The sequence below is a fragment of the Sander vitreus genome, chromosome 3, assembly GCF_031162955.1.
Source record: "Sander vitreus isolate 19-12246 chromosome 3, sanVit1, whole genome shotgun sequence".
Lineage (NCBI taxonomy): Eukaryota > Metazoa > Chordata > Actinopteri > Perciformes > Percidae > Sander > Sander vitreus.
In genome coordinates this window covers 17,002,050-17,146,228 of record NC_135857.1, presented here as the reverse complement: position 1 = coordinate 17,146,228, position 144,179 = coordinate 17,002,050, and the positions used below count along the sequence as shown (strand labels likewise).

The 144,179-nt window shown below is 39.7% G+C and overlaps 5 protein-coding genes across 6 annotated transcripts; 4 read left to right on the top strand and 1 right to left on the bottom strand.

The window, feature by feature from the left end:
- The first annotated feature begins 59,655 nt into the window (after positions 1 to 59,655).
- vps53 (VPS53 subunit of GARP complex) lies at positions 59,656 to 87,848 on the top strand. 2 transcript variants are annotated; one of them, XM_078246297.1, is made up of 22 exons: positions 59,656 to 59,797; positions 60,300 to 60,380; positions 62,719 to 62,768; positions 62,864 to 62,930; positions 68,397 to 68,483; positions 68,747 to 68,862; positions 69,406 to 69,525; positions 72,543 to 72,621; positions 72,734 to 72,877; positions 72,995 to 73,137; positions 73,647 to 73,788; positions 74,837 to 74,932; positions 75,935 to 76,029; positions 77,108 to 77,350; positions 79,101 to 79,248; positions 79,584 to 79,666; positions 79,769 to 79,847; positions 80,795 to 80,943; positions 81,054 to 81,123; positions 81,314 to 81,451; positions 85,815 to 85,919; positions 86,497 to 87,848. In XM_078246297.1, the coding sequence occupies exons 1-22, from the start codon at positions 59,711 to 59,713 to the stop codon at positions 86,662 to 86,664; spliced, it is 2,490 nt and encodes an 829-aa protein (XP_078102423.1). In that variant the 5' UTR covers positions 59,656 to 59,710; the 3' UTR covers positions 86,665 to 87,848. The 2 variants fall into 2 exon arrangements, with proteins under 2 accessions (XP_078102423.1, XP_078102422.1); XM_078246296.1 differs by having other exon boundaries at positions 74,834 to 74,932.
- Positions 87,849 to 88,679: 831 nt separating this feature from the next.
- On the top strand, positions 88,680 to 92,042 carry rflnb (refilin B). The gene is made up of 3 exons (XM_078246295.1): positions 88,680 to 89,274; positions 89,803 to 89,897; positions 90,624 to 92,042. The coding sequence occupies exons 1-3, from the start codon at positions 89,077 to 89,079 to the stop codon at positions 90,940 to 90,942; spliced, it is 612 nt and encodes a 203-aa protein (XP_078102421.1). The 5' UTR covers positions 88,680 to 89,076; the 3' UTR covers positions 90,943 to 92,042.
- Positions 92,043 to 93,685: 1,643 nt separating this feature from the next.
- On the top strand, positions 93,686 to 96,189 carry dus4l (dihydrouridine synthase 4-like (S. cerevisiae)). Its single transcript, XM_078246293.1, has 6 exons — positions 93,686 to 94,040; positions 94,284 to 94,405; positions 94,607 to 94,724; positions 95,031 to 95,153; positions 95,490 to 95,716; positions 95,843 to 96,189. The coding sequence occupies exons 1-6, from the start codon at positions 93,916 to 93,918 to the stop codon at positions 96,106 to 96,108; spliced, it is 981 nt and encodes a 326-aa protein (XP_078102419.1). The 5' UTR covers positions 93,686 to 93,915; the 3' UTR covers positions 96,109 to 96,189.
- An 839-nt stretch (positions 96,190 to 97,028) lies between these two features.
- Positions 97,029 to 102,163, top strand: bcap29 (B cell receptor associated protein 29). Its single transcript, XM_078246294.1, has 8 exons — positions 97,029 to 97,156; positions 97,710 to 97,827; positions 98,042 to 98,142; positions 99,170 to 99,317; positions 99,407 to 99,542; positions 100,422 to 100,524; positions 100,684 to 100,784; positions 101,169 to 102,163. Exons 2-8 carry the CDS (start codon positions 97,736 to 97,738, stop codon positions 101,202 to 101,204), a joined length of 717 nt encoding a protein of 238 aa, XP_078102420.1. The 5' UTR covers positions 97,029 to 97,156; positions 97,710 to 97,735; the 3' UTR covers positions 101,205 to 102,163.
- On the bottom strand, positions 101,700 to 143,162 carry slco1c1 (solute carrier organic anion transporter family, member 1C1). Its single transcript, XM_078246292.1, has 15 exons — positions 142,765 to 143,162; positions 131,325 to 131,497; positions 121,740 to 121,881; positions 118,644 to 118,776; positions 117,945 to 118,066; positions 117,726 to 117,872; positions 116,485 to 116,583; positions 114,991 to 115,239; positions 113,769 to 113,933; positions 112,818 to 113,013; positions 112,295 to 112,460; positions 111,525 to 111,697; positions 109,130 to 109,194; positions 105,187 to 105,304; positions 101,700 to 104,422 (listed from the first exon to the last, which is right to left on the bottom strand). Exons 2-15 carry the CDS (start codon positions 131,418 to 131,420, stop codon positions 104,185 to 104,187), a joined length of 2,109 nt encoding a protein of 702 aa, XP_078102418.1. The 5' UTR covers positions 131,421 to 131,497; positions 142,765 to 143,162; the 3' UTR covers positions 101,700 to 104,184.
- Positions 143,163 to 144,179: the final 1,017 nt, after the last annotated feature.

Here is a 144,179-nt window from a genome sequence, read left to right as displayed (position 1 = left end):
ATGAAAAGAGCAAAATTTCAAAGTGGCTTGTTTGGTGCATATTTATCCATGTAGCTCTCAGTCTCGGCCCCCTAGCAGATGGGTCTGACCGCATATGCTGGTGGCTCAAACGGGAAATTGCATTGTTTAAAAAATGAGTGGAATAATTACGACCAAATATTTTATAAATATCTTAAATAACACAAAACAACTAAATGGTGGCAGGTAATACATCTGATTTCATATACTGCTTTAGTAAAAAAAATATTACCTGGCTGACGATGGGAGCAGCAGGACGCAAAAAACGAAAGTTACTGTTGCACTAGTCTGGACATCTTGCCGTGCCAACCTTGCAATAAAGGTTTCCTAAATGCCATGTATATAAATGTGATGTCAGCTTACTAATTGATTGCGGGTTTTGTGTAGATTTGGACTTCTATACGTTTATTCCACTTTGTTTAAACGGCGAAGTGGAGAGGCCTCGTTCACCTGTTTGGAGCTGGCTGGTGAATGTGACGTCTTGCTGGATACACCGTGACTCTGTTTGTGGATCTACTGATCGCTGTGGATTACTTTTTTTCCGTGTTATTGGATTACGGCAAAATACGGATCTTTTTTCTTAACGTGTCTTAACGTTTTATGGTGAGTTTGGAGAGGCATCTCAACAGACTGTAGGTCGAACACTGATTGTTCACCGTTACATTTTAGTTGAATTTAAGCGTCTGTCTATTGCGTTCCAAGACAGCCGTGCCGCGATTTGATTTCATAAGGGCGAATTGTTAAATTGTTACAATGTAATTTAAAATCTGCTTTAAAAATAAACATATGTGTTTTGGAATATAATGTTCAGCTTCGACACCTTTACCTATGTGGTAAAATATACAATGACGTCAAGTCCATAGCAACCAGTGTTAAATTGTTATTTTCAGTGTCCACAGTCTGTCCACAGTGTCCTTTGCTGAATGGTCTCAATATTTTATTGTTTTATTTCATGTGAATACTTTACTAGAGGAGTAACTTAGTATTTGAAGTAATGTAGTAATGCATGAAGTGTGCATTTAGTTTGTGTTTCCACAACAATGTTAGTGAGTAAATCTACTGAAATGGCCACCACACCATAACAGAGGAGTGTGATGTGTAAGATGAGAATGAAGAGGTTAACTCCTGTACATCATGGCTGTAAAAATCAAATGGCATCCGTACTTCTTCGCTAAGTGCAAACTTGCACCCAAGGGGAGGGTCATGCCTCTTTTACAAATTATTTTGGAGGGTCATAGGAAAATTATTACTGAGGAGGGGAGGGTTTGGTCTTTTTAGGTTAGAGGCCACAAAACTCTTCCGGTGGCCCCTTAATTAAATAACGAATAGTCCTTTATTGTCTTATATCATAGAAATATCTAAATATTTGTGTGTACTATAATGCCGTTGTTTTGTTTCACTCATATTTCATTCATATTTCCTTGTGTGACTAACGTTAGTTTGACTCATCCTTCACAAGCAATCTAGCTAATTTAGCACACTGCAGCCGACATATGTCATCTGTACAGGCCTCACAGCACTGTAGCTAAATTAGGTCTCGCAATGCGAGACTGAACAGCAGTAGGCCGGTCACACTATAGCCACATGTAGCTAAATAGTTTTTAAAGCACCCATATTATGCTCATTTTCAGGTTCATAATTGTATTTTAAGGTTGTACCAGAATAGGTTTACATGGTTTAATTTTCAAAAAACACCATATTTTTGTTGTACTGTACCGCTCTCTCTCACTACTGCAGATCCTCTTTTCAGCTGGTCTCTGTTTTAGCTACAGAGTGAGACCTCCTTTCTTCTCCTTCTTCTGTACTATCTTTGATTGCACTCGCACAAGCGCAGTAGCTCAGATGTAGATCATGTCAGCTAGCTAGCTCCATAGACAGTAAAAGAAAGGCTGTTTCTACAACTTCAGTCAGTTACAAGGCAGGATTAGCTGGGAGACTTCTAAATGAGGGCACACATGTTTCTTCAAAGTTTGTATGTGTGTGGAAGCACCAGAGACACAAAATAACACCCCAAATCCTAGAAAAAATGTTTTTTTCATAATATGGGCACTTTAATACTTTGGTTACATTACCGTGTTTTATTAACCTGAATTCTGTTGATATAGCTATTAGCTTGCGAAGGAGCTATCCGTTGCTAACGTTAATTTATCTCAAAAAGCAGAAACGTTAGCTAACTACTGCCAAGATATGGTTTCACTGGAGACCAGAGAGGTGTTGTAAGACTCGTCAAGTGTTGTCATGTGTTTGCACTTGTTGTCTTAAAATGAAACCATATCTTGGCAGTAACGTTAGCTACTGCTTTTTGACATAAATTAGCTAACGTTAGCGTTAGCAACGGATAGCTACTTTGCAATAAAATATAGCCTTGGAAAACAGAATTATGGTTAATAAGTAAGGGTTAATGCCCGACGAGGTGTCCATTGTTAGGTATTAATGGACGACGCCGAAGTCCATTAATAACTAACAATGGACACCTCGAAGGGCATTAACCCACTTATACCATGGTCACTTGCCAAATAACATTTTTAAACCATTAGTTTATATTTTAATTTGTTTTACAATCGAAATCTAAAGTTTATCCAAACAATAACTCTGTTTCCCTGGTTACGCCTGACGGTTTGACTAATACCTGGAACAATCATTCCCATCCATCAGGTTCTTATGCAATGCAAACGTTGTTCACTCCCCCAGGAAATAGAAAGGACCTTAGATACGACTCGTCTCCCTTAGCAACCGGAGATATTTATAGTCCGCTCAGCTGATAGAACCCTTCAGTTTAGCTACAAGCCAGAAAGCTAACGCTATGCTAGCAAGATCCAAAGTCAATAACATTGTGTACAGTTGGCAATCAGTAAAAATAAATTGACAGTATGTTTAACAACAAGACAAGCTAGCTATCCAGCCATGTAATTGTCCCCAAAACAATATAACGACCTTTACGAACAATTTGACCCGCGATGTGTAACGTTACTGTTAACAGATCCCGTTGCTCTGGACGGAGACCATTAGAAGCACTTTACCGGTGAGCACCGAGCGTTACTGCGCAGCCTCCAACTGAGAGAGACAACGTATGTAATGTGACGTGAACAACCTGTCTGAAAGTTGTAAGCCTTCTGGTAGCTGTGCCAAGAGAAATCTCAATCATTCCCAATCTTGCAGCGACAGCGAGCGTAGGTATATGTAAGGAGATAACATGGACACAGGCTAATTATTGCTAACTAAAATGCTAGTTAACATTAGTAATTAAACTTAAATAGCTAATGTAAGTCAAAACTGTCTGCGAGCTTCTCCTGTACTATACGGTAATTCCTCTACTATGCGACAGTAAGTCCCGTGGTTATGACACAATCGTTAGCCTATTTTTACAAAAACGTCTGCTATGGAGCCATAACGTGAGGTACAAGGTAATGGAGGCTTTTATACATTGTCGTGTTTCTTTAGAAATAAACAAATGGACAAATAAAGTCTTTAAACGCTTTAGATGTAAAGTTATTCGCTGTCAGAGTGACGTCAAAATGAATGGCAGTCAATGGAATGCTAACAGGAGTGCTTATTAGCATCAAAATGGCGCCATAGGAGGTTTGGGTTGTGAGGAGACGCTTACCCCCTTGGAAGTAGCGAGCGACCTGAACAGTGAACAGGATGTGAGATAACGTTATTCTCTGTGAAACAAAGTCATTCCAGAGTGGAAGTATAACTTACTTCTTGCAGCTTGTGTGTTAGCGCCATCCTGTGGTGTTCAGAGGACGAGTTGGCAATAACAGATCCACATTTCCTTTTTGATTTAATGTAGCGCATTCATTTAGAACAGTAAACATACAGTTTCACCGGAACTCCTTTAGTAGGTGTCCTACATCACTTTTTTATGGACACATGGTATAAGTAAAGGATAATCACCTCAAGGCAGGGCAATAAACAGTTTGATATGCCCGGCTTGTGGACGGCTTGTCTCGGGCGGTAACCTTCCACAAGCCGGGCATATCAAACTGTTAATTGCCCTGCCTTGAGGTGATTATCCCGCTTATTCTACTTCTTGCTTGCCAACATAATAAAACAATTCAAATACTTATGCTATTTCTTATTCAGATTGCATGCTTATTAAATGTATACCCTGTTTGAGTTAATCTCCGTCAAAAAGTAGTCCCCTTTAGAACTACGGTGAATAACGTTAGCTCAGCTGTAGCTAATTAGTTTCTATAGCAACCACACAAGGTTCTTCGGCGCTGCAGGTGTCCGGGTCAGTTGTCACTGTCAGTCTATCCTTCTGGTGGCTCTTCCACTCGGTGAAAACCTCGATAGCAAAGGCAGTTGCCTTTTTTCGTGTTTGATTCAAGGGCCCCCATCTTCAATTGTACGCAGCTCCTCATCTGTCAGATCTCGGAAACGGGTACCCTGGGCCTTGTCTTTTTCTTTTGTCATTCCATCGTCCTCGTCCATTTTTAAAACACTGTAATGTTTAGAACTACGGCAAATAACGTTAGCTCAACTGTAGCTAACGTTAATTAGTTTCTATAGCAACCACACAAGGCTGCATCTGATCACTAACGTTAGTTTAATAACGTAGTTGCTACATTGTATCTCGCTTGCGAAACTATGTATCGACTGACCCTCCAATAGATTTCCGACACATTTTAGAAACTTTTTTAAACAAGGTTTATTTTTACAATGGACATCATGATTGAAATTTCTGTGACAGAAAAAAAATACAAGCGGCATATTGATCTACTATTTGATGACGCTGTGCTCCGTCAGCGGGCAACCTGCCAGGTTAATGCCCTCCTCCCAGCCAATCAGAATCAAGCATTCTTAAACGAAGTAGAATAAAACACAATAACTATGTAACCAGCAGTGTTGGGAAGGATACTTTCAAAACGTATTCCGTTGTAGAGTACAGAATACATGCCCAAAAATGTAATTTGTAACGTATTCTGTTACGTTACTCAATCTGAGTAACGTATTCTGAATACTTGGATTACTTCCACATTGAATTGCATTTTATAAGTAGGAATGCGGCCATCACATACAGCTTACTAAACAGGCCTATTCTGGTGTGTTCTTCTGTTCCAACTAGCTGAATGTGTACCTAAACAAGCAGATAGATTTTTGTATTTCTAGTCCCGAACTGCATACTACAAAAATCTAATCGCAGTCTAAGCTACCATGAGCTAATTTTAGGTAACGTTAGCTAACATGTCAAACGGGGCTAGTCTTTCAATGGCTCAGGGGCTAGTAAATCAGGATGTAGTAGAATGTAAAGTCACATGTCAACTATAAAATAGCAAGGTGACCAGTAAAACTACAGCAGACGACTACCCTTGGCTAAAAATACTTTAAGATGCTTCTTCAGGTTGGAGGTGGAGTAATTTGGATGCTGAAAGGAAGTTGGTTACTGGCAAGCAGAAGTTGCACTGCAGTGCACAGCTATATTTCGTTCTCCCTTCTCTTTCTTTAATGTGAAATGCTGTTTGAATTTCCAAGATAGAAACGCATTCCTGCCCTGGCTCTGTTGTGCCGGTTCCGGCTCCATCTTTACCTCTATCAGTGATCACACAAATAGCTAATTTTGTCGTTTTCATATTGGGGCTTCCAACTATTTAAATTGTAACTGTAACGGAATACAGTTACTCATAATTTGTATTCTGAATACGTAACGCCAGTACATGTATTCCGTTACTCCCCAACACTGGTAACCAGTATTACAAACTTCTTACAAGTGGCTGTATTGTGACATTTTAGGTGTGTTCGGATTACATGTTGGATGCATAGACTTATCCATGCTGGGCTAACGTTAGATTGCTTGTGAAGGATGATGTTAGTCACACACAGAGATATGTTATTGTAATTCAAACAACACAACGGTATTGTGATTAACACAACTGTTAAGGCATGTCTGTAATATACCAGTAGCTCAATAATATAAAATACTGTAGATCAGTGCTATCCAACCTTTCTAGTCTGAGGTTCCCCAATTAACTCACATACTCCGCCCTATCAATTCCCAATGTGTTCACACTATTTATCATAGTAAAGTGAATATTCTTACATTTTCATGCAATTGAACTGTAAACATTAAGTTGGTTTGATCAGAAATTCTACTAGCTAGGCCTACTACTTGAAGTGTGGTCCATGTTTCAACAGTCATCCATTACTTTTAGCTAATCATTTGAACTGTTAAGTCAGCCTACTTTTAGCTATTTATTTCTACCATTGATTACTTCACTATATATTTAAACATCTGTGTTGAGCTGTTATAGCTAATATATTGTTTTAAATAAATCATAATTTCAATTATTATTTTGATTAGTTAAGCTGCTGCACAATCTTTCCAAGTACCCACTGGCCACAGCAGAGATACCCCTTGCTCGGGAGTCACTGCAGGTGTTGTGTCAAAGACTGTTTCCCTGTAGATATGTTTCCTGCACATACATGTATTGTGCACGGAATAGGTTTTTGTTTACTCAAACTAAATTATTTTGTGCGAGTGTTAATTTCTGTTCAATATGCAATATAATGTGCGTGCAAAATATAGTTCTCTGTGCTCAAAACATACAATTACTCGCTCAGGAATGAGACATATATATATAACGCCATAAGCTGTAGCTGTATTGTCTGGATGTAACCATGTGTCAGTGAGAGCAAGTTAATGCAGAGAAAGAAAATGGACTGAACTGCTGACAAACCTGACTGAATAGTTAACCCTTGTGTTTTTGTTTTATATCAGAAAAAATGTGACGTAGAAATAAGCGCTGAAAATGTGTAGAAGAAACATTTTACAATTTAAAACGTTGGGAAAAGCATAAACAAACTGTGAAAAAAAAGGCATCAAAAACGTTGAAAAAGAAAAAAAAAATTTTCAAGGTTGACAGGAAGATAACACAAGAGCTGAGAGATGGTGTTGGTAGAGCAGAGTGCATCGCCCAGAGACTTAGATTGAGGAGATAACACAGAATGAAACACATTATAAAGACAATTACAGCGACACAAAGTGGATAGGAAAGGGGATAAAACCATGCAGGAAAAGTGCCTTGGTTTTCCATAGCAGTCTGCTGCTGATAGGCCTCTTAAAAAGTGAATTGTTAATGTGCTAAGCTAATTAGCTAAATGTGTGTTTCTGAATGGCTACATGGAAAGGGGTATCAGTAACCTGACAAAAGAAACAGGTCTGTTGAGTAGAACTGACCACCCAGACTGCTGCTTTTTGACCAGTTGGAACCATAGAAATAAAATTGATAGAAATGCCATTCCCATTTCAATCAACATAGCAGAATGTTTTTTTTAACGTTTTTGTTTCTTTTCAACTTTTTTTCAACGTTTTTGTAGCGGTGTTCGAAGTTTTTGGCGCTTTTTTCCCCCACTACCACCAGTGTACACTAACAACAACTTATTACCACTACTTTTGGAATTTCTGGTCACTAAACCTTATATAGCCTGTGAAATTATATCTAACTTTTGAGTTAAAAAAAACTGGAAAGTATGAATTATTTTGACTAATATTTAAGATCAGAGGATGTTTATTTGATGGATAATCACAGACTGTCAAAGTTTAGTCAGAATAATGCTATGACATTGAATAAAACACCCAAAAGTCAGTGATAGTAGTGAACTGATCCTTTATTTGACTTGTGAAGAGCGTTTCATGGAATCATCCGTTTGGTTGAAAGAAATCAAAATTTCTGCTACAGAAACTTTAAAAACGCATGCACCATGTTTTCCATATTTTGCAATGGATTGGACACACTAAAAGCATGATTTAGTAAAACAAATAAAACGGAGATATGTTTTTGCAAATGAACCCTTCAGAAACTCACAAGTAAAAACTGTATGTTCAAGCCTACAAGATACAATATACCTGAATTATGGAAAAGTACAACTCATTCAACATTGTGTTATACTCTGAATTTCTTACAAGGGACTTGCTTGGATCAGGTGGAACCATTTAAGTGACAAATGGTTTGTTGCCTAATCTTGTGGGTTGTTAAAAACCAATGAAAGACATTTTCATGGTGAGTCTTTGTAGCTTGTAGATGCATACAGTATATGTGCTATGTTGTGGGTGTGATTCTGGCGTAGAATTAAATAATAATAAAAGTAGTTTTCCTCAAATTAATTGTTTTCTAAAACAGCAACACATATATATGAAATAATTTCAACCTACTTTTTTGGATGATGGAATAAAGGACTTTTTTCAGTCCATGATGTTTGGGAAGGTTTTTATCCGGTATGTGGATACTATCCTTTTTTTCCGCCTAATCATAAACAATAGTTTAGTAACGATATGTGTGAATGCCGAAGGTGCCAAAATGCAGCTGGACGTGATGGCTGATTTGTTAAACACACAAATAAAATAAGTTTAATATATGTACCTAGTGGTGAACAGATTTCTTAAATGTATGGATACAGGCATGTCTTTTACTCCTACCTTATTTCTCCATGCCAGTCGACTTGCTTTTGGGGTTTTTAGGATTTAATAATAAAGAGATGAATAATGAATTAACTATGAATCTTTAGATGCTCAACCTCGAAACAGGACTTTATGACACCTTTGATTGTTTACTTCAAGCCAGTGCACATGGAATGTGTCTTAGTCATTCAAGCTGCATCTAGAAAGACATTTATAGCCTTTTAAATATACGAGTGTAGTTAAGATTGAATCTCATAAATATAAATATCTGTCCTTCAGGCTGTCATCTTTATTTGTCAAACCACAAAGATGGCCCTCTTTCTGTGATGTGATTCCCCAAACAGAAGAGGGCTGGTGTTTCTTTTCTTCTAGACATTTGAAGCACAAACTTAAACACCAGTATCAACCAATTGGAAACTTGAATCCTGCACACTCACATCCCAACGAGTCCTTTTTTTTCTAACTGTAATTGCTAACATATGAATTGACTGTTCACTAAATCTCTCCCACAAGCATTGATTGTCCAATACCGTAATAGCTGAGCAACCATAACTAGGCACAGCAGGCCTGTTGAGCTTTGGATTTCTCCAAAGCTCAACTGCAAGATGAAGCAATGTGCATGGAGTTTTAGTAAAACCAAAAATACAAGAGCAAAACTGTAAGGACTGGATTAAACTGTGTGTTTATCTGCTCTAAAGTGCAAACATTAGCATGTCTAGCCTACTTCTACAGTAGTAACATTGAGGACTTACACACGTATAGTATTTCCTCACTGTGTGGGAGCCTCTCCTGGATGCTACTATATCAGAGTGTAGACGTACGTTAACAAAGTTTACACTCCAGCAACCTGAGCCAAACTTGTCTCAGTCTTAAAGCACAATATCATAAACTGTATGTACCCTAGGTTTCCCATCCTAAAGGGACAGAGCTTGAACAATTACACTGAAATGCATTGAAATCACACAGAGAAAAATAAGACTTTTGGCGTTTTGGCCTACAATTGTCAGAGGACCTTGTTGAAACAGCAAATTTCTCTGCTTCTAAACAAATATTAGAGATATTAAATAAGACATATAAAGTACATGTTTCTTCTGTCGCAGGCAACAGCGCCGACATCGTAGGGCTTTAAACAGACTTGTGAGTTAAAGTTATCCTAATAATCTTACAAACCACAGCTGATCAAATCTGCTAGCGACAGCTGTCATTTCAGCCAACAAAATCATTGGTAGCTACCAAAAATATAAAGTCAGCTTTTGTCTACCATTGAATCAAGGACTCTTCTAGTAGCAACAGTAACAAAGGGGGTGGGGCTTACTGAAAGGGCAATTAAAGAGTTGACCAAATCAATTAGTTACAACACTGTCAGTGTCTATAACATTGTACTCAAGTTGTTTCAGTTATGAAATAGTAAAGCCTTTACTGATTTTATAGCTGCAGAAAAGTGTACAATACATAAAACACACAAATTGAGATAATTTGTGTCACAATGAGTAGGCTGATTGGCAAGTGCAAAGAGGAAATAATTTAGCCTGGATACTTTTAAAAGCATAATCCAGAGTGTTTTTTCATTTTTCTTTTTCTGTATATAGGACATATTTTAATGCCTCTGACATCCTTATGATGTTTTATTCCTTATGCTCTTGACTGGCTCAGTATTTAGCGTGAATATCCCACTTTATAATCCCAGAGCAGACACTGAATACAAAAAGAGTTTTGTTCCAAAATTAAAGATTGACCATTGACAATGTCAGTTAGAGAAAAACAAATGTAGTGAAAGGAGTCTTCCACAGAACCTTTGTTGATCAATGTTCCATTTAAGTTTTAAGGCAAAAATGTTTGTTAACAATAACATTTTTCTATGGAATGTCTTGATTCAGTGTAGATGAGGGCATGTCCTGAAGTACTGAAAAATAAAACAGAAGCATGTAATTTGTGATAAGAAGCAAACTGCACTGCACCAGAGTGATTCAAGTGGTAAAATCCTTACTCTCGGGCATGGCACATCAGTACTTTGGTAACCAAGTAAAACTTAAAGTGGTGCAACAATCAGGCTTATACAGGCTTTATGACTGCTCCACAATAGAGAATACAACCAAGCAAACATCGATGGATGACATCAAACATAGCAGTGATACCCAGGTTTGTACATTTGCAGATGTGGTACACCATGAGAGAAACCAATGAGGGCACCTACAATGCCTGTTTTCTTCAGCAACAATAAAACTACAATATAGCTTAGTCAGGAGAAAAGAATGAATGTAGCTTCTCCTTCTGCAAAAAAACAATTTGCTTCATTCATACGTGACAGACCACACATTTCTCACAATGTTTAACTCATGAGAGCTAAGTAAATAAAAAAGCATGATGTAAAGGCAACAAACTCTGGAACATGAGAGAATAAGGAAATTGATGAGGATTATCCCGTAAAGGGGAAATAAGAATTTTTTAATCTAAGCCCATACAAAAATAAAATCACCAGCATGTTTTATTTTTGAGACAGTTTCATTTTCATGTTGGTCAGTTTCTATAATTTCTAGTGTTGTCAGTTAAACGCGTTATTAACGGCGTTAATGCAAACCCATTTTAACAGCGTCAATTTTCTTATTGCGAGATTAATGTTCTTTTTGGCATAGCAAACTTTGTAGTTTTTTTCACATGCTGTTGCAATGCTGTTGCAATGCTAGTAACATTAGAGAAACTACAAAACCACACCGGATCTAGCTAGACCGGAAAAAAAAAACAACAGGCACGCTGCATACACTTGTTTGGGCTTGCGAGCCGGCCAAAGAGTAGTAGGCTAACGTTACGTTTTGAGTGGATGGCGAGCGAGAGACGCCGAAATGGATGCCAATAAGATTCTGAATGGAAAGTTTACTTTTAAAAAGTTGCCAAATGGTTCCATTGACAAGACCAAAGTGATCTGTGTGTTTTGTCGTTGTGAACTGAGCTATCATCGCAGCACGTCCAGTCTGAAATACCACTTGATGGCCAAGCACACAGCTGATGTGAATTCTCCGCCCCCTCGTCAAAGCCAGGCGACAAAAGCACAAAGCAAGCCGATCCACTTTTCAATGTTGATAAGAGCATTAAAATAAGAAAAAATAATTGGACAAAAAGAAATCTAGGGACATTAAGAATAGATAAAAATGTACGATTAATTGCGATTAATTATGAGTTAACTATGCGATTAAATATTTCAATCGTTTGACAGCACTAATAATTTCAGAACATCTTGCATAGTTTTTAATTTTTAATTTTCTTTGACACAATACTGGAAAATTTAGCATCATAAAAGATACATTCACAATTTGTGTCATATCATTTCAGTGCCTAAGTGCTGACCCGGTGCACATCAAAAAAGTCCTAGAATATGCATAATATTGTGCATCCACCTTGCTATCTCGCTTGCCTTTTCTCATGCTTTGATGCACCAAGATCAGAACAGATGCTGAGCATTAGCAATATCCTCTTGTCACAGCAAATGGCCAGCATCAGGCACAGAGGCATCATATTTTCAATCTATTTAAAAACAAAACTCAAGTATTGACTTACTCAATTTGATACTTGTCCAGCCATGCATGATCCTTGGATTTATGTTTTGTTACAGGCAAAAGCAGAAGCCACTGAAAGGAGATATTGGCCATTTGTTACAAAACAAATAGGCATTAAGTTGTTGGTAAAGCACTTATTTTAAAACCTTTTTTTATTTTCTCTTTTTAAATACTATTACATCTGCCCAGGGAAGTGTATCTTTAGTTATTGTTACAAATACCAGCCTTTTTCCCACCAACTGTGATCTCATTGGTTTATACCTTTGAACAATACGTTATACCCTTAAATCCTGTTTCAACAAGAATACTTCAAAAGCAAAATTCTCTCAAGATACCATTTCACATGTGACTTATAATAAGGCTGTGTCAGCTCGCTCATATGGGCAGCAGAGGTGGGACAGTGAGTGGAAGTGAAGACCTTATTTTTCAGTCCAGATGTTGTGAAAAGATAAGATATCTTAATATCAGATGAAAGGAAGGATGCTGTCAAGATAACAAAATTTAGGCTTAGTCACTATAGGCAGACTAAAGTACAAATTATAAGGAAACATCCACATGGGACATGAGACCTGAGACAGGAAAATTAGAAATTATTCACAGAGCTCTCTCTCTCTCTCTCTCTCTCTCTCTCTCTCAATTTTGTATTTTTATTTGATTTTTGTCATGGGTTTAGTTGCATGTATGGCCCAGTGGGACATCCATGTGATGCAGACAATATTAATAGACTCTCCTCATTTTAAAATTTGCATATCCTAACTCTTTTTTCATCATAATTTTGATTTTGGTAACAGATGCAAAGATAGTCATTATTGTCTATTGGGGAGATTTGTTTTTACGGCCTAGGCATGTCTCAAACACACAACATATTGATACATGGTAACATATGCACATTCAGAGGGGAGAAAACTCCTGCCATAGGGGCCCCTCCTCCATTTTAAAGTCCATACCATGATTGTATCATTTCAGAGATTCATTTACATTGACACTTTTGTCCAAGCGACATACATTTGCATTAATTTACTGGCCAATTGAACAAGGCTTTAATGCCATATTTTAGTGCAACGCAGTTATTTCATCATTATTCCTCTATCAGAAGAGGAAAGTCTTTTATTTGCATGTACAGTAAAGATCAGGCAAAGTTACTACCCACACTTAACTTAGATGGAGAATTCTAAGGATTTAATCATAAATGGTAGCTTAAAGTCACTCTGCTTTTACTATTTATTCACCCATTCTCTTATAGAGCCTTTAATCTAGTTACAGTCAAATCTTGACATACAGTTGCCGTATGTGCAAGAGTTGTAATGACATGCTCAGTGTTCCATTTCAAATGATGGCAGGGCTGAACTCACCAATGCTTTTGGGGTTTACACCTCCTTTTAATGTCCCTTGCTTTTTCTCGTTTAACCCCTATTCCCTGTACTGACTCTTTTGACTTTGTCTTTTCCTCTACCTAATCACTCGCTTCCGTTCCGTTCGTTTCGTTTTCTAACTCTTCCACCCCACTTTCTCTTTTGCTCCTTGTGTTTGCTCTTGCTCAATTATATGCCACACTTTCATTTTAAGTTGGATCATTTTCTCTGCCAGAGGGGATAAGAGAGAGAAGAGGAGGAAGAGGAGGAAGAGTGGAATGCACATAAAAGAGAAGGCCAGGTAGAACATAGAGATTCACACCTAAATTACAGAGAGGGGAAGAGGGAAAGATTTGATGCCGTAAGTGAGCATTATTAGAGAAGAAGGCATGACTCGAGTGAGAAACCTTGCTGTCTTCCCTTATTAATGTTAAAGATGAACCTGACCACCATGGAATTGTCCAGCATATTATTATTTTTTTTATGTACAGTCATGTGAACAAATTAGGACACCCATGCTAAAGTTGACTAAAAAGAGGAATAAAAAAATTATCTTTAGGAAATTGATCTTAATGCCTTAATAACAAAATGAGGAAAAATCCAATCTTTAAGGACACCAATTTTCATTGTGAATGAATAATGTATCGTAAATAAATAAATGTTCTTCCTTAAAATACAGGGGGCATAAGTAAGTACAATTAGAGGCAGGCAGATTTTTATTTTTAAAGGCCAGTTATTTCATGGATCCAGGATACTATGCATCCTGATAAAGTTCCCTTGGCCTTTGGAATTAAAATAGCCCCCCATCATCACATACCCTTCACCATACCTAGAGATTGGCATGGTTTTATTTCAGTTAGCCTAGTAGCTGGTTTGATTTGCATTGAGAGATGATTTTATGGAAAGTACCATAAAAGTATACTCAAATCCAACAGAGCTTATCATTTAAAGGAACATTTTTTCAACACAATCATTTCTCATTTCCTCTATAATACCCATATGTATCACTACTAACTAAAATACTTACAGTAAAACTAATTTCTCCTTTCTTCTAAAATACCATGTAGGTACCCAGTACTTACTAAAATACTTATAGTGTAACTCATTTATCCCTTCCTGTAAAATACCCCATAGGTACCCAGTATTTACTAAAATACTTAACAGTATAAGTCATTTCTCCTTTTCTCTAAAATTGTTACTCCCTTGTTCCGCTGTACTTACATTTAAGTACCAGTAGGAACCGATAAGTATTTTATATGTACTGATTTATAAGACGATATTACACTTTAAGTTAAGAGGAATTACACAGTAAATGACAGGAAACTACACTATAAGTCTAGCTTTTCTTAATAAAAATGGCTGCTCATTGGCTGGAAGCAAGGTTGATGAAAGCAATGAAAGTCAACCAAAACAATAAAACCAACTGCGGATCAGGTAATAATTCTGTATGGGTTTGTCACTACGAGCGACCCCATTCACATTATACACAGTCATTTCATCCACTGTTAACACATCTTTAAGCATGTTTAGCCTAGCTTAGCACAAATACTAGAGGCAGAGGGAAACTGGCAGTCTGCCCTAAGTTGAAAAATGCACCTTTAAAATCCTCTAAAGGGGAATACTATTGTATCTCAATTGTTTAACCCCTACATAAAAGGAAATGTAAAAAAACAATAATGTGTGGTTTTAGGGAGATTGATATGCTGTAACTGCTTTTTGGTCAACAACAACTGGGTGCAGTGACTAGTTGGTTAGCAGGTTTCCTACCTTCTTATCTGTACAAAGACCAAAACCTGTACCTACTACAAAATCTGGCAACCTGTGATACAGTTGGAGATGCTCCAAAGTAAGAAACAGCTCCAAACCAAATAGTTATTTTTGCATTTATGTTCATTGGAGCCTTGAAAGGGCATTTGCTTCTTGGTTTCTTGTTATGGAAGATTGTAGTTGTTGAGAAATACTGAATGAACAGTCACATCATAGGAATAACATATGTGAATTCTGGTCTAGCGTCAAATAAGAATTGCCTGAACTAGAGCCAGTAACAGATGTCAATGCTCTCTCTTGCTTTTTCTTTCAGTGTGTGTGCGTGTCTGTGTGTAAGCACTCAAAAGCTGCATGCTGCTCCTCCCTGGCTACTGGTGGCACTCAGCCTGGCATGCATGGGTAAGCACTGGATTGCTTGGCTCTATGTCTGTGTCTGTAAGCATGTGTGTGTGTGTGCATGAGAGAGTGTGCCCAGGGCCGAGTGGGGCTTCATGCCTCAGACCAGCCCACTTTAGCTCATAACCAATTATACTGGAGATATATAATTGTAGCTTTACTAAGTCCGCCATAGTGCACTATTCTCTACAACGTTGTTTACTATTTGACTATAAATGACAAAAAAGCATAACAGGTCACTAGAATTATGTGGGTATAAATAGTGGTGATATTGGAAATAATATCTCATATCAGGTTCTTTACACACTGTGGTACCTGTGCCTTCCACATCAGGGATCCTTCTGGGCACATTACTGGGTCTTGGCACTGCCTCTGACCTTAAATCCAATTTTTTTTAAGTCCCCCCCGCCCTACAAAAAAGTGTTCTAATTATTAATTAGCTTTAACATTGAGCAATCCTACCTGCCCACTCTGGCGCTATGGGCTTATCGATGGCTCTTGGTACTGCCTCTTCTTCACTGCCAGCAGTAAACAGGTCTACTGACTGCTACTGCTCCTTTGAGACTACAATAGACAACAGTGTCTCACATTTCGGTGGCATCGCAACTTACTATTTTGCATTCATCAAAGCAATGTTTCATATAGTATATACGTCACAAACAAGTTTCTGAGTTTGGAACATTTGGCCTTCGTCCTCTTTCATAGATTTTTTTTAATCCTGGCCTTTTCAGCTCCCCTTTTTCTCTTTCTATTCTCCATCTTGTCTTTTTAATCTACATATATTTCTCTTTTTTTCTCACTTGCATCTTCTACCTGGGCTTTTGAGAGTGTAGCCTGTGGTGTAACCTAAGTTGTGCGTGACCTCCTACATCATCGCACGTCAGTGGTCAGGGGTCACGCATGTAACATTGTCATGTTTAAATTAGCCTACTGCTAAGTGTTGTTGTGTGAAGTTGATCATAAACGTATTCCCAGTAGTCATCAGAGTTTTTTAATGAACCTAACGTGACAACCTACATGATATATTTCTAAAATAATTGTGTTTACCAACCTTGTCACCTGCCCTTGCGGCCCAACAACCAGCCCACCAAGAATCTTCCCATTTCTCCCAGTTTGTTATGGGTTTGGTGTGTTTTATCTTATTTTGGTAGTCTGTTTCTGTTCTGTATTTTGCTTAGTTTCCTGTTTTATTTTGATAGTTATGGTTTCCTGTCTTGTCTTGGTTTTACCAAAGCCCGTCTACAGAAAGCCGTTCCACTCCCTATTCAGCCCCATTGTACCGAATTTGGTTGCAGTTCCACCAGAGTTCCACTGGGGGTGATCGCGGTCCAGTGCTAAATGAATGGGACTCTATGGAGCTAGACGGCTAAATTTGTCTCTTTCGCCTGATTGTCGTTGAGAAATCTCAGATTTGATTGTAGTTTTTGCAAGTTCAACATGGATTATAGGTCAAAAGTACTTGTGTCCTTTTGATTTCTTACAGGTTGAGTCGTTGTTGCCCATAACACGCTAGCATTCTGCTAATGAATGCTGATTGGTCAGTGAAGGACTGATTACGATCGGAGATCCCGCTTGACGGCATCCAAAGCAGAACCAGAATGTCAGAGTGAATATTTCGGCGTGGTCTTTAAAACATTTGCAAACCTCTTTCTAGCACGTGTATTAACAGGGAGAGTCTAACCTGTCAGCTGTGTTGTCGATGCTTCGAGAGAACAAAGGAAGCGACTCAGAGCTTGCTGTAAAGCAGTATCTCTGGCCGTATATGTGTATGATGTCATTGACATTTTAAAAGGCTTTTTAGAACAAAAAAGGCACTTTAAAAAAATCGAACACCAGGCAGTGTGTATTTTCTTAGCCTCCCCTTTCGAATGCAACATTCAAATTACTAGACAAAAAATTATATCCTGAGAAAAGTGGATTTTGAGGGGTATAGCTCCATAGAGTCCCATTCATTCTGCACTGGCCTGTGAGCGCCCCCTATATGGAACTCTGGTGGAACTGCAACCAGTTCAGAAGCCGGAAGTAATGAGAGAGTGGACTTATTCCCTTATTAGAAATTCTTTGGTTTTACTTTGTCTTGTGTTTTCCCGCCTTTTTTGATTGTTCTGCCCAGCCCTAATGTGTTTCACCTGTTTCCCAGCCCTTGTGTCACCTGTCTTGTGTTTTCTCGTTACCCTGTGTATTTAGTCTTTGTCTTCCCCCTGTCCGGTGTCAGATCATTGTGTGTGTTTTTGTGTTTCCTCGTGCCTGTCGTGTCGCTCAGTGTCAGTTCGTGTCTGTTTTTTTGCTCCCTGGATTTTCTTTGTTCTCAAGTTTCTGGTTTGCTTTCTGCTCTTGTTTTTTGGATTCCCTGTTTTTGTTTTCTTCACTCTGATTAGTTTTTGCCTGCCGCTTTCAGGACTCCCTTTGTTTATTTGTACTTTGTTTTATGGACTAATAAATGTTCCACCTCAAACTTTCTCCTGCCTGCCTGCTCTCTGCCTTTGGGTCCTCGACTTCCCTGAACCTAACACAGTTAGCCACTCTGTTCCTGAGTGTGTCTGGTGACAGAGAGAAAAGTAAAGTAGAACAATCATAAGATGCTGAGTGAATATTCCTTCAATCTCTATTCCTCTTCTTCTCTGCCTGTGTATCTTTTATTGTGCCTGTTTGCTCACTTGTCTGTGTATCTGCCTTTTCATTTCAAAGTTTGCTTGCCTCTGTTTGTTTGTTTGTGTGTCTGTCCACCCAGAGGCATGCGTATTTGCACACCTCCGAGCCTGTCTGCCAAATCTATCTGCCTGTCTGACTGCTCGCACTTTCTGCATTCCTGTCTCTCTTCTCTCAATGTGTACAATTTCCCATCTGTTTTCTTGAGCATTGGCTTATTTGCCAATCAGAATACAATATGACGGCCTGCTTGTCTAAACTGCCTACTTGTCTTTGACCTTTAAATCTGACCATACATTTGCATGTTTAGTTGGGGCTTTTTCTACTGTTGCAGTCATTCTAAGTCCCCCAGCTATGTGTCTAAAATGTAAAATTGTACATTTGTAAATGTCTTTCTGTCACTTTTCATGTTTCTCTTTCTCTTTCTTTCTCTTTCAGTCTCCACCCTTTATGGTCTATTGCCTTTTTTTTGTCCTCCCAGGTCCGGTGCATCGACCAAGTGAGATGGATGATGAGGTTGGCGTCAGTGGATCTGAGGTTGCGGGCAGGAGTTTGTCAGTGCAGGAGTACAGTGAGGTAGGAGGGGCGAGGTTTTTGAGGGTGGAAGTCATCGGCATGGCCGTGGAAATGGATGCCATGTTGGTGTATGATGTGACCAGAGGAAGCATGAAGGGGAGGGGACTAAGTACCAAACCTTGGGGGACACCTTGAGAGACTAGGGCTGTGTTAGAGCTGGATTTATTGATACTAATTAACTGGTGGTGGTCAGAGAGGTATGATTTGAACCAGGCGATACTGCCAGTGATACTGAGGGAGGACTCAAAGGCGGATGGAGTGATTGATTGAAGGCAGCACTGAGGTCAATTAGGATGAGGTTGTTGAGGGAGTGGGCATCAGAGGAGATGAAGAGGTCATTGGTGACTTTGATTAGGGTGGATTATGTGCTGTGGTGGGATCTGAAACCTGTTGAAATGGTCCGTAGAGTTGATTTGAGTCCAAGTGGATTTTTTTTAGTTGGAAGCGATGGTGCGTCCCAAAAAGTTTAGACAGAAAGGGGAGACTGGAGATGGGACTGTAGTTGCTGGGGATGTCAGGTTACCTTGCACGGAAGCTGAATTATTGCGATATCAAGAGAAAAGCCATCTTGTCAGGCTAATGCATTTGTGTCTGACCTACTAGCTTACCACACCAATCAGCGTCCGGTGAAGAGCTACTGGAAGCTACGGGCATGGTGGTGTGTGACGGCTGCGACTGTTTGTTCAAAAGAACAACGGCTGACGTTTAAGGGGAGATCAGGGAGAATTGAGAGAATGACCTGTCGGTTAGAAGGGGAGTGAGAGATTGAGAGTTGGGAAGGGTGGGGGTGGAAATGGCCAGTTGGTTGTAGATGGTCTCAATGTTTGCTTGGTAGAATGACAGGAAGGAGTTACATTTATCAACTGTGAAGGAGTGGGGGAGATTGTCCATAGGATTGAGAAGCTTGTTAATTGTGGAGAAAAGAGCCTAGGGGTTAGCGGAACCAGAATGGATGAGGCCAGAGTAGTAGGCAGTGTTGAACATATCTTTGTATTGCTGCATGTTGTCTTTAAATGCCAGGGTGTATTCTGTGAGGCTGGTTTTCTTGGAGAGCCACTCAAGTTGCTGTTCCAGGATTTCATCAGCCGGAGATCAGCGCTATACCAGGGAGCAGTGTGGGTGAAAGAGAGGGGCAAGCTGATTGAGGCAGGAAGATAGTATGTTATTGTAGAGGTTGACCAAGTGTGTAGGGGAGTGGGTGAGGGTGGATATTTTTTCCCTGAGGCAGGTTGACAGGAAAGACGAACAGATGGACTTGACATTGCGGTGACGTTGTGCATATGTTTGGGTTCTGGGATGAAGATGTCAATGTCCATGATGATAGCTAGGTGGTCGGAAGATCAGAGGTCAGAGCCGGAGGTCAGAGTCAGTCAACGATGTGCCCACGGTTATGGTTGGGGAAGTTGATGTATTGAGTAAGGTTGAAGTATTTAAGCAGGTCCAGAAATTCTGCGGCTGTTTTGCAGTCTGTCGAGTTATTGTGGATGTTGAAGTCAACCAGAAGCAGAATTTAAGGTGATATGGAGCAGAACTGGGTCAGAAATTCTGGTCAGAGAGAAAAGTTGATCCTATTTATCCTGTCAATTTCCTTGTCAGTGTCTGCACAGCTTAATTTTTGTGTCTTCCCTCTGTCCATTTATCAGTAACCACTTTCTTCTCTTCTTTAGCTTTTCTTCTCCGCTTAGCTGTTATTTGAAATATCATGCTTCCTTCTGAGTCAGAATAACTTTCTCAGCACAGCGGCGGATGGGTGAGGAAAGGACAAAGGTGGAGAAGAGCAGCTGCTAATCAGCTAGCATTGGAGGGAGGAATGATAGGAAGAGAAGTGGAGAAGAGCAGCTTCTTAACTTAAGGAAGTTTTACCTCAATCTTACAGGGAGGAAAGGATTGGGGAGAGACAGGGAGGCCCAGGGAGGAAAGAGAGACACAGAAAGGGGAGACTAAGTGGATTAGAATAAAGGACAGAAGAGAAGGGTGGAAAAGAGAAACATCAAAGCTGAAATGCTAGGACGCTGGGAAAATGGTGTCTGGCATCAGAGAGAGAGAGAGAGGAAAAGAGATGCAGAATGAGGCTGAAAAAGTACTCAGGGTACTATTACTTATCAAAAAGCTAATAACAGGCTTAAGTTAGCTGTCTGACAGCCCTACCCAGAGATCCGAACCTAACAGTCCTTGTGGTCTATCATAAAACTCAAGCCTGCATTAATTTGGGCCCTTAACAACAAGACTGTGCTTGAGTTTCATCATTAATTTGATTTTATGAAACCATACTTGCACAAAGCTCAGTACCTCGGGTTTATGTGTGTGTCATGAATCACATTTTACAATCTTTATTTTCAGCATGCTGGAACATTTCACATTGTGTTTCAAGTGCCCTCTATTAGTCATTGCCAAAGACTGGAGTTAAGAGAGGGTTTGATGAAACAATCACCTATCACAATATAATAGACCACAAGAGTGTGTATTGGCCACTGTGGACCCAAATTCTCTCAAAGGCAGTAATAGTTTGGCACTGGCACCAAAAAGTTTATTTAAAGCAAGCAACTTGGCCCACATTTGGAAGATGACATTCCCTGGCTTCTAATGAACACACACACACACACACACACACACACACACACACACACACACACACACAAATGCAGATGCTGTCAATCTTTTAAGCAAAAAGGAAGAAGTAGTTGCACCAGGGACCTTAGGGAAGTATAAAAGCTGTGACAGCAGTTCACAACTCTATGTATTGCTCTTCAACAGAGTGGCATCTTAAGTAGGTAACACTTTAATTGAAGGTATCTATATGAGTGACATGACACATGAACCCTAACTCTAACCATAACTTGTCATGACAAAAACAGAATGACACTAAAAGAAGCATTATGTCGTAAACGTTTATGACTTGTTTATAAACGTTTATGACATGTTCATGACAGTGTCATGTCACTCTTATGTAGATACCTTCAAGTAAAGTGTAACCAAAAAAATACACGTAGTATGATGACCTGAAGCAAATCCTGTCCAATGAAACTATTTTTTTTTCCTGATAGACACTATACTGTACCTGTAGAACCTGAAACAATTTCTCCACCCTCAAGCTGGTAGACTTCATGTAGTGAGTGTGCCAAAGTGGAGGATATAGTGAGTTTTCTTTATGTCGCCCTGCAGCTTCAACTGCATTTTTAGCATTAGGTCACCTGTGTGCCTTGAATTTTATGTTTAGTCTATGATCTCCAATCCAGACTTTTGTCAAGTCTGTATGTTGCCAAATACCAGATGCACTCTTTTTCATTTAATCTGTCATATGGACTGTGACTCATGTATAAGCGGATAAACCACCTTAAATGAAAAAAATAGAATGATAAACCTTGTATATATATCCCACATGTTTGACCTCAACACTAAATTATACCAATTTATATCTGAAACTTGACTACATGGAAATTAATAATATTGAATGTGCAACATGTTGACAAGTTAACATTGAGGCTATAACGTTGATTTAATAATAATAATGAATAACTGTGCCCCTCAGTTATGAATACACTGCCGTCTTTGTGCCCAAAAACTCACAAAGTCAGTACACCCCTGTTCACAGAAGCCCTAATCTGTATGTTTAAGTGCAGTTATGTTTTGGGATTAGGAGCGGATCTTGCTCACTCATCCTCTCTCAATCACATTTCTCTCCAGGACATGGCTGCCCACTTGAAGTGCATGACCCTCATGTACAGTAATACTGTCCGTTTCCTCTATCTGTTCTCTACATAACCCTCCTGTAGGAGCCAGGGCAGTCTCCCTATTACATTCTGAACAGAAGGTCTATTGGGAATGTGGGTTGCCTGCCAAAGTAAGAAGCATGGAGAATAGCCTGTGGCGCCATTGGCTGTGCAATTTATAGGCACCTATGACCTTGGTAGGGGGGGGCGGGATGAATTTTCAAATCCCATTTCTGCTCATCAGAAAGTGTTCTTAACATAAAGAGAGCAATTCCATTAAACTCTCTTTGCTATTCCCCTGTGAGTGATCCGGGCTGGTTTGAGACCCGCAGATACTAAAGAATGCTTGAAGTCTCATCTTGAGTTATGGTGCAGCGTTTCTGCAAAACTAAACTTTACGCATCAGCTGGTTCTTGCATTTGCTCAGATAATCCAAGAATTAATGGTTCATTATCATAAGTGTCTTCTCATAACCAGAAATACGTTTTTTTTTAGTCAAGTGAAACCAACTAGAATGGTTGAGTGGCAATCATGGGTGTTTTGGCTTACTGTGTTTGAGACACTTGTACACATTTGTGACAAAAAAATGTTTATATCTCTTTGCATCTTGGGCCAAAATAAACAGTCCCCAATCAGCTTTAATGGCCTTTCTGTGCCCAAGTGACCCATTTTGTTAATTCAGCTCATTTCGAACTTCTGGAAGCACAGGCTGCCATTTGGTTTGATTCTTCCATTGCGTGGTCCCATCTGTGAAAATCACTCTGTCCTTGCCCAACTTCTGTTACTACAGCCTCAGGACTCTCACCTATGAGTTTGTGTGCAGCAGGTCTCTTATTTCTCATTCAGTAGTCAAATATTTTGCTGGTCACAGGCTTGTTGTTCTGCCTGCATCTCATCTTTGGAAAATGATGTGAGCATATTCTGTGTTTCTGTGTGTTCCGGGAGTGCATTAAATGAGAATAAAGTCAGGAGTGGAGATTGTTTGTTGCTCTAAAATGACCTGCTCTGTTGCTATGACTATGTTGACTGACACATAATAGATCTTTTAAAATATACTGGCATTCTTGGTAAGCTTTTTGCTTTTGCTTTGCCTCACTGATACTAAACTAACCCATAACCTATCTTGTTTTTGTACTGTCGGTTCAGGTCTGAGTAGACAGGATTTGGGGATCAGGTTTATCAAATTTGGTGACAAAGGAGCTTGCGATGTTTGTCAGTCTTTGGGATAAATTTTGTCAGGTTGTCATCTTCTTTGTAACGTCTCTTTAATTTGTTATCTAAGGCTCAGGCAGGGTAAAATCTGTTTTTATTTCAAGTACGACACCCTTATCAAAGCCTTGATAGCCTCTGACTCTAACTTTTCTCTCATCTTTTGCATCAGGTTGGTGTATGATAGCTCGTCACACTGTCCTACTTTAACTATTCGAGCACATATGTCAAACTTCTTCAGAATAGTCATCTCAAGCACCTTGGCTGGTAAAAGATTCTGGGTGGGATTTACTGTGGCAATACCAGATCCATTCAGTTTGTTGCCAAGAGCTTTTATCTCCTCCTTTAAAGCTTTGTGTGACTGCTGCAGCTCTGCAGAATACTTTCATCTCTTTTACTGTAGGTGTAGACATTCCTGGTTTGCTCCTTAATGGCTCCCCACTGACTTGACTTCCATGAAGGACAGCTCATCTCAAACTATTTGAATTGCTGCCTCTACTTAGGCATTTTTGTTGATTCTCATCCAACTTCTTTTCAGCCAGTTTAATGACTGTACTACTTTATCTGAGCATCAGATACTTAGAGACCTTCATTATCTGACCCCAATGCAGCTGTAGAGTGTGGTTGTGACCCAGAAGATCCATCACGAAAATGCAGTTCTGAGTAAAATTCAATGCCATAGTTCTTGCCAAGTTCATCAAGGTCTTCTGCCTAGTATGAATTACCAAAAATATTAAGAAATGACTTTATGCTTCACCTTACAACAAAAACATGCTAGCCAGAAACAACAATTCAAGTCAGATCTTCTTCTTCTGCTATATCGCGTCCAAACCTGCTTATCTTACTCACTGGCACCACCTCTTAAATCAGGTCCAAGGATAAATCCTATTGATTAAATTGAACCCTTCTCTCTACTGCCACCAACAGGCCACAGTTTGAAACAATTGTTCTACCAGTTTGTGTAGGTTTTGAGCAGATTAAGTGATGGATGTGTTTAGAAGCTTATGCAGAGATTTAATCTGCAGCGGCGTTGGTACGGCACTAAATTCATAAATTACCTACGTGATAACCCTGCCAGTATTCTTCCGAAAGAATTTGTGGTTTAGGCCATGGCTTTTCCCATGAGAAGTCATTGCAAGGAGTTCATTTAGACCACTTACATAGGATCTGTAGTTTTTTTTTGTTTACACGCAACACAATCAATGTAGTTTAACTTTAGAAGTGTAGAAACTGCATCGATCAAATGCCAGTGTTTATATTGGTCTAACTTGGTTTTGCACAACCACCGCGGTATTATTTGACAAACTCCAATTTACACTTGTCGAGTCATCAACACTAAATTATTATTAGGAAACCAAGATAAATTAGCTTTTTGTGGGTTTGATTAAGAGACCATCAGATACATATCAACCTGAGCTTTGAAGAGAAAGATGGAAGAGAAGGGTAACTGGGAGGGATAAGGGAGAGAAAGGCAGATAATCATGTGTTTGACATTTCAGTGTCTGGTGAAAGAGAAAGGATGGGAGAAAAGAAGACGAATAGACAAGGGATTAGGGGTCTGAAAAAGGAAGACAGCTTCTCTTAAGATGCTTTCCCTCTTAAATGCAAGTGGGAGGAAGTGAGAGGAGGGCCTTCGGTCAGAAAGAAAGACAGAGACAATAACAAAGATGTGAGAGGGGAAAAGAAAGGAAAAGTGAGAGAACCCTCCTACACTCACCAGTCAGTTATTTCTAAAAACGACCCTCCAGGCTCTCAGAATGGAGTGATGCGTACGGCTACCTTGGATTTACTTGTTTTCTGACACACACACACACACACACACACACACACACACACACACAAAGTACGGTACACAGAAAACAAAAAAATCCTTCCTATGGCCATAAAGGGTTGTGTGAAAGCCAAAATATAACACAATGAGGCTGAACGAAGAGACAAGAGAATCCAGATCATCATGTTCCCAAAAACCAAAGGGCCTTTTTTAGATTCTGTGAACTAGATGGAGAATTACAAAGTGAGAGTTTGATATTTGTTCTTTTTGCTGCCATACAATAACTCCCTAGCTGTCTCTTTCTCTCACTTTAAACTCAGCAAGATTACCTCACAGACGTAACATGGCAGTTCAAAGAGTTTGGGTTTTTCAAAGGGGTTGCTTGGGAAAAGTCAAAAACATGTCTAATTAAATAAACAGAACATGTGCAGGTGTGTCTATTGTAGGAGTTGAAATAATATGTATTATTAACTATTACGGACGCATCGGCAGAACATCGTTATCGGCCAATGTTCGCTTCGTTTACTGACATCGTCCTATCGGCATATAAGATGGCATCCACCATTGGCAGTGGCCGATGTTTATGTGTTTTTTTGCAGTCGGACTTGGAAAAAAAAGTCCGCTAGCATTAGGAGACCCGGGTTTGTGTCCCATGTGAAACCAGTCTGTGATGTAGTTATGTTAAGATATTTCAGTTCAGTAATACCTAAATACCTGGCAAATTAAATGAAAAGAAGACTCAACAGGGAACACAATCTCCTGGAGAAATAGATGCATTTTTTCAGAAACTTCTATGCAAACCTGTATTCAGTAGAATGCTGCTTTTTTTTAAACTGTTTTCAACAGTGTTTTACAAACACTGTTGGACCATCCAAGCACCACTTTTTCACAAACTCACAAACTACTGAAATAAAACAAAACTCCTGAAAAATCCTTTTGTAAAGCCAAAAAGAAAGTCACCACCCTCTAAACTCTACATACAGAGCATTACTAAATCCCCATGCATGCCACTTTCGACACAATGGCGATATCAGCTGTATATTTTTTTCTTCCAATTAGTTTGATGGACAGATTTGAGCAACTCCCCAAATTGAATGGTTTCCTCCATTAGCCCTTGAAGTGTTTCCTCTGCAGCCTCAGTGCCAAAGTGCAGAGGTAGAGTGGGATGTGTTTAAAAAAAACTAAACTACACCTGAATATTTTGATATGAGCCTCATCTTTTGTTAAGCTTGGCCAACATGCTGTCAATTACAAGTGTGAACACACTTGGGGGAAACTTTAAGTGGGCCAGACAGTTCACACTCTAAATTGAGACAGTCACTTTTTGTCTTTCCGCTTCCTGTGTCTCCCTCAAAGAATTCACAAACTATTTGGGACATCTTCCTTGCACCTGCTTCAAAACTGTCAAATTGACGACAAAGACCTGACACATATTCTCTCTGTGAATGGACAAAGCCTATAGGGTTACACAGGTCAATTTCAATTGGTCGCAGTGCAGCACTCACTCAAATCTTGAGAGAGGATTTTCACAGGTTACCCAGAAATTCAGGCTTTTACACGTTTTCATGTTTAGAGTCAATGCTTGATTATGTGTAGTCACGTTTTCTTTATATCAAAATGAATGTTGGATATTAGCATAGTTTTGTATGTGCTGACCATCTTCTTTCAGGGTTGTCATTAAGCCAGGCAAATTTTCATGTGCGCATGCATCATATCCATATACAATAGATGGCTATTGATACACAAATCCCTTAATTAAAAGTATCATATATTGTTTTTATATGAAAAACGTTTTTAAGGAATAAAAATGTTATGAACATAAAACACGAACAAAGATTTTTTGCTAGCCTCTTGAACTGGATTGCATTATATTGTATAGCTGTTACAACTTTTGTTTCCAGACCCTCTGTATCAGTGGCTCTAAGTCTCAGCAACTAAGGTCATCACAGAAAGATTAAGGCAGGGAGAGGGAATCGGATGGATTCATGTCACTACAGTAATAAGTCTCTCTCACTGCGATGTGTGCCAATGTGTGCTAGCAGGCCTATCAGTGTGTGTGTGCACGCACTCTACAGTAATAAGCTTGTTGGTGTCTCCAGGTCATTTATCTACCTCCATTCAGAGTGACCTTCAGCTGGAAAGCCTGCACTCAGATAGTTTCCACAGTGCTGCACAGACTCTCTCTCTCTGTCTCTCACACACACACACACACACACACACACACACACACACACACACCCTGACAAACAAAACAAAAACTAGTAGTAGACATGCACATAGACAAAAACACACAGACACACACCTTAAGGCGCTAATAATCGCAACCATTATAAATTTATTTAATGACATTTATTTATTTTTGTATTAATTAGATTTCTGAATACACATAAATGTATTCAATGGAACTATATAGATGATCAATGTTCAGTTGATGAATGGAATTTGTCATCCTAGAGTTATTTTAGTCTTTTGTTCTCTCTTTGCTTTCCATTTTGTAATTGAGATAACAATGAAATTATATATTAGTCCCACAACTTAGCAGTGATAAATGGCCAGTTTTCAGGATGAAACATGATTAGAGTTATAGTTATAACTTCATAACAAATTTATATTATGAGGTGCAGAGCTTCACTATTAGCCCTATACTTTATTTATTAGCCCTATACTATCTATAAGACAACAAATCTTTCACAAGCTGAAATCCAGTGGAGTCATGGGTGGAATATCGAAAGGGCCTACCAGGCCCAGGGGCCCAAAGGCTCAGAGCCTCTTTGTGAAGTCGCGGTCATTAACTTTGTATTTCTTGTTGCATAGTCGAAGGGCTTAGTCATTCATTTCAATAACAGAGCCCCAAAAGTCCTACTGAAAAGCAGACGAAATAGCTTAAACATTCACTTTGAAGATGTCACAAGAAAGAAACCATCATGATACATTTTAATTGTGTTTATCCCCTCTGCCAGTGGTTCTCAAAGTGTGGTCCGGGGACCCCCAGGGGTCCTTGAAGGATTTCCAGGGGGTCAACAATACAAAAACAAAAAGGGGAATCATTTATTTTCAGTACAATTTCATCCATAAGTAACACAATGACAGATTGTATGACTATTTTGCTCATGGGTTTCATTCACTTTCTGTAATAAAACATCTAAAGCATTATCAGATGGGGGTCAGTGGTCTAATTTGTGTCAGTTTCGGTGGTGTTAAAAAGCCTGATGGCTGTGGGGACAAAGGATCTCCTGAACCTCTCTGTCCTACAGTGCAGCGAAAGCAGTCACTCACTGTAACTGCTCTTCTGTCCAGCCAGGACGTTGTAGAGGGGGTGGTTGTCATTACCCATTATGGCGTACAGTTTGTTACATGCACCCCCCTCCACCACAGTTCTTAATGAGTCCAGTCTTCTGCCCAGCACTGAGCTGGCCTTTTTGACCAGCTTGTCGAGTCGTCTGCTGTTATTGTCATTTTGCCTCCCCAACAAACTGCACCATAAAACAGGACACTTGCCACCACAGTCTGATAAAACATGTACAGCAAGTCACTACAAACATCAAAAGATCTGAGCCTCCTGAGGAAGAAGAGACGGCTCTGCCCCTTTTTATACAGAGCATCTGTATTAGCGGACCAGTCAAGCTTGCTGTCCAGGAGCACACGCAAGTACTTATAGGTCTGCACAACCTCAATGGCCTCCCCCTTTATGCAGACTGGCTGGCAGGTTGGCTTTGACTTCCTAAAATCCACCACCATCTCCATAGTCTTGGTGGTGGATGGCATTTCCTATTGCTCCAGTCACAGAAGTCCTCCACAAGGACTCTGTACTCCTCCCGTCTTCTTCGCACACGTCACAACAGCGGTACCATCCGAGTACTTCTGAATGTGGCAGGACTCAGAGTACTTAAAGTCAGATGTATACAAAGTGAACAGAAACGGAGCCAGAACCATCCCCTGTGGAGCCCCCGTACTGCATTCTAGCAACCCAGAAACACACCTCCCCAGCTTGACAAACTGCAGCCTTGATGTTAGTCCATTATCCAGGTGGTCAAGGAGGGGGCCACCCCTATACTTACAAGCTTGTCTCTCAGTATGAGGGGCTGGATGGTGTTAAATGCACTTGAAAAACCAAAGAACATGATCCTTACATAGGTACCAGGCACTTCCAGATAGGCATAGGCCTGGTGCAACATGAAGAGGACCGCATCCTCCACTCCTATATGTTCCTGGTAGGCAAACTGAAGGGGGTCTAGTTCCTGTGCAACCTGTGGTTTTATGTGGCGGAGAAGCAGCTGCTCCAGAGTCTTCATGATGTGGGATGTTAACGCCACTGGCTTGTAGTCATTCATCTCCACCGGGCATCCTATTTTAGGCACTGGTACGAGACAGGATGTTTTCCACAGCACCGGGACTTTCTCTGTCTGTAGACTCAGGTTGAAGAGCTTCTGGATAGGCTCTACTAATTGAGCTGCACAGTCCTTCAGTAATTTTGGACACCTTTGTTAAAGACAGAGAGGGCTGGACGGATGTTGTAGGATGCACACCTGCCGATGACAGGTGACAGCTGCATGGAGGAGAAGAACAAGATGGCAGAGTCGAAAACACAGGTGTAGTGGGGGCTGCAGGTACATGTTTGGGGATGCAGCCACATAGAGGATACACCAGAGAAGATGAAAAAGCAGCAGCAGAAGGCAAGGCAAGGCAAGGCAGCTTTATTTGTATAGCACATTTCAGCAACAGGGCAATTCAAAGTGCTTTACATAAAAACGATTAAAATACAAGAATAAAAGTTACAGTGCAGTATAAGAAATTAAACATTAAAGAGCAGTTAAAATCAGTAACAAATATAAAAGAAGATTAAATACAAGATTTTATGGCGCTAGTATGGGACAATGTATAAGCCGTTGCTCTATACACGTAATCCACCCGCAATCCTTGCCGTTCCCAGAACGGGCCGGTCCCACCGGTCTTACTTTTTAATTTCTTTTTATATGCTTATATAGATTTTCATACAGTTTCAACAATGAAACTTCAGTATAAGAAATGAATAATTATTTAAAGAAAGGCAACATCAAAACGAAAGGTCTTCAGCCTTGATTTAAAAGAAATGAGAGTTGCAGCAGACCTGCAGTTTTCTGGAAGTTTGTTCCAGATATGTGGAGCATAAAAACTGAACGCTGCTTCCCCCTGTTTAGTTCTGACTCTGGGGACAGCAAGCAGACCTGTCCCAGACGACCTGAGAGGTCTGGGTGGTCCATAGTGTAGTATCAGATCAGAAATATATTTTGGACCTAAACCGTTTAGTGATTTATGAACCAGCAAAAGTATTTTGAAATCAATTATTTGAGGCACTGGCAGCCAGTGTAAAGACTTCAGAACTGGAGTCATGTGATCCACTTTCTTGGTCTTAGTGAGGACTCGAGCCACAGCGTTCTGAATCAGCTGCAGCTGTCTGACTGATTTTTTAGGGAGACCTGTAAAGACACCGTTACAGTAGTCAAGTCTACTGAAGATAAAAGCATGGACAAGTTTTTCCAAATCCTGCTGAGACATAAGTCCTTTAACTCTTGATATATTCTTAAGGTGGTAATAGTTATTATTGTCTTAACGTGACTGTTGAAATTCAGGTCTGAGTCCATAATTACACCAAGATTTCTGGCTTTGTCTGTTGTTTTTAACATAGTCGTTTGGAGCTGAGCGCTGACTTTTAATCGTTCCTCTTTTGCTCCAAAAACAACCACCTCAGTTTTTTTAATTTAAGAAAGTTCTGGCACATCCAGTCGTTAATTTGTTCAATGCACTTAGTCAGTTTTTGTATTGGACTATAGTCCCCTGGTAATGGGGTTATGTAAATTTGTGTGTCGTCCACATAACTATGGTAACTTATTTTGTTGTTTTCCATAATCTGAGCCAGTGGAAGCATGTAGATATTAAACAGAAGAGGCCCCAAAACGGAGCCTTGGGGAACTCCGCACATCATATTGTATGCTCAGATGTATAATTACCTATAGACACAAAGTAGTCCCTATTCTTTAAATAGGATACAAACCAGTTTAGTACTGAGCCAGAAAGGTCAACCCAGTTTTCCAATCGGTCTAGTAATATATCATGGTCGACCGTGTCAAATGCAGCACTGAGATCGAGTAATACTAAGACTAAGTCGTTTTGCCACTATCTGTGTTTAAATGGATGTCATTAAAGACTTTAACAAGAGCCACCTCAGTGCTGTGGTGTGGTCGAAAACCCGACTGGAAGGCATCAAAAATGTTGTTTAGTGACAAGAAAAGGGTGAGTTGCTGGAAAACCACTTTTTCAATGATTTTACTTAAAAATGGAAGGTTTGATATTGGCCTATAGTTGCTTATTGGTGACGTGTCTAGATTGTTCTTTTTTAAGAGTGGTTTGATGACTGCAGTTTTCAGGGCCTGTGGGAAGATAACTGAGAGAAGAGACGTGTTTACAATCTCTAGAAGATCTGAAGCCAAACAATTCAAAACATTTTTGAAAACGCCCGTTGGTAGAATATCAAGGCAACAGGAGGAGGTTTTCAGATGTTGTATGTCCTCCAGGTTTTTATGGTTGATCGTATGAAATTGTGTCATAATGGAATTTGTTTTGCATGAATACTGTGACTACACATATTCTGTACATGTACTTGATATGGAGGCACTGATTATTTGTCTAATTTTCTGAATTTTGTCTTTGAAGAAGGAGGCAAATTCATTACAGGCCTTGGTAGATAAAAGTTCAGATGCTACTGGTACTGGAGGATTAGTTAACCTTTTAACAGTAGCAAACAAAGCACGTGAATTATTATTGTTACTGCCAATAATGTCAGAGAAGAAGGACCGCCTTGCAGTCCTCAGTTCCAAATTATAAATGTGAAGTCTCTCTTTATAGTTATAATGGACCTGGAGATTAGTTTTTCGCCACCTGCGTTCAGCTTTTCGACACTCTTTTTTCTGTTCTCACCAGTATAACATTTCTCCATGGAGATCTTTTCTACGATGGCCCTGAAGTTCAAATCACAACAGCAAATAGAAAAACGCAACAGCAAATCATAAAACACAACGGCAAATAGGAAAACACAACAGCAAATAGGAAAACATGACAGCAAATACGAAAACACAACAGCAAAATAGGAAAACACGACAGCAAATATGAAAACACTTCAACAAATCATAAAACACAACGGCAAATAGGAAAACACAACGGCAAATAGGAAAACACGACAGCAAATAGGAAAACACGACAGCAAATATGAAAACACTTCAACAAATCATAAAACACAACGGCAAATAGGAAAACACGACGGCAAATAGGAAAACATGACAGCAAATATGAAAACACTTCAACAAATCATAAAACACAACAGCAAATAGGAAAACACAACGGCAAATAGGAAAACACGACAGCAAATATGAAAACACTTCAACAAATCATAAAACACAACGGCAAATAGGAAAACACAACGGCAAATAGGAAAACACAACAGCAAATATGAAAACACGACAGCAAATAGGAAAACACAACAGCAAATAGGAAAACACGACAGCAAATATGAAAACATGACAGCAAATAGGAAAACACAACAGCAAATAGGAAAACACGACAGAAAATATGAAAACACGACAGCAAATAGGAAAACACGACAGCAAATATGAAAACACGACAACATTAACTTCTACTGGAAAAGGTAGGGCCTATCTAGCAGAGGACGGACCCTCCTGATTGGACAGACGGACTGTCTCTCTTTTAACAGGAAGGAGAGGTGAAAAACACGGAAAAGCGCCTACTTTTAACAGAGAGACAGTCCGTCTGTCCAATCAGGAGGCTCCATCCTCTGCTAGATAGGCCCTACCTTTTCCAGTAGAAGTTAATGCCGTTTTGTTTTCCTATTTGCTGTCATGTTTTTCTATTTGCTGTCGTGTTTTCCTATTTGCTGTCATGTTTTCGTATTTGCTGTCGTGTTTTCCTATTTGCCGTTGTGTTTTATGATTTATTGAAGTGTTTTCCTATTTGCTGTCATGTTTTCATATTTGCTGTCGTGTTTTCATGTTTGCTGTCGTGTTTTCATATTTGCTGTCGTGTTTTCCTATTTGCTGTCGTGTTTTCATGTTTGCTGTCGTGTTTTCCTATTTGCTGTCGCGTTTTCCTATTTGCCGTAGTGTTTTATGATTTGTTGAAGTGTTTTCCTATTTGCTGTCGTGTTTTCATAATTGCTGTCGTGTTTTCATATTTGCTGTTCTGTTTTCCTATTTGCCGTTGTGTTTTATGATTTGCTGTTGTGTTTTTCTATTTGCTGTTGTGATTTGCACTTCAGGGCCACCGTACTTTTCTTACCAGAGACAGCTTTGACCTTAGTGGGAGCAATGGCATCAATAACATTTGTAATTTTACAGTTGAAATTATCTACAAGCTCAGTGACTGAGACCCCAGAGAGGGCGGGTGTGGAGGACAATGAATGTTTCATTGGTGTTTTCAGTGATATACCGTTTTCTGATTACCTTTGTTTGAACACTTTTGGGCACTGAGATAGTGCTGTTAAAGAAAATACAGGAATGATCAGAGAGATCAATGTCAGTCACCACAACCTTGGAAATGTTTAGACCCTTGGAGATAATCAAGTCCAGAGTGTGTCCCTTATTGTGCGTGGGCTCCGTCACATGCTGAGTCAGTCACAGTTCTTTGGTCCCCCTTTCATGTTGTCAACATGAATGTTGAAATCACCAGCAATAATTACACAGTCAAAAGGTAATACAGATTATAGACAGCAGTTCAGTAAATTCATTGAAGAAGGTTGCACAGTATTTAGGTGGCCTGTAGATATTTAGAAATATAGCTTGAGGGGAGGACCTTAGCTGAAGAGCCACATATTCAAAAGAAGCAAAATTTCCATAAGATATTTGCGTACATTGGAAAGAGTCATTAAACAAAATGGCGACTCCACCTGCGTTTAGGGAGCTGACTGTGTTCAGCAGATCTGTAAAGTCACGTTTCTGCTCTTCAGACTGTTGCTTTACAACATCATGTGACCCTATATGCAGTATAATGTTCTTCACAGTTGGGTGTGCTGCCACAATATCTGGGATTCTTTGGGCCAAGTCAGACACCATGTCTTTGGGAAAACAGAGTATTTTGGTGTTTTTACTGGTTTTTACATCTTTTACAGCAGAGTCACCCACAATCAGAGTTTGAGGCCCAGTCGTTAGCTTTCCCTGTAGCTTTTCACTTTTTGAATTGCTCATAGTCCTTACCCTGCTGTGTGACAATGACACACAATCCAGGTCATCAGATGGATGTCCAGGGTCCTGCAGCAGAGGAGCAAATCTGTTATCCAGTTGCACACTCGGTTGTTTGGAAGGCATTTTGTTGCTAATTCTCCTTTTTGCAGCTGTCCACGGCTGTGTCCTACTGAGTACAGGGGTTGAAAAGGCGCTCTGTCTGAATGATAATGCAGACCAGCCGTTCATATCACAAATCTCAGGACGCTGTGCCCTGCCCGTTAGTCGTCCTCCCATTTCCCAGGAAAATGATTTACTCTTAGGCTTTGCACCAAAAGAGTTCCAGGAAGGACTATCGCTTGTTGATTTATTACCCGTTCCACAGCCCTCCTGTTTCTTTGTAGTCTTGTTGGTGCTAATTAGCCGTGTGTTAGCATGCTTTTGTCCATTGTTGGGTCCATGGTAATGTGGTGTCATTCCCACATGGTCCGTTCACTTCCACGTTTACTTCTAATCGGTAAATTTTGGTTTCCAGAACTGTAATCTTCTGAAGGAGTTTGTAGTAGTCATCGGCAGAGAAGGGAGGCATTTTACTAGCTAAGTAGCACGTTTCCAGTCACTGTATGACAGGCTTGAGCTATTGGTAGGCCACACTCACGCAGAAAACTGTTGAAAAATGGCAATAGCCTACTAGGTCTACATAAAATGTATAGTCCAGTGATTTATAAGTATCCAAGAGCCGCTGCTCATAGTTTCTCTCAGAGGAAAAGCAAGATTATTAGCAGAAATATGCAAGCAGAGGCAGGAGCAGGCAGCAAAGTGTCTGCACTGTCAGTCCATCGTCGAAGTATGTCGAAGGGGTGTCTGAAGTGGTGGAGGTGACAGTGGGTGAGACCATCCCAGCTGGGTCAGGACAGACCCCGGCCCCCCTGTCGAACCTGTTGTAAAACTGGTTGAAGTCATTGGCTTTGTCCACATTCTCCTCAGAAGCCTGGCCGTTCTTCTTTTTAAAGCCAGTGATGTTTCTCATCCCCTTCCACACCTCTTTAATGTTGTTATGATGCAGTTTCTTTGTTTCTATAGTCCACATTTGCCTGCTTCAGTGTCCTCTTCAGCTCATGCTGTACCCCTCTGAGCCTGTCTCTGTCTCCATCCCTGAACGCCTGCTTTTTCTGATTCAGGAGCTGTTTGATGTTACTGGTAATCCAAGGTTTATTATTAGCAAAGCAGCGTACAGTCTTTACAGGTATCACAGTGTCCCTACAGAAATTGATGTAGTCTGTGATGGTGTCCACCCTCACATCAATGTCCATGCTGTTTTCCTGGGACTCCAACAGCACATCCCAGTCTGTGCATCCGAAACAGTCCCTCAGAGCATCGCTGGCCTCTGGTGACCATTTCCTAAAAGAACGGGTAGTAACTGGCAGCTTCTGTACACAAGGTTTGTGTGTGGGCTGGAGAAAGACTAAACTATGATCTGATCTGCCAAGCGGTGGTGGAGGTACATCACTATAGGCCTCCTTGACATTTGCATAGAACACATCTAGTGTATTATTCTCTTGTGTGGGACAGTCCACATACTGCACAAAACCAGTCAGACGCGAGGTGAGAGTAACATGATTAAAATCCCCTGTGATTGCAATAAAAGCCTCGGGATGCTGGGTCTGGAGTCGAGCAACGGCCTCGTGGATGACGTCACCCACAGCCGCAGCACCCGCCCTTGGTGGAATGTAAACAATGGCAACTACGTGTGAGAACTCCCTCTGCACATAGTATGGTCTAAGACCGATAGCCAACAGTTCAATGTCCTGACAGCAGATCCTCTCATACACTGTAAAATGTCGGGAGTTACACCATCTGCTGTTCACAAACAGAACCAGTCCCCCACCTTTATTCTTGCCACTTGCCTTCGCGTCTCTGTCAGCTCGCACAGCAGAGAAGCCAGGTAAGTCCACACATGAGTCCGGCATGTTGTTTTTCAGCCAGGTCTCGGTAAAACACATCAGACTGCACTCACGATACAGTCACTGGTTCCTCATGAGTGCCTCCAACTTGTCGCACTTATTAGTAAGCGAGTTTATGTTACCCGTGAGGACCGAAGGCAGAAAGGGCTTGTACCTCCACATCCTAGCTCTTAGCTTAGCCCCGGCTCTACATCCTTGGTACGGCTTACAGAGCTCAGCCGGTATGGGATGTCTGGCCCCATAGCTGGTCTTCTGTAGTACCAGAAGTTCCTCTCTTGTGTACACTACTCTTCCCAATGTAGTATTCATCATGTGCCGATCATACAACACAGGGAAACTCACACAAAAAAACAAGACATACTACAGAGCTACTCGGACCTGCTGCCACTCAGACGGCGCAACAATCAAGGGCCCATTATGCAATATGGGCCCTTCAAGTCTGTGGGGAGAAATCCAAAAAGCAAGTGCAAAACAATAGCATTAGAAGCTCTGTCTAAGAGGTCTTTTGGGTGTTTGTTTATTTTAATGTGCTGTTGGCTTTAATTGAGTGTACCTGCACTGTAAATCCTGTGTTGTTGAGATACAGGTGAATTTATTTCTAGACACAGCTATCTAGTGGATAAATGTTTGTTGAGTTTTTTTGTATTTGCATAAACTGCATTTTCACAGCACAGTCCAAAGCTGGGGAACAACCTGGAAACACTATGCACCAAATGAGACATGCAAGTAACACATTAGATAGGTGGATTTATTTAGGTACACAGAATATGTATCCTGGATATAGATTGTTTGCCAGAGTGTTGGATGTTGTCATATCTATACACAAATGAGTGTTGAAATAAGAATAAACAGAAGAACTTAATTTTGTATACTTATTACTGAGGAATTGTTTAATTTAGTTATGGCTGCCTTTACTGATCAACCGATTTGAATTGGTGTTGTTTTTACTGTAAACACAGCTTATTTAGTTCAAACTAAAAATGGTTTGTTTTTAGTAAATGAGTGAAGAGGTTGAAAAGTGTGGAAAATGTATCACAGTAATAGGCTTATGCAAAAATGTATTCATAAACTGATAGCAGTGACTTGCCAACCATTTGAAGTTATATGTAAGCCAATAAGCCAGTGTTGTTTAGATAAGCAAGGCTTTAAATTCAAAACACATATTTTATGAATTATTAATTATGATGATGAAACCTCTGCTGTAAACTTTTGAACTAAAGCATGGAATAAATCACACCACATGTATTTGTATTCAGTACCTGTTAATCATAAATTAGATTTTTGGGTACAATTTGGGAAGAAACAGCTATAACACAGTTTTAAAGGTCATCTATTGACTCCAGAAACATCACTCACATATACAGTATATATTGTGCTTCAATGGGAATTATTATGGATCTGGACACTGTCACATCATTTCGTTGTGATCTCTTCAACACTTTGTTTAGGAGACGGATTGCTGTTGGTTGCCAGTTTAAATGTAGTGATTTGACTGCTGGTTTATTTCCTCACTTATTAACTTATGCCATTCACCTCATTTATGTCATCTTTCCTCCATCTTCTGATGCTCTTTATCAGCATCTCGTGATTTTTATTTATCTCTCTTTCTTTCTTTTTCACTAACAGGATAATGTATGGATATGTTGATCTCTCTCTCTCTTTCTCTCTCTCTTTCTCTCTTTCTCTCTCTCTCTGTCTCACTCACTCTCTCTCTCTCTCTCTGTCTCACTCACTCACTCACTCTCTCTCTCTCTCTCTCGCTCTCTCTCTCTCTCTCTCTCACACTCTCTCTCTCTCTCTCTCTCTCTCTCTCTCTCTCTCTCTCGCTCTCTCTCTCTCTCTGCTTTTAGCTTGCTTTCATGGCTTTGTTGTCTGCTGTCTGAAATTGTTTCTTTAGAAACCAACTGTGCCACAAGGGAAAGGACCAACTGACAGCCAGGGAGGGAGACAGGGAGCGATGAAGGGGATGACTGACAGCCGGGGAAGATGGAGAAACCATCACTGACAGAAAGGAGGATGTGGAGAAAGGAGATGGAGTGAGAAGGAGAACAGTGAAAAGTAGTGATAGAAAGAGAAGATGGGAAGAGGAAGAAAGACAGGAGATAAAGGAAGAGGTGAGAGATTTCTGAAACTAAGGATCATCATCGTTTTTGTTAGCTTAGGCACTATGTAGATTTGAAGAGCTCATTTTAAGCTAACGAAAACATGATTCTTAGTTTCAGGTGATTATACACTAATGAGTTATCTGTTTGAAGACTCATTGGCAGTAGTATCAAATGCAAACATAAGATTGTTTGGTTTGACCTTACATGAAGAATACAATCTTTAAAAACATGTTACTCATTCTTACATTCACTAGACAAAACAAACAGCTTTTTCATAAAGGATTCTGCAAAAAAAAAAAAAAAAAACGCTGTAAATAATACTTGTTTGATTGGTGTAATTACATATTGACAATTTTTCTCCAAATTACTACATTTGATTGATGTATATATATATACATATTAGGGCTGTCAAACGATAAATTTTTTTTAATTGCGATTAATCGCTGAAGTTCTATAGTTAATCGCGATTAAGCGCATATTTTATCACATGATTAAAATTCTATTATTTTGCATTTCAGAACTGTTTTTAAGTACATATTAACAATCAAAAGCAATTTTTACCAGTGTATCTTGATTGGGAATCAAATGAATGCAAAGAAAGTTACTTTATGAACTTGATTTTAAGATTTGTAATTATTTATTTACTGTAAACAAAAGAAAAACGTGTGAATCTGTCATTATTGCACAATTCCTCCAAGTACCTAACTAAAAAACAAAAAATCCCTATCCTTACTAGAGTCAATATAGTGTTTAGTAACTCCTGAATAATGTTGATTACTCACTGACGTCCAGTGATCACCAGTTAATGAGCAGCTCATTTCTGCACAAGTCCGTGTTAACACAGCCCATCTCCACTCTTACCCGGCGACAGAGAAACAGGCTGGATAGTCTGGTACACTGTTGTTTCCACAACAACAAAAACACAGCAGTCTCTGAACTCGCGTTGGGAGTTTTGTTGGAGTTGGATGTAGTCCAGTTTTTGTCTAATGAGCGGACACTTGCAAGCAGGATTGATGGAACAGGTGGCCGGCTAGCGTTAGCTTTCCACCTAGCTAGGTTATACTCCAGCCCCCGTTCGTGTTTCACCGCTGAGGATGTCCACCCATGATCGCCCGCTACTGGCGACTACCTGTACGGGCCGGGCCACAGCAACCTCTTATTTCCGAACATTCATCTCTCCCCCGCCCCCCGAGCGCCGGTGGTCTAGCATCACGTTAACTGTACTACTATGCTTAGCTCGTAGGTGGTAGCTCATGCTTGACGTGCTTCGGTGATATTTTAATTCGGCTTTACACAATGTGCATATGGCTTTCGACTTGTGTACGAGCCGTCCGGGAGTTTTGGAAAATAAAAAGCGCCATTCAGGATTTCATTGCTGCTGTCTTTCTACATCATGCCCGCAGCAGCAGGATGTGTTACGAGGACGTGGCAGCTTGATGATAAGTAACGGTGCTGCAAAGGGTCAAAATAGTAGCCTGTTAGGCCCGACGCAAAGCCGAGTGAAGTGTAAAATAAATTAATAAATGCTGGCATGCGATTAATGCGATTAAAAAAAAGTAATCGCATTGTGTCGGCCCTTAATCGCATCGCGATTAAAGCGTTAACGCTGACAGCCCTAATATATATATATATATATATATATATATATATATATATATATATATATATATATATATCCAAGGATGTACAAAAGGTGAAAAATGCAGTTGTTCATAGTCACTATGTAAAAATTGTACACCGTTCCTATGATATCTTTAAATCATTCTCTCTCTTGTTGTTTGAAGAACAGAATAGACAATATAGAAGAAAAGTCAGAGCAGAGCATGCCACAACGAAATACCAAAAGACACAAAATGAAACACGGAAAAGCTCAAAACGAACCAAAAGAGAGTGCAGAACAGACAGAGGAACGGCTGCACCAGACCAGAATAAAACAGGCAAGGACAGAACAGAGGAGAGAAGGGCAATGCGTTTTATCTGGTGAAGAGCTGGAGGGTAAGTCACACCAGGGAACTCTTGTCAATAACAGCTCTAAGTGTGTGTGTGTGTGTGTGTGTGTGTGTGTGTGTGTGTGTGTGTGTGTGTGTGTGTGTGTGTGTGTGTGTGTGTGTGTGAGTGCGTGCATGTTTAAAATCTTTACTGTACAAGTGGCCTTTGTACCGTATTAAATCATATTTGGTATAGAAAAAATACACTTATGTATTTGTACTTTTAGATCGTTTCAGCAGAAAGAAAGAGAGAGAGAGAGAGAGAGAGAGAGAGAGAGAGAGAGAGAGAGAGAGAGAGAGAGAGAGAGAGACTATGAACTCTAAATATGCTGCACTTACTGAGGTAACTTGGTGCATCTCTGGCCTAGAAAGTGCCAGAGAACTACTTTCTCAGCACACTCAGCACAGGAAATATGAGGCTAGCGCTACAAACACACACACACACACACACACACACACACACACACACACGGCCTGGTCGTGCCAGCGTTAGTCTTTTTTGTCATCTTTATGGATTAGATAAACAACATTGTTGTTCAAATTAAACATCAGTGCCATACAGCCAATAACACTGAACTGTCTGTGTCTGCACTGACATTTTAAAGGAGTAGGGTATATGATTTAGGGGCTTATATTGGCAGAAATGGAATATAATATTCATAATTATGTTTGAATTATGTATAATAACCTGAAACTAACAATTGTTTTGTTTTTGTTAGCTCTTTGTTTGTTAAAGGGGCGCTATGCAGTTTAGACCATTTCTTTGCTGTTTTCTCGCTTTTTGCTCACAGGTTTCTCTATAGAGCCCCCCCTACAGCTTTGGAATAGATATGTGGCAGCTCCTATGTTTACTTGTGTCTGACTCCTCACTCGGTCAGTCTGCCGTTTCCTCTTTCTCTGTTCCTCCAACAATGCTTTCCTAGCTTTCTGCTTCTTTTTTGCTGGCTCAGCCATTAGTTGGTTCCTGAATGGGCGTATGTGTGCAGTGCCGTGAAGCAATTTGTTGCATCGCAAGACCTGATATCACGCGAAACTGATATCGCTGATGACGCTGAGGCCGGCGACTCACTGGCCCAAAGATGCAAGGGTGGTTTTTCAGCTCACAGATGCTAGGGGGGAGCGAGACGACCACCATTCAACTCGAAAAAAGTCATACAACCATTCCAATGACTCCAAAGCTATTCAGTTAAGGTAAATTAAGCTAAAATAAACTGCATAGTTCCCCTTTTAACTTTAATTAGGGAGTGGGTCCTCTTCCACAGAGCCCACCGCCATGTTTCTACAAACATCCACAAACCAGAAAGTGGCTCTAGAGAGGGCCCTCACATTTGTATGTTACCTGAAGGCCACCATAGGTTCTACTACACGCTTGGAAAGGGAGGGGTGAGGGAAGAGGTATTCAGTTGCAATCTGCAGCCTTCTAAATGCCACTCATTTAAATGTATAACACCAGTTTGTACCAGTAGGGGAATCATGGCCTTTTGAAATTAATTTAATATTTCTGGTGTTACAAGATAGCTTTCCTAAATCTTTACAATGCAGGTGTGTACTCAGATTTGTAGCGTGTTTAGTTGTAGAGCTATACTTATTCAATGAACTGAAACTTTTGCAAGGTGAGTCCCCCGTTAGTTTTCATTAAATGTCATAAAACAAGGCATTTCATGGCCTCCACTTTATGTGATTTTCTTTCTTAACTGTTGTCTGCTCTGGGAAACACCAGCAGTCATTGTGTGGCATTGTTAAACACAGCAGCTGTGAGCAAAGTAATTTGTTAATAATCTGTGACATTTCAGGAGTTTTTAAGAAAAGGTACAATTAGCGACACTCAAATAGGCTTACTTCATAATAAAACATATTTCACTTGGGAGAGATCAATTTAAGACTAACAATATTTACACTTAATTTATGATGGTGATTAAACTCTTTGAAAACATCTTACTGAAATCCATGCCCATGAAAATTGTAGGGAAAGAAAACTAGATTGTGCCCTACACTCGAGATACTAGTGGTGCTGAAGAGACTGCAGAAAGTGATGGAAACTCCTTCTTGGGTGACTCTCACGGGGTAATACAAAGACCTTATCGCTGACAAGGTGGGTTGTGCAGCCCTCGGCCTGAAAGACAGAATGACAGATTCAGCAATGGCATTTAAAGTTCAACATCTACAGGCCGATTGATTTGTTGAATGTAAGAAGAAAGATGATTAATCAGATATGAAGACACCTGGAATTTGTGAATGTGAAGCTTTGTGTTTTGATGGTATGGGGAAGCAGGTGACAGTGTAAATGAAGTTTGATGACAAGGAAATGGGAGTCTTAGATAATTATATACTAGAGACACAGCTACATAAATCATAGAAATGTGAGATGATTATTTTTATTGACAAAAACAACTTCATTTCAAATCACGGAGAGGTTCAAAGCTTTTCAAGACTTGAATCAAACATACTGTTTAGAAAGCACTGGTACTGGTTACTACCATCCACATATATATCCACTTTCACTTTTAATGCAGGAAGGTTTCAATGCATCATAGCTCAAATAGAGTAGATAACCCTAACCCTAACCCAATGGCTGCAGGGCTACTCTTTCTGATAACTACACCTGGGCTTCTTAGCATTTTACTCAAACCAATGTGGAGATCCTGACTTGGTCCAGTCTGAGTGGTTTGGAAAAATAAAAATATGGTATGGGAATGAGCACAGCATTCACTATTTGCTTCCAAAGGCATATTAGACACAACCTACATGGCTGAATCTAACAAACCTGATTAATATGATTGTTTAATAATTTGCAAGTCATGTATGAGATTATCACCTTTCATAATGCCATACCTGAGCGCTAGATGCCCAAAGTGAGTTTGATTTCCTGTTGTTCCTGAGATTAGCCATCTGCCTGCACAGCTGTTCATCATTTACTCATTGGTCACTCTGTGGGTGCAACCGATCACAAAACTCACAGTTCGGAACGGGTCACGGTTTTGAGTCACGGATCGGATACATTTTCGGATCAGCACAAAAAGGCGGGGGAATTCAAATTATTTATAAAAAATGTAATAACAACAACTTTTAATAATAATAACTTTTTTCACCAGTAAATTGCTGGTAAATGACAAAAACAGATGAGAAAAGGGTATTTTACAATAACTTTAAACAAGGTTTACCAGTTTCAAGTAAACGCAACATTTAGTCATGTCTGTGTTGTTTTTCCGACAACAGCAGTGACCATAGTGCTAGTTTGTGTCTTTTAGCTCATAGCTTTAGTGCAGACTGTTGTACGTCCCGGTGTTGGAATCCTCTACAGTGAAACACAGACACACTTTTACACCGTTTAGCTGTCAGCATTTTAACCATGTTTAATCCAGCTACTGGCTAACAGTAATGTTAGGTTAACATCAACATTACCTGCTGCCAAGTGTACAGTTAGTGTTAACTAACGTGACATGCAGCGATGCTTCTTTTGCCTCTAATGTCTGTTCCGGAGCATCAGAGAGCAGCACAAGCATTTAAGTAGCACCGAAATGAGGCACCAAAATTTGTTGTTTGCTATTCCGGTACCGGTCTTTTAGGCACCGGTGAAAGAGAGAGATTTATCAGCCTACATTAAGTAACAGCGACAGTAAAAATCTTAAACTTTGCAATTGATCCGCGGTTGCACCACTACTCTGTATACGTAAATAGAAGCCGTTTTACAGTGGCTGCACTTCATTTTGCTGTGCCAGTGTGCTGCATGTTTCAAGGGTGGGGAAACCCTTTTACATAGACTGTAGGCGCCAGATGAAGTGGCAAGTATGACGTCAAATCTATCAGCTGCTGATCAAACAGTGGCAGGAAGTGGCGATGCCTCCTGCTGAGGAGTAAAGGTGTGCAAGAAACACTGCCTAATGTGCGGTCATCCTCTCTCTGTGATGTCCTTGCTGTTCCCAGCCGCAGGAACTGAATTGAGTTTCTAAATCAAGAACTGAAAGTGTTCACTTAAGGCTTGAGTTTGTCAAATAAGCAACACACAGTGCAGCATATTCAGCCCTGATAGATCTTCTCCCAAAAAGAAAGACAGCATCAGTAATTTCAGCATGTGCCCTCAAAGACTGATCTGTTTATGTTCAAGTGACAAAGTTCCGAAAACACTTCTAAGTGTCATTCCAGAGGACTTGTGGTTCTGGGCCATTGGACAGTTCAATATTTAAGGCCTGGTTCTTCTAGAGAAAAAAAGCTAGTACAGTTCCTATGTTTTTAAAATGGTTCCTGGGTTCGTGAAAATGTCTCTTCAGTAAAACAAAAGAGCTTTGAAAACATAAGACATCTGGTGATCCCCAATCTTTTTGAAGACAAGCATGAACCCTTCACTGCTTGAAGAAATGTCACAAGTATAGTGTATTCTGGATATGACAGCAATATGACAGCAATTTTCTTTTTAATAGATGAATAAATTACATTGAACTTGATTTGCATCTTCTCTGCGGTTCTTGATGAAGTGTTTTCCCTTTCTCAGTAAATAATATATCACTGATGAATTAATCAGGTGGACACAAGAAGATGATGTCTTGTAAAGAGATGGGGGTGCCCATGAAGCTAAAGGGTAACTCAGAGCAGCATCTTGATGCTTTTTATTACGAGTTGTCACATTTGCTCCAGGGATTTGTACATCCCAAATACTGTGCCTTCTTCTTCTGTCTGTACAGTATGGTACATCCAGCGTGTGCTATAGGTGGCGTGTGACGTGGCGCAACAAACTATGGGAGAAGGGGTACCTAGTCCAACACAAATTCGAAGAAATGGTGGAGGGAAAGGCGTGAAGGGTGTAAAGGAAAGGGGAGAGGGTACAGATAGAACGATTGTGGCTGGGTTGAGAGAAAAACAGAGGAAGATGATGAGATTGGAAGAGAGAAGACAGACGGCCAGAGGGGAGGGATGGAGAGGCATCATAAGAGGAGATGGAAAAACGGAATAAAAACTTAAGTTGAGTTTAGAAGATCAAGGGGACCTTAAAGTAAAGACAGAAGGGAGAGGAAATGAAGGCAACCTCATTGTAGCAGAATGACTGAATGAACTCTGAGGTCTAATAACCTGACTTAACGAGACACCCTGAGTTTTGGTTTCCATGTTAGTGTGTATCTACATAAGTATTGTTATGTAATGTATATGGATGGATGTGATACATGAGCATGAGTTTTGATACAGGCCATTATGTTATGGGTATCCAATTGTTCAGCGTTTAATCATTTTGTATTGTTGCTTCTCAGTTCAGGATTTTTGTTTTGTTTTGTTGCCTGGTCGACAGAACAAGGAATGAAGCACTTATGGCACAGACTGCAGTGTGAGTTGGGAAAGCTGAGCAAAAGCCTGGCTTTTATGGAGTGTTTATATTCTACCACCCTGCAAACAGGAACCACAACTAACACTAGAGGGATTATACACCCCTTTAAAACTCTGCCTTCATGTCTCTCAGTCCGACTCTCCTTCTGTCGTTCCTTTTCAGTCTTTCTTTTTCTATGGCTTGGTATCCTTCCTTCCACATTCTCTTTCTGCTTTTTCGCGATTTCTCTCTGTCTCCCTCTGATTTTATAAAAGTGGCAGAATAAAGGATTTACACTCAAAAAGAAATCAGGGAGCCAGGAAAATAGAAATATCCTTTCTTAATCAGCACATGCACACGCATGTGCGGTTTCAGAAGCACCCACACAGAAACGCATTCTCCATATGTCATTATCACAGGGTTCCAGGCAGCAGATAATCCTGTAACAGTTGACAATTTAGCAGCCTGTTGTTCGCAAAAGAAACACATTCATCAGAAGCCCTGATTAACAATGGGCATTAACACATTTTATGAAGGCAAGATTAACACCAACTAGCAGAGGATACATGCCCTCGAGAGCTGCAGCAACACAGGGCACTACACTACAAAACAATAGCGTCTTTCTTTGTTTGCTTTACAGTATTTAGCAGGTATTTTTACGTTGTGCAATAGAGACAAAGACTTGTTGAAAAAGGGAAAAGAGGTCAGAAAGAGGAAGAGGCAAAGAAAGTGCTGTTGATGACATGGCACACAAATCAGGAGTTGGATTTTAAGAGATTAAATCATGTCAGCATGCTAGGTGTACGGTGAGGACTACAGGTGGGTCACAAGGAATTCACACGAGGAAATTCATATAGGAACATGACAGAACTGTACAATAGGTCACTGTTTATAAAGTTTAGGCTCTAAAATCATAAAGAGTAGTCTAGTCATGAGGATTAAAAAGGCACATTACTGTTGCATAGAATGTTCTTATGCTTAGGACCATAGTATGGTCTGTTGCATGGTATTGTACAGTATCTGTTGTTTGTACATGCTGTCTGTGTTTGTTTGTTTTTACTATGGCAGTAGCATGGGTTGAATTTTGAAAAAATCCACAATGTGGGACAATAAAGTTAATCTTAAATCTTGATATTAAATGCAGAATAGAGTACAGAGATGCCTAGGTGGATTAGAACATAATAGAAAAGAATCAAGAACACATTTGTGAGGCACCCTGGTGAAGTTCCCAGTCTTCATCCAGGGACCTTTGTTGCATGTCAATCCAATTTCTTCTCTCCGCTTATTCCTGTCTATGTCTATCTATCGACTTCACCATACGTAGAGATTGGCATGGTTTTATTTCAGTTAGCCTAATAGCTGGTTTGATTTGAATTGAGAGATGATTTTATGGAAAGTACCCCATGCCAATCTCTAGGTATGGTGAAGGGTGTGTGATGATGTGGGGCTATTTTAATTCCAAAGGCCAAGGGAACTTTATCAGGATGCATAGTATCCTGGATCCATGAATAACTGGCCTTTAAAAATATAAATCTGCCTGCCTCTATGGGAATTTAATATAGGGGTGTACTTACTTATGCCCCCTGTATTTTAAGGAAGAACATTTATTTATTTATGCTACATTATTCATTCACAAAAAAAATTGGTGTCCTTAAAGATTGAATTTTTCCTCATTTTTTTAATTAAGGCATTAAGATCACTTTCCAAAAGATGATTTTTATTCCTCTTTTTAGTCAACTTTAGCATGGGTGTCCTAATTTTTTCACATGACTGTATGTTGCGTTTGCAGTCTCTAATTTTGCAGGTACACTGTGTGTAACACACACAGTAGTGGGTATGCACACTAATTATTTATATCTTCACACATGCAACCAAATAAGCACCCAGAAAAGATTAAACAGTGAGTATAGCAGCCGACCTTTGCCGTTTACCAGGATTGCTAACATTATGCTGACAAAAACGGGCAAAAAACAACTGCAATGCTGAACATGATTTAACTTTTTGTTTTCCTTTCTCCTGTTTATGTCAGCCTGCATGCATCTACCCATACCCATAAATAATTTAAACATTCATTACCCGTTACAAGCACTTTTTGCCGATTGCCCATCAGGTAACTGTGAGTACCAGACCTGAAGCAGGACTCTGGAAAGACTCAGCAGTCTGGCTTATGTCTGGTCTGTCTTATTGCAAATTGATAGTCATTGGCTAAAATGTTCACTTCTTCTCTATTTAACATACTGGAAGACAGTCAGGAACTGATTATATAATAATCTGTTGACTAAGTAAATCAGGAGCTCAGTATGTGCAAATAGAAAGGCTAACTGAATGTAAGGCACACCTCAAATTTGCTTTGTGCAGGTACTTAATTTTAGTCTGAGTTGATGAGTTTATATACAATTAATTGCACCACATAATGGCTTTCAGAAAAGTATGTTTGGACCGAGTAAAGCAGCCGAATACAGTGACATTCTTTAGTACGTGATTAGGGTACAGAATAAGTAGCAATGGATTGACCAGGACAAGGTACAGTGTCGGGCACTGTTCAATAGTTTAATGGTAGTGATATTTGAAACACTTATAAGTGGTTTAAACTTGCCAGAATTCCCATTCAGCTCATTTGTCATTAATTCCAGCAGTGGATTTTCCAGAAATCCGGTCTAATGAAGTGTGTGTTTGCCTGTGCGTCTGTGTGCCTGTGTCAATGCAACAGCTTGAGGGCACATTTATCTGGCAATAGAAATGGATGAGTCCAGCGAACTAATTACACAGCTGTAATGTACTCATCAATATTTAGGGGTAATCACAGTGTTTGCAGTGATTAAACCCGAGAAGAGAAGAGAATAGAAGAGAAGAGAAGAGGAGAAAAGAGAATAGAAGAAAAGAAAAGAAAGAAAAGAAAAGAAATGAAAAGAGAAGCGAAGTGAAGTGAAGTGAAGAAAAGAATAGAAAAGAAATGAAAAGAGAAGAGAGAGAGAAGAAGCATTACCCTCATCATCTATAGTATTTTAACAAAGCTTATGTACAATGTTGGCATAAACAGTATAAAAATATGGTCATGGGGAAGCATAGTGAGCTACTGTATAAATTGGCTCCTCTAGGACTCTAGAAACATAAAGAAAAGTATTTTTCTTCAGGGTCAAGAACAAATCAACTAATGTTTGAACATGGACAAATACCTCTCAAAGCAAGAAATCCGGGTACTAAATTTTCTCTATGAGTACACTGTACACATAGACTAGGTTAAATTAAGAAAGCTCGAGCCCTGAGCAGCATTCAAGTGCAATGTGCCAATGACATCAGCCATGAGCTAAAAATTAGATGAAGTCAGTCTTCTTTTTTTTTTTTTTTATTCAGATGTTCATATGAAAAATCTATGACATCCTGTTTTCTTTTAATCTCCCTCTTCGATTTCTTTCTTGTTTCCTCCTTTTCTGGCCTTTTTTCCTCCACATTTGATTCATGTTCTCTCCTCTGCATCATCTCCTTATTTGTCTAAGTTCTCCGCCTCAATGCCACGAAAGGAACACCAGCACAAAGCCATCACTCTCACTCAAAAATACCCTGAGAGAGGAATGGAGCAGGAAACAGTTGGAACAAAAAAAAAGAGAAAAAGAACAGAAAGGAACACCCAGGGAGTGAAAAGAGAGTGAAAGAGAGGCACAGAGTCATGCATGTAATTACCCTGTATATTTCACTGACATACATTGAAATTACAAGACTGAGAGAGGAAGAGAGAGAGAGATTGAGGTGGATCGAGGCATTACTGTACTCTAACATCGTGAATTACTATCATTGCCACTACAGGGTCTTCATGCTCTGATTAGTCCTACACATCCTGCCACAAAAGGTACACAGATACCCATACGGACACTCTCATGCACACATGCTCCTAACATGGAAGCGTGCAACCCACACTTAATTATACACACACCCCTTCACGGTCATTTGCACCCACACCTGCATGCATGCACACAAACACTCCCACACACGGTAATTCTCTGGTTTGTCATACTTCTCAGCTCAATCATGTGAAACAGAACAAAAAGAGCATAAATGAAACAAATAAGGGAGAAATGTAAATTTGCAAACAAATACTGACAGATGGAGGAGCGAGAAAGGGGGAAAAAGAAAATCCTGAAAGGATTTATTTTAATGACACAGAAATAGTTTTTCTTATGTTAGAAGAAGGAGGATTTGTGTCTATCCTGAATGTGATAGTATGCTCATAATTAATCGTTTTCACTTGAATTCTGATACTCATTTTGCACCACGCTTTGACAAGAATTGGATTTTATTCCCCTTTGTACTGTATTGTAATATTTTCAAGTGACAAAGAGAGAAGTTCAGATCAGTTGTTTTGTTTGTGTAATCCCACAAACGATAAATTGTGTAGGAAAGACTTGACATTTTGTAAAATGTGTTTATTTGGTTTCTTTCCAAGAGTTAAGTGAGAAGATTGAAACCACTCTTATCTGTACGGTAGGCCTAAATATGAAGCTACCCATACCCATAGTCCATCTTGGCACAAGGACTAGAAGCACCTCAGTTCACTAACATTATACCTCATTTGTTTGATACGTAAAAAAACCCCGACAATTCCGGGTCTGGCGCAGTAACTTCCTGGAGTCCGGTACATATTTCGTACACTTTGGTATTGGGGATTAAACGAACGGGATATAACATTTTAGTTTGTGCGCTGTCTTCTTTATTCAAAGTTAAGCTAACCAGCTCCTGGCTATAGCTTAAATGGACAGATATGAGAATGGTATCGATCTTTGCAAGAAATCGAAAAAGCATATTTCCCAAAATATGCAACATTTCCAAAATTGCATCCAAAAAGCAGCATGTCATGGGACCTTTAACAAAGTGAGAAGAGATATTAAACTGTGTGACCTTCAATTCATAGTTATGCTACAAACACAGATACAGACACAATAAAGCCTCCCATTTGTAACAGGTTGCTATCTGTTTGGTCATAAAAAAAATCAAGGTCACTGCCAACATCTTGGGCATGCCAACTCCACAGGCGACCATGCAAGCAAGGTTATTAAATGGACCATCTGTCACTACACACACACTCACACACACCCCAGCACACTCGCATGTGCCATACGCATACACAACCATGTGTTTAAAGACATGTGCATTGGGGTGGCCTCTAGCTCACCCAGTAAGAGTGTTCACCCCATGTTGGCTGAGTCCTGCAGCGGTGCAGGTTTGAATCTGACCCGCTGCCCTTTGCTGCGTGTCGTCCCCCATCTCTCTCCCCCTTTCATGTCTATCCACTGGCACTATTTAATAAAGGGAAAGCCCCAAAAAAAATCATCTTTAAAAGACATGTGTGTTCTGTTCTGTATTGTTACTCTTGTCTCCCCCTAGCGGTATACTAAAAGAAATTGCACTGTCAGTCACGTTTGTTCTGCGGCTTCCTTTAATGATGTCATCAGGAAGCGCTCAAGAATGTCTCCAGATAGCATTGTCTTGCATTCGTAAATCAATCTAAGGCCAACTGCTCACGTTCAAGCTATAAACGAGCATCGTTGATATGTAAATGTTCTTTAACGTGTCATCTATCTATGCAGAGGAATATTTCCATGTAAAATGAGATTATTAAAATTGTTGTATACATTTCCAGGTGTTCACTTATGCCGGCTGTGGTATAAACAGAATAGTCTGAGCTAAATTATGACAAAAAACCTTTAAATAGCCATTTCATTGTGTAAAATAACAAGTTTATTTGTACGAATATTGTTTAAAACGTGTGTGAACAGACTCAATGTGAAGATTTAGTAGTCATTTATGTATGTCTTCGTTTGGTCATCATTAAAGAAGTAAACAATTCACCTTTGTCCAGTGTGGTGACTAGAGAAGGAGTTGAACTGTCTGTCAATTTACACGAAGGGTTGTAACAAGGATGGAACAGTAAAACGACGCCTCATAAGCGAGCTGATCTACAGCAGATCCGGACACCCGCACGCTGTACTGCTGGAATAAAGGTAGCCAGCACACACAATGTTCCAAGAGGATACACAATCAATCGGCTCATGGAAAACCAGATCTCAAGCTTCCCACACATCCAGCCGCTCTAGCAGATCTAGTGCAGCCGCAGCCATGGCATGCACAGAAGCTGAAGCAGCCAGAGCAAAAGTAGCATACGCTGGAAAAGAGATGCAAATCAAAATTCAAAAAGCACAATTGGAGGCATCATTGGATAAACTGAATGCAGAAAAGACAGCAGCTGCGGCCTTAGCTAAAGCAGAGGCTTTAGAGGCTGCTTTGGAGTACGAGAATGATGGGCATGGTAATGATAAGCTAAGGTGTGGATCAGAGCAGCGGACTCCCAATGCCATGACAATGACCACGGCTGTGGTATAAACAGAATAGTCTGAGCTAAGTTACGACTAAAAACCTTTAAATAGCCATTTCATTGTGTAAAATAACACGTTTATTTGTACGAGTATTGTTTAAAACGTGAACAGACTCAATGTGAAGATTTAGTAGTCATTTATGTATATCTTTGTTTCATCATTAAAGAAGTAAATGATTCACCTTTGTCCAGTGTGGTGACTAGAGGAGGAGTTAAACTGTCTGTCAATTTACACAAAGGGTTGTAACAAGGATGGAACAATGTGCATAAGAACAAATGTACACCCACAAATCAGTGCACACAGACCCACAAGAGGAAGGTGTTCATTTGGATCTATAGGGTTCAGTGGATTTTCGACTTGATCTCTTTTTTTCCTCCTGCATTGCAGAAATACATGTGGACACTCTTGAGGCACACATGCTATACAAGTGCATACAGATGCAAAGTTTTAGGCCAAGTATGATATTGCCCTGTTGGATGTCGGAGAGACGTGCTATAGTAGGCCACGATTTGTCAAATCAGTTTTAGTCTGCAACATTTGAAAATGAACATAAAGGACAGAATTCTTTAATAATAATGTGTGAATGATGCATGAGGGTGTGGGACTTGAACACTTTAGCACAAATCAACCACAAATCAATCTTCATTCCTAGACAACATTATAGGTCGATTTCCAAAGACTCCCAAAACGACATATACGACCGTTTTTGTTTTACGGTTTAATCATGTTCCCGTCATCCTGTTACCATTTTATTTTACATAACCGCTGCAGTTTTAAACTGGCAACAAAAATAGTAAAAAATAGTTTTTTTTTTATACAGGGGACATTCTTTACATGCATGTTACATCTGCCATATTGAAGCCACTTGTATGTCACAGCGCTCTGCGTTTTATTACTGGTGATGAGTTTCTCACCCATCATTGTATTTTATATCAAAAAATGGGCTGGCCCTCTCTCACCATCTGGAGAGAGCATCATTGTTTAATGTTCATTTACAAAGCTTTATGTGGCAGGATTTCCCTGTATCTGTCTTCGCTGCTAAATTTCATTAACATAGCACATCAGACACGCTCAAAGACACACATTAGACATATCACGCCACACATCAATTGTAAATTAGGGAAGAGTGCTTTTAACTTTTACGCTCCTGACAGATGGAACTGGCTTCAGGATTCTCTCAAATTAGAACAACTTGTTTCCATTGGGACGTTCAAGATGATGCTTGAAAATGTGTTACGTAGGGACTGCTCTTGTTTTTAATAGCCATCTTATTCAACTAAGACTGATTCTCACCTGTTTTTGTTTTATTTACATATTATAATTTGGGTATTGTTTTATGATCATATTTATTTGTACTGTAATTGTTTTAGATTGTTTTTATTTCCTTTTATTTGTGCTGTAATCAGGGCATCACTGGAAAAGAGAGCTTGCTCTCAATGGCCCTCCCTGAATAAATAAAGGTTATAATAATTATAATAATCAGGGATTGGCTTAAAATTAGTAATGCAAATTTAGGACATAATTTGACGTGACGTGACGTACTAAGGTCCATAAAACTCGGTCAATTTAAAAATAACAGTTGACTTTGCATTTGACATGGGACACAAACCCTGGTCTCCTGAGGGAAGGTCCTGTGTTTGTTTAACCCATGCACCACTTCAATCTCCTTATGCAGAATTTGGCGCTCTTATTCTTTGTCACCTCATTTCCTTGTTTGCTCCCACGATAATTACTACAGCCATGAGAGGTCGCCGACTAACAAGAAACGTGATTGTGGGTCGTTATGAGCTGCTTGCATAATCTACCCATACAGTCATTTTCTGGGTGAGGACAGGATTAAGAGATCCTGCTGTCAACCAATGTGCTATAGCATCCAAAACTAACATGCTAACCTTTCCCCTAGCAAGGCAGATGGCTTGCTGCTTCTATTAATTTCCATGCTGTTGTTAGCATGGTGCTAGGAGGGTGCTAAATCTCTTGCAGAAATCACTTTGTGAAAAAGCAGCTACAGTTGAAACTGTTTATTTCGTTTTGTTTATTTCAGTGAAAGTTAATAAAATCAAAGTGCTAAATCCATCTGTAGTTGTGAGCCAAAACATTGACATCCCCATGTTCCTGTTAAACCCACAATTTACATGAGTGATTCAATCATTTGTTTCACGCAGGGAGTCATCCACCCCATATCTGTAAATAAATGAATGCAATCATTTTGAATTTTTAGTGACAATTACAACACTGAAATCCCTGGGGCTGGATTCATTTAAGAGTTAAAATTAACCATCATTCTGTTTCTCATCAGCTTTAAGACAAATGCGGCTCTAAATCCACCATGACAGATAATCTTGGAAAAATAAATCTTCATATTAAATTTAACCTTGACATGTAAATCTGCATGTTAATTTTCACTGATTAAGGGAGAGTCAAAACACCATGCTCCTATTATACTTACTGTCACAAAGAGCATGTAGGTGCACCACAAAGGACTCATGGTGGGATGTTCTATTTCAAGATGCCATAGAGCTTAGCTTAATCTTACTTAAGCAGGATGCATACCAAGGCTGTTGTGATATTGCAAATGGCCGCTGCTTGATTATCATAAGAAGTTATAAAATAACAGAAAATTAATTTTTCATTTTCTTTTATATCATTTGTGCCTCATGGCAATGAATATACAAGACCGAATATCATGTTTTCTAATGCATTTGTATTTCCCCCAAACTTTACCTCACCTTACCCTTTATTAAATGTACTGAACTTCTTTAATGATAGCAGGGATAGCATTTCTAGATGAGTAGTGGAGACCATGTGGGAAAAGAAAGAGCTCATATGGCAAGATCTGCATGTTCAGTTGATCAGATTTCAAGCTTGATCAGAAAGCTGTATGGATGCTGCCTGCAGGCTGGCTGGAGTGCAAAAGCATCTAGTTCTGCCAGCCCTGAATCTCTGCCTTGTGAGTTTTTCTCCACAGCAGTTAGCTCTTCAGTGATATTGTGGATTGGTCATGGATTGTTTGTTTCGGGCTGTTTTCCACTCTTTCATGCATTGTTGCAGACAAGCTGTTTGGATCATCTCATCTGACTTTCATCAGTCCTGATCCAAAGTATCCATTCCGTTATACTCTATGAACACCTATGCAGAGTCTAAACATGAATGTCCAACATGCATGTTTATTACTCTAGGGTTGCATCTTACAGGTCTGTGCAAATGGCACGTTTCATGTCCCAAAGCTGGTTGTTCCTTGAAGCAAGCGAATGCATACAGAGAAGATGCACGTTTTTTTTATCCATGTGATATTACCTCAACGTCACAGGGGTACTAACCCCGAGCCAGTCAGAGATCTTAGGCAATTTGTTCTCAATCTTTTTGGAGATGTCTAATTTACTGAAAATCCCCAAACTTTGGCATTTGCCACCGATTCAGTTAACTTCTTCAAGACATTTCTGTGATACCACATTCCTTGCACATGTCAACTTTGGCATAGCGAGGCAAAGCCTGGAGAGATCAGAATCAGAATCAACTTTATTGGCCAGTTTTGCGCAAACAAACAAGGAATTTGACTCTGGTTAATCTTTGCTTTCAAAGTACAACACTCACTTAACATATAAGAATAAAAACCGAAAGGACAGTAAGAAATATAAAAAAAAAATACTGTTAAGTATGCAGTATAACAATACAATAGAATTTAGAAATTTACAAAAAATATACAATAACAATTGAAGAGAGGGAAGGAATAGTGCAATATCAGTATAGTCTGAGATTTAAGATTTAAATATAAATATAGTGCAAGGCAGTTCAGTGCAATGGTAATATGTTAATAACAATATTGTAAGCTTGTGGGATTTAAACCAATGAAAATATTCTTCAGGTCTGACAAAGACGGATCACAAAAAAAAACAGAACATGGCCGAGGTTCACTTCAGCAAGATGTTGCTTTGCTGTTGACACACAACTTTGGTCAGGGTAGGATTATAGTAGCTAAATGAATGTAGCTAAAAACTATTTTGTACTTGCTAATACACAGTAACTTAATGTTAGGAACAGGTTTTGGTCCTCTTCAGTTAGGATGACTCAGTAAGACACTGAGAGGCTCGCCCAATGGCACAGATTGTATAGCTGGTTACAGCTGCCAGAGAGTCATGTTTGTTGCCTTGAGTACTATGTTGTACATGCATTAGTCCCCACATTGCACATGTAGTCAGCATGCTTTTACTGTGTTTTTTTTTTAATGAAACAAAAAAATCAATGTACAAACCACTTTTGAAAACTTTGAAAATTGTGTCAAGCAGAACATCTTGGACTGGATGTTGAGGGAAATTTGGTTCTGCTTACATCGTTCCCTCCTTTTCTTCCAGGAGTAGTTAAACTCCTGGACCACACTCCATGACTGCTGCATCCGCTTTGCAAATCTTCATTGCTTTTGCAATTGAAAATGATGCCGAAAGCAGCTGATTTGGGGAGAAAGGCTTTCAACACAGCTTTGGAGGTGGTAGTACAGTAAGTGGAGTTTCACATATTGGTATGTTGAAATGAACTGTGTGGAGGTAGTGATGCTTGTAGAGTAGTTCAAAACATCATTGTAGGTCAAACTTGACATGTAGGGTGTAGGGTCCCCTTCTCAGGAGTTTGAAACAGCTGTTCTCATAAATGCTTTAAATCTTGACCTCTTCCCGACCCTGAAAGACATCATCAACCACAGATAAGCCCAAGACTTTGTGATGACTTAATCCTGACATGCACTAATCTCATCTGCCTTTCTTTTCCTCTTTAGAGACTCAAGTATGCCTCGCTTTTGCTTGACCTGACGTCTCTAAAAAAAAGAAAAAAGAAAAAGGGCTGTAAGCGACAACAGTTCAGCATAGTCAGCTCGACCATTAGCAATAAATGGCTTTCCACAAACTATCAGAAACCGTCTGGCTAATTAAGTGCTATCATGACTGTGGTTATCTGCTCATTCTGTCTACCCAGCTTTTCTCAATCTGGCTCTGAATGTAGTGGAAAGGAACAACTTCTCTGTGTTCTGTTTCTTTTATACTTCTACCGCACTACAATTCAGTGAAAGACATTGCACTTTTTACTCCACTACTGTTTAAGTTACTAGTTACTTTGCAGATTAAGATTTTATATAAAAACACATGATGAACTCATAAAATAAATCCCATTTTCATATCACAGTTGTCATAAAATGTATTACATCTCTACCACACTACACAAACACACACACACACACACACACACACACACACACACACACACACACACACACACACACATTTATATCGGCCACCTGACAGCTACTCTGTCTCTTCACTCTCCCTGCCCTCGTTCTCTCGTTGCTTTTCTTTAGTGCATCCTTTAAAAATGTCAGAGAAACACTTATTTTATATTAAATTTGTATGTGCTTCCTCAATTCTATGTCGATGAGGACCAGGTAGGTTACACCTTATCACCTTGTGTCATGTTCTCTCTCCTTTTTCTCCTTCTCTCTACCCTATTGATTTTCATCCCTGTAAATAATATGCAGTTAAACCTGATACCGCCATTTCTGTCTTCTTCTTCTCTTTTCTGTCTTTTTTTTCTCACCTCAAAACCCCCTCGTTCCTTGATACTTTGTCCTCTACTCTCCTCACTCTTCCATCATCTTTTCCTTTTCACCACTCTGTTGCTTTTCTCCACTCCTCTCTATCATCTGTCTTGCCACGTCTTGTTCTCGTCCTCTGTCTAGTCCTTTAAATAGCTATTCTAAAAGCTTTCTTTAGGGTTTATATGTCTCTCTTTGGAATAAAACACAACAGTGTAATGCTTGGAAGCTGGGGCTTATAGGAGCATGTGTGTGTTTGTGTGTTGCTTCTTTTAACAGCAGGGGACACTGCTGCTTCTTACTTAGTGTTGCAGCCCCATCCCTCTGGAACGCCCTTCCTGCAGATATCCGAAATGCTACATCCCTGGACATATTTAAAAAACTGTTTACCACAGCCTACAACCTCTAATTCTGTAAAGGGTCCTTGGGTTTCTTGAAAGGTGCTATATAAATAAAAGTTATTATTATTATTATTATTATTATTATTATTATTATTATTATTATTACTACTGTAATTGACGATGTGTGCACAGATGACAACAATGTTACTGTAGTAGGAGGCCAGATTATTGATACAGTAGGTGTGTTAGAGACAATTTTATTATGGAATATTGTCACTGCAGGGCACATTGCCAATGGAATCATGTTACAGGTCAGAACACCCCATGTATTAGGATCAGAGCAGAGCTATGAGGAGATTTGTAGGCAGATAATGTGGGAAGAGGTTTTCGGTTGTGTAAAATGTAATTAAAGTATTCTAAGAATAGATTTTCATCACCTCAGCTCACACAGGGCTTTAACAGATGGAGGTGGAACAAAAAGTGAAAAGTGTATGTTTTCTAAGTGCACTTTATCTATCTCTATTTTGTGGAATTTAATATGAAGGTTTATTTGAATAGACACATTCATTAATGCAGTGAGGAGAAGTGATGTGGCATTTTGCTCCTAATGAGTTCCTACTGTTACTGCTCTTGTGCACGTTCCTGCACAAGATCCTGTGAGGCCAGAGGGAAGGCATCTTCTGCAAACAGCAACAGATGAAATACGAGTCTTATGTTAGTCTTCCAGTTAAGTTGCAAATTAGAAAGCTGTGAAGACCCAAAATGTTGAATGCATGTATTTATGTTCATGATTATTTTCAATAAAACCTAAAAAAAAAATGACTCTTATAACACTGAACCACATACTCAGAAACTATGGCTGCACCCTGGGGGTCTGATGCCCAACTTGAACAGCTCTTGCTCCATGTGTACATAAATGGTTCCTATACTACCCTGTATACAAGTTCCTTTGATCCAAAACAAAATGAGCAGTTTTGTAATTTCTGCTGTTGTGCAGAATTAAAAAGTATGTATTAATTTAGTAAACGTGTAAAACATAGAAACATAGGAAACAGATGTTATATACTTTGAATGTCAGGCAACTATATGCTACAAATATATTAGAATTAATAATACTCATCACTTATTGACTCCCTACCCCTAATTGTCACATATTGGAAACCAATACCTATTTACCCATATGTTCGTCGGATTTACCACTTTGTTAGATCATCCATGTGCACTTTCAAAATGGAGATAGGATCGGACTCGGAGATTGAATTTGCAACCAATGTCAGGCAGTAAAGGTATGCGGGAGGAAGAGGAAGCGAGAGATGTTTGTAGGCAACACAGACAATCCATCGCTCAAATGTAATCCCTGATTTCAGCTAGCCCTGAAAGCACCGTTTCTACAACGTCATCAGCTATCCCAGAAGCCTCCTCATCAGGAAGTGGTATGCCGGAGTAGTCTTTGGTTTTGTTTTGACAATGATGGAGGAGGAAGAATTTGAATTTGCTGAGGATTTGGAGGCTATTTTGCATTTAACCCCAGAGGTGCAACTAGCCATCGAACAGGTAGCCGACTGACCTTGTTACTATTGCAGCTTTTTAAACATTGTTGCTGGTCTTGCTAACAACCCAGCTGTTAGCAGGCTAGTTAGATGTGACACTGCAGTATTACGAATGCTAACGTTACCTATAGAACAACGATTTCCCCATTTATCTTCAAGGAAAACTTTGTCAGGTTGTTTATATATTGGGATAACGTCAGCTGGAAGTAATGCGTGACGTTAGTTTAGGAAGCAGTCTTTGCCTTTTAACGTTAACGTTACTCTTCGGTGGTTTCCGTCTTGAGTATTAGGGTAACGTTACAATTGTTTACACGCGACTCACTCAACAACTTGTATGTGCAGGTTGTCAGTAATGACTGGCTAAAGTTATTTCGGGAAACCGTAAAATAAGGTTACAAGGCATCACCAGTTTGCATGTAAAAGTTACTCCAACACACCATAAAAATGCAGTGTAACGTCGTCAGCCATGACTTTGTATGAACGTCGTTTGTTTTTTTATGTACAAGGTGTTCCCCAGCCAAGACCCTCTGGACAGAGCAGACTTCAATGCTGTGGAATACATCAACACACTGTTTCCCACCGAGCAGGTACAGTGAAGTGACAGAGAAACATCTGCAGCCAGACTGATGTGCATACTGCTCTCCATTTTAGTGTGACCCAGCCGATAGTGACTGTGACAGTGATAGTCTTTGTTTAGTTGAAAATAATTTGATAATAATTTCAACCAGGCTGATAACTGAAAAGGCAGAAAGAGACAAAGACAGTAAGAATATATTTAAAAAAAATCATTGGTAAAATTAATTGGAAGCTTAGCATCAAAATCTTTGCAGATATAAATGAGAACAGGTTCCTGTTTCAGTGTCAAGCGCACAATAATTCTTATTCTTTATTTTATAAAGGACAACACACATTAATCAATATTTCTGTAAATATGCCAGTGTTAGCCAGCCGGCAAATTTTCAACTGTAGTCCTTTGGCCAGATGATTTTAGACCAGAGGAACAGGAAACAGCAAGACATTAGTACAGGTTAAACTATACAGACAGAAGTCAACAAGACACCATACAGGCAGCTACAGCAACAAATAAGCTTTCTCAGTAAGCCATGCAGAGCTACAGGAAGCATGGCTACAGGAAGAATGCCTAACAAGCTGGAATTAACAGATGTGTTGCTTTAGCAAAGCCAAAGGGTTAAGACTATTGGAATTGGATCAGGGAATATCAGCTAAGAATACTATGGACTGACAAATCATATTTTAAGCTGTGATTTGTCAGTTTTAGCTTTTCTGGACTGGAAAACATTCAAAATCTAAGGGTATTTGGAGGAAAAAATTGTCAAAACAGTAGTGAGTGTACTTCAAGTACCAAAGATGTTACAAAGATTGGAACCCTTTATCTTTGCATTTCATTAACAGGAGCAATACATTATAACCAAGGAACATTTATTTAACACGTGATGTTTATATGTTGTATTAATTAGCATGTCTGTGAGTGTGTATGTATGTGTTTGTGTGATCGTGTGTGTATTTTAAATGTCTGTGTTGCACTTTATCTTGAAAGATTGTGTACAGTATACATGTCTATGTGTATACTCCATCTCCATGAGGGGTCACTGTTACCCTATAGTTAGTGCTCATACACGTAGGAGGGTTCCTACTGGTATACATGCATTTTCACCTCATTATAGATATTTATTATTATTTTGTGTCTCTGGTGCTTCCACACACATACAAACTTCGAAAAAAATAAATAAAATATCCATGCGGTTTTGAGTGAAATACTGGTTTCTGAATGTGTCCTGCCTTCAGTCTCCGGGTGAGCTGTTCAAAATCTGCACGGCTTTCTACATAACTAGCCGAAACGAGGGGGTTAGGGGGCTAACCGTTAGCATGCTAGCACTAGTGTGCTAGCTCGTTCTCAATGGCAAAACACTGCTATAACACACAAATTCACCCTAATCTACAAAATAAATTGTATAGAACTACTTACATGTCCCTGTTCTGCAGGTATTCCATGCAAAGTAGGAAGTTTAGAAGAAGTCTCCTGGCTAATCCTGCCTTGTACAGGCCGAAGTTGGAGAAACAGCTAGCTAGCTCATGTAATCCTTAGCTAGCTACTATGCATGTGCGACTGCCAACAAAGACGTTACAGAAGATGAGAGGTCTCACTCTGTAGCTAAAACAGAGACCTGAACACAGGGTGAAAAAAGGAGCTGCAGTAATGTGCAGTACAACAAAAATATGATGTTTTTGAAAAATGAAACCATGTAAACCTATTCTGATACAATCTCAAATTACAATTTTATGAACCTGAAAATGAATATAATACGGCCACTTTAATAATACACTGTTTACCTTCCACCTTATACCTTCCTTCCGCCATGTGGAAGAGACTAAAGGCACCAGACTTTCATAACTAAACATTACTTTCCTAACTAAGACAAAATAACATAGATGTAATGTATTGACTTCTTATTTATTTGTACACTCAACTCTTCCAGCATGCGAGACACGTGGAACAGAGGGAAAAAAACTAACAAATCTAGATCGGCCCGTGGATCTATTACTTTTTCCGATCCCCGATCCAGCTATTTTGTCAATATCGGGACCGATATCCGATATTATTATCTGATCGGTGCACCCCTAATTATAATAGAACATATTTGTAGCGAATTAATCCGTTTGTTTAAGCACAAATACATTAAATGCTACAAAGCATGCATTTTTGATCGTAGGTGTCTTGTTTTGTGTAAAATATAGGTTCAACACAACATAGTAAACAGCAGGATAAGGTACCAGAATGATTAAATAAATGGTATAACTGATAGAAAAGAGTACTTGTGTGTGATTGGGTAATCCAGCCATTCTCCTCTGTATGTACGGTTGTTTCATGTTTTCCTGATTTCCTGTCTTTGTATTTCCTCTCAGTCTTTGGCTAATATTGATGATGTGGTTAACAAGATTCGTCTGAAGATCCGGTGAGTTCATGTCATTGACTTAATAACACATTTCTTGTTTTTGTTTGTATTTTACTCTCAATCTGACCAAGTCTCTTTTGTGTCACATATGATAGGCGCCTGGATGACAACATCAGGACAGTGGTGAGAGGCCAGACCAATGTGGGCCAGGATGGCAGACAGGTGAGTTGAGCTGCAGGTCAAATAGGGACATACATTTTAAAAAAAAAAAAACACCCATATAGACACACATCTATATACTTATCATTCATATCTTGCACTCTGTATATACTGTAGCATATATTATTTAATCATACTGTAGCCCATGTTATTTAATGTTATTTAATCACTGCTTAAGCACTTCTGGTTAGACACTAACTACATTTCGTTGCTATGTACTTGTTACATGTGCAATGACAATAAAGTTGAATCTAATTGAATCAAATCTAATACTGATTAGACTTTGATCGACTTTGAATTTGTTTTTCTGCAATGGATTTGATCACATTTCTGGCAATATGGCAAGAAAAAGTTATCACATTTCTTTTATTTTTGTTATATTTTCATTAGGTGTCAGATTTAAGATTTAAAGAAGTGCTCAAATTGTATTATTTTGTCATGGTGATGGTGATAGAGCCTGAGTAGTTCGCAAAGGCCGATTGATATGCGTGTTGGTCTAAGATTGAAAGAAAATCAAGTATACAGCATTGTTCCTCCGCAAATCATAGAATCCTAGCATGTAGACCTTCAATGCCCTAATGGGGAAGATTGAGAAACACGTTTTCATATTATACATACAAACCACCAGGTCTATTTATCACTTTTGTTGTGTCGAAACAGAATCCTCTCCTGGAGTTAGAGTAGTGCCAATGTTTGCTCCTAACCCAGAAAAACATGTTCTTCCCGCTCGCCTGCTATTTCCTCTCTGCACATTGCTTCCATGGAAAAGGGCAAGATGACTCAGAACCATTCCCACTGCTCAAACTGCCCCTCTTTACTGAAAACACGTCTGGGAAATAGATTCCTGTATGTAAATACTTAGATTTCTTTAAAACCCAGGCTTTTGAGTATTTGCCTTTTCTTGTGGGAGCATGACAGAAAAGAACAGCCCCTGCCGATATAATCCAGGTCCTGGAACGTGACACCTGACGGGTGAGCCGTGTATGTTCTGACCAGTTGACATGATTAGGTGTGCGTTGTCGTCAGCGTGTCTGGCCTGGTGGCCCTGTCTTTCCCAGTTAGCTACCGTTTGGTAGCGGAAACGCTCTAAATACCCTCCAGACCAATAACATTATACAGTCACACACACAATAATTTGAGTTTGTTTTTCCAACCCCACAGTGCCATTCCAACATTTCCAGAGGAAAAATCCTTTCTGCAGACGGAAAGATGGAGAGGTGTACATTTCAGAATTTTGAAATTGAAACATAAAGACAGCAATATAATAAAACCAACAACATCAGCCATTCATTTATTAATGCTGTTGACTGAACTCACTCACTGAGCTAAATGAAATCCCCAGGTTGAAACCCAAGATTTAGACATTTATGGAGAAGGATGGAGAGAGCAAGACAGGAGGAGAGAGAAAGTGGAGATGGTCTAGGGAATGATTTTTCTCTTGTGTTTTTTTCTATAGGGAGTCAGATATTTATATGCTGCAGGGCTGAGAGTGTGGAAATGTAATTCTCTTAGTGGTCAGACCCTGGCAGCTAATAAAGCTAATACTTGCTGTGTTGACGACTGTGTTACTTGGCAACGGAAAATCTTTACATTTGTTTCATTTGTAAAGCTATGACAACAGTGAAATGTATATTGCAACACATTAAGACAGATGACACACATGACCCCACAAGCTAAATTGGTGACAGTATGATTGACTGTAATACAAGGTGTCCAGTGGCAGAGAGACCGCCTTAATTATAATGACATGAACTCCGTCATTAACCAGAAATTATGGCAGTGCTCATATGCGGCTCATTTCTGAACAATCCAGACTCAATCACTTTAACCTCCATCATTTCATGTGGTTCAAATATTACAGATGTTATTTCCTAAAGTGCTGAACATGACGGCAGATTGTTGGAGTCTCCTGACCAGTCTGGCTGTGTTGGCAAATGTACACTACTTTACACACAACATATCTGGTTGTAGTCTGCCAGCTGAGAGTTTCCTACTACACACAATGTTGTATGATGTTCCCACCTGCCTTAAAAAGAAAAAAAAGAAATGAAAACGAAGGACGTGAATGCATTTTGGCTGGAATCTATATGTGGATGTCTGTGTTAAAGAATCTCATTAACGAGACCAAACATTTGTTACCAGTTACTACTATTCACATTAAGCTACTGTACACACACACACACACACACACACACACACACACACACACACACACACACACACACAAATAGTAAGGCTGTACTTGCAGCTTGCATGGTTAGCAACCTGGCATTTGCGTATAGAGAGGGCTGCATTAGAAAATACAATGTTGGGTGGTCTTCCTATAGAAAAAGCCTTAATGTAAATATTTAACGTTAACTCAGAAAAGGCTGTTTTAGCTTCCATGCTTTCATCTTCTCAGAGGTCTGTCTTAGACATTGTAAACTGCACTTTCTTTCTTCTGTCTTCTAATTTGTAACTTTCTGCTTAAACTATTATATAGCATTTTCAGGATTATACTTGCATTTTGTGTTTGTACTAGAACATGTTTACATGTGCTTGACACTAATAGAATATAGCAGTAATTTCAAAATAATAAAATAAAGGTTTTTAAACCAAATACTACTAACAGTAAATGTTATGTTATGTGACCTGGAATTGGGGATAATTTAACGACCCTAAAGACTAAAGTTAGACCAGACGAAATGCAGGAAATTGACATACTATACGATGGCTTTTTTCGACAAACTAGACTATGACTTTTTTATCACTGTTTTGGCAGCCAAGGGGACATTGTTTATTGCCATTAGCATGTAGTTACATGGGACAATGTTAACACCACAGTGGCTTTAAAAAAAAACACTCCAGTCCTGCCTACTTGGAGCAGATGACCAATCATAGAAGTCCGGCTTAGAGTTGCGTAAAACTTAGCCGAGAGTAGAAAAAACTGTTGAAACCGGAGTGTTCAGAATAGTCAGAAATCTGAAAGTTTTAGCTCACAGGGATTTGTCTAAAATACGATTGCCTCATTATTTGAAATTTTGGCCACGTTTAACATGGAAATCCAACATAAAATGTTCCGGAAAACACGGAAAAGGATAATATGCAACCTTTAAAACAATCTGTCACACTCTACAGCTTCTATCAGCTTATGCCTGTTATGCTTTTTTAAGTCATCAACACCATCTGCAAAAACTAACAGTGCCAACATTTTGTATTGCTTCATGAAGGGAAAATTAAACAATCAAGGAAATGCGTAGCAGCAGTATAGTAGCATGCTGCTGTTTATAACAGAATGCATGAAAAAGTGGTGCTTTGGATATTATTTACTGTCAGGCTTAGCACTTCATGAGTTATTCTTTTCTCTGTTAAGTGAAACATTCTACTCTCTAAACTGACTCGCTACAAATGTTTACATGGCAAAGTTACTGTTATGTTAAATACTCCCTGTTTGGTTGATTTGTTTTATTTGGCCCTAAACTCAAAAGTACTATTTAATACACAGTCTACTTTAGAAAGCTACACTGATGTCTGTCAGAGGGAGGAGTGAAGGGCATCCCAAGCCTGTTCAGGCTCCTTTTTTGAACTCTATAGTACCGCCTATGTGCCTTGGAACCTGTGCTGCTTGCATGTTAGGGATACATTGGTGTGCATATGCGTGTTTGTGTGAGAGCAGATAACATCTTAGGCATGGAGGCGCCTGCTGTAGTGGTCTCTCTCTGCTTTCCTCAAGGCTAAATACAGGAAATAAGCACTAGGAAGCGAGCCAGATTTGACTCAGCGAAGTCTGCATGAGCAACAATTGAAGCCTTGGAGGTTCTGGCCTGTTCTGCATGCACTTTGTTTGCTCAAGAACTCCTCCAGGGAACCTCTTTAAAAATTCAGTGGCACTCCCTTCCTCGCTCTCAGATCAAAGAGTAAATACATAACCTGCATGCATTTTTCCAATTCATTTATCCATCACCCAAAAACAAAAGGGTAGTTTGAAACAAAAAGAAGGATGCGTCCAAGCTAGAGTCAGCTGTTGCTCATCTTTATTAAAGAAGAATTCCTTTCTGTCTGGCCATGGCAGACTGTCTTAATGGAATCATATTACACAGATTGGATGACATTTTAGCTTAGTATAAGAATATTAAGGTTGAAACTCCCCTTGCCGGATTAAATGTCAACATGGTTTTGTTGTGATGTTGTGACCTGGTCATATTGCGTCGTCCTTACTTTGATCGTGTCTCCACAACACTGTCACCAAGTGCTACTCTTTGGCTACACTCAGGAAGTAAAAATAATAATAATCCTCTGCTGTCAGTGCAAGCGATATTTATGTTTGAGTGTGTAACTGTGTATGCATGTGCACAGTTGTGTGTTTGCTCACTTGTTCTTGTTCTTAGAGGTGCTTGTAAAAGTGGTAAATTCCTTGCACAGCTGGTACCGTGTGTGTGTGTGTCAGTCACAGCATCGGGCCAAGTGAAACCAATTACCTTGGCATCAGATGTCGGAGCACAATCTCTGTTTAGGGCCATCAAAGAACAGCTGCCATGTTAGATGATGGGGAAATATTAGAATAGCACGTTAACTATCTTACAGTTGTAACTGTCTAATGTTATCTAATCCGGTCTGGCTTTATAGGCTGTTCAAAGTGCTAATAATCTCTTTAGCCTTTTAGACAGCCTTTATGCAGAGATTAGCCTTATGGTTCATGTGTCAAACTAAGACCTATCAATGTCAGCACGCCAATTAGACGGCCAATTAGTCTATTCCAGAACTGGGAACATACATACGTGTTTTTTTTTTACACGGACCAAAGCCAGTGGTGAGTGCAGATAGGAAATTTGACCCAGACTGGCACACCACAACTGCTACTTATTCCACGAACTGCCCTGTTTCTCACAACAATATATTGTCAGTATTTCTTCTAAGGAAGTTTAAAGGGAGGTTGATATTTTATGTACGGGATGATACATTTTGATTAAAAGCAGAATAAGAAATACATTGATTTAACCACCAGCTGCTGACAGGGTTTCCATGTTCTCTGCCCATGAATTTGTGGATGAAAGGAAATCCGAGACTTTCCAGCAGACACTAGAAGGCAGTTTAATGCGCATTTGTTAGGTTAGCTAATTCACAATTAATGTACGGTACGCCATTGCTGATCTGATTTACCAGCCAACAGGTAAAAAAACTCTGTAGCTTTCCACTCAGTCTAACTTAGCATGTGAGGGTAAACTGGGTGAAAGGTTTCTCATCCCTTTTCTTTCTCAAGGTTATGGTCGGAACAGTTCTGTTTGGTTTTCCATATTTTCTCCACTTCTTGCTGCTGTTTCTGCTTCATGTGTAAGTCTGACATGATTAGTGATGGGCTGAGCTGGGCTTTGGCATTGGAATTATATAGCCAAAATATCACTCCCAAAAATACAGACATATGGTGGTGGTTTCTACACAGCGATTGTGTCTTTTCTGTATGTTTCATATTGTTCTGTTTGTTTTTGGCAGGCTTTGGAAGAGGCCCAGATAGCTATCCAGCAGCTCTTTGGTAAAATCAAAGACATCAAGGACAAGGCAGAGAAGTCTGAACAAATGGTACACACACACACACACACACACACACACACACACACACACACACACACACACACACACACACACACACACACACACACACACACACACACACACACACACACACACAGTGGCCTTGTTGAAGCTTAAAACAAGGGAGATACACCCTGTAACCTTCTGTTACAATAGAGGACAAAGGTGTGTGTGTCTCTGTACTTTTTTACTTTCTCCTTTCTTCCATTCTATATGACCAGCATGTCTGACTTGTTCCTCTTCCTGCACAGGTGAAGGAGATTACGAGGGACATAAAGCAGCTGGACCATGGGAAGCGCCACCTAACTACATCCATCACCACCCTCAACCACCTGCATATGTTGGCAGGGGGTGTTGACTCTTTAGAGTGCGTACAATCACATTTAACAGATCAGACCAAAAGGCTTTCACAGTTAACAGTTTAAAGCTTATTTGGGATTGTTCAGAGCCTCTGTAGTTGTAATATGGACTTAATTTAGGATAAAGGATTAGATTTATATTGATTTATACTGGCGGTTAAAGCTGCTAATTGTATACTGATGAAAACCTCTGAATTACCTGCAAAACAAGAAGAAAATCCCATAGAAATTCACCCTTTTTCAGATGGGTGGAAAGAAAAACATACTGTGCTCTCCCCACAAGGGGCCTTAATCGTTTTAATATCTTATTTCCACATCCTTCTGTATTCTGTAGGCTTTTTTAAGGACAGTGGGTGGTTTTCTTACCTATAGCGTGTTACAAATTAATTTACACTTTGTGAGAGATTTAGAAAGTTAGTTTGATGCTCGAATGATATTTTTACAGAGGTGCGTGGCATAATCACTTGACAATTGTACCATAGAGAATATGAAGAGGTATATTTTCTTTATATATTAATAGAAATAATTCACATATATGTGTTGTCTTCCAGAGCCATGACCAGAAAGAGGCAGTATGGTGAGGTGGCCAACCTGCTTCAGGGAGTGGTCAATGTGCTTGAACATTTCCACAAGTACATGGGCATACCCCAGATCAGACAGCTTTCTGAGAGGTAACTGATATGCACACATTAATACACACACTTACCGGTGATGTATGTGCATACTATGTGCATACTATTTTCCTCAAGTGCATTTTCTACGAGTGTATCAGCTGCATTGCAGTAACTCTTGAACGCTGAGGAGTTTAGTGCCTTGCTCAAGCTCACTCGGGCAGTTGTTGGATAGGCAGCATAGCTGTAAGAACAGCTCATTTCCAGTAGCCAGTTCAAAGCCTGGTCCCTGCTTATAGCTGCAATATTCCACAGCTCGTCAGCTGAACTTTTGAAAATTGTTTACAGTATTTGGCTAGAGGGATTTTGCATATTACATCCTGTTTATGCAGTTATTCACACACATTCACGCACAACCCCACTCATACAGGAACCCACAGGAAGGAAACACTGAATAGGGTCCTATTATGCCAGAATTTCTTTCATTGTGAGAGATTAGGGGCAAACTTTTCTTAGACGTGTTGTCTCCATGTGTGTGCTTCCACATATGTGTATGTAAGATGCATTTATTAAAATATGCACTTGAGATTTTTGTTCATGCTTGCAACATGTCTATCAATCTAACAATCTAGTGTCATTTTTAATCAGTGGTATATTTAGGAATGTGTGTTTGGTCTGGATAAGAGTCATGCCAGTATGTGCATGTGGTATTTTGTTTAAACACACAAACACTCACACAGAGGTACACACACACACACACACGCACACACACACACACACAGAGAGAACAAAGTGCATTGTTACGCTGTTGTTTCCCGGCCCTGACTGATTACATTTCCATTTTTACTATTATTTTCCAACAACATTAGAATCAATTCGGGACACGTTGGCCAAGTTAATCAAGTTTAAAGTAGTGCTGATCCCCAAAAGCTAAACTAAAAGGATGACCTTCTGTTCTGTTTTGAATGAGGTGTGGCAGACCGTGTTCATACCAAATAACAGTTGCGTGGAAGAAGTGACTCTGCTGGAGAAACAGATGATAGGAGAGACACAGGGCAGTGAGAGATATGAAGACAAGGCAGACAGCTGGACGCAAACAGTTAATATAAAGTGTATAGAAAGTAATTAACAGAAAGAATTCTCTGTGACAAACGTGGGCAGATTAACACATCAGCCACAAAAATACTACAGATAAAAGAAGACAAACATGGATATAGAGGCAGCATGAAGGATCAGATGGGGAGTTTCCAGAATTACAGCCACGGGGAACAGTAGCTAAGGGATGTTTAGAGCAGGGAGGCAAAATTTAACTTGCCATTGTTTCCCATACAATAAAACCATTTTTAAATAATTGCAAGACCACAAAGGACAACTTTCTATTGAATTCTGAATTCAAACATAAAAAAAGACTACTTACCTCAGTATTTCTGTCAATTACAGGAATACATATTTAATAATTGTATTAATGTATATGCATGTGATAGCATGATTGTTAAAACATAAAATGAAGTGTAATGTGTAAGGATGTTTATTGAGACAATGTCGTGTATAACAGTATTAAGTAATTAAGGGCTAAAACTAAAAGTTTTAAAGCAAGTCATCTCTCATTCTGAAAAAATAAGAACTAGGTCCAATTTCTACCTTTCCAGTTCTTAAAAAAAACTGTGAAAATTTGACCGGGTGACAGTCTAAATGCATATTAACGCCTCCATCTGACATGTCTCTGTTCATGCCTTAACGTTTTTAATTGCGTGAAAGAAAATTGGCCTTTTGTCCTAACAGTACTTTGAACCTTGACTAAATGGAGTCAGTGTAGCTGTCACCTTTTGAGCAGGATCAACTGATTATTGTTTAATAAGCCTTTTTCTTTTCACCAGCTATGTTGTACTATTGTATATTGTTGGACAAAATGCAGCAACAGACTGGACACAGTCAGACCTGCTGCTGACAGGTTGGTCTCTGTTACATCAGCTTATTAGAGTGTGAGACACCAAAACAAAACAGGAGCTGTAGAGCAGTGTGTGTGTGAGATTAGAGTCTCATACTCAGTAGCTGACAAAACAGATGGGTAGTTGGATATTTAGCCGACAGCAACCAGTCAAGTTGTCATCTGTCTGTGATACTATCTCTGCACCCTCTCCTGTTTATTCTGGATGGTTTCATGGTGTAGGGTGATGTTCTTAACCCTGCCTGGATGCCTTCAGGCTGTTCGAGGACTGGACAGGCTCAGATTGTCTAAGTAGACCTCATTATATTGAGTTGGTTACTCGCAAAAACAATTGAGACACAGCCAGTAAAGTGATCCCGACTGGTCCTGGCTAACGGCGGCATGCTAACACACGATAACTGCTAGCTAACGCTACCGGAGGACCAGGCAAGTGGACCACGGCTGTTTACAACGTGTAGCCTGTTCAGTGGCTGTAGCCGGCAAGCGGTGAGTAATTTTAAGTCAAGAGAGGGGGGCTGTAAATCAGGTAGAGAGGACTGTGACTTTGCGCTGTTTTTAGCAGTTGTTGCCATAATTTTAAGCCGAAAAAGTGTGTTTGGCAGTCGGGTAGAGAGGATGGCTTAACATTATGGCAACAGCCGCTAAAAAACCACTAGAAAGTGTGTCTGTCATTCGGGTAGAGAGCTCCGCATGAGCACTGGCTTTTATGACTGTCAACATAGCCACCATCTAACGTTAGCTACTCCGCTGTGCTATGGAGTAATGTCTGGCTATGTCAGACTAGCGTCTAGCAACATTGTTGGAAGCGCTCTCAACCTGGCAACCTCTGTGAACTTCGAGTCTGAGTCTCTCCAGTATGAATTTGGACTGCAGTAACTATTTTAAACGCTAGCTGTCAGTATCACATATTGGACCTTTAAAGTACTTGGAGTAAATAGTGTCTTTCTCTGCAGTTCTTGGACATTAATTAAACTAGGAGTTTTTAACTGGCTTGGGAGCCAAAATAGTTGAGCCTTAAAGGAGGTTAAAGTCTGTTGTATATTGGGGGCAGTCACATGAAATCGCCACTATTCCAACTGATTATGAAAACAATGAATCATTTAGTGCCATTGTTTTTTGTCCTTTCTAGAGTCAAGGCAGCACAGAGTGAGTTGGGGACTCAGATCCTGGCAGATTTTGAAGAATCCTTCCCCGCTCAAGGCTCCAAGGTAAATATGTTTAATGGGAAACTGGATTTTCAGATGTTCTTCTCTTGTCCTCCCCAAATGCCCCGCCCACTGTACAAAACTTCATGTCAAACTTTTATTTTCATCCATCCAGAGACCAGGTGGTCCCAGTAACGTGCTTAGAGATGCCTGCCTGGTGGCCAATGTGCTGGATCCGCGCATCAAACAGGAGATCATAAAAAAGTTCATCAGGCAGCACCTCTCAGAGTACCTGGTATTATTCCAGGAAAACCAAGATGTGAGTAAGAATTTGAATTCCATAATGTACAAGATCATATCTAATTATAGTAAATACCTAATAGATAATGGTGGTATTTAGGTACGAATGAAAAAAACATTGTACCCTGTTGCTCAGGTGGCATGGCTAGACAAGATCGATCGCCGCTATGCCTGGATCAAACGGCAGCTGGTCGACTATGAGGAGAAGTATTTACGCATGTTTCCTGAGGAGTGGTGCATGACAGAGCGTATTGCTGTGGAGTTCTGCCACATCACCAGGTAAACACACACCACAACATATGGTATAAAAGCCCATCTAGGAACACATTTTATTGTTTGTGGCTTTAGCCTATTTAGCGAATATTGTATGCTGTGTCTCTGGCCCCAAGAAAAGAAGAAAGAAAAGAAAATTTAAAAAAGCAGAAAGTGATTGTGGGACTTTTCTGCATTACCAAATGAACCACACTGGTATGGGTTGCCTGATGTGAGTCTGTGATTTGGCTTTAAGCGCAGTTGACGACATAAGTGGTGACCTAGTGTCCACACACTAGGTCGCTGCGAAAGAGAGACTGTTTGTGTGTTACTCCCCGCTACAGCTGACAATAAAAGAAACATCTGGCAAAAATCATACCAGTGTCGTTAGAAAAAAGCCTGAAAAGACAGGTTTTTGCTAAAAGGACAGATAATGTACTAACAAGGATCACTGGAAACATTTTTGGGATGTCAAAGCATAGAAATTAGAGATAATATACTTAAACTATGTCCATTTCTTCATGTGTGTTTGTAAGGGTGGAGCTAGCCAAAGTGATGCGAACACGGGCTAAGGAGATTGAGGTGAAGCTGCTTCTGTTTGCTATTCAGAGGACCACAAACTTCGAGGGTCTTCTGGCCAAACGCTTCACAGGATGCACCTTGACTGACACACCCGGAGTGAGACAAGCACACACAGACAAACAATACATACGAGTCTAATGACTATTAACTCCAGCTGCTTCAAATTATTCAAGCTAAAAATGTCCAAACAGAGAAAATTAGATCAGAGATTGTAATTACACTCCTGCCCTTCACTAACGCCTTTCTTGAATTATAAAATGTCATCCAAGCACAGAATTTTTCAAAATCATCATGTGTCTCCAATGAGACCGTATCACTTGCTGAAATACTTTCAGTATTGTTTAAGCAAAATGGCAGCATGCAGATTGGTCCCATTAAGGCATAATATTTATTTCATGTTGTTGGCCGTTCATTGTACCATAATCACACTTGCACGAAACTGCTGATTCGTGGCTTGTTATGTTCTACACTCACACACGCAAGTACTCTCTGTGTCACAGCCTGAAGAAACCTTTTCAGCCAGGACATTTTGGTGTGTGGAGGTGGAAGTGATACACAGAGAATGGACCGATTATGATTATTAGTTTGTTGGGTCACAACTAGGCCAACCTTGTTCAGAACTGATAATGTTTGGGCTAGTCAGAGGCTATTTTGTCTTCTGTTCAGTTTACACCCATGCCAGTTGGGTTCTGTAATTCAATCAGGGATTTGATTTTGTGAAATGTTATAGTTGGAGGTGCATTTTCACCAAAGCCTCCCACAAAATGGTCAACATAAGCTAGAGAGAGAGAGAGAGAGAGAGAGAATGTGTTGTAACACAGACCACGAGCGATGTACTGTCATACAAGGTTATAGATTTGATGGTTGTCATCCTATTTATAAGTCTGTAAATTGTGTGGTCCAAGGAACTCTGGGGGACCAAGGGGACCAGAGTTCGGTTGTTTGGTCCGCACCAGAGTTCAAATGAGCTTTCACACCAACCCAAACAACCCGGACTATCCCCCGAAACGCTCCAGGTTTCGGTTAAAACTGACCAAACAGCTCAGGTGTGAAAGCAACCTTAGTGGCAGTCAAACCCCTAATGATGCTCTAATAATTAAGCAATTGAAAAAATACTAATGTTTGATCTGTGCTTTTATAGCAGAAGAGGCCAGAGAGCCCTCTCGAGACCACTAACCCCTTCCTGGACGATGAGGCTGGTGAGGATGTGGGCACAGATAAGGACCATGATCTGGCTAAGGTGAGTTAACCTGGAATGACCCCATTTGACCTGTTCTGCAACATACAGGTACAGTCAGATGTTGCTTCCTCTGATGTGGAGCTTTCTTTAGGCCGAATAGATTTAAAAAAAAGAAAAAAAAAAAAAAGAAAGAAAAGTGTATTCCTTAAAAGGAAATATGATTATTTAAATATTCTCCCATTTATTAAGAATAATAATAGTTTATACTTTATTAATCCCGCAAGGGAAATTACAATGTTTTCACTCTGTTGTTAGAACACACATTACACACAGGCCTGAAATACACACACATACTCAGTACCTATACATGCACAAACAAAGACATGTCAGAGTGAGGGTTCTGCAGCCATCGAGGGACAGGGGCCCCGAGTAGTTGGGGGTTCGGTGCCTTGCTCAAGAGCACCTTGGCAGTGCCCAGTAGGTGAACTGATACCTCTCCAGCTACCAGTCCACCACCATACTTACCTAAGCTTACAACCATGTGCCTATGTGGCAGTAGTGTTAACACAAGAAACGTATCTGATATACTTGTTGTCTTGGCTGAAGGATGTTCCGGATACCAAGGTAAAACTACTCTAATATACTGTAACAGTCCTACAATGAGGTTAGAAATACGTCTCAGTATAACACAACACAGTTCAACAGAACCACAAACTGCAGCCTCTAAAATGATCATAAAGTTGAATCCATGTCTCCTTTAAAACAGTTTCTACCAAAATAATGAACATAATCTTCATGGAAGTATGATTTATTGCAGGACTGGTGTATTGAACTGCATTAGTAATAGTTAGGTGGAGCTGATAAAGTGGTAGCTGAGTGTATTTTATGCATGGAAAGGAAATTGCTTCAGTTTCATGTTACACCATCTTGAGTGTCGAGTGTTTTGACATTTATTGTATGCCTGCTGAGCTGGAGGCAAAACATAAACTGATTGGTACTCAGAGGAGCTACAACTAAAACCTGTTACTTCACTAATTCCTCATTTTACCTCCATTCTTTTAGCCCAGGAAGCCAAAAGCTCCGGACAACCCTTTCCATGGCATTGTCTCCAAGTGCTTTGAACCTCATCTATACGTCTACATAGAATCCCAAGACAAGTGAGCAACACACATGCATACAAGCTGACAAGACCAAATTGGGTCGTGGTACACAGACCCAGAATCAGGAGCAGGTTGTGTTTAAAGCTGGCACATGCATCCTTTTTCCATTTCCCACTCATCAATCAGATCCCCCATCTCCCATTCTACTTCATTGCCTCTTCTGTCTTTCCATCTCTTGTTCCTGTACATGCCTCTGTCTCCACTGTGGCAGAAATGTTTCCCATTAGCTACACGACCACAGACGCTGGGAGAAAGAGAGGGAGGTTGAATAAGTGCTGCAACAGCAGATCTGCCTGTTTTCATCCCCACCTCTTATTCTTTCCTTTTTTGGTACCCCTCTTTCTTTTTGCATAATTTTAGTTTCATTCCTCCTTTCTTCATCTCAATCTTTCATTCTTTATTTTTTATTTCTGTCCCTGTTCTTTACAGTCGCTTTCTGTTTCCCTGCCTCTTTTTTTTCTAGCATCATCCTTCACTTATATTCTATCAGTCCCCTCCCCCAGTCATGATGATCACTCCTGAAACTGAACACAGTTCTGAGACTGCTGTGCTTGCATGCAGCCCCTGGCTCTTGGCTCCCTAGACTGTTAAATGCCATTTGTCTGTCCAAAGGAACAGGATTGACCTATTCTGCAGCTACAACCTCATTTCAGTTCAATCCAAAAGCCGTAAACAGGCAACAGCCAGATCAGCCTGTCCCCAGTGGGACATAGAAGGAGAGAACAGTGGCCTGCTTGTTTTGTCCTTGGCTTTAGTTCCAAGGTTCAGTTGGATTGGGCCACACCAACTAACTGTGGACCTGTTGACTGTAGTACTGAGGATTTTGATATGCTTGGAATATTTTCTTCTATTTATCATGTGGCTCTCTGTCTATCTGCCGGTTATTGTATCCTTTTATTTATTTTTTGGGTTGAAGAACCAATCATATGTTTTTAATGTTTCAATGTTTTTATTTGATTCATTAAATGAATTTAATCTGTCCCTAATCCAACCGTGTGTGTGTGTGTGTGTGTGTGTGTGTGTGTGTGTGTGTGTGCGTGTGCGTGTGTGCGTGCGCATTTTCGGGCATCTGCAGGAACCTGGGTGAACTGATTGACCGGTTTGTGGCTGACTTCCGAGCACAGGGCCCACCCAAGGCAGGCACGGAGGAGGGCGGAGCAGTGCTGCCCAGCTGTGCTGACCTCTTTGTCTATTACAAGAAGTGCATGGTGCAGTGCTCCCAACTGAGCACCGGGGAACCAATGATCGCCCTCACAACCATCTTCCAGAAATTCCTGAGAGAGTATGCTTGGAAGATCCTCTCTGGCAACCTACCTAAGTAAGACTGGTTCAGGTTTGGTCATTTAAAAAAGTCATGTATTAGAATTGTCTTCACATAAAGCTAGGGGTACCTGTGGTTTTCTGTGAGTAAACTTTGTCCCATAGTAGAATTAAAACAAAGAGAGATTCAATGTTGGGATAAAAGATGAGCACTAACTGTACTTGTTACTGACATTCTCAAATTAAAGTGCTTCAATATGAAGACACTTCCAACAACACTGCAATGGCAGTTGTTGAAGCCAATATTGAAGTAATGGCCAGTACATGCTGGCTCTAAGACAGCCCGACTGATTTGAAGTGATGGGGAAAACCCGTTTTCTCTCTCATTTTATATTAATATTACTGTATAGTAAGTCTGGCAATATTCAAATTATTATTATTGTTTTCAACAATTACCATGAAAAGGCCAAAGCCAGCAATGAATTGATCGTATTAACACATATTGTCTGTGTATTCCACTGCGCCACAGACCTCCATTGCTTTCCATAATTATTAAAAACACATCATTCAGCCACATCATTGCACTGGGTGACCTATTCCTTTTATTGCAATTGAACACTGTAATTTATTTTGAGTTAATCCCATATACATCTTCCTGCTGACAAAAACATTCACTACTTTTCACACACTAGTATTTCGACCGTTTCCAACTTTGAGAATCATTACATTTCTGGGCAGTAACAAACAGATTTATTTGGAATTCATTTTTCACAAACAAGCATGTCACGCCCATATTTCTTCAATCTCTTGATATGGTAAGGGGGCTGTTTAAGACTTTAGTTAATGTCTTCAGTCCTCGCTGTGTTTGATGGCTTGGGATGGCACGCTATGAGGGATCTGGAGTTGGTTATTTTGTGGCAAAGCATAATATGCTACCAGCAAAAACCTATCTGGCTCATTGGCAACATTAGAACTCATCTCTGTGGTGCTCGTGCGTGCACACACACACACACACACACACACACACACACACACACACACACACACAGTCATGCTCTGTTTCGTCTCCAATATGCATGCATGCTAATTACACACTTGCGCTTGTTGACTAATGTATACCATATTCTGAGACGTATACAAACATGATACAAAGATACACTCAAATGCTTTGCATGTGTGTACACTTTAAGACACATGCAGACACGGTTGTTCAATGTGGTGTGCTGTGAATTGGTTTTGTGAGGTTTGAAGTGGGGCCCTCGAAAAGGAGCTTGAACTATGTTGTGGTTTTACCCACGTTTCTGTTATGACGTTTATTAACGACTGGGTCGCCGTTGAAGTCTCATTGGCGCAGCATCCCGACACTTGCGTATGCTTGTAGTTATGCCTGTTGTGTCTTGGTTACTACTTCTCTACCTGTGGTTCCACAAAGAGTTTTTCTTAAAGCTCAGTAGTAAAGGGGATTCACATCAGCCAGTCTTGAAAAAAGCAATACACATCATCTATTGGTACGTATCATCTCCTGATCCAATTCACCCTATAACTTTATGGCATACAGTAATCTCTGATCCAAATGTAAACAAAAGTGAAGTCACCACAAACGTTTAAAACACACAGAATGGAAACCAGCAATCGCTAAATAAATTGATAGTCTTAATACGAGTACTAAAACTATACAACAACTAAATCTTAGTTATTAGTAGACTCATATTTTTGCAGTTACGATTAGTTGAGAAACTCCTCTTTCTCCATCTCTATCTCTCTGTTTTACTGCTGTTCCCTCCTATTGCGTCTATCTCTCCATCCAGATCCAGCAGTAACAGTGGGGGTCTTACCATCAGCAGTCTGCTGAAGGAGAAAGAAGGCTCAGAAGCTGCTAAATTCACCATGGATGAGCTCTGCCTGATCTGTAGCATCCTCAGTACTGCAGAGTACTGCCTGGCTACCACACAACAGGCATGCACACACAAACTAAGCACACAGATGCACAGACCTGAAGTATCTATGAATTCATGCCTTCAGTTGAATTGCAGAGGCATTATATATGCTATGGACAAGAGATGCCTATCATGTAGCAGTTACAGAATGTTTGACCTGTGTTTTAAGGAACTCAAAGTGTCAGTTGTGATTGCAATACACCCTGAGGTTTGAGGTTTCATCCATGTAGTTTTTTTTGCAACACAGATACTGCAATTTTAAGTCAGTGTTTTTCAAAATAAACCAACATTTAAAAGGATGCTGTCAGTAATGCAGCTTTTATGTTTATATTCATGTTTTTATTTATGTTCCAGTTGGAAGAGAAACTAAAGGAAAAGGTGGATAAACTCCTCATGGAGAGAATAAATTTGACTGGGGAGATGGATACATTCAGCACGTAAGTACTACAGACCAGCAATGTTTTTCTTTCCAAAAAAGAGCCTACCTTCTATTATGTGAAGAGTGTGTTTTAATGGTGTCAATAATTCTGTTTTATCAGTGTGATCTCGAACAGTATCCAGCTACTCGTTCAAGATCTTGATGCTGCCTGTGACCCTGCTCTCACTGCCATGAGCAAGGTTGGACACACACACACACACACACACACACACACAGTTAAAAATGAATTTTCATATTTTTGCCCTTAAAGGAGGACGTAAGAAGATGCCATAACACATGGGGCCCTATTTTAATGTTTTAAGCGCACGGTGTAAAGCACCTGGCGCAGGTGCGTTTAGGGCGCGTACAAATCCACTTTTGCTAGCTAGCGGCGGAAAAAAGGGTCCGTGCACCGGGCACATGGTTCAAAAGGGTTGTACTTAGTGTCTTCATTAATTTATAGGTGTGTTTTGGGCGTAACATGCAATAAACCAATCAGTGTCATCTTCCATTCCCTTTAAAAGTGTGGCGCATTAAGTACCTTGGCACATTGCTGTTATAATGGCGGATTTGCACCGTAATATTTTTATTTTTAATCTTTTGCGTGTGTGTGTGTGTAAAACAAGTATTGTGTGCAAGCGTTACCTAGGGTGGGGTATAACCCTAGGCGCATTTTACTAATGCTGTTCAAATAACATTAAAATGCTGCGCTATTGACTTTAGACCAGGTTTTTGTTGGTCAATGGTGCGATAACTTTCCGCTGCCTCAAGATAGCAATACGCCAAGAATGCTCCTGAACACACCTCCCTGTAAGACCAGCCGACCCATGGGCGCAGGTGCATTTGCTATTTAAACGACAGGGGCGCTGGACAGAAAATTGACAACAGCGTCGGTCCTAAACTGGCAAAGACGCTTGCGTCGGGGTTTGAGCTGCGCTGCGCCAGGTGCAAGATACGGCCTATGGTCTCTGTCGATTTTGTGAATGTCTCTTTGCCACCAATCATCACTCAGAAACCACATTCAAAATATTTTATTCTTTTAATGAGTAATGCATTTAAAGGGATTGCAATATAAGCCTGATGATAAACAGTATTTCTCTCTCTCTCTCTCTCTCTCTCTCTCTCTCTCTCTCTCTCTCTCTCTCAGATGCCATGGCAGAGTGTGGAGCACGTGGGCGACCAGAGTCCTTATGTGACATCAATCATCATGCACATTAAGCAAAATGTGCCAGTCATCAGAGACAATCTGGCCTCCACGCGCAAATACTTTACACAATTCTGCATCAAGTTCACAAAGTACAATACATACATACACACACACAGTAATACTCACATCATTGTTCTATTCATGAGCCATAATTAAAGGTTCCCAAAGTTGATATATTGTCACTTCTTTCTTTCCTTAGTTCTTTCATTCCCAAATTTATCAACCACCTGTTCAGATGTAAGCCTATCAGCATGGTGGGAGCTGAACAAGTAAGTTTAATTTATGCTATTCTGTCTTAAAGCAGCATTATGAGTCATAATTTTAAGCAACATTTTAACTGTGTTATTAAATCAGAAAATTCACGCTTTACATTCATTATGTACACTGGTATATATGTTTAATCGTGAATAACTGTTGTTATATGTCTGAGCTTCTCTCTTGTGCCTCCTACCCCACCAGCTCCTCCTTGACACTCACTCCCTGAAGACAGTCTTGCTGGATCTGCCCTCAATAGGCTCCCAGGTGCTCCGTAAGGCACCTGCCAGCTACACCAAGATAGTGGTGAAAGGCATGACCCGTGCAGAGATGATCCTTAAGGTGAGAGGCGGGGGGGGGGGGACTTTTGGCTGTGCAGCTTTCAGGTGCAAATTTGTTTTAAGGGCAAAACCTTCCTTAGATGGATGTTGGAAAAACACTCAACCTTGCTCTTAAGGCCAGTAGAGATTAATTTAAACAGTTTACCTTTCACGTATACACTCAGAATGAGCTTGTATCTTTAACTGATGGGTTTGAATGAGAACCTGAGTTTTTCTCTAAATACAAAAAGTTCCACTTAAAGACATTGTCAGAGCTGCTTTATCTTTATGGGACACTTCAGATTTTATGACCTTTAACTTGGGTGGCTAAATTCATGCTTTACAACCAACGCTTCACTTTCTGACCTTTTAAAGGCTTGAAACTTTAGATCCCTTTTGTGTGAGTGCGGTCTGTATGAATTTTCTTTATCTATTGTTTGCCATTGTACAGATTTAATGCTGAAACTCTGACATATTCAGTTAAACACAAGCTTTGGTGTTGACGCTAACGCTTGACCAAGAATAGTCTTACGCAATCTGCAGCGAACTGCTTTTTCCACTGATTGAGGTTCCATCGTTAGAAGCAATAAAAGACAACATTTTGAGTGTTTGTGGTTTGACTGGCGAGCCAGTATTAAAGTGTTTGTTTTGAGTCATTCACACAGATTATCTACTTAGAGTTTATTTTTGGCAGAATAATCCTTCAATTGTGTCTTTAACCCCACTCACAATAGCACTTTATAGACATGTTTCCATAAAATAACCCACCTCACATCGAGTTAGGAGGGAATAGGAATGGAGCTCATGCTCTACTGGCTAATGAGTGAGAGATGGGCCAACACAAGGCACACACATTATTTAACACAGTATGTGGTTGACCTTAAGCCAGTGGAAAGGTGGAAGGTGTGCGTGAGTAAATAAGTAGATCATGTAACCATGTGTCTACTCACAAATACATGTGCAGTATATTGGATGTTGTTTTCAGTGAGGAGAGCAAACACAGGATTCAGCCATTCAACCTTGCCTCAGAATTACCTTATGAGACTCTAGAGGACACTGTTATGTGGCTGCTGTAGAAGATTAACCACACCCTAATTAACTGTCTCTGGAGTGTACAAAAATGCACACACGTACACGCCTGTCCCTTAATTTCCCTTGGACTCCCAGGAGGCCTTCTTTCCTTCCTGAAGTTATCGTGGTTGGACTGTCTTGATGTCTGTAGCAGTTAGTGTGACCTGCTCTAATCGTGCTATACTGTGCTATAATACTGTATTATGGTATAATAATGTAACTCTTACACCTTGTCTTAGACTTGGGCCTCTAGGCACACTAACTTTGTTTTGTCTCAAACATTGACTGTCCAGCAAATCCTCTCACCATTTGAGATTTGATAGCCTCTTTTGACTGTTTTCTCCTGGGACGCACACTATTCCATATGGCCTGTTTCAGACTCTTCTTTGTTCCCTGGGAAAATGCTCTGAATGTCCTGTATATACATGAATTTCCACTCATCTGCCACACATTAAAAGGGCTTTCACATTATAGAATTATAGAACGCATTCACGTCAGCATTCACTGTCTGCTTTTTCTGAATTTGACTGCCAGCGGGCCCCTTCAGCTGAAATGTGATCTATATGGCTTCTGGAGAACTAACATAACTGACGCTACATGAAGGCCTCCGAGTGATTCACTTCAATTACTGTGACAGCAGAAGACAAAATAATAATTGTTTAGGCTGGAAATCTGTTACTACAATAATATTAAAAGAAAAAATGCAAACAAACATCCTATAGAAGACAATTGTTAGTTATAATTAGACTGATAGACAAATGATAGAGTCCTAATAATTAAGATCCTATCAAGCATTGCATTTTGTCCCTAGTAGCAAGAAGGCATGCAAGGATGATGTCTGGGTTGCATCCTTCTAAAACCAACAACAACAATTTTGAAAGAGCTATACATGGATTTCTTCAGTTTTGGCCTTCGAGAGAGAAATCTCATATAAGTAAAAAGAAGCTTTTGTACTGTAGCCAACATTTTACCCATCAACTTTGTGCAACATCAAGGTTCCTCACAGGTAATTGCTTCCACCTTGGGCTGAGACTGAAGCCTCTGAAAGACAAACCCATCGAAAGAGGGTCAATAAGAATTCTTCTGTCTAACCGTAACAATAGTTTTAAATTACGCTCTGTGATGCTGTGACTTGAAATTAAATCTGGTGCCCCCACCAAAAAAACTGCAAGTCATTGGGACAATCGAAAGAGCACTTTAAGGTTTTCAATGCTCACTTTAACAGTTAAGCCCACTGTAGGATTCCCTGTACATTTAAAGTGTTTAAGCTTATAAATTCTTTAAACTGGAACAGTATTATTTTTGCAAATGATTTATACCTTGGTGAACTTGTATACATAGTCCAATTTTTTTTAAATTAGCTTGTCATAGAATTATCTAATATATGAGCAGGTACTCCATAATTCCTCTATTGGTTTTTACTTGAGTGGTGTGAGATTGAGCAATACAAAAATAATTATTGACCAATGTAGGTTAGGGTGTTGTTGAATTGTTTGCCATGTACACAGCTGCACATTTTTAATCCTGTGATATGGTTCTAGAGTTGATTTAATGATCTCACACTAATCACAACTATCCTCTTGATGTTCCAAATATGTTAGTATATTTAAGTAACTAAACTATGTAAGTAACTATGCATGTAAGTAGTAGTAGAATGTAAGTAGCATTCATTTTATTTTATTATTTTTTTTTTAGCCACTTGAGAGCAGTGAAACAAGCTGTAAACACAACATTGACATATTATCACCTTATAAAGTTGTTACGTGTTAGCAAAAAACTAGCACACAGACAAACATTTATTTGGAGTTTGTGGTGTTGACTCCTTAGGCAAATATATTTGTCTCGTGTTCACCAGCTAGCAGCTAACTTTTTTTCTTTCTGCTGTTTGGTGCTGGGCAGGTAGAATACAGTAGTTTATCAGAGCGTGTTTGCTAAAAATTAGCTTAAAGATGCTAAAGCGGTCTGTAAAGCTGAGGGGAACTGTGATAATTGACTGTGGGTTTGTTACTACTAGCGACCCCTTACACATTACACATGGTCATTTTATCCATTGGTAATATAAGAATATTGATTAAAGCAGCTTTAAACTGATTCAATATTGACTTGCGCTTCAGTTCACAGAAGAGTTATCACTGTATTTTTAAGTTAATTCTTTGTTTAGCTATCAAAGTATCTCCTTTGAGTGTTACGATGAATCGATTTGGGTTGTCTGTTTTGTGAGCCAGTGCTTAATTATGTTTAAAGTACATAGAATTCTTTCTGTCTGTCTGAGACGGCCTCTCCTGGCCGGTACGATGCCTGTGAGACGTGGCTGTTTTCCATGCTCTTCCAGCCCAGCCAACCATTGCTCCAGCTTTCTCTTCCACCTCTGAAGTTCTCTTCTGCGGAGTTCTTAAAAGGCAACCTCCCTTCCCCTCCCTTGTTCAGCCTAAATGCCCCCCGTTACCCTTGCTCTCCCTTTTTTATGCCCGTTTTCATTCTTAACTCCCTCTCCTCCTTTCTTTCTCATTTTTACAAGGTCCCTACAGGCCTTTCTCTTGGCCTGACTCCAAGACAGTTGCTAAGTAAATCACTCAGTCAGCAGGGCTAGTATGAACGCTAAGAATTCCACACGATCCTGAGTCTTTCATGCCTGTTCTTCCTTCTTTCTCTCCTGCTTCTGAATGCTAAACTCTCTCCCTCCCTGTGCAGCTCGCCTTCTTATGTATTGTACCTTGAGTAAAAAGAGTAAACACTGAAAGGACAGATTTGAGTCTTTTTTTAGAAGTGAAGTAAAGGAGAAACATTTTGTGAGATGATCCCTGCGTGCATGCGTATGCATGAGATGGGAGGTGGGGGTCTGTCAGCCATGTGTTGGTCTGCCTGCTTTGGAGCGGCTGTAAGAAATGTTACCCAAACCACGTTTTCCAGTCTTTATTGTTGGAAAAAAAAAAACAATAGAATCCAATCCAGAAAGACATGTGCCCCATTAAACTATTTCAGCCTGCTCTTGATTATAATTATTGCTCAGACTCATTATACACCCCAAAATAATTACCGGTAAATCCAATTCTTGCCCACCGATGCATGGAGTAATTGGCATGTAAACAGGAAGAAAAAAAAAACAGTGAGGTGCTCCTAAATATAGAACCATAGTCGCAACTTTATTTGCAGCTAGAACTACTTGGTTTTGTCAGTTTGTAGCCCCCCTTTTCCCTCATTTGGGCCATAGCTGCCCCATGTGGGATCATTTAAAGATCTCTTGAGTTGTCCCATGATGGTTCACAGGAAAGGAGGGAGGGGTGAAACCAACATTAAACTCTACTTCTCCGCAGGTGGTGATGGCCCCACATGAACCACCAGTGGTGTTTGTTGATAACTACATCAAGCTCCTGGCTGATGGAAATCCTGAGACCTTCCAGAAGATTCTGGACATGAAGGTCAGTTGGTTTTTTACTGTACCAGTAATTCAAAGGAATAGGTAGACATTTTTGGAAAAACAAGTAGCTTTCCTGGTAAGGGTTAGATGAGAAGATTGATACCACTCTCATATCTGTATCTTCAATATGGAGCTGAACCTGGTTAGCTTAGCTTAGCTTATCAGGGGGAAACGGCTAGCCTGGTACTTTTAAAGGTGCTGGTAGGTGGATTTTGTTACCTCTGAACAGAGCCAGGCTAGCGATTTACCTCTGCTTCCAGTCTTCATGCTAAGCTAAGAACACCGGTTGCTGCCTGTAGCTTCAACTTGAACATACAGGTTTGAGGCTGATATTTATTTTCTCATCTAACTTTTAGCAAACATTGTAATTTTGAATTAGCTCTCACTTTGACTCTGTAATCTGTTTTTATTTTTTTCCTATAATTCTGTTTTGCATATCCTATGTATAACCTGTTACTGTGAACCAACACACTCCCAGTTTAGCATTTTCCTCTTGTTTGGTGTATTAAGAGAGTTTTTGTTAATACTTTGTGATATCCCCTGTGTTTATGTGTACTTGTGTGTGGATGTACATGAAGGGTCTGAAGCGCAGTGAACAGAGCAGCATGTTGGAGCTCTTCAGGCAGAGACTACCCACGCCACCGTCCGGGGCTGACGGCGGCTCCTCTCTCTTCAGTACACCTACCCCTGAGCAGGAGTCCTCTCGCATCCGCAAACTAGAGAAACTCATCAAGAAGAGACTGTGAAGACACACACTGAAATTGTATCTTGAAAATGAAAAAGGCTGAAGGCTGGGATGGTCGTCACGTCTCTTGCAGTAATTCATCTCAAATACTTCATTATGCTCCATTCAGTTATGGAGAAAGAGCAAAAAGTTGACTGAATTTTCTGACTGACGTGAACTGAATGAACCCAAGCTGACGCTGGATTATCAAGAAACTTCCTCAAACTCTCCTTGCTATTGTTACATATGTCATTTAGTTCTGCAATTCCCCACCTTTCTTTCAGTGTATGCACTCAGAAAAACAACAATAGTGCTTTTCACTAAATCTGCTCAGAGAGCCTCTGGCTGCCTCTCGGGGTGTCTAACCCACAATGATTACAGGCAGCCTGATCTTAATTGAAATGGTTTTCTGAACATAACACGTTTTAAAGATCGACATTGGGTTTTCCTCAACTTTTTGAATTTCAATACGGGGATACCGGGTTGAAATTTGTGTGCCTCTCTGCTGTCCGCAGTGTCGGGACTGTTTGTGTGAACGGAGGCCTAACATGAATCGCTGACTCCGGGTTTAGAGTCCCCAAGTCTGGGACAAAGAGAATCTTTGGATTTACTGCATCTTCAGTCAGACATGAGGCTTTGTCTTTGCATTTAAAATCCCTCTAGGTTGACTTGGAAATTAGAACCAGCAAGTTAAGTCTTTTAACTTGGGCCGTTGCCTGGGGTGCTTACGATATGTGTACATACATGTATGTGTGTGCAGTCAGTCTTATTTAACAGTCCAACATGTTCTTGGATAATGTAAGCCTCTGTCTCCTTTGCATTGACATGATAACAAGGTTGTGTTATAGTGTATTTATCAATCCCTCCATATCCATTGGGCAAATTGCACTCAGATAACAGAATGGGTTTGTCTCAGAACTTTGCTAAGTGATCTCTGTGTCTCTGAAGCTGCTCCCTCATGTATCCTCAGCTATGTCAAATGCAGTACATCACCACATTCTGGGAGAAAAAGAAAATTGGCTATTTGAAGTCAGTGCCCTGATCACTGGTTTGAATGCCAATGCCTCTCAGTTGTAGTAAAACAATTAAATGTGACTGTATTAGTGTACACATTTCTGCCTTCAGGTACAAAATGTTGCTGGTTTGTATTGTCTGAATTGTATGCTACACAAGCAATTGTTGAACACTATTAAAACATTGCCATCATTTCCCCTTGTGCTTTATCAAATTTATTTGGACATTTGAATCTGCTTCCATTTGAACAGTATGTACAATACCAGGAAAAACTAGAGACCATCTTGCGATGGACTCACACCAGCAGTGACGCCAATCAGGCCAGGGGCCTAAAGTGGTGGGGCCCCTTCCCTACCTTCTTATACCCCCCCCCTACTTCCAGCGACCTTGCTCGGACCAAACCCATTTTCAAACTCTGCTTTCATTTCGATGTCAACTACACACCTGTAAAGTTTATGGTGTTGTGCCAGGGGCGTAAAGTGGGGTGGGGGGGGGGGGGATGAAGTGCCAGGATGAAGTGACTGTGAAGGTGCAATTTTTTTTAATAAAATAAAATGTTGCTTGTCTTTGAGTGTTATCTACCCACCTTACCAACAAGCTTGAATGTCAAGGTGGGTATCAATGGATTCCTCACCTCGTCTAGTTAATAGGATACCAATATATTCACTCTGGCTTTAAAACTGCTACAGCCTCTGAAAGATAGCATATATGTCGGTCAGATCAGTATGAGGTAAAAAGCCCCCTGTTTACCTCATAACGATCCTGTTTGAAAAATTACAACATACCTACACATAGACTCATAAGGTGAAAACAATATCAGCATCGCTGACTGATTTTACATTTTATTTTATTTTCCTACATCCATGGATTTTACCAGGATCCAATTTTGAATGAGGGGCTGGAAAAGTGTCCATGACAAGCCCCGTCTCTGGTTTCCACGTATCCTCCATCCAATCAGAAAGCCAAATGCTTCAAAAAGGCGTTTCCTTTCGTGTGTTTATGGCTCTGAAGGCCCATTTGAGGGAAAAAGAAGTTTGAAGACGAGCCGCGGGCAGCAGGACTCCCTCACATCCTCTGCTCAGTTCAAAAGCTGACAAACTTTCCCATCTCTTTAAACACCTTCACCGCGGAGTTGGGTTATGCTTCGATATTTTTGAATGTCAAAGTAAAGGCCAGTTTTTAATGTTCGTGTTTTGAAGGTCTGGCGGTTAGAGGACTGAATTAACGCCCGGTTAATGATATTTCCAGCGGGCAGCTGTGCATCCTGCCCGGGAAGAGGTTTGCATAACACCGTGGGACTTTGCAACAAACCCGTTGACGAAAGAAAAAAAGAAAAACTCATAAGGAACTGCAATCTGGAAGTATTTCTCTTTCGTAATCAGCGTTTCAGTCGCTGGACTTTTGCAACTTTTAGCTAGAAATGGTAGGCAGGTTGAACTTGTCAAATGTATGTGAAGGAGATCCACTGGATATGAGCTGCAGGGCTGATAGAGGACTTGACAGCCCGGATTCCGGGTTACCCCCGAGTCCGAGCCCCAGCGCCTGGCTGCTGCCTGTGTGTGCGGATAAAGCCGGGGGCGTGAGCCCGGTGTCTGAAGACGAGGGCAGGGGCTCCCTGGTAGGTAAAAAGTACCTCCTAATTAACGTTAAATACTGTTAGTTAAGCAATATGAACTCTCTTTGGAGTTATGTAAAATGACCACAAATTTCATGTGAACACAATTTTAAATCCTAGTATATTTGACATGGAAGACTTGGCATAGGCCTACTACTAGGAATTTAGTATTGCAAACCTGCTAGTTTCCACAATGCTTAAGTACATTTTATAGGGTAGTTCATCCCACAAATTGCAGGTTAATTGTCTTGCATTGGAATAACGTTAGATGTTGCCACTGCACACAGGAAGTTAACTCTGAAACTGTCAAACATGCCCATTGTTTTGCTGACCCTCCCATTTTTAGTTAAATAAACTGTAATATGTTTGTGGAAGTTCTTTGACAATAACACTTTAGATATCCCTGCGAGAACGGAATGCATGTTCTGGCCGACTGGAGAAAGTGGGTCACTTAGCACTGAACTAGACCTATGAGAATGTACTGTACTGGCTCCTTATGTGTTAACTGTCGGGCTGATTTTTGCATTGCAGGTTCCAGTTTTAGCTACTGGATCTTTCCATCAGCTACACCCATTGTCCTTTGGGGAGGGCATAGCACTTGATCCGTTACCGTCGAAGGAAATAAGGTGGGTTTACTGGGTTAGTTTTGGTAAAGTCTATATCCTCAACGTTCCACTTCCGGGATTGCTCCGTTGCCTACGGAAATTCCACCGGATTTCACTTATGTAGGCCGGATATCCGTTGCCTTGGGCTTCCTTTATGTTGGCATTTTAAACTCGGGTCAGTTTATGAGGACTATACCTTTTCTCAGATCTCTGCAGGGTAAATCCAGACAGCTAGCTAGACTATCTGTCCAATCTGAGTTTTATGTTTCATGACTAAAACAACTTTTGAACGTACGTGTTCCACCAAAATAAGTTTCTTCCCAAGGCTATTTTGCAGCGGCATGCTTTTCCCGGTGCTTAGCACCGCCCGAGACGATTGTGATTGGTTCAAAGAAATGCCAATAAACCAGAGCACGTTTTTCTCCCATCCCGGAATGCTGTGTGGACTAACCAGAAGGTCTGGCAAAGCGAGACTAGTTTTGGTATGACCTGTTCTGTGCAGCAATAGACCTGCTGGAGGATATGCAGAAAAATGGCACACCATGAAGACATGCAGGCTGTAGTATTTTGTCTTAAATATGTACCAAGATAACTAACAAAGTGTGTATATAGGCAAACAAGAGAACAGTGGACTTGGACAGACCATGCATTGTAGTGAAATGATTAGTTGGTGCAGGTGGGATGCAGACTAGTTTCACTCCGTTGTTTTGCACCAGTTTAAACCTTCACATTTTCCCTCCTCCACAGATACACCTCATCCGTGCACTACGACTCGGACCGCCATTTCATCCAGGGTGTGGCCCTGTTGCCTACGGGCCAGGGCCTTGAACGCTGCAGGCAGACCATCATGGCCGTGCCCCACAGTACCTGGCGCCACTACAAGACACAACTGGAGTTCCAGCCTCGCCATCGGCCGCAGCACTTCAAGAGTACCACCATCGTCTACCCCAAGAAAACCAGCGCCCTCTACACCACACAGCTGAGCTACAATTGCCACCGACTGTCCAAACGTTTCCTCTCCAGCGTGGAGCTGGAGGCTGCTGGTCGCAGAGAGCTACCTCAGTGAGGGAGGGGGCAGGTGGCTTAGGACACACGTCCTCTATACTGTAGCTCCCCCAAGGCTGGCTGCCATTTGACCTGCTGTGTTGTCTTTTTAAGTATTCCTCCTAAGCTGTGGACAGGAAGTACCTCTGCTGTGATGTTACAGATATCAGAGGTGACAAGACATGGACAAAGTGGGTAAAATATCCATTCAGTCCATGTATTCATGTTTATATTCCTGCCAAAGGATGATCAATCAGTTGGAATGGATATTTTATTAAATGCTTCACTTTGCAGCTTGTTGGTTTTTAGAGGCATGCTCATATAAAAACAAAAATATGACTGGCTGTAGAATTGGCTCATATGGAGATGAGGAGAATACGTATTTGCCCTCAGTAGAGGAACTCTCCTCATGTTGCATCAAGTTGGTCAAGTAAACCGAGTGATTGGTAATCATAGAGAAAATTTCTTTTAAAACTACTAACTTAGAATATGGTTCAAAGTGATTCATATGCAAGGCAGAGGAAAGGAAAATTAAATGTGGTGCTGGGGTTTGGATGTATGCTAAGAAATCACTAATGTATCCACACTGTATAAAGGATGTGGTAAAAATACTTAACGCATGTTTTATTTCTTCACAGGGTATTGTGTGTTTCTAAACAACATAGACACAAGCTAAGCTCTTCTCAAGCCTCCTCTCTGTCCACTGTGTATAGCTGCGATTCATAATGTATTATCAAAATGTTAGTAGATTAAGAGAACTTTTCTGTTCGTTGTGATGTGTAAAACTGCTTTAAGCAGGTAGTATAGATGGATCATGAGTGTGGAGTTTACTAAAAAGTGGATATTATTTTTGATCGCACTCACTGGCTTACTAGTGAAAATAACAAGCTGCATTCAACTGCCACCACTTCCTTTGGCTTGACTTGGATTGAAGTTGTATTTATAATGTTGGAGTTTTAGGTTCTGAGATTTTATCAGCTGTTTAACGGGTCTCTCCACAGTCATAGCAAGGGATATTTTTGTGATGCCCTTTGTCCCTTTTTAATGTGTGTTGATGCTTCTTTTTAATATTAGTCACTAATTCAGTGTTTGTTTGAAATAAAGTGTTCATCAGTTCAACAATTTTACAGTATATTGTATGAGGAGGTGGCCTACAAAATCACAAATACACTAACAAACTTGGACCACAGGAATGTCATGTATAAAGAAGTTGTTGGTTTGTTGATGATAAAGTAATAGTTACATTCTTCAGAAGAGAAACATTTGAAGGTTTTTATGAATGCCATTGAGCGGATGATCTACTGTGCAGCAAAGATATCCAAACCTCAGCAAAATCACTCAAACATCTCGGTAGATGGATTTGCTATTGATCTGTTCAGGTAGGAAAACAATATACCTGATTTTGGGTGAATTGTCGCTTAAGACTCGTCACAAGGAGAGATGTTTTAGGAATTGTGATGCTTTAATGCCCTACTGTGGCCGGAGAGGGGAAGTACTGCCATTCCAGAGGGAGGTTGATTCTGTGCTTCAAATCACATTTTCAACATTAAAGATTTAAAAAGATTTTCTGTTGACTTGGCACTACACAGTGGAGACACTGAAAAATGGGGATAATTGAGATAACATGCAATTGAACCAGTGACAAAAAATTACGCCATACAAAATCAGAACATTGTACAGTTAGAGTAGGTCATATTACAAAATGCAGTCCCAGTCTTTAGAAAAAGTGCCATTTGGGGAAATTGTTCTAGTAGTCACTGTAAATGATTACAGTTACAAAATAAAAAACATCAGAAAACCTCTTCTGATATCAGCCAGAAGTTTGTAACTTTTGGCTTTTTAGGTATTCTACAAATAATGTTATCTACAAATAAGTTACACATTACATCCAACACATAAGCTCTCTCTCTCTCTTATGACCACTTGATGTTTGTTGTATTGGCATGTTTCTTTTTGCTTTTATTAAAGACGCATGATAGGACTTTAAACAAACTATGATTGAATTACTGTAATATAACACATTGAATAGACTGGGATGAGATGTGCAAAGAAGCATGTGTTACAATGTGTTTACAGTTATTTCACTCACCAGCTTTGTCTGCCACTTTAAACCAGAGGCTTTTAACTTGTTAACACACAATTATTGTCTCTCAGTATGAGTCAATGTTTCCAAACAGTGCTTAATACATCTCAGTTAGACCCCCACATAGTTAATTCAAGTTTGAATTGCACAAATATGACTTGCCCAATAAAGTAAACATAGCGGGCAAAAACCACCATCAGCAGTCCTGACCTGGTGAAAGCTGAGAAACGGTAGGTATTGGGTAACTTATTGCACCATCTTCTCAGTGTATTTCACCTTTTGTCTTTTTACTACACATCTCACCCACTGTTGCACAGATGGAGTTGCTTTTCACAACCTGCTAAGTTTTAAGTTTATCAGTTGACAATAATAATATTGAAGATAGACTAACTTTGAATTTATTTTATTTTATCCATCATTGGACAGTGAGCCCTTTTTCAGCAAGTTATTCTAATTACACCTTTGGTTTGCTTTATTGATTTAAAAACTCGAGAACTACCTTTTCCCAACAGAACCTGAAGGCAGCATTGACGTGGGTGTATCGCTGTAACATCGAACACCATTTTTATTATTTATATATTATATATTATTTATTAAGTGTAGAACCTACTATTAACATTGCTGGAGAGATATTTAGGATTTGAAAACAAAATAAAATAAACACACAGAGCGTTGTATGACGTGTGGGTTCAGAGGTCGTAAACACACGCCTACATTATTTTTCCCGCATGGTGGACTATCGTTGTTTATTATTGTTCCGATGCTAACCTAGTTATATATGTGTATCTGTATGTTACTGTGTGGGGTTTTACGGCCTAATTGCTCTCGTCTTTGAAACAATGAAATAGATGTCAGACGTCACAATCTATCCATGAACGAAACTACTCTTGTATTTGAGCTTGTTAGCTTGTTATGCTAGCTAGCTTACAACGCTACTGGAGAGAAATGAAGACCTCTAACGGTAACACCAGTATCATGGACATGTTTGAAAAGGGAAAGGTCCTGAAAATATGTGCTCCAATGGTTCGATATTCAAAGTAAGTATAGTCGGTTGTATTTCTATTTAGGTAACGTTATATTAAGTTCATTACTAGGGCCATTTGAATTTGCAAACACTTGTTAAAAGTATACAACGAAAAGCATTTAGTCGTCCTCAAGTGTTTGATCAAGTAACGTTACTGCTCTCTCCTGCCTTAAACATATGTACAGTATGTACAACTTTCCTTTATTGTGTGTCTGTTGCACACTATGCTCAATCAAGTATTTTTTTGTATCCATAGGCTCGCATTCAGGTCCTTGGTGAGGAAATACAACTGTGATATCTGCTTCACACCAATGATAGTCGCTGCTGACTTCATGCGATCTGTCAAAGCCAGAGACAGTGAATTCACTACCAATGAGAGTGAGTGGCAACTTTGCAATATGAGCTGTAATAGCGTAATACCATAATGTCTTGCTGCACCACCACTTCTAATGCACAGCATATTTACACAAATGTGTTACTAATTGTGAGCTTTGAACATAGTGCCATATTGTCATAATCTTGAGAAACGATATGACTTCGTTTTTATTACAATTGTTTGTTATTCCTTTTCCTCCTCAGGTGACCGGCCTCTAATAGTGCAGTTTGCCTCCCATGATGCCCAGACTCTGGCTGATGCAGCCTGTGTGGTAGCACCGTTCTCAGATGGAGTTGACCTCAACTGTGGCTGTCCCCAGAGGTACAGTTACTGACGGCCTGATACATTTTGGCTTACAGTCAAAACAATTTTTTTTATCACTCTCTCTTATTTCAGCATTTGATTTTATATAGCATCTAATGCTCACAGTTTGTTTGGCATATTCATTTCTAAAAAAAATAATAAAAATAGTATGTTTGTGTTTTCATCTTTATTATTTCAAATGCTACAATGATGGATAATTGTACACAAATCTATTTAACCCTGTGCCCACTGAACATGCCTGCAAATCTTTAAGATTTTTTTTTAATCTAAGTTGTTTGATTAACTTTATTGTTGTATTTTCAGATGGGCTATGTCAGCAGGGTATGGTGCATGCCTCATTAACAAGCCTGAACTTGTCAAAGACATGGTCAGACATATCAGAAACCAAGTGGACAATCCAAACTATACAGCATCCATCAAAATAAGGTAAAAAAAACCCTGAACCAATTTTGACATTAAACTTGATTACACGTGAAATGTTTGTTCACCACAGAGCACTGACAAGTTTATTTTTCAACTGTAAAACGTTCCGCTCAATATTCTTGCTCACAATGAAAAAAAAAAATCTAAGCGATCTGGAACAAGAATATTTGTTTAGGTTTATGTTAGAAAGATTACTATCAGACTATATTGTTTTTTGATTTTTTAAATATCTATCAGTATCTGCTCAATAATCCAATATTGGTTGGGCTGTACATCATACCATACCTGGTTAAAAAAAAAAAAAAGAGAGAAATTTGAAGGTTTTCATTTCACCCACAGAATTCACAAGGACCTGAGGCGGACAGTGGATCTTTGCCAGAAGGCTGAATCAGCAGGTGCGTCATGGATAACAGTCCACGGCCGCACAGCAGAAGAACGCCACCAGCCAGTTCATTATGATGCCATTAAGACAATCAAAGACAGCGTATCCATCCCTGTCATTGCTAATGGGGACATAAAGTACCTCCGTGATGTGGAGTCGACTCACCAGCTTACTGGTGTCGATGGTACGTTTGTGTTTAACAAGTCGCACTCTTGAACAAGTACTGTAAATTCATCAACTTATGACAGATGCAAAATGCTAATATTCCTTTTGAATTTGAATGTCTTGTTTGTTTGTATTTGCTTATTAGGTGTGATGGCTGCGCGGGGTTTGCTTGCTAACCCTGCTATGTTCACTGGCTATGAGGATACTCCTTTGGAGTGTATATGGGACTGGGTGGACATCTCTATAGAGCAGGGCACTCCATTCACCTGCTTCCACCACCATCTTATCTACATGCTGGAGAGGGTTAGCTCCCAGCCTGAGAGAAAAGTGTTCAATTCTCTATCCAGTACATCAGCTGTAATAGATTACCTCCAGAACACATACGGGTCAGTGGATGATCTGGGATCATGAGAATATTGAAACGTGATATTGTTGATTTTAGTATTATGATTTAATTTTTATGCCAAATAAAACTGCAAAGCTATACGTGTATCACTGATGTCTGTCTTTATTGCTATGTTCTCCCGTCAAGCCTTCGTTAAACAGTAATCATGTAGTTAATTAAACAGAATATCTAGTTATTATTAATGTTTGTCCTAAACCGTAAGGAGTAAGTGCATAATGAGGCTTGAGTGATTTTGCTTCTCAAAGAGCACATGTAACATGGGGCATACTATTGTAGCTGCACACCCAAAATGATAACGAGAATTTGGATCAGTTTTATCTCTAAGAAAATTTAATGAAGTGCAGTATTCTCTATAAATGTTACAACTAGCAATACATCTTTTTATTGAGTCTTTGCAGTGAGAAAAGAATATAAAAATTACAAAAAAACTACAATGTTATACTGGTACAATGGTTCTTATGTTATTGACAATGATAACGTCTTTGTGTTTGTAGCAGTATAATTAATATCAATACTGAGTCAAAGGAAACAACATTATGTGAATGTAAATTAGGCTTTGCTAAAAGAGTTATCCAAAGGAATAGATCGAAAATAATTTGCCTTAAAAGTAAAGACAAAATGTGTACCCTAAATAAAAGGAGGGTGTACTACTGAATGACAAAAGTCAAACACCGTAAAATGTATAAAGTTCATACTGAGCCAATTAACAAACAATGAAGCATTTTCCCGCCATATTAATGTTTGATAATATGCCAATGAAAAACGTTTAAATTAAGCCTTATTTTTTTTTGACTTAATTTAACTTGACTTGAAATTAGTTTTATTTTGGAAAAAAAAAGAGGACCGGAAGCTAGGCTGGAACCATGCAACCAGAGCCATAGAGATGTTTATAGTCTTTCTCTATCGGCATGCAATTGGACCTACTCTGCCTCTGATTGGCTAGTACTCGTCGCGAACAGGAAGGTAGAAGCATACTAACTTCCCTCTGGTTGATTTCGGAAGTTAGCTAACTATAATTACTCTGTTTTAGTCGGTATTCTTGGTGATTTGCTGGTAAGTTGTTTATCTTTGTGCCTTTTATGCATGAACGCTGAAACTTAACGGCATTTTATAATGTTTAACGTTAGCTAGCTAGTTAGCCAACGTTAACGCTATCTTTAAATCGCCAAGGATAGTTTAACGTTAACTTATAACGGAGCATTGGATTTCTGATTTTGAACATGGACAGAAATGATATCATTATTAAAAGCTAAGCGTTACACACTATTTGTTGGCATATTGCTGCGTGTGGTGGCGCTGTAACGTAAGTAGATTACAATAACGTGAGTTTGACAGAGTTAACGATAGCATCTGTGAGTTTACGTTAAGGTACGTGAAGCGGATAAGAAGCTTAAGTTAGCATTTTTTCTGAACCAAGGCTGCATTGTTGACTTGCCCAATAGGATTAAAAGCCATACACGTTAGCTAAACCTCTTTAAACTTTAAAGAGTTTAGCTAAACTTTACTAACTAAGCTTTATTGTTTGTTTGTTTTTGGTCAGAGAGGCTAGTCAGAACCCAGTTGTGCCTGTTTTTCCCCTGTAAGGTTTCGTGTCTATCTTTGTCAGGTTGTCTTCAGAGGCCCTCACTAGAGATGACGCTGCAATGGACTGCTGTGGCCCTCTTTCTCTACGTGGAGATGGGCATTCTTGCCCTCCTCTGTTTACCCTTCATCTCAGCCAGGAGGTAAACCAGAATATGTGTAGTTCAAGTTGTTTACCACAACATGATCTTGCAATCAACACAACAAAAACATAGGGCAATTGCTGTTGACAGTTTTGGTGGTCTTGCAGAAGATTGTGATTGTATGTTGCATAGTGAGTGAGTTAGTGACATACTGCAACATGCTGCCTGTAAATGTAATTGTTGTAATCATGCATCTCATTGTTTGTGGTTGCAGGTGGCAGAGTATTTTCCAGCTGAGGATTTGGAACTGTGTTGCGAGATTCTGGAACAGAGTGTTTTACACAATGATCATAGTACTCATTGTTCTCTTCATTGGTAAGTGAAACAAAGTGTATCGTTTTGTTTTTTTCTTACAACTTTGTAGAAACTGTAGGTAATAACTCCAAGTTAGACCACTTGAGTCTAGGGCTGGGCGATATGGAGAAAATCAAATATCACGATATTTTTGACCAAATACCTCGATATCGATACCGCAACGATATTGTAGTGTTGACTACTGGTGCTTTCACAAAATATTTACACAATGAGATTTTCGATAAATAATCATCAGTAATGTGGATATAATGACTAAATGGGTAAAGGCAAATAATAGAACAGTTACAACAGTCTGGTAAGTTCAGGAAATGACATCGCTTTACTGTAATGCAGCCTTTAAAACCAGGAAAAAACAACACTTATGCCATATTACGATATCCAAAATCTAAGACGATATCTAGTCTTATATCACGATATCGATATAATATCGATATATTGCCCAGCTCTACTTCAGTCTCAAAACATCAACAATGTGCTGCGGGGAATTCGGCGTACTATTAAATACTGTAACAACAATTGAAAACTACATGAAGATGGCACAAAGTGGGCGCATTCTTTCAGAAATAAATTGCAAACAATTGCAAAAAAAGACTGTTAGACTGACCGACCCACCCTATACTCAGAAGTCTGCTGTTGCTCAGCTGATAGCGGGCACAACACGAAAACTTCATGAGATGTAAAGAAGTGTCTACCCTATAACTTATTAAAAAAATTAAAAGTGTGTTTTGCTAAGTAAGATTTAAGGACAACATATGGATTTGTCCCGGACCAAAAAAAGCTTTCCAATAATAGAGAACCATACTGTTATGTTTATTTTTGGAGAAGATATCTGTTTCAGATAGGTGGGGTGGTCATCCAATATGGGTGAACTTTGAGGGCCTTTGTCTACTGAATGGTTGGTCATTCAGGTTAATCGAACCACATTATAACACTCTCTCATATAGATTATGTTGGGGGAGGAATAAATCAAAATGCACCAGTAGAAAAGGAGTAACTTTTTGGACATTGCTTCCACCTTTTTCTTTAGATGCAGTGCGAGAGGTGAGGAAATATTCAGCTAAAGAACTTGGCACAGATGTCAAGCTGCAACCGAACATGTTTGATCACCTGCACATGAAGCTTTTCAGAGCCCAGAGGAACCTCTACATCTCTGGCTTCGCTGTCTTCCTCTGGCTGTGAGTCATTGATCTCTTTTACTGATACCTGAATAACATATCAAAGGTGTTTCTCAAACCCCCTTTTTTTTTTAATTGTCATTTTGCAGGGTTATGAAGCGAGTGGTCACGTTGATTAACCAACTGGCATCACTGTCTGGCACTACGGCTGCTCTTCAAGCGCAGGCTGAGAATGCTAATCAGGTTGCCAAGAAATACAAAGAGGACAAAGAGCTGCTGGAACAGGTAGGCTCCACATTGGTTAGATACAACCACAACTGCAAAATCTACGTCAGACAGTTAATAATTGAATAATGAAATGCATTAGCACATATAAAGGTGTCGCGTTTTCAATTTAAAACTCCACAGGTTTAAACATCAAATCCTTATGTCGAGGTGCACATTTTGAGGCAGATACCATCTATACTATATCACTGATGTTTCAGACATTTGTCTACCAAACCCTCAAACTTGGTTTGATTCCCCTCACTAACCACCTCCTAGATGGTGTGAACGCACGCACTCTGAGTTGGGAGTTACACGTAGCTGACTAAGAGGTGATTTATACTGGCCGTTCCCAACCTGACGCGCGCCATCGTGATGTCAAAATGACGTAGATCTTGCCGGCACGCCCGGATTTATAGCGCGCGAGCCGAGGTCGCGCACCACTCTTTTTTTTTTTCAGCGGCGCACGACAAAGGGGAAACGGGAAGCATGAACCAGCTCCTGGGCAACCGGATGCCCGGACTCTCAGAGTGACTGCAAGTCTCTCTTGTAAACTTACTGGGTTAAGATGAGTTCTTTCATGGTGAATGAAAGACTTGATCCGACCAAGTAGGTCATCAAATCAAATCGAAGCATTGACGTCAATGCTGCTGCCAGTTCTGCCTTTGTTTTACCTTTTTCTTCTTCTAGTCCGTAGAAAGAGCAAAGTCGGTAGCCTTTCCTCATTAGCGCCGCCTCTGTTCAGGGGAAGATTGCAACTAGTGTCGCGATCACCAGCGCGGGTATAAATAGTCACGGCGATTTCATGACGTCACATATGCGCGCGCCAGCTGGGCTGCTTTTATTGTAAAGCACGCTTAAGAGCAGTGCTTGAGGTTCATGTCATTTGATGTATTTCAGACGCTGATGAAAGGCAACAGTGATAAGGCTGTCGCAGAGGGCATGCAGCTGTTAAGAAAAGAAGTGGAGAAACTTGAAGAAGAACTGAAGACCTCAGGAGATGGTTAGTATCCATGAACATGTGCACAAGCCCACTATAATGTTTGTGTTGCTTATGTTAGCGGGTTTTTTAAAATATTCAAACCCCAGGAAAGAAATGTAGACTTTAAAACATGTCAATTCTAAAGACAATGAGGATGCCCTGTGCTTGTTTCCTCTCCAGCCCTGAAGAACTCCAACTTAGAGGCAGATGCGATGAAGAGGCAGATGGATGGCCTCGCCAGGGAGTATGAAAGACTGCTGAAAGAACATCAGGAGCTCCAGGTGATGCTAAGTCCTAAACACATCAGGCTAGTGACTTGTTGGGTCATTCACTACCTAGATATAACAGTTTCAGAGAGCAACTGAAACTAATCAACATCAGGCAGGTTGGAGGCATATCTCCATAATTCAATTTAAGAAGCCTGTCCATTTCATCATCAACTCAGTCTATTGATCTGAATGAAGGACAACAAATCCTATTTATTTCTGGGATTTTAACTAAAGAAACCTATAATAGTTGGATTTACAGTAGATCAATTGAATAGGTTTTGTTTAATTATTACCAATTTTTGAAAAGTTAAGTAAAACCCCCAATGTGTGTGGTCATACATAATGTCATAACACATTAACTGACATTCTCTTTTCATTTTCTTTTTGTCTTTTCAGAATCTTCACGATAGTGGAAACAAAAAGGACGACTAGTTATTGTAAAATCCTTCTTAAGTGTTTACACAGCAAATCAGCTAAATCCCGAGAGAGCCACTGCCACACATGCTTTACCTTCATATAACACCTTGTGTCATAGTGCAAATCATAAAAACCAGGATTGGCTCCTCTGAGATACAGACGTTTGCTATCATCAGTAATGGTTTTAAAGCATAGAGTAGCTAGCTCAACTAGCTTAAATGGAACAAGTAATATTGGATGGTTTCCTGTTTCAGCCTTGCGCATTGTGAGTGAGAGGATTGCTTTTTCAAGTGCACACTCTATCAGACTAGTTGTGCGAGGGAATTGGAGAGTTTTCAGTCAGTAATTGACCCAGGTCTGATCACAGAGCACTTTTAAAATGTTAAAGAAATATGCAACAAGGGTGGATGTTTTATGGATGTCATTGGTGTTAGCCAGTTGCCCACTTTAGAGTGCAAGATTTGTCAAAAGCTAGTTCAGTGACAGCTATGAATGTATTTTGATACTGAGTGTTTGCTTCTTTATTTCTGTTAGTATAAGGGACACCTGCTGCACCCACATTGGTCTTAAAAACTGTATGTAAATTCAGTCTGTACTTGGCATGGCTGTGCAAATATAGTTTGCATGTACAGTTGCACTGCACACGTTTTTGTTGTATTCCAGCTGATAGATTTGTTTTTCACCTAGTATTGGTGGTGAGTCATTATGGTTGAAGTTTTGTTTCATTTCCATTATCCAACAAAGCCTTGCCACTGTGAAAACGGACCTGAGATTGTAATCACGAGAGGCTTCAATGGTCCCCATTTTTTATGATGAATAAATAGGTTATTGGGTTTACCAAAGTAATTTTTCAAGTCAAAATTGCAAAAATGCCTCTTCAAGTTGTGTTCTGACATTTCTGTCGGAGACACATAGAAGTGCCTTTTAGGTGGATGTATGTAATACATTTTGTTTAATAAAGCTACAATTCTTTATGCCGTGCCTTGTTTTGAATAAATAACACCAAAGCATTTATTGCATTGGGTATTAAAATTTTTATTTTAGTATTGCATTTTAAGATATTCTTTGAGATTTAAAAAAAAATAATCCAAGAAAATGATTTACATTTTGATTTCTTTAATGCAAGGAAATGCCTTACATTATTAAGATAATGACTTCATTCATGTACACCTCTTGCTGCTCCTCTCTGAGTCTGTACTTGTGGCCACCTGTGCTGGCAACTAAACCTGAATTAAAAAGATGATTCATTCACCACATAGTGTAAGTTAACAAAATGGTACATCCATTTTGGAAATGGTCTTACAAAATGATAATATGCTATACATTTACAAAGACCAAAGTAATACCTTAAAACATGTTTTGAGATACAGTAGCTTGTCGGTTAATGTCACTTTTTGTTTTAAAAATAATTTTGACAGATTTCAAGAAAATGGGTTCTGGTTATGAGATGAAGCTGTTTATGAAAATAAAACTGATATTGTGGGTTTTGGCACAGGAGCTTATACACGCAAAAAAATAAAAATAAAAAGACCAGTGAAACATGTAGCAATGGCTGCAGACATACACATCAATTACACAAATGCACATTTCCTGTGGTGATACTTCACACGGTGGTAACGTTTGCCTAAAGACTGGGACAACGGACAGTATATATTTTATCAACAGAACAAATTCTGCCTTTTCAAGGCACAACACATGGCAGATACATTAGCAATCATTCACCTAAGCCATCTGTTTCTACAAGAATGGCTTTTTTTTTATACCAGAGCCTGCTGAGGTGCATTGAGATATTCTAAGCAAATTTAAACTAATCCTTACTATCTGTCATGACAAAGTTTAGTGTGCTGTGTATCTTATAACGTTTTTCTCCTTAATAATATCAGATTTAATAAGATCAGATTTGCCTAGGAGATAATTGGGGCTAGTGCTGATTAAAAGCATTAAAATATGGAGCAGCCTCCACTAGACAGATTAAACTAAACAGGTAAGAAAATCTCACTTAAACACAATTTCCATTTTTAGTGTACCAAAGGAACAAGTTCACATCCAGAAAGCACACAACACAAACTGCAATACAATCAGACTTGACTTTGGGCTTAAAGTAAAAGACAAAAGTTTAAGAGTCAGTCAGAAATTAACCTTGTTTTTCTAAGTGAGTGTAAAGACTTCATTTAGTCTGAAATTAAAAGCAAAAGAAGTCTGTTCAGATATCTGTTTAAAATGTGAGACACATGATTTAGAGCTAACTATTGAGTGAATGAGGCACATACATCAAATCAACAACTGCCAAGCCTTCTAAAAGTCACTGAAATACACATTCACAGACATATTTCCACAACAACCAGTTTATCTTTTCTATTTAAATTCTGAAAAAAAATCCTCACCTCTGTCTCTTTGGATGCTTAATTTTCCTCATCTTGATTATAGTTAATTGTTTAAATGTAGTATTGTGCCTCTGGTTTTTAAGGCCACTTTTCCTCTTGTGATGTCAGCAAGAAAAACTTCATTTGAAAGAAAAATTCAAAGAGGCAGTCTATAAGTGCTCGTTTTCAGAATTATACTATGTGTGTATTAGTCTGCACAAGTCACATTTCCCATCTGATCTCTTGTGCCACCATTAAAACCCCAAAAATATTGTTATACTTTTATTAATAAGAAAAACAAATAACAGCATGTACATTCAAGAAATATTTCAGTTATATCAAATTCCTTGTTAAATTCACAAAGCCTTCACAAGTCCAGTAGTACAAATATAGAATTTATGCTTTATATGAGATGATCGGATACAACGTGATTCCCTGCAAATTTCATTTGAGTGTGTGCGCATGTGTACAGTATCACTCTGTACATACTGTGGGTGTATATGACCGTCTATGGTTGTATTTGTGTGTGTGTGTGTGTGTGTGTGTGTGTGTGTGTGTGTGTGTGTGTGTGTGTGTGTTTGTTTGTGTGTTTGTGAGAAGGAGACAAGGGGGGGTCAGTTCTGTTGGATCTGTCACAGCCGTGTCTCCCTGGCTGTGCTGTTGTCTACTGTTTGTTGTGATTGGTCAGAATTAGAAATCACAAACTCCTCCTTCCTCAGTGCCTCCAGCTCTGTACCGCCGTTGGCCAGAGCTCCGTGGATGGCATTTCTTTCCTCCTTCCTCAGCTGTCGACCGAGCAAAATGAAGCCCGGGATGCAAATAATGAATGAGATAGTCCGCAGGCTCAGAGTCAGACCCAGGTATGCTATCCTGAGAAGTTAAAACATAAAAAACAATATAACTGATTTGGTAAAGATTAGGTTTATTTTGACAAAACAGGAGGAAGAATGGAATGGGGGAGGGAAAGGAATGAGGACATGTCGGCAAAACAGTAAATAAAAATAATGTACCCATGGATGTAGAGTAAAGACGACCATCACTAAATTACTTTTATACTGATGAAAACTTAAAAATGTAATGATTCTCAGGCAAGTTCTGGAGTTATACGGAGTGTCTTTTTTCTGATTTCAAAGCAGATTTATGGACATTTATTTTTGTATGGATATCGAGGATAGTGCTATTCTGAAGTGTAAGTAACACTGAATCTAAAATTATGTGTATTGTGTCTTTGTGTTCCAAATAATTGAGTTATGACTATGAATTTTAAGCAAATAGGGACAGGGGTCTACTGTAAATGATAGATCTACACAGTTGTAACAGAATATGACAGCTTTGCATCAGCAATTGTAACACTGCTGTTACTTCGAAGTTGGCTGTTATATTTGTTATCCTTTGTATTGCAATCAAATATATTAGTTAGAACAAAACAGAAATGTCAAATGTGGTAATCTCCAGGTGCTCAGTGGTTATTTTTGTTCAAATCTGTTTCAAATTGTCATTGCCATATAAAATATAAAAAGTTTGAGCCTGAAGTAGACCGCTCTGAGACTGTGCGGTGTTAACTGAATCTTACGAATACAGAAAATGAAAGATCCACAGAACACTGGATGCCAAGTGCTGGAATGCAGTACTACCTGTATGCACTGGTGTTATAGATTCTACAGGCTCCTATGCCTCCACACCTCTTCTGACCCCATTTTAGACATGTGGTGTCAATGATTGCTCCAAAGTAGATGGGTGCTGGTATCCCTGCTGTAAGACCAAAAACACATTTTCATAACCACATCCCCAAGAACTGAAACACAACACAACTGTTTGGAGCAGTCAGAATAAACATTAAAATGAGGCTAAAACAATTACATGTTGGCAAACACATTTTTGTCAGTATTTTTGTCAATCAGTATTGTTATTGGATACTTCCGTATGACTTTAGGTCGCCTACTTCTGTATACTTTCAGCTACAAAAAACATTCAAATATCAAAATGTTCAGCTCTTTTTGCTTTTATCGATATACTAAATTATGACTTTTTTATCTCTTTTTTCAACAAGCGATACTATGACTTTTTTCGACAAACTATACTATTACTTTTTTATCACATTTTTCAACATACTATACTATAACTTTTTCGACATACTATGCTATGACTTTTTTCGATGTACTATACTATGACTTTTTATCATCACTTTTTCGACATATACTATGACTTTTTTCGACATGAGTTTTTTTATCACTTTTTCAACATGATTTTTTGTATCATTTTTTTCGACATACTATGCTCTGACTTTTTTCGATATACTAAACTATGCCTTTTATATTACTTTTTATATTACTTTTTTTTCCGACATACTATACTATGACTGTTTTTGACATACTATACTATGACTTTTTTATCCCTTTTGTCGACATACAATTCTATCACTTTTTTCGACATCCTATACTCTGACTTTTTTTTATCACTTTTCCGACATACTATACCATGACTTTTTTCGACATACTACACTATGACTGTTTTATCACTTTTTTCAACAAACTATACTGTGATTTTTTTCGACATACTATACTATGACATTTTTCAACATACCATACCATGACTTTTTTCGACATACTATACCATGACTTTTTTTGACATACTATATTATGACATTTTTCAACATACTATGATTTTTTTTCAACATACTATACTATGACTTTTTTCAACATACTATATTATGACTTTTTTCAACATACAATACTATGACTTTTTTCAACATAATATACTATGACTTTTATTATCACTTTTTTCGACATGCTATAGTATGACTTTTTATTAAATATTTGTGTGAGCATTTTGACTTTAATTATTAGGACTGCTTAAATGTAAGAGGAAAAACATGCAGGAAATAGCCCCAAGTCAGATTCAAACCAGGGGCTTTTGGGTTGAGGAATAAAGGTCTACATATAGCCATGCACTCTACCAACTGAGCTATCCAGTTAACACTAAAGTTTTGACATCCTATACTATGATTTTTTTTTAAAGATTTCTTTAATATGACCTTTTTTGACATACTATACCATGACATTTTTCAACATACAATACTGTGACTTTTTATCACTTTTTTCGACATGCTATAGTATGACTTTTTTCGACATACTATACTATGACTTTTTTATCACTTTTATAGACATTACTTTTTTTAAAGATTTTTTGTGCATTTGCACCTTTAATAATAGGATAGCTTAGATTTGAGGGGAAAGAAATGCAGGAAATTGACATACAATGACTTTTTTCGAGATACTATACTATGACTTTTTTTTGACAAACTATACTATGACTTTTTTTGACATACTATACCATGACTTTTTTCGACATACTATATTATGACATTTTTCGACATACTATGACTTTTTTTACATACTATACTATGACTTTTTTCGACATACTATACTATGACTTTTTTCGACATACTATACTATGACATTTTTCAACATACTATGACTTTTTTTCGACATACTATACTATGACTTTTTTTGACATACTATACTATGACATTTTTCAACATACTATATTAAGACTTTTTTCGACATACTATACTATGACTTTTTTCGACATACTATACTATGACTTTTTTCGACATACTATGACTTTTTTTGACATACTATACTATGACATTTTTCAACATACTATGATTTTTTTCAACATACTATACTATGACTTTTTTCGACATACTATACTGTGATTTTTTTCGACATACTATACTATGACTGTTTTTCGACATACTATACTATGACTTTTTTCGACATACTATACCATGACTTTTTTTTGACATACTATACTATGACATTTTTCAACATACTATGACTTTTTTCGACATACTATATTATGACTTTTTTATGACTATTTTAGACATACTATACTATGACATTTTTCAACATACTATGACTTTTTTCAACATACTATATTATGACTTTTTTCAACATACTATACTATGACTTTTTTCTTTATTATATAGACTTTATTATCACTTTTATCGACATACTATACCATGACTGTTTCATCACTTTTTTTCGAATAACTATACCGTGACTTTTGTCAACATACAGTACTATGACTTTTTTCAACATAATATAGTATGACTTTTTATTAAATATTTTTGTGTGCATTTGTGATATTAATTGTTAGGACTGCTTAGATTTGAGGTGAAAGACATGCAGGAAATAGCCCTAAGTGAGATTCAAACCAGGGGCTTTTGGGTCGAGGAATAAAGGTCTACAGATGGCCATGCGCTCTACCAACTGAGCTATCCAATTAGTAACAGCTGTACTACATAGTACCATTTTTGACATACTATACTATGACTTTTTTCAACATACTATACTATGACTTTTTTCGACATACTATACTATGACTTTGTTCGACATACTATACTATGACTTTTTTTCAACATACTATACTATGACTTTTTTCAACATACTATACTATGACTTTTTTTTATCACTTTTACGACATACTATACCATAAGTGTTTCATCACGTTTTTCGAATAACTATACCGTGACTTTTTTCAACATAATATAGTATGACTTTTTATTAAATATTTTTGTGTGCATTTGTGACTTTAATTTCTAGGACCACTTAGATTTGAGGGTAAAGACATGCGGAAATTGCTCCAGGTTGGATTCAAGCTGGGGGATTCTGGGTAGAGGAATAAAGCTCTCCATATGGGCTTGCGCCAGTTTGGACGATGACTACCTGGTTGAGATTGTGTGTGTGTGTGTGTGTGTGTGTGTGTGTGTGTCCTCGAGATCTGACCACACACAAACACACGTAGCAGAGCTACCCACACCCATGTTTCTACTGTTGCTTGATTAAATAAAACATCAAAAGACAGTGTTGTGTGTTTTAAACAGACACACCTGGGGCGAAGTTGGAAACCAGAATCAGCTTTAAATACAGTCCTAATCTAGTCCTCACTAACACGGGCCCAATGATAGTAACTACATGAAAACTTCACTGTTGTTGCATGAAATGTCGTTTGTGTTTAGCCTACATCATCAGTTTCTATCATGTGAAACAAGAGGCCAAGTCAGCCTGGTGGCGAAGCTGTGGACAGATGCTCCTCAACAGTGTGCTCCCCAGCAGTCAGCCCCCCCCAGCTGTTCATAAGGTGCCTCTGCACCCCTTTTGTTTCAGACCCTCCCACCAGCCTTTGGGCCATGCCTCCTCATTTACATTGACATGTGTCAAGTCCAAATGAAAAGCCAATGTTAAATCGAAATTGAAAAGCCAAATGTTAAATTGAAATTGAAAAGCCAAATGTTATTTGAAATTGAAAAGCCAAATATTAAATCCAAATGGAAAAGCCAAATGGAAAATTCAAAAGATAAATCATTTTACATATCAACTTTGCTTTTTCAGTTTCCTTTTTCTTTTTTCAATTTAATTATGGCATGTTTTTTCCTAGCGTAGTCAAATAATAATATTTTTAATTTACTCGCTTCATTTTGTCTTTGGACTTTCAATTTGAATTATGAATAAATATTTCCTCCATACTGAGCGCTCAAACACATACAGAGGATATGTTTTGAAAGAGACTTACCGAGGGTACGTGTTGACAGAGCATGGAAACCCAACGCCAAAGATTTCAGCTGTGGTTTGATGCACCTTCATGAAGAGAAATTTTAGATTTTTTTTCAGTACATGTCAGAAACTGTTTTGAAAATGTCTGTCTACAGCACATTCAAGGTTAAATGAAGTTCCATTCTTACTCCTAAAAAATAGGTAGAAACACGTAGTAATCTCAAATTCAGTAAAATCAATGTGTGTGTGAGTGTGTGTGTGTAGGTATAGGTTTCTCTGTGTTAAGTTGAGTGTAAGCCAGCAGAGTGTGCTGTGGTGCAGAATAATCTATCCTCTAGTCCAGTGTTTCTCAACCTTTTTGAGTCGTGACCCCCCCAGAATAATGAGGTTGGTGTTCGCAACCCCCCCCAAACCCTCGACAACGAGAAAGAAAGCTGCAAACCGTAGGCCTAAACAGCTGTTTCTACACGCCTCCCCCTACTGATTTTGAGTGATTTTTGTGAATACTCTGATTAATACATGTAAACAAATAATGATTTGCTTTAATGACAGTTTACTTTAGTTTTAGTTTTAGCAGCTAGCACCAAGCCTTGTCCAATGTGCTCCAGGCTCTGTGGATTTTTGATGCCTTTTTCTCTCTCCCTGACCCGCCTTCAGACCCCTTTCTGTGTTCCAGGACCTCCTGATTTACACATGAAGCTCTGAATATAACACATGAAATGTACCAAACTCACACAGTAATGTAAAAACTATTTCCCAGTCTAGAATATGTTATTTCATTTTTTCCCCCAACCATGTGGCGACCCACAGAAATGATCTCACGACCACCAGGTTGAGAACCACTGCTCTAGTCCAGGGGTTCTCAAAGCTTTGAAGACGGAGCCAGCATACAGGAAAAGTGCACACAATGACCACAGCCTTTCTTATTGCTTACTGCTTTTAATGACATACTATACTATGACTTTTTATGGCATACTATACTATGAATTTTTCATGACATACTATACTATGCCATATTATGACCTTTTTATGGCATACTATACTAGGACTTTTTATGACATTACTTTACCATGACTTTTGTATGGCACACTATACTAGGACTTTTTATGACATACAATTCTATATCTTTTTTATGACTTTATACATTACTATGACTTTTTACGACATACTATACTATGACATTTTATGACTTTTTTTTACTTTTTTATGGCACAGAATACTATGAATTTTTTATGGCACAATACTATGATTTTTTTATGACATACTATACTATGACTTTTTATACTTTTTTATTGCATACAATCCTATGACTTTTTATGACATTTTTATGACATACTATACTTTTACTTTTTATGGCATACTATAATATGAATTGTTTTTAATGAATTTTGTATGACATATTATACTATGACTTTTTATGACTTTTTTTATAACATACTATACTATGACTTTTTAGACTTTTTTATAGCACACTATACCATGTGTTTATTATGACGTACTATTCCATGACCTTTTAGATTTTTTTATGGCATACTATGACTTTTTTCTGACTTTAATGTAATACTATACTGTGACTTTTTATTACATACTATATTATGACTTTTTTTATGGCATACTATACCATGACTTTTTATGACCTACTATTACTTTTTATAGCATACTATACAATGACTACTAAAACTAAATTAATTTTTCATGACATACTACACTATGACTTTTTAGACTTTTTATGGCATATACTATGACCTTTTTAAGACATACTATACTCTGACCTATTAACAACATTACTATACCATAACTTTTTTTATGGCACACTATACTATGACTTGTTATGACATACAGTACTATGACTTTCTTTTCCTTTTTTTTGGCATAGTATACTATAATCTTTTTATGGCACACTCGTAGTATGACCTTTTTATGACTTTAATGGCATACTATATTATGACTTTTTTATAAATGTTAATGGCGTACTATCCTATGACTTTTTATTACTTTTTATGGCATACTATACAATTATTTTTTATAAATATTTCCTTCCCATGATTCTTGGAAATAAGCTGATCAGGCAGATGTAAGGTCTGCAATACAGTAAATAAATGTAAGATGGTTTGCTTTAAACGTATCTAAATCAAAGTAACAAATTATATGAAAAATGTCATTGACTCTGAACATGTCACTATATGTAATATATATATATATATATATATATATATATATATATATATATATATATATATATATATATACTCTCTCTCATATCTATCTACTATATATATATATATATATATATAGAGTATAAAACACTTGCAAAAAAATCGGACCAACAGTAAAATAATGGACATGATGGCAATAAAGCTCATATGACACTTTGTAGCAGCGTGAGCCATGGTACTTTTTAATTAAAAGCTGACCTGATGAGAAACATGTAGCCTGGTGTGCCCCCAAGGGAGATGATGAAGGAAGTGATGACAGAGAGAGCCAAAAAGTACGGGAACATCCTGTCACAGTTGTCCTTATGAAGACACTGACCGGTACTGGCCGTAAAGTTACCGGCCACACCAACACAGCTACAGTTAGAGAAGACCTGGAGAGACATGCATATTCACACACACATGTAACCAATAGGGCATAGACACATACAAACACAGCAATACATACAATATAAACACAAGCACTCATATATGTGGCTGTAGATCACCAAAATCACTGCAATAGCGTATAATCAATAAAAGCCAACGAGGAATAGTAAAAACGACATGATTGTCGTTAGACAAAAGAAAGAAAATTAAATAATTCAGAAAGAAAATATAATGACAACTTTAAAACTCTATTAAGTGGAGAATAAATAAATGTGCAAGCACAAACAATAGGGTGGTATGTGTATAACCTTCTCAGTTATGCACTTTTTTTTAAATGGGCACTGTTTCATCTTTTTAAATACTGCACAATACAGAGTAATAATTGGTGATGGCCCCTGGATCATTCAGCAAAATTAACGTCCGTTCAATAAAACTTCATGGCAACAACAGTGTATTTGACTAGACATAACATTGAGTTTTAGGCATGTTGTGAACCGGCCAAAGTTGTGCTATGCAGCCTATACAATACTATGGTATTTAATACCAGAAATTAATTTTCCCTGCGTAGTATTTCTTATAGCTGGAGTACCTTGTCAACTTACTGTGTTTTTCCCTGAGCCAGAAGAGCTGGTGCAGCCAGCAAGACAGGGAGAAACATATGTGATGCCATTCTCTCCACAGACTGGGTCCCAGTCACTTGCTGAACAAAAACAGTCTGAGTTGCATGTTGTGAACAATGAGTGTGTATCATAAGATATCCTATCCATGCTGGAAGGAAGGGAGTGAGAGAAAAGTACACATGAGAGGAAATTATTTATTGTGAAATTACATACCAGTACATAATAGAATGTGTAATAATGCTCTTTACAAAAAATGTAATGAAAAAATGCTTAGCAATCTAATAAGATAAATGCAGTAGGCTAAAGCAACATTACTTGCAGAGACTGTTACACATTTTTGATGCATTGGTGAACAACAAAAGACAATTGACCCCAATGGAAACCGATGCCCATTTGTTGCCAATCCTGCCTAGACATTCTCACTCTTAGTTTAATTTTTACACACCTTACTTGGACCTAGATTCTGTCACTGTTGTACATCAGAAAATCAAGCAATTCACCTCACCTGTTGTATGAAAGTGTCACCCCCGCTACCTTCGCATTCTCGCAGCTAATTGCGAAGAAGAACAGTGACAGGATGTAACCAATCAGAGATGTTCCGAAGGCAAACCTGGCTGCTCCCATGATGTTCAGCTTCAGCCTCTTCATCAGTAGACCTCCAGAAAACATCCCCAGTGCCACAGCTGGGATATTGATCACACCTAAGATTAAGAGAGACAGCAAAACACAACAGCAATATTGAGTGAAATTAAATGTTGCTTTAAAGGATAAATCTGGATTTGAACAAAAACAAACAATATGATTTAAAATTGTATTAAAGCTCGGCTATCATGCTTCACACTTGCTAATACCGCGAGGGGAAAAAAAAAGAAACAAGTCGCCTTGATCAAGAAAGAGTCCTGCATTTTATTTTTTCTGTCGCTTCTCTTATACTTTCATATAACATCAATGTGAAGACATGGTCTTTTATCTACACGTCATTTGCTAATATTGCATTATCTTATGCAGCCAATCTAGTCAGCGCAGGCATCTCCTTTGAGAAGACCATATGTACGTAGGGAGTTTCATCTTCTGTTATCAACTTTATTATATATTTTATGTCATATGCAAAGCACTTTTAATATGCACAAAGCTCTTGTCTCTGCAGCTTTGGCGGTTAGTAGGCTGAATTAGAACCCTGGCCCAGTTCTCCTTTCTTTAACAATATCCCCTCTTCAAAGGTCTTCATCGGCTTCATTCAGCAAATGCAAAATACCATAAATAATAACTAACTATAGAGCAGATACACTTAGATACACTTGATGATTTATGGAAAGAAGAAACCCTATGAATTTGGAAATGTAAACATGGTAAATGTGTAAGCTTTACAGTATATGTTGTGTACATTCCTGACACTAAAATTAATTTGAGCTAACTAGGCCCATCCAAGAGCTTTTCCTTTGAACATGTACCATACCCATGAGGAAGTTGGCCTTTGAGGCAGACTGCCTGAAGTGCTGCTCAATGTACTTAGGCTTGTAGGTGACCATGCCGATGAGAGAGTTCAGCTGGATGATTGTCACACACAGGTATATCAAATACACAGGGTGTCCCAGCAGAGTTCGAAGGGTTGGAATAAAGTCTGTAGAGGGTGAAGAAAGAGAGACATTCTGGCTAGCAGTAAGAAGTGAGGAAGTATTGCCTTGTGCCAGTAGGACAGCATTAAAGTGTAGAATATGTCAGTGTCAATAAAAACACAATCCCAGTTACAGTGGCTTTAAATTTAAAAGTAGTCTGTGGAATTGTTGGGCACTAGGAGCCCTATGGAGCAATGTTTGTATGTGTGGGTCTCATTTTGTTTGTATTGTGCACACAAGCACTAGCCTGGTCCTACCAGACTCTCGTACATTTCATTTGTACAGAGAGTCTGGCCACTCTCCATTGACAACTGCTGAACTACAACTCAAACTAGCGCACAACCTTAACATCATCGCTCTCAGCCACTCCCTCTGTTCGCTGATTGGACAGGTAAAGATTGGCCGGAGAAAACCCTTGAATATACCGCAAACCTAGACGACGTACTGAAGGAAAATGAAAATTGAGCAGAAGTACGTAGGAGGGCGGAGCCAGATTACACGAGCACATGGGCGACACACAATTCACATCCGGCTGCTGGTTTCACACTATTCCGCTTATTGACGGTGGCGATAATGCACGAACAAACCTGGCAATGTGCTAACAAAGGCAGCGGAGAAAACTTCTTGTAGGTAAACGTGGATATAAACAATGCCAGATATTACCTTCTTTCAGCTTTGCAAGTGTTTCTTAATTTTAAAGGCCCTATGTGTAGATTTTTGATGCGATTATAGCAATATTGTTAATTATTATGATGGTGTACATTTTTCTTTATAGAAAAACTTGCCAATCAATGTGAAAATTGGTGCAGTCTATGTGTTTTCAGCCATTTCATTCTACAGCTCATTCATCTCTACATTTAGGGGCTTTACAGTTATAAAATATTCAACCCATCAATATTTATGAACACAGTGACCGTTGATGGAATCTGAAGCACTGAACATTCATTCTATCATATGATTCATGTCCAGATAGCCATCCAGTTAACATAGTTTTCCACTGACAAGTATGAACATTTCACACTTTATTTATAAATGACTACAAACCTCTAAATCCATCCTTACCTTTGGCCATCTCTATGAAATTAGTATTTTCGTCTGCAGGATACTTGTTTTTCAAAAGAGGAGGGTCTTTAATAAAGCGTGTCTGCTCTGGTGTGCACTTTTCTGGGCCCTGGAGCTCTGGTATTGGCAGAGAGCGGGGCAGGAACCAGAATGGGATGGCAGAGAGTAGGGTGATGACCCCAGCTATGAGGTAGCCCAACCACCAGGCTCCCACCCAGCGGGCATCTGCTGGGGTGATGGTGATAGTTTCTGTGTCGGGGGTAGAGATGATCAGATGTAGTAAATGTTCAGTGATACACCTATGGTTAAACACAGACCCTGTATGGTTTAGTGGGTCAATTTTCTTTCTTTTTAAGGCTTTCTAAAGCCTAGCAAACACCCTCTATTGACAGGATAAGCAAATAAAAGAATGCAAAGATGGAGCAGCATATCAGGCACAACAGCGATCATTGGAACAGCCCTAACAACCTGTAGCAGGCCTTTTGATCGCTATCATTTCTGATTGGAAAATCCTGACATGGATGTTAGAGCAGTCAGTAAGTGAAAATAGTCATCCTTTATGAAAGAGTTGATGTCTTTGGTAAGCTATTTTTAATAAACCTATTTTTTTTTATCATTCAGGGAATGTTTTTTCATTGGTTTATTAACTGGTCTTCTCACCTGACTTGCTTTATCATTCTTTACTCTGATGCTTTGTTTTTGTACTTTTTTCTGTTGCTGGTTACATCCCCTTTATCCCCGTTTCTCTTCACTCTCCTCAGTTCTTCTGTCACTTTTCTATTTTTCTGTTGGTTCACCTTCTGCCTCTGTTGCACTCTATCTGATTGTAGCCTATCACAGGGCTTTGTCCTTCCTATCCCTCACCATGCCTTGTTCATTAGCTAATTGATGCTAATCCTGTACACCTGTTCTGAGTCTGTGAGCCATACATTTACTGCCCGGTATCCACCATCGGTTATATCTGAAAATATCATGCCTCAGTTTTATGAATGAAAAGGTATTTTTTAAGAGCAAACATTTTGATTTGCAATGGTAGGAAAAGTACAGGTTTCATGAATAACATTACTGATGCCTTTGTTTTATTAAAGTGTCCCAGAAAGTCATGGCAGGGAGGCAGCACAGTACCAGGACCCTGAAACCATATTCAGCCATCATTTATTTTTATTACACTGGTGCATTTCCTTCTGTCACAACTGTCTTTCGTGAAAAAGACCTAATTTACATTTTTGGACTTTAATCATCTAATTTATTTTCTTTCAATGTCTGAGTCATGACCCACTTATAAGTTTTAGAGTTGCCAAGGAGGTCAGCTTCCATATGATGTAACGATCTAAGAAAAAACAAATGATTTCCAAATCTGTTCACATGAGCTCTTTGTGAGTCTAGGATGAGGGGTCAATAACATTAACTGTGTCTAGACAGTCTGTAAATTCACATAATGGGCTGGGCTTTAAATACTTAGACATGTACTATGTAGTGGGAGTTTACACTCACCCATTTTTACAAATCCAATGTCCACATATATTTTAGCACAAAGGGAGCCTAACAGGTAGCCAAACACAGGTCCAACCACTGAAATGGTCTGCACACAACCTAGGATATGATAAACACACCCAAAGAGACACAAAGCACACAAACTGGTTAGGACTCCAGCTGTCTGTATTTACAACTGATACACTGTAGATAGTAGCTACACAAACATTTTACCACACATTTTATATACATACTGATTTACAGAATACACACGTATACACATATTGTATATACACAATATACATGTTTTAAACCTGCTTTAAGGCCTCGTTTGTTTGGAAAGACTTGCTTAGTAAGCGTGTTCTTCAGTAATGCTCATCTGCTATTGTAGAACACTAAAAGGATTTAGCGCCTCGTTATATGTGAGCAAAACACGACTGTACATGGCAAAGCTTTCAGCAAGCATGGTATTATTGTGAGATACCGTAATGTGCTGTAAATAAGACGTTTGCTGCTTCATGTGAGGGCTTCAAATTTTAATTAGTGTTTCATGCTATAAGCATTAAAAATGCACATTATCATTTTTGTTTTGATTGCAGTGCTTATTTGAGACTTGGATGTTTACTACCAAAAAGCATCTTTGCTGACAGTTTTGTGAACTCCAAACATTATTCAGCATTTTTTTTTTTTAAAGCTTTTTAGTCCTTGAGAAGCAGCAATAACTTTTGCAAATGTACTGTTAATAATAATACTGTACTGTTTGTAGTATTTGATCAAGTATTGTGACAATTGTCCCAAACTAATAAAGCAGTTAATGTGACACTAATATAACAAAGTTCTGGGCTCCTTTTTAGTCTGGGCATTCATTTTGACTGGGGTGTTTCAGCAGTGTGCAAATGTACATGGGAAATATGCTTTGCCTACAAAACCATAGTCTTAAGGCATCAAGTGAGACCTTTTTTAAATGTAAATACAGAGCGTATATATCTTGGTCATTTTACAAATAACTTAATGAATGACAGACATATATGGACAGTATTGTACAGTCTAGGACAATTAAAGTTGCATGGAAATAAAATAGTGTTTTTTTAATGATAATTAATTCATGTCAAGGTGTGTCTATACAGAACCACTGTGTACTGCTTATTATTTTGGGAATTTTAGAAATAACATTTTGCAGATCATGTGCATGGAATATCATCAATGACAAAGTGTGTTTATTTTGTACAAATAGCTCAACCACTGGGTGAGGTTTTTCTTACCAACATAAAGCGCAGCATTTTCCTCACTAGCATAATCATCTATATAAGAGATCCCAAGTGGCTGAACAGGTGTCTCTCCTATCCCCCGCAAGACATTTCCCAGGAGCACATAAATCCACATTGACAGGTTGGAGTCGCCTTCACAATCTGGAGGAAAAGATGAGTGTAATCAGACATCTTTACTTGTCTACACTAGTGTGCATGTGAGTAAGTGCTCACCTGTTGCGGGCACTTGAGGCAGTTTACCATGTTGGGTCAGGTCTGCTGGGGAGCCCAACGGACAAGGAGAGGGGTTAAGTGTTGAGTTCACTACCCACCGCAGTGATGTTTCAAATTCATAGCTTTACACAAAACACAAATGGAACAATAAATTAAAAAACAGGGTACAGAGATTAAATTATAATTTTCTTGATTATAGGATACGATCTGTGTAAGTAAGTAAGAATGTCAGTAAGGACATACTGTACATAAGCAGTAAAATGGAAAATAGCATGAGATAAAGTTGTCCTGTTGTTCTGAAACAAATCCTTTGGAACAATAGTGTGCTTAAACATTTATTGTTGTGCATCATAAGTATTGGATGTTGGTGTCAGTGAGACTTTATCTAATTGGTTAGTGATACAGTATATAATGAGTCTTTTTATGGCTATGATTTGGTACATTAATGTTTGGCACAGCTTGTAAAGCATGTTGCAATTTTGTATGTAGCAATTGTTACAAGGCTGTATCAAATCAACAACAAATGAAATTGCCACAGATTGACAAATGTGCCAAGTAGCTCCTGTGCAGCTGTTATGTGTTGGAATCTCAAGCATTACTTGTATAACACATTCTAATGTTTTCTTTAAATGCATTTAATTAGTACCTGACATTTATCTTATAGTTGAAGTCAAACAACAGTGGCTCTTTTTAACTCACCGTCCGATGATGAAGTGAGGCAGAGCGATGATGAAGGTGCCAATGGACATCAGTACACAACCCACTGCAATGATCTTTGGCCGATGGAGCTTGGCCCCAAAGTAACTGACGAAAGCTATCACCAACAGGTTACCTGGGAGGACGAAGGCAGCCAGAAATATCAGGGATTTAGAGTGCTACTGTACATCTCCACAGGATGAAGACAGGGCAGACGTTTGAGCAAATAGTCAGTTTGAGAAGGTACGGAATCATTGCTTATTTATATTTGGTTTTTACAGCTTTTTGTGACACTGTGGGTAGGAAAATAAGATACAGAAATGCAATGGAAAAGCTTTAAAAAAACATCGGGAAAACAATCAACCAAAATTGTTATTTTCCTATGCCTTAGCCATTATAATATCCATTACATATTGCAGATACATGTCATTACTATAGGATGACTTCTGCATTTCATTTTCATGTGAAAAGTATCAGATAAAAACTGCCAGCTAGAATGTTGCGTACATTTGTAGTTTAAAAGGCAGATGAGGTTGTGTTCTCACACGTGATGCATTATCTTCATGCTCCAGGAGATTATTATTATCTATGCCATGTAGCAGGGAATGTGTTCGGTGGCATAAAAATTAAACAATGATGAGTGGTAACATGGTAACATGGTAACATGGTAACATTTCTCTATTATCATCTTTTTAGTGAATTTTCTCTATTATCTGTGACATGGAAACTACATTGTAAAGACGATGTGGATACTGGCCTCGAAAGCCATGCTGCCTGACCTTTTTCTATTGTACAGTGAAAGGTAATTTAAAGGGATGACGTCAAACCCTCCAACAATCCTTCAGCTGTTGACGTCTGTTTGTCTCTTTGTGTGTGTGTGTGTGTGTGTGTGTGTGTGTGTCTGAGAGAGAGAGAGCAGAATTAAGAAATGTCAAGTAATAATGAGTAAATGTGCTTGAGTATCCTTGCTGTGTGGTTATAAGATATTTTTTGTGCTTGTATCTTACATCTTACTCCACATGGTAATCAAAGTGTTAGTTAGGAAGTGCGGTGGCTGTATGTTTCGTTACTTATTCTTACTTTATTTTATGTACAGTATGTGCATGTGTAAGTAATACATGCTAAGAATGATTAATGCAGCAGATGAACAAGAGCATGGGTGTATACATCAGCTGGGGCCAATCAGCTGTGCTCACCATTCATTAGTAGCACTCTATGCCCCCTTTTCTCTCGTCTCACCCTTTGTCTTTCATCTGCTCTGCTGTTCTCTCTTGTTTCTTACACTTTCCTCTCCCTTTTTCTGTCCTTTTCACGCTGCCCTGTTCTGCCTCTATGTTACCCTGGCAACGCACCTATAGAATAAGCTTGTTGCCAAGGCCACGCAAGAGCAGCAGCTTTCAAAAAGGATGGAAAGATGGAAAGATATGGAGAGAGATCCGGGGTATTCAGCTCCAACTGCACTGGAGGTGTTGTCCTCACCTTTTTTGTCCACCAGATACACACCACCTCCATCAGAGTAACAGCAGGTTGCACGTTATTGAAGATAAAAATGTTAATTATTCTTCACTACGACTATTGTGTCACCCCACGCTGCTTCCCTGACAGCAAAAGAACAGAAGTAGAATGGCTGATAGTGGATGACGACTTGTATCTTGTCTGAATCATGTCTCTTTGGGTCACATTGCTCTGCAAGCTATGTATAATTTGTAACCTACAAGAAACACTTTAGTTGAATGAACTAGCCTTACATAACTAGCCTAGAAATTGGTCAGAGGACAATCTGGGAACACTGCTGAATGTCACAAAGAATTATTAAGTGATAAGAGGAACGACAGGTTACATACAGTATGTAGTAGTTGTGGTACAGTAGTGCTGCAAGCCAAATGTACTCAATAGCTGTACATGAATACCTGTCAAATCATTTAAATCCAGCTTTTGTGATATCACACTGTACACGGTACTGTGAATCAGTTGATGAGTGGCCGTTAGTTTTACCATTTGTCATGTATTGTTTTGTATTTGTTGTATGTATGTAATCAATGTGTAGCCAACGTGTAACTTTGCTGCCTTCTTGGTCAGGTCGCCATTGAAAGAGATTATATCTTGATTGGTTTTTATCTGGTTAAATAAAGGTTAAAAAAAATGATTGGCCATGCCAACATATCAGTCAATAAGCTCTAATCAGGAAATAGCTTTTCCATCTACCTCATTTTGTAGGCCATTGACAAGAAGTATCCCGAAGATAACTTACATCACAAGCGTGGAAACAACTATTTTGGTATTGCCAGAAGGGTCTGTCTGCTTGTAGCTGATTTGCATGTGTGATTAAAGCATCTGATTATATTACTGGGGGTATGCTGAGTACAGTGAAGTTACTGTTTAACTAAACCTTACAAGTTCTAGAGTCCGGCTGTCCACAGCAAAAAAAGAGAGTGTGGAGCCTGTGTCCCTATTCAACACCATGACTCACTACGCACACACACGTGCACACACACACACACACACACACACACACACACACACACACACACACACACACACACACACACACACACACACACACACACACACACACACACACACACACACACACACACAGACACACACACACACACACACACACACACACACACACACACACACACACACACACACACACACACACACACACACACACACACAAACACACTCACACACACACACACACACACACACACACACACACACACACACACACACACACACACACACACACACACACACACACACACACACACGTACACACACACACACACACACACACACACACACACACACACACACACACACACACACACACACACACACACACACACACACACACACACACACACACACACACACTCACACACACACACACACACACACACACACACACACACACACACACACCTGTGCTCTTCTTAGAAGCCTAGAATCCTTTATCTGTAGCTTGAATACCTCTATGACCCATTCATATTACCATCCCAAAGGCAGAAAGAGAGAAGGGATGGCAGCCCATGAAACAGAGGTTGCCAATAGAACAACAAAATAACAGCAGTGACTAGCAGGCCTACTCACCCATCTCGAAGCTCCCGTCAATGACACCTATTAGGTAACTGGGGATGTCAAAGCGCCTCTCCAGCTGAGTTATTGTGCTCTTCATGTAGCTCCCCGACAGAGCCTTTGAAAAATAGGCAAAGGACAAAGCTACCAGAAACATCTGGGAGAAAAGGGTAAGATGAGAAAAGGAGACAGAAAGAAACAAAGAAAGAAAGGTATTCTACATTAATTTGCACAGTAGCATGATACTACATACAAGTAAATGCAGTGTTTTAACCTAATTATCGCTAAAAGTTATCTACTTGATTGTGTCATGTTCACACTTGTGTTGTATCCACAGTTGCTACGCTGCACGAACTGTGCTCATAAACCTACTGTCACTGGTCCAACATTCACTACTTAACAAGTGTGAGCATCACAGCAATAAAGGGATTCAGATCAGTTAGTGATGGAGATGAACAAAAAGTGTAGGTCAGATAGCAACTGCAAACAACAATAAGAGAATAACTGGTTTAAATTTAAGCAAAGACAGCCAGATAAACAAATGGATGGATTTATTAATAAACGAGGGAAGGTAATCCATGTAGGATGGACTAGCACAGGGCTAGATGGAAGTTCCTCATAATAAAATAAGTCAAACCATGCATGACAACCAAAAGGAAAAGTGAAAGTCAGTTCACACTCTGCCATCGAACTTAGCCAGAGACAGATAAGCAATCCCCATGGATATTTTTTCCATCTTGATTGTTTTAATTTGTTTTAATTTGATTTAATTTGTATATTACAAATTAAAACAAGTGAAAAGCAGTGACTGGGCTCAGATCAGCAACTCTCACAGAGTAAGGCTGTGATCAGACTTGTAGATTCACCGCAGGATTGCGTGGCTGTGGGAGTGTCCCTTAAAAGGGCTGTACTCGAAATGCTGACCATTAATATAGCAGTAAAGAACTATTTGCTGTTTAAAGATAAAGTAGAGTAATGGTGTCTTGAGTAGAGAATTAAGTCACACACCCTCTGTGTGTGTTGTAATCTGAGCTTCCCTGTTCTTTGTTTTAAAAACCAGTCTGGCCACAGGTGCATGCTAGTGCGCTAGCAGCCCCTTTAAATGGCCCATTTGTGTGACGTCCTGCTGTGTTCTTTAACCCCCCAATGTAGCACAAGTAGACTTTCACAGTAGTAGTGGTAGTATTTCACAGTTGTTGTTTTACGTCAGATCGTTTATAGATCTCAACATTTTTTGTTTATAGGTATCGACGTTTCTGTCCGCACTTGAAGACAGCTTCATTTCACCGAAAAAGAGAGAAAGAGAAGAGATGGAGGGATTGTGCTTTGTTGTTGCAGGCAACAGTCAGCTGTTACACAAACTCTTGGGCTGTGAAGTGCTTGTGTTTCGTGTTTTACCCCAATAGTGTTTTAAAGTGCTCATATTATGCTGTTTGGCTTTTTCCTTTTCCTTTACAGTGTTGTCTTTTTTGTGCATGTTATAGGTTTACAAAGTGAAAAAGCCCAAAGTCTACCCCAAAGGGACTTACCATCTCCAACAGAAAACACTGTTCACAAACTGCTCCAAACAGCTCTATTGTAGTCCAGCCTTTACTTCCGAGACGAACGTGTGTCACTTTGTAACACACGTTATAATGGTCGCCTAGCTGCTAGCGTGGCACTCCGTCATATTCTGCTTCTGATTACCTAGCTTACCTAGGTACTGCGCATGTGCAACTCCCAACAAAGATGGAATAGAAATGCGATGCCTCACTCTGTAGCTAAAACAGAGAGCTCAACACACAGGGTGAAAAGAGGAGCTGCAGCAATGTGCAGTACAACAAAAATATGGTGTTTTTTGAAAATTAAACCATGTAAACCTATTCTGGTACAACCTCTAAATACAATTATGAACCTGAAAATGAGCATAATATGAGCATTTTAAAATTTCCTTGTGGCAGCGATAGAGGCAGTGATGATTCCTGTTGACTGTACAGGACTCTCACACCACCTCAGAAGAGACTTACAAGTCTCATTGCCGGTTACATGATTGGCCACCGCAGGGTGACGTCAGGTTGCATTTCTCCAAAAGTTAAATCTGTCTCAACTTTTCGCAGCAGGCCACAGTATTTCTTTTTCCGGCTCCCCCCTGCGACCCGCACCGCCACAGCCTACCCCCATTCAAAATGAATGGGAAGAGCTGCGTTTTCGTCGGACCATCTGTGACCGCCGGAGTACGTGAACGCATCCTAATGACCAAAGGCAATCTAATAAACTCATACATTCATTGATGGCAGAGGTTCAAAACACTAAACAAATTCAGTTTCCTTATTAACATCAAGTAGTCCCAAAACCTACTCAGAACTATGTTTGTACTTTTGTCTTTTTTTCACTAAGAAAGAAATGAAATGAGATAAAAAGAATTAAGTTACAAAATGGGTTAACCCAACATTCTCAATAACTCACACATTTCCCTCGCAAGAGAAATAGTCTATAAATTGTCAACATCTTGAGACATATTCTGAGTGACAGTTGTTTTTTCTCCAACAACTTTTCTTTTTTATTCCCTCAAATCTAGGGCTATTGGCCCAGTCTATCATAAAATTAACTGTTCTTAAAGTAACCGCAAAATAATAAATATTTAACCCAGCTTCCTGTGAAATGAATCAGAAATAGTTTAACATAATCTAGAGCCAAATGTTTTCCCCTGCTTGCCTATAGGAGCAAGTATTAGAGATGTCAGAAAAAGCACAAAGCAAAATGTGGTAACTTTAGATTATAGATGTATAAAAGTTCAAATTCAACTCTTAAGAACATGTTTGTTAACATATTTATGCAACAAGTGCACGAATGCAACTCCAACAACACACACACACACACACACACACACACACACACACACACACACACACACACACACACACACACACACACATGGGAGCCACCATAGCAATCCTGGGATAACATCATGATCAATTATGCTAATCAATGTATGTTTATTTTGCCCCCATTGAGCTAACATGGCTAACAAACTGTAGCTAGACACCAATAAGACATACAGAGACCAATTGGACGATAAATGTAGGCTAATATTAAATAAGCAACTTGTTTTTATCATTTAGTCAGAAGGAACCTATATCAACATGTTTACAGATACAGTCTGTAGCAGAGGTGTGAACTCAAGTCACATGACTTGGACTAGAGTCAGAGTCACAGAAGGTCAGAAGTCTGAGATCTACCGTATCTGCAGAGCAATCACGTAATGCAAAGCAGACTATGGTGCAGGTAGATTATTTTCTGAAATATAGTGACTATTATGACTATTATATTTATTTTTCGCAAAATATCACGACTCCTCCAAATCTCAGAGAACACAGATATATTGAGTGTGCACAAAGTTTTGAACATGAGCAGAAATCTTGCTCAAACTTAACAATATTACAGTCCAGGGGTTTATTAATAAATTAAAATGAATTAATGTATGTATAATTAATGTATCATTGAGGTGAATAATTGTCATATGCACATTTAAGGAGGTTACTTCCTCAACAAAAGATGCAAAAGAGAAGGGAAGAGTAAATGATGCTATGATATGAATAAATAGATGAAAGCAATACAGAATGCCTGAGAGCCTTATTGCAATATTTTCCATTATGTTTTTATATTTGTAGAAATATAAATTCTACGACTTATATTTAAGAAAAACAATGACCGGAGACGGCAGGGGAGGTGGAGGGTTGAACGCTTTGCCTGAAACGACAGCTGACAGCACAGGGAGAGAATAGATTTAAAGCAGAGTTGTAATGCTGTGATTGGTCCTTCAATTCATGGCCAAGTCTGATTGGTTTAACCAAAAGTAGTGCCTCTAAACAGCTGATTTAATTTAAGAAGAAAGTAGTGATTGGGTTATTGACATCTTCCTGAAAGAATTTGCACTGAGCTTCATGTGTTGTGGGTTCTGTGGGGTCCCTCCCTAAATCGTGCTTAACTTAACTTACTTAAACCTAAGTAGAGTTTAGATTCTCTGCCTGAGCCCGAACTTGAGCCGACCTGACCCACGGGCCGGGCCGATATTTCCCGCCACTATCCTCGGGCCGGGCCTTGATCAAGCATTTTTGTTTTTTTAATCATTACTTTATTAGCCTAATTGGGTAGGGAGAAAGCTATGCCTCTCCAGCTTCTCCCGTAGCTCTGGGTATATGTTCTGCACTGACTTGAGTGTGAGGTAAACTGTGCTAAATCGTGTCTCCCCCATCTGTAGCACTGTCTTCGATAATTGCGCAACCAGGCCAGATTGTTTCAGATATCTCACGAGTCCTTTAGCAGCAGATATGGTCTCTCCTATATCCGGCGCATTGTCGGCCAGTGCGCCGGCATGCAGACCATGGCGAAGGACAGTATTAATTAGGTGATCGAGACAAGAAAGTCTCCTATATGGTTCCAGGGCTTTGATTATGTTGCTGCCTTGATCTGTTATCCACACTATTCAGCAGAGGGAGCTAGAGTGAGTTTTTTTTTTTAATGTTTCTTCATTCGGATCCATTTGCGATCCATTCCATTCTGAATAAACAAACAACGCAGTTTAAATGCTTCGTCCTAGTTGCATTATTCATAAAGATATTTCTAAACAGATTTCTGCAGTTCAAACAACTCAGAATTGTAGTTGAGAACGTCAGTTATAACGGCCCACGTATTAAAAAATTGTCGGGTTTAAATCAGTCTCGGGCTCATAATTACAGTTAATGTGTCGGGCCTGGCCGGGCTCGGACGCAACTTGTACGGGCTCGGGTAGGGTCGGGCTTAATTTTTTAGGCTCGATCTAAGCTTTATCCCTAAGTAACAGAAAATGTGCAACCTTGTGGGTGAATGAAACTGTTTATGCCATTGTTTATGTTGTTTTATGCAAACTGTAATGTTCTCTCTCACACACATGCGCACACAGATATTTTATCCATAAAGTGAGTTGTTTTCTTTTACATTTATCTTTTTAATTTGTTTAGACATAAAACATTATGAAAGTATGAAAGTGCAGTGTCAGTGTTCTTTACATTCAGTAGCACTTGATAGAACTTGTTTTCAAAAATAAATACACATTTGAAAAGGCATTCGTGATTTGTGTAAATTTAATTTATCACTCCGTTGTTTAGATTTGGTGAATATTGCATTACGACTTGTTTAGGACTCAAATTACAAAGTTTAGGACTTTGGACTTGACTTGGGACTTGGTAGTCTTGACTTGAGACTTGACTCGGGACTTGCCTGTCTTGACATGTGACTTGACTTGGACTTCAGAGCAAAGACTTAGTTTGAGACTTGCAAAGACCTCTGGTCTGTAGTGTCCAGTTTCTAAAGCAATGATATGGGGAATCTACAAAATGTGACTTTGTAAAAGTAATCCCTATTTCAATATTTACTTTAAAAGTACATTACAGGCTTCTCATGTTATACGACAATAGTATTGTTAGTTTGTTACTTCAGCCTGTACAGGTTTATACATGTGTGTTTATGCACACAACTCTTTTTCTTTTCCTTGTTTATATTTCTCTTACTGCTCCTCATTGACTCTTCTTATTCACTTCATACAGTGGGGCAAAAAAGTATTTAGTCAGCCACAAATTGTGCAAGTTCTCCCACTTAAAAAGATGAGAGAGGCCTGTAATTTTCATCATAGGTACACTTCAACTATGAGAACCAAAATGAGAAAACAAATCCAGAAAATCACAATGTAGGATTTTTTATGAATTTATTTGCAAATTCCTCGGGAAAATAAGTATTTGGTCACCTAAAAACAAGCAAGATTTCTGGCTCTCGCAGACCTGTAACTTCTTTTTTAAGAGGCTCCTCTGTCCTCCACTCGTTACCTGTATTAATGGCACCTGCTTGAACTTGTTAGCAGTATAAAAGACACCTGTCCACAACCTCAAACAGTCACACTCCAAACTCCACTATGGCCAAGACCAAAGAGCTGTCAAAGGACACCAGAAACAAAATTGTAGACCTGCACTAGGCTGGGAAGACTGAATCTGCAATAGGTAAGCAGCTTGGTGTGAAGAAATCAACTGTGGGAGAAATTATAAGAAAATGGAAGACATACAAGACCACTAATAATCTCCCTCGATCCGGGGCTCCACGCAAGATCTCACCCCGTGGGGTCAAAATGATCACAAGAACGGTGAGCAAAAATCCCAGAACCACACGGGGGGACCTAGTGAATGACCTGCAGAGAGCTGGGACCAAAGTAACAAAGGCTACCATCAGTAACACACTACGCCGCCAGGGACTCAAATGCTGCAGTGCCAGACGTGTCCCCCTGCTTAAGCCAGTACATGTACAGGCCCGTTTGGAGTTTGCTAGAGAGCATTTGGATGATCCAGAAGAGGATTGGGAGAATGTCATATGGTCAGATGAAACCAAAATAGAACTTTTTTGGTAAAAACTCAACTCGTCGTGTTTGGAGGGGAAAGAATGCTGAGTTGCATCCAAAGAACACCATACCTACTGTGAAGCATGGGGGTGGAAACATCATGCTCTGGGGCTGCTTTTCTGCAAAGGGACCAGGACGACTGATCCGTGTAAAGGAAAGAATGAATGGGGCCATGTATCGTGAGATTTTGAGTGAAAACTTCCTTCCATCAGCAAGGGCATTGAAGATGAAACGTAGCTGGGTCTTTCAGCATGACAATGATCCCAAACACACCGCCCGGGCAACGAAGGAGTGGCTTCGTAAGAAGCATTTCAAGGTCCTGGAGTGGCCTAGCCAGTCTCCAGATCTCAACCCCATAGAAAATCTTTGGAGGGAGTTGAAAGTCCGTGTTGCCCAACGACAGCCCCAAAACATCACTGCTCTAGAGTAGATCTGCATGGAGGAATGGGCCAAAATACCAGCAACAGTGTGTGAAAACCTTGTGAAGACGTACAGAAAACATTTGACCTCTGTCATTGCCAACAAAGGGTATATAACAAAGTATTGAGATGAACTTTTGTTATTGACCAAATACTTATTTTCCACCATAATTTGCAAATAAATTCATTAAAAATCCTACAATGTGATTTTCTGGATTGTTTTTCTCATTTTGTCTCTCATAGTTGAAGTGTACCTATGATGAAAATTACAGACCTCTCTCATCTTTTTAAGTGGGAGAACTTGCACAATTGGTGGTTGACTAAATACTTTTCCCCCCCACTGTATAACTGCTTGGTCCTTTCAAAATGGCAGTGGTGTCATGCAGAGTTTAGACGGAAGGAGAATACAAACCTTTGTGTTGTCTATAGACTAAATGTAATCTCTTTAATGCCAGACGTGAGTGCTTGTACTGCATTCTGTCCCCTTACTGGGTATCCAGTACTGACAAGAAAAGGCCTGAGAAAAGCATCGCACATGAGAGTCACATTACACAAATCATCAGACAAAGATATACCATTGTCGTACAGTAGACAGAACAATGATTGGAACTATTATCCACCTATAGCATATCCCAACAAAATCACTCAAAAAGTGCAAATAATCAGCATTGAGGATGCAGTTTGATCTTTTGAGCATTTAGTGGGAGTTGAATTGGAGGCAGCTGACTATACTACCAGTGCTGGTACAACCACATTAAACAAGTTAGAGAGGGAAAGAGAAGCTCTAAGTAGAAGTCTATTCAGCATGAATGACAACAGTTGTGAGATAATCATGAGTTTTAATGTAACAACTTGTCTTATACTTGCACCTCTCCTCATAGTACAAAGTCTCCATTTACATGATGGGATCAATGCAAACAGACCTCTGCTGAGATCATGCTGACTACCAGTGCCGGCTGTGGGGCATTAATGAAAGTAGCTCATCACATGATTATTGCCTGGGGGGGGGATTAACTTGCAAGACAGCATACATTCCCTCCAAGGAGAGGAAAAGGCTTTCCTTATTTATTATTACCCGTCTCCTTCTCACTCGTTTTGCTGGTGAAAACCTGTTTTCCGAGCAATGGGAAAATAATAAATAATCTAAGTAAGGCATTGTCATAAAATCCAGGGTTGTTTTCCTCCAAACCCCCTATATTTTGATCAATGGGAATTAAGTCAATTGGCATCACATTCCTAGTTCTACTATTTCATCAGATGGCTTATGCATGTCAGCCCCTCACACATATTCCCCTCACATTCATATGTTTTTGTTTTTTGTAAATTATTTGTAGAGGAGCTTTGCTATTATTTTTTGCAACTATTTGCAACAATGGTATGCATTGTGACATTTTCATTCTGTTATTTTAATTGCCAAATAAGCAGTGGCCTCCTCGTGATTAAAGATCACTGAAAGGGGATTCACATTAAGACTGTTTGATATTTTAAACAAAGCCTCCTGACCTGTGACCCACTTTTGTTCTTAGCTCATTGATGTCACCCGCCTAATTAGCTTGGACTAACAACAGGGGGAAAAACTGGCTGGGACATTGTAGCACCAAAGTTCTAGTCTTATTGGTGGAATTAACAAAAAAGCAGAGAATAACATGGAGAACAGGATTAGTCAAAACGGGCTGTGCCATGTCCCACCCAGCCAGTCACGGAACCAAACAATTCTGAGAAGAAATACAAGTCTGTCCTGCTACTGCAGTCTGTATCAGATAAGCTGCTTGAACACCATTGTCTCATATCACTTTTATGTGGAGAAAACAACAAGACAGTTTGATTTCTTTTTTGAGAAGGTTGTTTGAGGTGGGAGAAAGAAAAGAGAAAGCATAAAAGCCTGAGGTGGACTATTTATAACAGAATTGAGATTATGAGATTCACATAATGTTCTGCCTTAGTTTCTCAGAAAGAAATGTTGATAACTATTGTCACAATTTTACAATGGCAACAAGAGAACAAAAGAGTAATATTATTGTTGAAAAGCATATAGTTAACTACTTTCATTAGTTAAAGTTTTTCTTGATTCGATATCTCTACATGACTTTTAGTCTTCAAGAACAGAAAGAAATCAACTTTGTTCTTTTACTCCAACTTGTTGGATGGTAAGATTAATAAGCTGTGGTGTGGTGTTGCCTGTTGAATACATTTTTATAATAAAAAAAGTTTAGCTTAAATTAGGACAGTTGTACATAATATATATATATATATATATATATATATATATATATATATATATATATATCGGTCAAAAGTGTGGGGTCACTTAGAAATTTCAATCGAACCCTTTTGCAATTATGTAAGCACATAATGTAATCTGAAAACTGCTGCCTTGATTAAAAAAACAATGCAACTGATCTCAGCTGGTAATCTGTCTATAATGGAGTGGAATGGGAATTTCGAAGTGACCCCAAACTTTTGACTGGTAGTATATATATTTATTTATTTTTTAAAGCCAATTTATATAGGCTGTTTTGGAAAATGTTAACCTAAATTTTGTTCAACTTTATTCTGAAAAGTTAAAGATGCTCTAACGACCCACGTGCACCATCTATGTAGATATTCAGAATCAACTGCTGTTGTAGTCACAAGTGTACAGTGTAGAGCATATTGTTATGGATTTTGGTTATTAAGTTGGTACACACAAACACAAACACACACACACACACACACACACACACAAGAGAAAGAGTGTCAACTGGAGCTCCTTCCTCCTAGACATGTTAGTTTGTGTACCTTCAAGCTGTTGCAGGGAGTGGTGCGTGGTTCTCTGGACACAGCGTCACTGCGTCCGTTTCCCTGTGTGCATCCTTGCTCAGCTCCCATCTCCATCTTTCAGTAATGGCGCTGTGTCTCCTTAGCAGAAGTCTCCCATGTAATGCAATTTCTTGGCACTGATGCATGCAACCCTGCAAATGGATAATTCAAGCATGTGACCCACTTCTCATCCTCAGCACAAAAACAGAAACATGTCTGCAGAAGCCAACAGAGGAGAGACTGACACCCAAACACACAAACAAAAGTGCCTGTATTTGATCTTTAGACTTAAATCACAACTAAACATTATAAGGAAACAGGTGATGTGTGCACTTTTAGAACAAAAGGTTTTCATTTCCAGTTAACTATTTTAAGCCACAGTATCAAAAACTCTGAGCTACACATTCCTACGTATCACAGCTATATCCTTTGTTGTATTGTTCGGTCGGTAACTGAAAGCATGTGACCTAATGCAAGAAACCTTCCTTGCCTAGTATAACAGACATACTTTCCTGCTTTATTACAACTCACAGTTTCAAGTTAAAACAACATAAGCACATTTATAGCGGAGATAGCGTGGTTTTTTGGGTGCGGCCACCCCAGGGCCCTGTGCGTAATAGGGGCCCTTCTAAAGCCACTGATCTTGCGTCACTTGACACAAAAGGGCCGCTAGTGAAGTGACACGCCGCAGCTTAATGGCTGAAGCAAGCCTATTACTGCTCAAAGTTTATACTTGGCGCCGCGTGGCGCCGCGCTTTTGGCGCCGCTTGGCGGGAAGGGATGGCAGCTGGGCAGACAGACGACAATCCGTCAACACCCTGGATCCGCCGGAGGAAGGCTTTGTCGACGAGCACGAGTCCGATGGCTCCGGCGGTCTTCCCCTCTGCCTCAGGCGGCTCCACCCTCCACCGCTAAGACTCTCTTTTTGGATCTGCTGGAGATCATCAAAAAGGTGGCAGACCAGAGAGGCATAGCGCTCCCGGCTGAGCTTCCAGCCCCCGCTCGCGGCCTCTTGAACGGGGATGTTTACGCTCAGGAGCTGCCCTCCTCACGGGCTCCACTCTGGCCGCGCTTCACGGAGCTTTAGCCATTTGTGGAAGAGGCGCTCTCCCAACCCGGGAAACTGAAGGCTCCCATCTTTCACTCCGCCCCGTTTACTCGGGTTCAAGGCGACACAGAAGCAGGCTTCCCTTCGGTCCCCCCCCTGGAGCAGAGCCTGGCGTCCATCCTGCTTCCAAAGGCCACTTCTTTCGGCCACCGGCTCTTGGAGGGCGGCTCCTCCACAGCAGCACCGTCGCCATGACAACAGTCATAAAAGGAAGCCCACCACAGCTTCTGCTGCGGCTGCGTTTTCCCAGGCTTCGAGGCTGCCGGACCCACATGACCGGCAGGCTTCACGGAGCTGGGGGACCATGAAGGCGGCCCCCACCTGGTCTAACTCAGCCCCCGAGCCACCCAACAAACAGCGGCGTCAGGGCGCGGGGAACGTCTGTCCCCATACGATTGAGAGCTGGAAACACGCTGCTCGCAGAGCTCCACTGCTCTCTCACTATGCAGCGGGAGCAAACGCCCACCCGCTACAATTAGCACCGCTCAGTTGTCCTCCTCCCCCCGGCTATGCCAGTGGGATGGGGATGACGATGACCCGCCACCCTTTCGACAGGGCCCTACTATGGGCTGAGTGACACGATCTACTCATGTCTCGCCCAGCGGCGGGATGGGCTCTGCGCTTCTTGCTAGCTATGTCTGTGAACAACACACATGGACTCGTGGATGTCAAAACTGATATCGCGGGGGTACACACTCCAGTTCGCCTCCCCCCGCCTCGCTTTGCGGGCGTGTTGGAGACAACTGTGTCATCCCAGGCAGAATCAGACGCCATGACGTCAGAACTACGGGAACTGCTGTCAAAAGGAGCAATTTCCCGCGTTCCTCCACGGGAGGAGAACGAGGGATTTTACTCCCGCTACTTTCTCACTCCAAAAAAGTTACGGTTACGGTTACGCCCCATCCTCGACCTGTCCCTGTTCAACTGGTGCGTCATGGAGCGTCCATTCCACATGCTGACTATCAGACATGTGTTGGAATGCGTGTGCCACCAAGAATGGTTTATATCTGTGGATCTGAGAGACGTATACTATCACATCCAAATTATTCCCAGGCACAGGAAATTCCTGCGCTTCTTTTTCCAAGGGGCTCATTTCCAGTACAACCGACTACCGTTCAGTTACTCACTGGCCCCCCGCACTTTTTCCAAGTGCATGGAGACGGCACTTCAGCCGTTGCGGAAAAAAGGCGTCAGAGTCCTGTTTTATCTGGACGATTTGCTCATCCTGGCTCCCTCTCAGGAAACGGCGGTGCTGCACACTGTGGCAGTTCTGCAGCACCTGCAGACACTGGGTTTCGCCATAAACTGACAGAAAAGCTCATTGGTTCCCACACAATCGATAGTTTATCTGGGCGTAGTGCTAAACTCGATTGTTATGAGGGCCAGGCTGTCAACACCAAGGCAAGACGCGCTGATCTCTCTCCTGTCGCGCACCACTCCACGCGCAAAGGTGTCAGCGCTGTCCGTCATGCGCCTTCTGGGCATGATGTCCGCGGGCTACATGGTAGTACCCCTGGCGCTTCTCCACATGAGAAAAATCCAGACGTGGTTCCTCCGTCAGCGCGTCGACCCCATATGCCACAAGTGGCGAATACTGACCATCCCTCCTTCTCTGCAGTCAGACCTGTCATATTGGGGGAACCTTGTCAGCTGGGGTTCCCCTGGGCAAGGTGACGTCATACGTGACAGTGTACACGGATGCGTCCCTCACTGGCTGGGGAGGGATGTGCGAATCACAGGTGGTGGGAGGGGAATGGCCACCTCCCCCTTTCCCACACATAAACTGACTGGAGCTGTCCACGGTGCTGAAGGTTTTAAAGCACTTCGCCCCAGTGGTAGCGGGGAGGCATGTTGTCGTACAAACAGACAATGTTACAGCAGCAGCGTTCATAAATCGCCAGGGCGGCGTACATTCAGCCCGGCTATTGGAAATAGCCAGGAGCCTTCTGCTTTGGGCACACGATCATCACAATCATCTGCTGTCCCTCAAGGCTGTTTACATCCTATACGCTTTTCCCCCGGTCCCTGTGATCCCTTGTCTCCTGGAACGCATCCAGGAGGAGAATCTGTCGGTCATCCTGGTGGCACCGGAGCGCACGAGTGCATCCTGGTTCCCGACGCTGGTCCAGCTGCTGGCGGGTCCCCCATGGCAATTGCCGTGGGGCGAGGACGCCCTGTCACAGCTAGACAGCGCGATATCCCACCCCCCGGTGATAACCCAGCGACTGTGGGGCTGGCTGCTGAACGGGAATAATTGCAGAGGTTAGGCTTGCCTCCTGCCGTGGTGCGCACTATTCAGAGCGCGAGAGCCCCCTCTACAACAACGTGTTACACGGCGCGTTGGTGCGCTTTCCAGTGCTGGTGCACGGAGAGGGAAACAGACCCTATATCGTGTCCCCTGCCTCTCGTGTTGACTTATCTCCAAACATTGGTAGATAACAACTTGGCTCCGTCCACAGTCAAAGCAGCGGCCATTTCATCCTGCCACGAAGGCTATGGAGAGAGAACAGCTTTTGCGCACCCCCTAGTAAAGTGTTTTTTGAAAGGGGTCTGACGACAGAAACCCGCCATGCGCTCTCTCACACCCCAATGGGATCTGGCCCTGGTGCTTCAAACTCTGTGGAAGCCTCCTTTCGAGCCCTTGGCACAAGCCCCTCTCAGGTTGCTGTCTCTAAAAACGGCGCTTCTCCTTGCCCTGAGTGAGCGACTTATGCACCCTGTCAGTTTCGCCGTCCTGCCTCTCCATTAGAGGGGACGGGAGCGCAGCCACCCTACAGCCTAACCCTTTTTCACACCGAAAATTTTAACAAATTCCTTTCGGTCGAGGGTTTTTTCCCCCCGCCTCATAACAACGACGCGGAGGAGGTTTCCCACCAATCGTGCCCGGTGCGTGCATTATCACAGTACGTTTTACGCACGGCGGACATAAGGCGGACACAGCAGCTGTTTGTTCACTATAGGGAACACTCCCAAGGAGCGGCCCTGTCAAAACAGCGTCTGTCTCTCTGGCTGTGCAAGGCTATCATCCAGGCCTATAACACGGAGGGGGCGGGGCCCCCCCAGGGAATCCGGGCACATTCTACAAGGGCACTATCGGCATCAGCGGCTCTGTTCAGAGGCATGTCAGTAGCAGACATCTGCGCAGCGGCCTCTTGGGCACCCCCATGCCCTTTCATCTGTTTCTATTTGCGGGATATGTCCGAGCCCTCTCTGACTCACTCGGTCCTATCCTCACTCAACGACGAATGATGCCCCGTCGTATGTGTGTTCTGTCTGCTGCCAGGGTGCCGGGAGGAGAGCGGCGTCCCATATATATGCAGCCTATGTATATATATATAGTATACATATATATATATATATATATATATATATATATATTATGTACATATGTATATATTTTTGTCACTATCACACATCCTCTCTCTCTACCATGCACGCCTACAATCATGATCTGTGCCGCTGCATGTGTACTGCCTGGGGTCCTCCCCCCCGCCCCTACTCTGGGTGTCTGGGATGAACTCGGGCATCCCATAATTATCAATCATGTATTACCCTCACCAATCATGCATGCCTGCACTCGCGGCTTGGGCCTTACAGCCAGCTAGGCCAAATCATTACCATGGCAGGCTCCGTTACCTAGATAACGGCTTATCTGATACAGTCTCCTGTCAGTGCATGAGAGAGAGAGAGACAGTGAGGGGAAAAAAGTTTAGTCTATGTTCCACTTGTGGGCTCTGGGTCGCAGGTGGCATTGACTACATCAGCTTAGCCTATAGCCTATACGAAATAGAACGATAGTTACGTTATTGTAACTCCAGTTACAAATGTAAACCAGCACAACAATGACAATTACCAGGCAACAAAACACTACATTCTAAGCAGACACGTTTAATTTTTCAGCAAATTTTAACACAACTCTATTTACCGCCTTGCATCATGGGAATTGACCAGCCAATGAACCAATTGCACCTGACTGCAGTATTCAGATCGGGGTTGGGCTAAATGTGGATGGAGCTAAACGTTTGACTTTTGAAAAGTACTTTCCATTTCAATTTGAGAAGAGTGAAATGCCAAATTCACAATTCAGCCGTTGACGTGTACTCCCTCCGCCGGTGGCACTAGTGCTTTCTTGTTTGCCACAACACGTGTTATAGTTTAGTTGAAATTTGAATAGGCTACATCACTTATCTGCGGTGTATAATTAATTTATTGTGTCCATGCTTTAACTTTTTTTTTTGTTGCAACACACACACATGCTTTTTTTTCAACTGAAAACTTAACTTACATACCCAAGTTCAATCAACACACACATATCTGACAAAAAATTTAAATAGTCGACCCAATGAATAAATGCAAGTTTAACTTTCAAAAACTCATCAAGTTGAGTTCAAAATCCACAACTTGTATAAGCTTGTTCAGTTAAAAATAAGAAATAAGTGGACATAACTAAATGGGTCTCTACTATTTTACAGTGTGTGCATCATGATTATGAAAATGAGTTTAGTGCTGTCAAATTAGTGCTTACATTTTTTGTAAATTTCTGTTAGGTTAATTTGAAACATTAAATGCGTTAGAAATTAATTGCGGGTTGACCACGATTTCACTTAGTTGTATATGAGAGGTTGTAATGAGCTTACTTTTGCTGCTAGGATGAAAACTGTGGTATTAAATTAAACATCAGGCATGCATTGGTACCACTCTAAACATGCTAACCAACAGGGGAGGGGGCTAAATAATTTACCAAATTTAACCAAAAGTTTAACCAAAAAATCCTAGCTTGCACTTTGTGTCTGTCTTCCATCAGCGTGCAGTTTTTCCTTGTCTTTCATATTTGCGTTTACTATTGTGGAACTGGCAAAGACCTGGTGGTTGTTTGTGAAAGCTTCACAGACAAAATTGATAGGGCCTAGTCATTTTCATCAGGTCACAGCCTTAATTTGAATCAAAAATGTAATATGACATTGACAAAATATTAAATAGGTTATTCAATGCTAATTCTTTAACACAAAGCAAAACATATATCATCAATGATAGCTAATAACCTATCTTTAAAATAATTTGTTTATTCAGGTTGAAGATAGTTGCAGCACAAAAGATGACAGGGAGAGTGCAGGGAAGTGCCAGGATGTCCCAGGATACATACATCACAATATTTCAAACGGCCCAAGTCAGATAGTCACAGCCTCAAACTATATTTGCTTACCACCCTCAGCAAAAGCCTAAAAACCTGTTTTTAGATTAGATGTTTTATAATTACAAGTTTGTGTAATTTGGGGTTTCTGTAGCCAGTGACATTTCATTATTTGTATTTTATTTTCAATGCAGATGTAATGGCATTGTACATTTTTAGTTTTTATTTGAAGGCTGAGGCTTCATTAATAAACACAACCCCAATTGTTACTTGCTGTGAATACCTTGTCTTGTACTGGCTACAGTATTGTGGCATAGTATCAGGACATCCTGGCTAGTGTCTGAGGCGCGCGGCTAGGGGCGAACAGCCAGATGATTGGCCTATTTGGGAGAAAGTCCAGGGCTCTTTTTTTAGCCCCAGTCCGTCCATGGAGAAGCCTCAGTGTTTTCTGTTCTGGTCCCCTCTATTGCTACAGTATCTGCCTCAATGACAAAGTTCAATACACCCTTGCAAAGCTATTATTATTAGTAATAATAATTAAAGTAGTTTATACATCTTTTGTCAGATGTGTTTAAGTTTTGTTTTGTGAGATTTACAAAACTTTTATGTTTCGTTTGATTGCTTATAACCCATTAACTACAACTGCAACTGCAGGAAGGGCTTAGTTAGTCACTGAGCTTTGGACATTTGGACATTTTTAAATAGTTTGTGATGGATCAAATTGAACACTGGCAATCTAACAAAGCTCGACACAGAAAAGTGGATCAATAATTTGTGGGGCTTCAAATGAACTGGTACTAATAACAATAAGGCAACACTAAAGTCCAAACTAGCCCATTATGCAAATAACTGAGTTTTCATTTATTCCAAAATATCTATGGTGTGTATATGGAAAAGAATGGAATGAATCAAATGTTGATTTTCTTCGTTACTGATAGGGCTGTGTATTGGCAAGAATCTGGCGATACCATACGTATCACGATACATGGGTCACGATTCAATATATTGCAATATATTTCGATATTGTGCGTAAGGTGATGTATAAGTATAATTTTAGAAAAACTAATATTTAAAAAAAAGACATGATGTTCATAAAAGTCAAAGAAGTATACTTTAGTAAACAATTCAGTACACAGAAAATCAAACTGCCAGTTTGGGATTGTGGTTCACAGGCTCTTAGTGAGCAAATTTTTATATGCTAAAGTAGGCCAAAGTCCAGCCATAGCTACATTGTTAGCTTCTAGCAAAAAGTCAGGCACTGCTAGGCACTACTAGGCACTGTTAGGCAAGGACACAGTGGTGTGTCTCACATAGCCATCTAGCGGTAGGGGGTTTGAACACAACATAAACGTGAACCACTTTCTTACATGAATATTTTTGCACGTAAAAAAAGAAAAGAAAAAAAAGAAAAATTAAATCGATATTGCCTTTTTGAAAATCGATACAGTATTGCACAATAAAATATTGCGATACTCAAGTGTATCGATTTTTTCTTACACCCCTAGTTACTGACCTCTTTATCTCCCTTTGAATACATTCTTCGAACTTTTCACATTCATATAGCTTATTTCACATATTGCCCTCTCCTCCCCCCTCAGTCTATTTCCAGTAGTCATGTAAATCAATAAATGTGATTGCTCAAGGGGACCATGCAGTGCCATGCAGCGAAAAACACAAACACAATATCATCACCATTTCTGTCAATGATACTGCCAATAGTGCCAATTGCAACACAATTGCAATTCTTCCTGAATGATTTTTCTGTCTTGAAGACCAGCAGGCTAATCGCAACAGGTTTGACCTACTTACAAGGAATTAAACCAACAGCAGCTAAATAGGCCAGTATATGAAGCAGTAGTCCACTGCTTTTTCTTGTGTTCCACAAATGTTGTGTAATGTATACTCATTTTTTTCATTCACAGAAACACTGTGCTGTTGTCAGAACCGTATATTATCAAGCAACATTTAATATGGCACTTTTATGTGATGTCTGGTAAAAAGACGTTTTTATTCAGGCTCAAACTTGAACGTCTGAATAAAGATGGAACAGTGGGGATCGAAGTGGGAAATTTCAGCCACTAGACTGTTAGGTTAATTGGGTGACTTGTTCTAGCATCGTTTCCTCAGTATAGATGATGAAATCAAATTAAATGTGTCACAAGCCTACTCACTAGCATCAGAGCTTTAAAGTGCACCCAATGAGCTTCACTCAAGCTCTGAAGCTAGCAATACGACCCATATATTGTTCCCAAAGGTTAGGAATAAATAAACATGCTCGATTCATTCATAGTATCAAAGGTTTTGCTTTTCTCCCATGTTTAATGCTGCTGCAACATAATCATTCATTATTAGGGCCCAAGTGCCGACAGTGGCGAAGGCCCTATTGAAACTGAAGGAATTATTATTCCTTCTTTATTCTGGCCAATTAATCACCTTTTTGAGGGGCTTAACATACTCAAAAACTCACCAAAATTGGCGGTCGCATCAAGCCTGGTGAAAATTTACGTATTTCGGGTTTCGGGAATAGACGCATAAAAATGGCTCGCCCCTGCAGCCCCTGCAGTACGTTTAACGTAGACTAACGAAACTTGGTACACATATGTATCATGTCAAGACGTACAAAAAAGCTCATTGGAGCCTTACCCTAAACCCAACAGGAAGTCCGCCATTGTGAATTGAAAGTTTGAAATTAGTGTGATTTTGGCCATTTCCACGTCATACTTTAATGACCTCCTCCTTGTCATTTTGTCTTCTAAACTGGTCTTTGTGTTTTTACTATGTTCTTTTTGTTTGTTTTTTTAATCTTTGATTGTACAGCACTTTGGTCAACTGTTGTTATTGTTGTTAAATGTGCTGAATAAATACATTTAAATTGGATTGGATTGGACTAAACAGTTAATTATTCTGTAGAATGAGCACACTTCATCTTGTTCTGGCTATTGGGTTGGCAGTAGCTCAGTGTGTGGGGACTTGGCCGGAGGGTCGCAGGTTCAAGTCCCCGTACAGACAAAGTATGTAGTGTGGACTGGTAGCTGGAGAGGTGCCACTTTCCCTCCTTGGCACTGCTGAGGTGCCCTTGAGCAAGGCAATGAACCCCAAACTGCTCAGGAGGGCTTTTCATTGGCAGCTCTGTAATTGTATTACATCTCCAGAATATGTCACTGTTCTGTATCAGAATCAGAAAAGGATTTATTGCCAAGTAACACTTACAAGGAATTTGCCTTGGTTGTTGGTGCATACATGAAAATATTAAACATTAATATGACATAAACAAACAATAAATATAGAAAGAAATATGTACATATAGTAAATGTTTAACATATAGGCCATATATATATATATATATATATATATATATATATATATATATATATATATATATATATATATTAGAGCTGTCAATCGATTAAAAAAATGTAATCTAATTAATTACATACTCTGTGATTAATTAATCAAAATTAATCGCATACATAATTAACGGTGCCTGAACTGATACTTTTTAAGAAAGTAAAAAAAGAAAAGAAAAAAAAGGGTACTTAACAACAGTTGGTGACATTAAAGAACGGCTTGTTTATTGCTAAGGCCATATGGTCAAAATGAAATGATTTAATAATAATGTATAACAATAACTAATTTCAGTAGTAAATTGCTGTTGAACCATCAGATGGGAAAAGGACATTTACAATAACTTCAAATGCACCACGAGGCTGTAGTTTACCAGTTTCATTGAACGCACCGTCTGTGTTGTTTCTCCGACGGCAGCTGCAGATTGTTACATACCGGTGTTGAATCCTCTACAGTAAAACACAGTCAAACTTTACACCGTTTAGCGTTAGCCGTCAGCATTTTAACCGTGTTTAATCCAGCTACTAGCTAGCGGTAGGCTAACGTTAGCTGCTGTCGAGTATAGTGTTAACTAGCGTCACGTGCAGCGGTGTTTGTGTTTCAGAGCATCAGAGAGAAGCGCAGACATATAAGTGGCACCAGATTTCGGCAGCCAGGGTTGGCAGGAAGAAGGTTTTTACAAGTAAATGTTCCAATTAATAATCCATGCAGAACATTCTCGTCTCCCTCCTTCATTTTACAGTCCAATGGTGGCTAGATATATATATATATAGGGCCTATATACATACATCTTGGGGTGTTGAGCTCCCCGCTGAATCCGCATGCTGTTAAAGGGCAGTACCCTGTGGTTATAACTTCATAATCCGTATTACCAATTGAACATTAAAGATGGTTATGTTTAAATTAAGATTTGTGGTTGGGGTTAGGAAAAGGTTTGGTTGAAGTTAAGTTAAATGGGTCAGATCCAGTAGATGGCTTCCACACAACCATCCCACATCAGCTTCACCATCTCCGCTGCGGTTTGAACATAATTTCAATCCTCTCTCAACACTGGTGATAGTAAACATGCAAGTGTTACTGATGCTAGCTTTAATGGTTCCTACCCATTTGCTTAGACAATTAAGATAAGATGGTAAAAATGAGAACTAAAGGACCTCAATAACCACTTTTTATGATTCAGGGACACTGAGAATAGAGGCATCAACATTTTTAAGGTGACTGTACATATGAAGACAAATAAGTTCTTACAATTGAGAGAATAAAAGAAAAAGTCATTTATTTTTTAGCAGCATTTCTCAGGACCAGAATTTACCTCATAATGCTTGTGGCCGATATCTCTATGAAGCCTCTCAAGCAATCTTCATCAAGGGAACATTTTTCAGATTAAACCCAAGACGCTGCTAAGTAGGAGAATATTAGATAAGATACAATATACTGTATTGTCCCCTAAGGGGAAATTTTGCTTGTGACTGTATACTATACTGTGCTGTCAACGTCAAACTATACATAGCCACATGACATAACAGGAAGCCCTGCAGGTACAGCAGATGCCTAGAATTTGAATGAATTTCCCCCATGGGCATCTTACAGTATGTTCACTGTTAAGTTGGCCTATTGTTCAAACAGGTTTTACAGTTCAAGACAGTATCACAGTCAGCCTACGTGTTTTAACAGGAATCATTGGCCTGTAATTAGACATCTAACACAGTTAGTGAAAAAGTGGCGTGCTATTTGAATATATTTCAACCGCCATAGCGCAGACATCCTAAACACTAGGCGACAGCTGGGATATCCAACAAAGAACATGATCAGGATGAAAAAGGCGCCCCACTTACCTCAGTGTGCTGAGAAACAGTGGTCCAGATGCTTGAGCTACACAGATTAAACAGCCAATCGGAAACACAGCCTCCCTTCAGCCAGCTCCGGTCAAACTTCTGACGTGGATGGGAAAGGAGGAGAAGCGTCGATTCTTATCATAAATGCTCTGAGACAAAGGTGCATCTGTAGAGTTAATTTCCAGTCGACTTCACGGTAACTCTCGGGCAGACTAATCGAGATCAAAGAGAGATATTTAGCCTATCAGCTGCAACATGTCTTCACCGGTTGGTGTCCATCAGTGAAACGCAGCTTGGAGATAGTGTTGGATGCGCTCGAAAAGTGACCCCGCCGCTTCCTCTTTTTCTTGAAATGACTCTGCAGATAGATGTCTTCAAGCAAGAACCCGCTCACAGGAAAAAACGTCTTAATCCGCAGCGCTCTCTGTCTCTCTCTGTCTCGCTCTCTCTCTCTCTCTCTCTCTCTCTCTCTCTCTCTCTCTCTCTCTCTCTCGTTTCTTTTCTCTCTCTTTCTGTATCTCCCTGCCTCTCTCTTTTTTTCTCCCTTCTCCTCCCTTTATACCTCCCCCATCTCTCTCTAATTTCTGTTCAATTCAACTGAGCTTGTTAAGCATTGATTACTGAGATTCTCCCTGCTTTTCTCACTTTTTTTCCTTCTCCTCCTTTTATTCCTACCCATCTCTCTCTAATTACTGTACCGATCAACTGAGCTTTATTAGAATGGATCACTGAAATGTTGCTGTATCCCCCTCTTAATTGCTCTCTGTGTCTGTATTCCGTAATGAGTTGCATTCATTAATTTGGAGATAATCCGCTTTTTCTATGATTATAAAAGTGACTATTTATTACAATTGGTTTGCTAATTTCATTTGCTAGAAGTGGTCCAAGTTATCTTCAAGTTCAAACTCAAACATAAAACATAATGAGACAATAATGTTTTTATATATTTATAGTAATGGATATAAAAATGTGATGTTTTAGGCTTGACAAAAGCAAATATTGATGGTATCAAAGATTTCTGCTTAATCTGAGTGATAAAAACCATAAAACAATGATTTTCAAAAAAGAATTCCCCTTTCAGAAAAAGGTAATTATACAAAAAACATAGGATTTGCCCCTATTTATTTACAGCTGGTCCTGTGACCAATAAGTCTAGCATATTTCTGTGTTGCTATGGTGACTTGTAGTCCATGAAATATGAATGGCTTGAATAACCAGGCTAGATGTAGTACACTGTAAAACATTACAGACCCATTTAGTTATGTCCACTTATTTCTGATTTTTAACTGAACGAGCTTATACAAGTTGTGGATATTGAACTCAACTTTATGAGTTTTTGAAAGTTAAACTTGCATTTATTCATTGGGTCGACTATTTACATTTTTTGTCAGATATGTATGTGTTGATTGAACTTG

Coding starts and splice junctions, on each gene's coding strand:
- rflnb (XM_078246295.1), top strand. CDS start 89,077: ATGGTAGGCAGGTTGAACTTGTCAAATGTATGTGAAGGAGATCCACTG. Junction 89,275..89,802: donor ACGAGGGCAGGGGCTCCCTG/GTAGGTAAAAAG, acceptor TTTGCATTGCAG/GTTCCAGTTTTAGCTACTGG. Junction 89,898..90,623: donor TTACCGTCGAAGGAAATAAG/GTGGGTTTACTG, acceptor CCTCCTCCACAG/ATACACCTCATCCGTGCACT.
- slco1c1 (XM_078246292.1), bottom strand. CDS start 131,420: ATGGAGATGGGAGCTGAGCAAGGATGCACACAGGGAAACGGACGCAGT. Junction 109,195..111,524: donor GGCTACATGTTTCTCATCAG/GTCAGCTTTTAA, acceptor CTCTTCATGAAG/GTGCATCAAACCACAGCTGA. Junction 105,305..109,129: donor TCTGTCAACACGTACCCTCG/GTAAGTCTCTTT, acceptor TTGGTCTTACAG/CAGGGATACCAGCACCCATC.
- vps53 (XM_078246296.1), top strand. CDS start 59,711: ATGATGGAGGAGGAAGAATTTGAATTTGCTGAGGATTTGGAGGCTATT. Junction 62,769..62,863: donor AAGATTCGTCTGAAGATCCG/GTGAGTTCATGT, acceptor CACATATGATAG/GCGCCTGGATGACAACATCA. Junction 80,944..81,053: donor TTCTGCATCAAGTTCACAAA/GTACAATACATA, acceptor TTCTTTCCTTAG/TTCTTTCATTCCCAAATTTA.
- bcap29 (XM_078246294.1), top strand. CDS start 97,736: ATGACGCTGCAATGGACTGCTGTGGCCCTCTTTCTCTACGTGGAGATG. Junction 99,318..99,406: donor TTCGCTGTCTTCCTCTGGCT/GTGAGTCATTGA, acceptor GTCATTTTGCAG/GGTTATGAAGCGAGTGGTCA. Junction 100,525..100,683: donor ACTGAAGACCTCAGGAGATG/GTTAGTATCCAT, acceptor TTTCCTCTCCAG/CCCTGAAGAACTCCAACTTA.
- dus4l (XM_078246293.1), top strand. CDS start 93,916: ATGCTAGCTAGCTTACAACGCTACTGGAGAGAAATGAAGACCTCTAAC. Junction 95,154..95,489: donor ACAGCATCCATCAAAATAAG/GTAAAAAAAACC, acceptor TTTCACCCACAG/AATTCACAAGGACCTGAGGC. Junction 95,717..95,842: donor CCAGCTTACTGGTGTCGATG/GTACGTTTGTGT, acceptor TTTGCTTATTAG/GTGTGATGGCTGCGCGGGGT.